At 44.6% G+C, this 144,179-nt stretch overlaps 1 protein-coding gene across 3 annotated transcripts; it reads left to right on the top strand.

Annotated features, from left to right (window-relative positions):
* Positions 1-50,971: 50,971 nt before the first annotated feature.
* On the top strand, positions 50,972-138,067 carry tfap2c (transcription factor AP-2 gamma (activating enhancer binding protein 2 gamma)). 3 transcript variants are annotated; one of them, XM_041205375.1, is made up of 7 exons: positions 50,972-51,132; positions 61,054-61,497; positions 63,224-63,275; positions 103,219-103,444; positions 116,870-116,988; positions 118,129-118,270; positions 134,557-138,067. In XM_041205375.1, exons 1-7 carry the CDS (start codon positions 51,049-51,051, stop codon positions 134,846-134,848), a joined length of 1,359 nt encoding a protein of 452 aa, XP_041061309.1. In that variant the 5' UTR covers positions 50,972-51,048; the 3' UTR covers positions 134,849-138,067. The 3 variants fall into 3 exon arrangements, with proteins under 3 accessions (XP_041061309.1, XP_041061311.1, XP_041061310.1); XM_041205377.1 differs by lacking the exon at positions 50,972-51,132 and adding an exon at positions 51,216-51,307; XM_041205376.1 differs by lacking the exon at positions 50,972-51,132 and adding an exon at positions 58,551-58,921 and having other exon boundaries at positions 134,557-138,066.
* The last annotated feature ends 6,112 nt before the right edge of the window (positions 138,068-144,179 follow it).

The following is a 144,179-nucleotide window of genomic DNA, read 5'->3' as shown; positions in this document are numbered from 1 at the left end:
CTATTCAAAAAAAGGGGGAGACAAAAGCAGGTAACTATAGGCCAGTTAGCTTAACATCTGTTATTGGGGAAATGTTAGAGTCTGTTATAGAGGATGTAATAGCTGAGCATTTAGAAATGCATAATATAATCAAGCAGAGTTAGCATGGCTTCATGAAGGGGAAATCATGCCTGACAAATTTATTAGAATTATTTGAGGAGCTAGGGCCTTAAACTAATTAGTGGGGGGTTCCTTATCAAAGGAAAGATATACTGGCATTGGAAGCAGTCCAGAGAAGGCTCACTAAATTGATCCCAGGTATGAAGGGATTTTCTTATGAGGAGAGGTTGAGTAGGTTGGGCCTGTACTCATTGGAGTTTAGAAGAATGAGAGGCGACCTTATTGAAACATATAAGATTCTTAGGGGACTTGACAGGGTAAATGCTGAGAGGTTGTTTCCCCTTGTGGGAGAGTCTAGGACCAGAGGGCATAATCTCAGAGTAAGGGGTCACCCATTTAAGACAGAGATGAGGAGGAATTTCTTTTCTCAGAGGGTAATGAATCTGTGGAATTCTTTACTGCAGCAGGCTGTAGAGGCTAGGATGTTAAGTATATTCAAGGCTGAGATAGACAGATTTTTAATCAGTAAAGGAATCAAGGGTTATAGGGAAAAGGCAGGAAAGTGAAACTGAGGATCATCAGATCAGCCAAGGTCTCAATGAATGGTGGAGCAGACTTGATGGGCCAAATGGCCTATTTCTGCTCCTACGTCTTATGGTCTTATGCTCCATAGAGGATCACACTGCTCAGGAGCTGGTATCTTCCCAGGGTAAAAGTCAATTGGCACCCATAATTCAGTTCCAGCTGAAAGTTTTCTTCCCTCCAGAGCTGGAGGTGAGCATAGAAGCTGCAGCACAATCTTTAGCCCTTCTGAAGCTGCAAAATCCTGGATAGCAATCTTATCCAAGTTTACTGTCTACAGGAAACTCATCTCATTACAGAAGATGGCGCTTTCTTGTCTCCATATCCTCAGCAATTCTTCCCATTGCCCAAAGTGGAGCAGCCTCACACAGAGAGAAGTGTGGATCTTTTGCCACTACCTACAGAAAGTAAACATTCCTCCCAAAATATCATTGCAGAATTATCTATTCTGACTGTCTCACAGGAATTTAGTCACTTTTTCCTTCTTCCTCTAAGCTCATTAAAATCTCGGTCTTCAATATCTTTTCAGTCTTCGATGCAGCAGTGGATGATACGGCGCTTACAGTCTTCCATGGAGTTGAGGATCATTCCTCTTCTGAAGCTCTTCCCCTATGTCCTTTAAGAGTGCAACAAGTTCTTTAGAATCTCCTGAGTTCTTCTCTTCGAATTCCAGAGGGTCCAAAGAACGGTGCTCTCCAGCCTTCTCTCCTTGATCGGTCTTTCGTTGAAAAGTCTCTGTTCTTTCAGTTTAGTCACCCTGAAACCTGCAACCTGCTCTCAACTTCCCAGCAAGACTTTCAGCAATGCTGCTAAAGTATTGTCCTATTCTGTAGATGATGATGCCCTGCCAGATGTGGAAGAAAGCCTCATGTCTCCAAAATAGCTGCCTTAAGGGCTGAGAATACAGTGAGAGATTGAATCCCCCAGGACTGTGACTTGCTAAGAGGGAGAGTAGAGTTGGAATTGGGTAGGATCTGCAGATGTAAAAAGGGAGTTACAGAAAAGCAATGTCAATAGTTAGAGACATAGAGTGGAATTTTCTGGTCACATTGGCGTCAGGAGGGGACAATATGGCGAGAAGGTCAAAAATCAGTTTTACGCCATCATGAAAGCAGTTTCCAATCGTCCAATCCACCCGTCAATGGCGGGCCCCATTTCCCATCACCTCACGTCGAGGACATCATTTTAATACATCTGCATGTCATTATAAGCCCTGCTTGCCGGGTTAATTTCCCCACGCTGGATCATATGGACCACCGACGTGTTTCGCAACTGTACATAAGTGACGTGCACCTGGCAGCCTGAACTTCAAGTGGAATTCTGAGGTGAGTCCACACAACCTTGCAAAGCGTTCATGAGCATTGCCTGTAGGACACCAACGAAAAGGCGCCATGCATTCACTGGGGGGGAACGCAGGCAAGTCGCTTGTTCCCTGCTGGCTCACAGTGCATTGCCGGGGCAAGGCCTCCAGTGTGGGTGAGGTCAGGGGTGAGGGGCATGGCAGCACGGACTGAAAGAAATACTCAACTATATGATGGGGCAGGGGTGGGAGGAGAGAGGGTGAGGGAAGTGGCTAAGCACTTGGAAAAGTTTGTCAAAAGTGAGCATTCTTCCACAGCTGAGACCATTCAGCAGCAGCTCCATTGACATGCTTGGAGTTGGGCCTCTGAAGCTTTCCTGCCCAGTCAAGCAATGCAAAAGTATGAAAGTGTCACCAAATGCTCCAGAACTTTTCACCCCTCGGAAGCAGACTGCAAATTAACGTGTGTTTCAGGGGGCAGCAGAACAATTGGCCGACTGGGCAAATTGTAGAATTCCCTTGTGAAAGTTGGTCATGGCACAGTCACTGGTGGAGGCGCTCACAGTCCCTTGCAATGTCTTTATTAAGGTTTGGACCAGTATCCATTATGGTTCAAGCTAACAGTGCAGCCTTGCAGTGCGGGTAAGGAGAATGCCTGCACCTGAGCTGACAGCACAGCATGCAGTCCAATGGGCGAAACTGCCGTCACTTGGGCAAGTGGATTGGGTCACAGGTGGGTGGGGTTTCAGATGGCCAATGAGTGCTCTATACATTGGCCATCCAAGTGGTGGCCAGCACTCTCTTGCATGCGTGAAGGGGCCTTCAGACTTAACCAAGAGAGGTCCTTAGGATACCTATGCAAACCCATGCACTTCTCTTTGTGACCCTGCAGGAGGAGAACATCAGGATCATGGAGCCTGGTGGTTTAGCAGAATGCCTCATCGCTAATAGGGAGTAGAGAAAAAGAGGAAGAGAGCAGCGGGGGCGCCTGGCTCGGCAAAAGGAGGAGCGCTTCCCTCAGGATGAATGTGAAGCAGGACCTGGTACACACACAGCTGAAGGTCCATGGAGAGCCAATGCTCTTAGATGCCTCACTAAACCCAGGGTCTATAGACAGTGCCTGTCATTCCTGCAGTGTCACCGGAGACTGTGCATGTCTAAGGTACTGGTCAGTCACCCTCCATCATGTCGTGTGGCATTACCACCATGCTAAATGGGATACATTTTAAACAGATCTAGCACCTCAAGGTTGGGCATCCATGAGGCACTGTGGGCCATCAGCAGCAGCAGAGCTGTACTCGAACACAATCTGTAACCTTGTGGCCCAGCATATCCCCCACTCTACCATTACCAACAAGCCAGGGGATCAACCCTGGTTCAATGAAGAGTGCAGGAGGGCATGCCAGGAGCAGCACCAGGCACACTTAAAAATGAGGTGTCAACCCTGGTGAAGCTACAACACAGGATTACTTGCATGCCAAACAGCATAAGCAGCAAGTGATTGACAGAGCCAAGTGATCCCACAACCAACGGATCAATCTAAGCTCTGCAGTCCTGCCACACCCAGTCATGAATGGTGATGGACAATTAAGCAACTCACTGGAGGAAGAGGCTCCACAAATATCCCCATCCTCAATGATGTGGGAGCCCAGCACATCAGTGCAAAAGATAAGTTTGAAGCATTTGCTACAAACTTCAGCCAGAGGTGCCGAGTGGATGACTCATCTCGGTCTCCTCTGGAGGTCCCCAGCATCACAGATGCCAGTCTTCAGCCAATTCAATTCACTCCACGTGATACCAAGAAATGGCTGAAGGCACTGGATACTGCAAAGGCTTTGGGCCCTGACAATATTCCAGCAATAGTACTGAAGACTTGTGCTCCAGAACTTGCCGTGCCCCTAGCCAAGCTGTTCTAGTACAGCTACAACACTGGTATCTACCCAGCAATGTGGAAAATTGGCCAGGTATGTCCTGTACAAAAAGCAGGACAAATCCAACCTGGCCAATTACTGCCCCATCGGTCTATTCTCTACCATCAGTAAAGTGATGGAAGGGGTCGTCAACAATGCTATCAAGCAGCACTTGCTTAGCAATAACCTGCTCACTGATGCCCAGTTTGGGTTCCATCAGGGCCACTCAGCCCATGACCTCATTATAGCCCTGGTTCAAACATGGGAAAAAGAGCTGAACTCCCAAGGCGAGATAAGAGTGACTGTCCTTGAAATCAAGGCTGCATTTGACCGAGTGTGGCATCAAGGAGTCCTTGCAAAACTGGAGTCAATGGGAATCAGAGGGAAAACTCTCCACTGGTTGGAGTCATACCTAGCATGAAGGAAGATGGTTAACACAACATCCTCCAATAAACACTATTGGAGGTCAGTCATCTCAGCTCCAGGACATCAATGCAGGAATTCTTCAGGGTAGTGTCCTCGGCCCAACCATCTTCAGCTGCTTCATCAATGACCTCCCTTCCATCATAAGATCAGAAGTGGGGATGTTCACTGATGATTGCACAATGTTCAGCATCATTCACGACCCCTCAGATACTGAAGCAGTCCATGTCCAAATGAAGCAAGACCTGGAAAATATCCAGGCTTGGGCTGACAAGTGGCAAGTAACATTCGCACCACACAAGTGCCAGGTAATGACCATGTCCAACAAGAGAGAATCCAACCATCACCCCTTGACATTCAATGGTATTACCATCACTGAATTCCCCACTATCAACATCTTGGGGGTTACCATTGACCAGAAACTAAACTGGACTAGCCATATAAACACTGTGTCTACAAGCGCAGGTCAAAGGCTGGGAATCCTATGACGAGTAACTCACCTCCTGACTCCTCAAAGCCTGCCCATCATCTACAAAACACAAATCAGGAGCCTGATGGAATACTTCCCACTTGTCTGCATATGTGCAGCTCCCGCAACACTCAAGAAGCTTGACACCATCCAGGACAAAGCAGCCTGCTTGATTGGCACCACATCCACAAACATTCACACCCTCCACCACCGATGCACAGTAGCAGCAGTGTGTACCATCTACAAGATGCACTGCAGGAATTCACCAAGTCTCCTTCGACAGCACCTTCCAAACCCACAACCACTACCATCTTGAAGGACAAGGGCAGCAGATGGATGGGAACACCACCACCTGAAAGTGCCCCTCCAAGTCACTCACCATCCTGACTTGGAAATATATTGCCATTCTTTCACTGTCACCGGGTCAAAATCCTGGAACTCCCTCCCTAACAGCACTATGGGTGCATCTACACCACATGGACTGCAGCAGTTCAAGAAGGCTGCTCATCACCACCTTCTCAAGGGCAATTAGGGAGGGGCAATATATGCTGTCCCAGCCAGTGACACCCACATCCCATAAATGAATAAAAAAAAAAACATATGCCACATGCTGCAGGATTTGGCGCCAAGGGGACATGGAGGGCATCCACTGCCAGTGGCTGTAAAAGTGACCGTGACTCAATTTTTTCCCCATTGGCTCCCTCCAGGGCTCCACAGGTGACCTGTGCAGGATCTCACAAGCCTCCATGCACAAGTGTATCCAGGAGGACATGGGCACCATCTTGGCGAAGGCACAGAACTTTGTGCGTTTCACCGGGGATCAGGAAAGCCATGAAGCAAGAGCACTGGGATTTGCGCAGATCTCGGGTTTCCCACAGCTGCAGAGAGCCATCAACTGTACTCAAGTGGCACTCAGATCTCCATGGCAACAAGTAGTCGACTACCTCAATCGCAAAGGCTTCCATTCGCTGAACATTCAGCTGGTCTGTGACCACCACAAATGTATCCTGCAGGTCTGTGCACAACTCCTACATCCTTAACAGGTCTCATCCCTGGCATCTTCTAGGGTCCACACAGGATGCAGGGCTGGTTCCTCAGAGGCAAGGGCTGCCCACCGAGGATGTGGCTGATGAAGCCCATGAGGCGGCCTCAGACTGCAGCAGAGCGAAAGTTTAATGAGGCTCATGCTGCAACCTGGACTTTGGTGGATCAAACCATAGGCATTTTGAAAATGAGGTTCTGGTGCCTTGACAGATCCAATGGAGAACTGTAATACAGTCCACTGAGGGTGGCACCCATCATTGTCGCTTGCTGTGCGCTCCTCAACCTGGCGTTGCAATGAGGGGGGAGGACCTAGTTGAGGAGGAGATAGAAGAGTTGCACATCTCCTCTAATGAGGAGGATATGGAAGTGGATGACAGTGATGAGGCCCTGGGAGACGAGGATGCCGGCGATGAGGCCATCGCACTGTCCAGATGAAGCAGGCACGCTCGGCAGGCCCTCATAGCCGCAAGATTCATGGAGGATGATGACGAGATGCAGTGAGGACAGTCCTGACATCCTTACCTTGCATCTGTGAATGTTTGACTCCCGTGTGGCTGATGGCAGTGCACATAGCCTCAGTGCTCAGGCTCATGTCATGGAAACACAGTGGAGCCCCTAATAGTCGCTTAATTCCAGGGGGATGATGACAACATTCAGTGAGGACACTCCATAGATCTTCACATTGACTCTGTGAATGCCAGACTCCTGTCTGGCTGAGGGCAGCTTGCTTGCACCATGTGATCAGGGTCATATCATGAAGACGCGATCGTGAAACTTTAAATGTACCTGATCCTTTGGGAGCACAGCATCACCAGTCACAGATGCTGAAGAGATAGGGGGCCAGCCCCAATTTAAAGGTGCTGAGAGCACACAGAGAGAATAATGAAACTCTGTGATATCTGCCCACAACATTCTGGCAGCAATGACCAGCACCATCGAGGTGCAGCTATCAGTAACGTGTCCAGAGAGTTTGAAGCTCGACCATAACTTTGGTCTGAAATTTGCACAAAGCACAGGGGCAAGGCCCTGGACTGAGACACATGCCTTAATGGGGAACAGGGAAAGGGCAAATAATTTAAACCAATATTTTGCATCAGTCTTCACAGTGGAGGACACCATAAATATCCCAAAGATATCAGATAAGCAAGGAACTAATGGGAGGAAAGATGTTGTAACAGTCTCTATCACAAGGGACAAAGTATTTGACAAAGGCAGACAAGGACCTGATGGCCTGCAGCCAAGGTTTTCAAATGAAGTTCCTGCAGAGATAGTGGAGGTATTGGTTGAAATATATTCCAGAATTCATTTGGTTCCAGGAGGGTCCCAGTAGATTGGAAAACTGCTAATGTGATGCCCCTGTTCAAGAAGGGAGGGAGATAAAATCAGAAAACTATAGGCCAGTCAGTCTTTCATCTGTTGTTGGGAAAATGCTAGAGTCCATTATTAAGGAAGAAATAGCAGGACATTCAGAAAAGCTTAACGCAACCAAACAGAGTCAACATGGTTTGTGAAAGGGAGATCATGTTTGAAAAATTTGCTGGAGCTCTTTGAGAATATAACAAGCAGAGCTGATAAAGTAGATGAAGTGTATTTGGATTTCCAGAAGGCATTCGCTAAAGTGCCACATAAAAGTTTATTGCACAAGTTTAATAATTAACCTTGAGATTAATCATGGTATTGGGGGTAATGTATTAGCATGGATTGAGGATTGGTTAACACATAGAAGTCAGAGAGTTGGGATTAATGGGCCTTTTTCGAGTTGGAAAGACGTAATCAGTGGAGTGCCACAAGGATCAGCCCTACGGCCTCAATTATTTACTATCCATATTAATGACTTGGAGGAGGGGGCAGAGTGTAATGTATCCAAATTTGCTGACAATACAAAAATAGGTAGAAGGGCATGGTTGTGATGAGGACATAAGGAATCTGCAAGGGGATATAGATAGGTTGAGTGAGTGGGCAAAAACTTGGCAGATGGAGTTTAATGTAGGAAAATGTATGGCCATGCACTTTGGTAGGAAGAATCAAAAGACAACCTATTATTTAAATGGAGAGAGACTCCAAAAAATGAGCAGCGCAGAGGGATCTGGGTGTTCTTGTGCATGAAACACAAAAAGTTAGCATGCAGGTACAGCAAGTAATTAAGAAGGCAAATGGAATTTTGGACTGTATTGCTAGTTTAAAAATAAGGAAGTCTTGTTACAACTGTATAGGGTGTTGGTGAGGCTGTACCTGGAGCACTGTGTACAGTTTTGGTCCCTGTATTTAAGAAAGGATATAGTAGCATTGGAGGCAGTTCAAAAAGGATTCACTAGGCTGATTCCTGGGATGAAAGGGTTGACTTATAAAGAACAGCTAAACAGGTTAGGCCTTTATTCTTTGGAGTTTAGAAGAATGAGGGGTGATCTTATTGAAATGTACAAGATTCTGATGGGGCTTGACAGGGTAGATGTTGAGAAGGTGTTTCCACTAATGAGGGAACCTGGAACTAGGGGACATAGTTACAGAATAAGGAGACACTTGTTTAAAATTGAGATGCAAAGGAATTTCTTCTCCCAGAGGGTAGTGAGTGTCTGGAATTCTCTACCCCAGAGAGTTGTGGAGGCTAGATCACTGAAAGTATTTAAAGAGGAGGGTAGATAGATTTTTGAAATATCGGGGCATTGAGGGCTATGAGGAGTTGGCGTGAAAGAGGAATTGAGGCCTGGGTCACATCAGCCATGATCTTATTGAATGGCAGGGCAGGCTTGAGGGGCTGAATGGCCTACTTCTGCTCCTATTTCTTCTGTTCTTATGTTCTTTATCTTGTGCAGAAACCAAGGTTTCACATATGAGTGACACAAACACTGCTCATCATATAAAGAATCCATAGGCAGGGAGGCATTCTTGGGTGTTTATTACCAAAGTGTACATTAAGTACAAGCGATTAATACCCATGCCCAGGCTGTGCAAAGCTTGGCCTAAATAGCCAAGTGGTTATGGTACTGGGTTTGTAACCCCAAGATCAAGAGTTCAAATCTCACAATGGCAAACTATGAAACAATCCCTGCCTCAGGCTGTATCAGAGAGGAATTGGGAGAGTCTGTGACTTTATCGTCTTGTTAGGTTCTGGTATGATAGCCAAGTGGTTATGGTACTGAAACAAAAACAGAATTACCTGGAAAAACTCAGCGGTCTGGCAGTATCAGCAGAGAAGAAAAGAGTTGACGTTTCAAGTCCTCATGACCCTTCGACAGAACTTGAGTTCGAGTCCAAGAAAGAGTTGAAATATAAGCTGGTTTAAGGTGTGTGGGGGGGGGGCGGAGAGAGAGAGAAAGAGAGAAGTGGGGGGGGGGAATGTGGTTGAAGGGACAAACAAGCAGTGATAGAAGCAGATCATCAAAAGATGTCAACAACAATAGAACAAAAGAACACATAGGTGTTAAAGTTGGTGATATTATCTAAACGAATGTGCTAATTAAGAATGGATGGTAGGGCACTCAAGGTATAGCTCTAGAGGGGGTGGGGAGAGCATAGAAGATTTTAAAATATTTAAAAATAATGGGAATAGGTGGGAAAAGAAAAATCTATATAATTTATTGGAAAAAAAAGGAAGGGGGAAACAGAAAGGGGGTGGGGATGGGGGAGGAAGCTCACGACCTAAAGTTGTTGAATTCAATATTCAGTCCAGAAGGCTGTAAAGTGCCTAGTCGGAAGATGAGGTGTTGTTCCTCCAGTTTGCGTTGGGCTTCACTGGAACAATGCAGCAAGCCAAGGACAGACATGTGGGCAAGAGAGCAGGGTGGAGTGTTAAAATGGCAAGCGACAGGGAGGTTTGGGTCATTCTTGCGGACAGACCACAGGTGTTCTGCAAAGCGGTCGCCCAGTTTACGTTTGGTCTCTCCAATGTAGAGGAGACCACATTGGGAGCAACGAATGCAGTAGACTAAGTTGGGGGAAATGCAAGTGAAATGCTGCTTCACTTGAAAGGAGTGTTTGGGCCCTTGGACGGTGAGGAGAGAGGAAGTGAAGGGGCAGGTGTTGCATCTTTTGCATGGGCATGGGGAGGTGCCATAGGAGGGGGTTGAGGAGTTGGGGGTGATGGAGGAGTGGACCAGGGTGTCCCGGAGGGATCGATCCCTATGGAATGCCGATAGGGGGGCTGAAGGGAAGATGTGCTTGGTGGTGGCATCATGCTGGAGTTGGCGGAAATGGCGGAGGCTGGTGGGGTGATAAGTGAGGACAAGGTGGACCCTATCATGTTTCTGGGAGGGAGGAGAAGGCGTGAGGGCGGATGCGCGGGAGATGGGCCAGACACGGTTGAGGGCCCTGTCAACGACCGTGGGTGGAAAACCTCGGTTAAGGAAGAAGGAGGACATGTCAGAGGAACTGTTTTTGAATGTAGCATCATCGGAACAGATGCGACGGAGGCGAAGGAACTGAGAGAATGGGATGGAGTCCTTACAGGAAGCGGGGTGTGAGGAGCTGTAGTCGAGATAGCTGTGGGAGTCGGTGGGTTTGTAATGGATATTGGTGGACAGTCTATCACCAGAGATTGAGACAGAGCGGTCAAGGAAGGGAAGGGAAGTGTCAGAGATGGACCACGTGAAAATGATGGAGTGAAACTGATTTTTGGCCCTCTTTCAATATTGTCTACCCCCCCACCCCATTCCAGCATGAAAGCAGAGCGATATCATCCAGTGTGGGAGGTCTCCATTGATGTCTGGCGACTGCCTCAGAACATCACAGTCTTGGCCATGGACAGCGACACATGATCGGCGAAGGAGAGAGAAACTTCCAGCTGTGAGTGGGAGAGGAAGGTCTAGGTATGACTGGGGGAGGGTGCACTGGGGCCTGGGGGGATGGGGTTGAGGATCAGGGAGGGGAAACAAATGTGTCGGGGAGGTGAGGCTGTGGGGATGGGGAATGTGTAAGGGGGGATAAGGTTGGGAGATGGGAGGAGGGAGTTTGGAGGGATGAAGGTATAAAGGAGGAGAATGTGGCAAGTGGGGAGGTAGATGCCCGGTGGGGGGGGAGGAAGGTGTCAGTGAAGGAGTATGGGGGGGGAGAGGGAAGGAGCTTGGAGGGTGGGAGGAGTTTGGAGTGAGGAAGGAGTTTGGAGTGGGGAGGGTGTTTGGAGTGGGGAGAGCGTTCAGAGGTGGGAAGGAGTCCAGGGGCAGAAAGGTGTCCAGGGGGCGGAGGAGGGAGCAAGTGTGGAGAAGGGAGTCAGGGTGGAGGAGAAAGTAAGGGGGGGGCATGGTGCAAGAGAAGGGCCTGTGGAGTCAACGACTGCCTCCTGGAGAGTGAAATGAGGGTAGGAGGGAATGGTGGGTATGAGAGAGGGCAGAGTGAGCCGATAGGATGGGAGGGTGAGGGTGCAATGGTAACAGTAGAAGGGACGGAGAGGGTGGTTGGTGGGGTTTCGATTGCAGACAAGGACCCTGGGGGTGGGAAGGAGAGGTTGGGGAGGTCATTGTGGATGGGGATGGGATTGTCAGGAAGGTATAGAATGTACACGTTCACCTGGACATCCTGGAAAGAAAAGGGTTCAGGACAGTGGGGAGGTGGTGCCGGGGATTCGACAGTGATGGGGGAAAAGACGTGGGGGAGGGGAAAGGATGGGGGAGCTGATCAGAAACTTAACGATTACCATGGCTTCAAATTCAAAAATGAGCGGAGCCTCGTGTTGGGTGGGAACAGGTTCTGCAGGGGAGTGAGATCACTGAGTGGGTGGAGATACAGGTCAGCTCAGATGGACAACTGAAAGAGAACCCCAGCAGGCAGCAGTGAAAATATTCAGGTCATTGAGATAAATGTGATGGATGAAGGCTCTGTGTGTGTGGGAGAGTGCTCACACCAGGCTCCAAAAGACCCTGCCACACACACACACACACACACACTTCTCTCTCCAGAATCACTCTTGGGCCAGAATGCAGCTGAACTGCTAGTGTGGGGGGGTTGCAGGGGGAGGACTCGCAAAGCCTGTCAATGAAGCTGAAAGACTCCATTGCACATTATTCATATTTTTCAGATTATAAAGTGACAAAATGTGTTCACTTGTGCAGCCACTTGTGATCAGAATTTTCTAGACCTACCACCTCTTTTAGGTGCTGCCCTGACATCCTCAGCAGGGGTGGAGACAGCCTGTGCAATGGTTGGCCCTGTTGCCTCTAATGGCTTCAGTATAGGTCCTCTGGATAGTCGAGGCCTTGGAGGCCCCAACTTGCTTTGGCTGTCCTCCTGTGGGCCAGCTGCTCTCGGTGACAAGGTTGAGAGTATCTCAGGCAAAGGGACTTGGAGGGACCAGACAGCACCTAAGATTCCTGAGTGGATGATCTAGGGGTGTCCATTTGGGTGCAGAAAGCCCTGTCCTGGCTCTTTGAGGGGAAGGAGCACCTGGAAGGACATTAACGTGCCCTGTTTCCCTCTCATGTTGCCACTGCAGGAACTCACCCATGGCTCCCATGATGGAATACAGGACTGCATGCATCTTCATGTTCTGCTGGACCAGGGTCTCTGTGGCATCCGCCATCCTCCCCATGGAGACGTCCATACGCACCGCTTCATCAGAGAACACATTCTTCCGACTCGCGTGCCACTCTGCTGAGGGTTTCCAACAGCTCTGCGTAATGTTCTCCACCTTCTGCTGACTCTCCAGGATGAGCTGGAAGGCCGAATCCAGAGGCTCGTCATCTGACTCGGCCCTCAAAGATGCCTCTTTCCCAGCCGTCCTCCGAGTGCTGGGGAGCTTGGCTGAACCTGCCTCCTCCTGCTGCGAATATGTGTCCGTGCGGTGTCCACGAGAGCCTGCTCTAGATCTAGATCCCACCAAGGGGTGTGCCTCTGCACTGGTGGAGGGTGTGGGTAAGTGCTGTGACGGTCTTCCAGGCTGCTTATTTCCAGCTCTTCAATGACGTGATATCCCCTTGTCTGGAGGTGAGGATGTGGATGGAGCTGAGGGCCTGGCTGGCTAAGGGTGTTGGTCCCTTGGCAGAGCTCCCTGTGAACCAAAGTAGAGATAATTAGTGCATGATAGCAGAGTGAAAAGCAGGAGACAGGGCACTCACAGTTGTACTGAGAGAGGGATGAGGTGGTGCAGGATCCTCATGTGGCTGTTCACCACCGAACTCACCCTCACCAGTCAGCACAATGGCACACTCCTCAAAGTGAATGAGGGGCCTAATGTGGGCCACTCCACCCTCAGTCTGGAACCCCTCCCTGCTGATGTGAGCCAGCTTCTCCTGTGCAAAAACAGGTGGAGAGAGTGTGAGCAGGACACGTGGCACTGCGTGAAATGTTTGTGTGATGAGCGGAGCCATGGACAGGATGAGGACGTGAGCTCCAGAGGGTATGAGCCTGGTGGAGATGTGAGGGTGTGAATGAGAGTTAATGGTGTTGTCCCTTAAAGTGTGAGATCCCTGTGGATGTGTGATGGGTTTGTGAGTGTGTGAGTTGAGAGTGATGAGGTGGTTGACTTACCCTGGTGGAATGAATGAGATCATTCACCCTCTTCCTGCACTGGTTGGCTGACCTCCTCTGTGCTCTGGTGGCGCTGACCACCACTGCCACAGCCTCCCAGGCCAGATTAGTGACTCTGGTGGACCTCCTGTGGCCAGAGCCGGAGTAGAGGACATCGCGGTGCTGCAGAGAGGCATCATTAAATTTGGGGGCTGCTGTCTTCTTTGCTTACCGAGCCATCTGTCGCCTGGAGCAGTCCTGATCGGTAGACATGAAGTAGGCATGCACCCGGAGCGAGGAAGCGCTGAGTTCATGATGTGATTGGCAAATCTAGGCCTGCCCACAGAGCGATCAGCCATGTTTCCCATGAATGCATTATTAATTAGGCGGGATGCGCTGGGAATGGGATGATATTGTGTGAAAACCCGCTAAATGCCCTTTTTCCTGCCCGCTCCGGCACTTTGTGCAAATCTGGGAAGATTCCTCCCATAGTTTTGTGGTGTTGTTAAAAAGTAGCTTAGTAAACTTGAAGGGAGGTGTAGTATAATGGGTTAACAGATTGGATATGCTAATGTATGACGTAGATGATGATGTCCCATTGACATCAGTCAGTCATGTGTTAGACCCTCAAGAGAAAGGTTGGTACCATGCCTAAGGGCAATGTATCTATTCTATATTCTGTCATGAGGAAGAGTCATATTAGTCTTGAAATGTTAACTTTGTTTCTCTCTCCAAAGGTGCTGCCAGATCTACTGAGTTTTTCTAGCACTTTCCGTTTTTATTTCAGATTTCCAGCATCTGCAGTGTTTTGCTTTCATTTTAGTGCCAACTCTGTAACCTGTTTAGATGTAGTACTAATAAACAAATATTAAGAAGATACCAGAGTATGTCTAGAGTCTGTCTAAGGACCAGGTCCAATACCTAGAGTCGAAGGTAGAATGACACACCTCAGAACACTGGCAGAGGATTATTGTCTTGGAATGGCTCTGAGGAAGGAGTGTCGATCTAAAACATTGATCCTAGCTTCCACTCTCCACAGGTGCTGCCAGACCTGCTGAGTGTTTCCAGCACTTCCTGTTTCATCACTTCTTTTTGAGACCATTTTGGCATGATCAATGACTTTCCTGGACATTGACACCCCTCTCCTCAAAAGTAATATTTCTTTCATGGGTGCAAATCTCAGCAAAAAAAGGGGGCCAGAAACTTGTAACTCTGGGCTTCCTCAAGCTTTTTGTTTCCCTGGTATTTCTGGGCTGCTCCTGAAGGGATGTCAGGCAGAGTCCAAAACGCCAACAGGCCGAGGCCCAGTGATGGGAGGCAGTGTTTCCAGTCACTCAATCCCAATTTTCTGAAGTTACATCCATGAGGGACACCAATGCAAACACATGTCAGGGAACTGGTGCTGGGGGAGGGGGGTATCAGAGAGACTAAGGGGCCAGGGAGCAAGACTTAAAGGAACTCCAAGATACCTTTCCTCAGATCTTTGGGTCTTAGGGACATCTGGTTGTCAAGGACCAGGCTTAACTGCTCTGGGCCTGATTCCACTTCCACCTCCTTTGTAAAGCTATCTCTGGGGACTGGCCTGTGTTGACCAGAATAATTACTTAGTGTGCCAAACGCATCTGAAGCCCAGCTTCCTGCGATGGGATTACTATTACTTGTTCATCCCTGGCCTTTGCACTTTGCAGGGGAGAGGGGATCAGGGCTGCCCAACTCATCTTGCCTGGCACAGCAGCCACCTTCACCTAAAGAAATGGCCAGCATTCTGCCAACTACCCCTGCTATTTTAAATCTACAACATTTTCCAGCGGATGTTATACTTCTGATAACAGATTAATCCACTGAGGGAGAACCAAGGAGGGGAGGGGAGGAGAAGCCTATGTTAGTTACTAGTGAATTCCTCATGAATTCACTCTATTTTATTAACAGGGAGGAAAATAAATATTGGGTTTCAAATGAACCTACATATGTTTTGCAATTTTCTCTCCCCCACTGGAGGTGCTAACTCATGCTGGGTGCAATTCCATGAGCACCTGTATTCCTCTGGCCATTCTTCACTTGTGAATGCATTACCTAGTTAGTCAACTGCCTGAGTCATTATAACCAACACTAGCTTTCCAGTGGGACTCGCTGGATAATGATCAGGAGCTTTGACTATATTCCAGCTTTACTGTAATTAATCTGCTACTTTGGCTGAGATAAGTTAACTCAAAAGCAGGTCGGTACTTCAATCTGAGAATTTCTGGTCAGTATGGCTCAGTTATATACTGCATGGTGCAGTTCACCTCTAAGCCATCAAGGGAGTTAATGTAAAAGCAAAAAACTGCAGATGCTGGAAATCCAAAACAAAAACAAAAATACCTGGAAAAACTCAGCAGGTCTGATAGCATCTGTGGAGAGGAACACAGTGAACTTTTCATTTAATTATATAAATTTATATTGATTTTTCTTTTCCCGCCTACTTCCATTATTTTTAAGTGTATTTCCATCCATTGTTTTATCTCTACTTTTTAGCCTATTTCGATCCCTTCCCCCCCACCCCACCCCCACTGTTGTCTGTGGTGCAACGTCCAGATGGTAAGTGCTGGCTGTTCTTTCACTTTGCATTGCTCTATTATGGATTAGCATGTCAACTACCCCTGTACCTTGCTTGTCCTGCTTTCTACCCTTAATTAGCACATTCCTTTAGATAATATCACCACCTTCAACACCTCTTTGTCCTTTTGTCTATGACATCTTTTGGTTATCTCCACCTATCACTGGCCTTCTATCCAGCTCTTCTTGTCCCACTGCACCCCCCCAACCCCGTTAAACCAATTTATATTTCACCCCTTTTCTATTTTTACTTAGTTCTGTTGAAACTTAACTGTGTTCCTCTCCACAGATGCTGCCAAACCTGCTGAGTTTTTCCAGGTATTTTTGTTTTTGTTTTGGATTTCCAGCATCTGCAGTTTTTTGCTTTTAACTTTTTGAGTCCGTATGACTCTTCAACAGAACTAAGGAATCATACGGACTCGAAACGTTAACTGTGTTCCTCTCTGCAGATGCTGTCAGACCTGTTGAGTTTTTCCAGGTATTTTTTGTTTTTGTAAGGAAGTTAATGTGCATGGTTTGTGTAGTAACCACAACATGACCTAGGCAGTGACAACTTAACAGGATCAACTATGGAGATTCATACCTGATTCCATCTGATACCTATTGTGTTAGGAACCTCCGTTACATGTATGTTTCTGTAACATTATCAGGTCTGTTTGAAAGACGCCAGATGGAATAACATTTGTAATTTCAAATCTGTTTCATTAATGGAGGTTGTCACTTACTCCATCTGGAAAGGAGCTGTTTAATACACACCACACTCCTGCACAATGAGCAGCTTCTCTCATTTCATCTGTCCATTGAGAGGTGAATGTTTTATAGTTTCCTGTGATTGCTGTAACAAGAGTGTCAAGCAGATTGGTTTTATCAATTTCACATCACCTCACACGGCTTGCTACCAGCAGGAGTCTGGGTATACTTAATAAATGTTTTCCTTCCTCTCATCAGTGTACATTCCACATTGTAGGTCAGAGCTATTACCTCACCTAAGTGACAGTTCTGTGCTCAGGGTGGTTTCATTTCATTTTAGCCAAGTTAGGAGCCAACAACTAACAGAGGAATATTCTGTTCTGGTTAATATCCTGCAATTTTTTTCCCAAAGTTATACATTATCCATAAAATTTGTAAAAGTATATTACGTAACAGTCCAAATTTGACCTTACTTAACGTTCAGTTTCTTTCAATATATTATGTAGCAACTGAGGCGTCTCGCTAAACTTATAATTACAGGTTACTTTTACAATTTACATTCCATGTTAGACACAGTTTTACACAATTTCCAGCCTTTCAGTGTACAATGACAGGAGGATCGTAGACAGTAGCCTTTCTGGGTTGATTGTTGCAGCTGCCCCAAGCTTTAGTGCATTCGTCAGTGTGTAACCCTGAACTGTGGAATGTGCCAGGCTGAAAGTCAAGGACAACTCTTTGCGCTGGAATCACATAATTGTTACAGCACAGATGGAAGCCATTCAGCCCATTGTGTCTCTCTGAATGACAACTCACCTAGTGCCATTCCCCTGCCTTCTCCCCATAACCCTGCACATTCTTTCATTTCAGATAAACCTAGTTCTCTTTTGAAGGACTCAGTTGAACCTGCCTCCTCCACACTCTCAGGCAGTGCATTCCTAACTCTAACCACTAACTATGTGAAAAAGGCTTATCCTTATATAACTTTTGCTTTGTTTGCCAATATCTTGAAACTGTACCCTCTCATTCTTGGTCCTTTCATGAGTGCAAACAGTTTCTCCCTATCTGCTCTATCCAGACCCCTCATGATTTTGAATACCCATATAAAATCTTCTCAACCTTCTCTTCTCCAAGGAAAACAGTCCCAACTTCTCCAATCCATCTTCATAATTGAAATTCCTCATCTCTGGGAGCATTCTCGTGAATGTTTTCTGCACTCTCTCTAATGTCTTCACATCCTTCCTAATGTGAGGCCCCCAGAACTGGACACAGTACTCCAGCTGAGGCTAAACTAGTGTCTTATACAAGTCCAACATAACCTCTTTGCTCTTGTACTCTATGCCCTTATTAATAAAACTCAGGATACTGTATGCTTTATTAACCACTCTCTCAACCTTTCATGCACATATTTGCTCAAGTACACCCAAGTCCCTCTGCTCCTGTACCCACTTTGGAATTGTACCCTTTATTTTATACTGTCTCTCCATGTTCTTCCAACCAATAAGGATCACTTCATATTTCTCCACATTAAACTTCACCTGGCACTTGTCTGTCTATTCCTCCAACTTCTCTATGCCCCTTTGAAGTTTTACATGGCCTTCCTCACACTTTACAATGCTTCCAAGTTTTGTATCATGCACAACTTTTGAAATTATGCCATGTACACCAATGCCTAGTCATTAACATATATCAGGAAAAGCAAGGATCCCAACACTGACCCCTGGGGAATCCAGTACAAACCTTCCTCCAGCTCAAAAAACGTCCATTAACCACTACTCTCTGTTTCCTGTCACTCAGCCAATTCAGTACCCACGTTGCTAGTGACCCTTTTATTCCATGAGCTATAGCTTTGTTCACAAGTCTGTTGTATGGCACTGTATCAAATGCCTTTTAGAAATCCAAGTACACCACATCAACAGCATTTCCCCCATCAACCCTCTCTGTTACCTTTTCAAAAAACTCAAACAAGTTAATTAAACATGATTTCCCCTTAATAAATCCATGCTCGCTTTGCTTTGTTAACTTGCATTTGTCCATGCGACTATTAATTTTGTACCAAAATATTGGTTATAGAAGTTTCCCTAACACTGAAGTTAAATGGACTGGCCTGTCATTGCTGGGCTTAACTTTACACCCTTTTTTGAATAATGGTGTAATATTTGCAATTCTCCAGTCTTCTAGCATAACATCTGAGTCTAAGGAAGATTGGAAAATTATGGCAGGTGCCTCCACAATTTCCACTTTCACTTCCCTCAGTATCCTTGGATGCATCTTATCCAGTCGTAGTGCCTTATCAACTTTAAGTGCAGACAACCTATCTAATACTTCGTTATAGTCACTTAGTAGTACAGAACTTGAGTATTGCTGATCAGAGTCAACTTGCCAACCAACAGGCCTTGCTACTGCTAATAAACCTCTACCAATACTAATAAACCTTACTAATACTGATAAACCCTGCTAGTGCTTAATACACTTTACTATTAGTTATAAACCTGGGCTTTAAAAAAAAAAAGACACACCAGTTTATTCCCTAGTTTAAGTAAGATAAATAGGAAACACTCACCAGCCAATCACTTACCTGCTTCCTTGTGATGTCATGCCTCCATTTTTCTTTCGAACTCTGGCCCTGGACCCACAGACTGGCTCCTCGTGGAATTGCTGTTTTATGTCCCACTGTGTTCTCCCTGCTCTCCGCCACTCTCGCAGTGAACTCGCACTTTCTCCTGCCTTACTTTATGCCCACTCCTGTCTCACTCCTTCCTGACATCCTCCCTTTCTGAAACTCCAGCAAGTGTCCGATATGCAGGTTGGAGTGTGATTAATACAGCATATAGCAAACTAGCCTTTATTCATAGGGGCATAGAATGCAAAAGCAAAGAGGCTATTTTAGATTTGAATAGAGCACTGGTTTCGCCTGAACTGGAGTATTGTGTCCAGTTCTGGATGCTTTAGGAAGGCTGTAATAGCATGAGAGAAGATGCAGAAAAGATTCATGAGAATGGTTCCAGGGACAACGAACTTCAGTTACATAGGAAGATTGGGGAAGTTAGGAGTGTTTTCCTTGGAGAGGAGAACACAAGAATGAAAGAATTAGGAGCAGGGGTAGGCCATTTGGCCCTTTGAGCCTGCTGCACCATTCAATAAGATCATGGCTGATCTGATTGTGGTCTCAGCTCCACTTTCCTATCTGCCCCTCATAACCCTTGATGCCCTTGTCAATCAAAAATCTGTCTAACTCAGCCTTGGACATATTCAACGTCCCAGCCTCCACCGCTCTCTGGAGAAGAGAATTCCACAGACTAACAACCCTCTGAGAGAAAAAAATTCTCCTCCTCTCAGTCTTAAATGGGTGGCCACTAATTTTTAAACTGTGTCACCTAGTTCTAGTCTCTCCCACAAAGGAAACAGCCTCTCAGCAACTACCTTATCAAGTCCCCTCAGTACCTTCATGTTTCTATAAAATCACTCTCAGCCTTTAAACTCCAATGAGTATAGGCCCAAACTGCCCAGCTTTTCCACATAAGATAACCCCTTCATCCTAGGAATCAGTCACGTGAACATTCTCTGAATTGTTTCTAAAGCAATTATGAGCTTTCTTAAGTAAGGAGACCAAAACTGTACTCAGTACTCCAGATGTGGTGAGAAGAGAAGGTTGAGAGGAGATTTGATAGCGGTTTTCAAATTCATGAGGGGTATGGACAGAGTAGATATGGAGAAACTGTTCCCCTTGGTGGAAGGATAAGAACCAGGGGACACTGATTTAAGGTAATTAGCAAAAGAAGCGATGGAGACATGAGGAAAAACTTTATCATGCAGCGAGTGGTTTAAGATCTGGAATGCACTGCCTGAAAGTGTGGTGGAGGCAGGTTCAATAGAGGCTTTCAAGAGGGAATCAAATTGTTATCTGAAAAAAAAGTGTGCAGTTACAGGGAGAAGGTGGAGGAGTGACACTAAGGTGAATTGCACCTTCAGAGAGCCAGGACAGACATAATGAGCTGAATGGCTTCTTTCTGCGCTGTAACTATTCTGAATAAGACCAAGGTGTGGTTTGGCGATAACAGTCACATCATCACTGCAAAACCCTGACTGAAGCAAATAATGGAAAATGTAGCCAGGTGGGAGGATTCATTTAGGGGGCGGGTGTCATCAACCCTCAGCCAGGTTTCCAATAAGGACACTGTGTTGATGTAATCATCCACAATAAGTTCATGCTTGGCAAAGGCCTTGTTCACAAGTATTTTCACATTCTGGAATGAGATGCGGAGTGGGTGGTGATAAGTAGATCACTGACAGAATCCACAGGGAGGAGATTGACAAGATAAGGTCCCAGCCACTGTGATGGTAGGAAGGTCACTGAGTAGTTTGGGGTACTTGTGGTTATTGCTCATAAGGGGGGATTGCAAGTGCCTTGATGGGTCCTACAGAGGATGCCAAGGGAGGCAAAGAAGGAACCTTTAGGCTTATTAAAGTGGGAGTCAAGCCGGGAGGGCATCAGGAGCGTAGGAAGGTAGAGGAGAACTGAAAGATTGAGCTAGGGATTTTGGAGGACAAAATCCCCAACAGGGGAGAAACAAAAAGAGGCAGAATGAGAGGAGAGAAGGATCTAGGAGGGGCAGAGAGAAAAGAAACAAAAAGAGAGAGGAAAATAATAAGGTGAGAAAATTGGAAACCACTTCTACACGTAGAGGATGGTGGAAGTTTAGAACTCTCTTCTGCAAACAGCAATTGATGCTAGGTCAATTATAATTTTTTAAACTGAGATTGAGAGGTATTTGTTATACAAGGATATGGGGGAAAGGTGGATATATGGAGTTAGGTCACAGCCATATTCTAATTGAAGGGTGGAACAGGCTAAAGGGGATAAATGACCTCCTCCAATATCTCTATGTTCCATTGTTCACCCTATGATCCTTGGGTTCAGCACAGGCCATGGGTTCCATACAGACCCTGGGTCCTTCCTTGTCTATTATTGGTTCAGTTCAATCAGGCAGTGCCTTCAGTACCTATACTACCAGCAATAAAACACATTATTTTTTGTTTATTCTTTCATGGGATGTGCATGTCACTGGCAAGGCCAGTATTTGTTGTCCATCCCTAGTTGTCCTTGGCTTAGTGGCTTGCTAGGCCATTTCAGAGGGCAGTTAAGAGTCAACCATATTGCTGTGGGTCTGGAGTCAAATGCAGGCCAGACCAGGCAAAGATGGTAGGTTTCTGTTAATTATTTAGAACACATTAAGGATGTCAGGACAGGTGATGTTTCAAGGCTGCAGCATGTGGGAGTTCCTGGATAACATTGTGATCCAGGGCAAACACGCATGCAGTAAGTGTTTGCGGCCCGAGGAACTCCGGCTCAAAGTCATTGAGTTGGAGGCTGAGCTGCAGACTCTGCAACACATCAGGGAGGGGGAATGTTACCCGGATGCTTTAAAGCAGGAGGCAGTCACACCACTTAGGATAGGGTCTTCTGATTTGGTCAGTGGCCAGGGACAGAAGAGTGTGACAGCAAATGAGGCAGGTAAGGATATCCAGAGGGCAGGATTGCAGGAGTGTGAGCCTCTGCAATTGTCCAATTGGTTTGAGGTTCTCTTAGCTTGTTTGGATGAGAGTGGGGGCTACAGGATGGTGACCATGGCACTGTGGTACACGAAGCCTTTCAAGTGGAGGGAGCAAAAAGGAAAGTAGTGGTAGTAGGGGACAGTATAATAAGGGGGATTGACATTTTCCTAAGCAGCAAAAAGCGAGAATCCAGAAGGCTGTGTTGCCTGCTCAGTGCTAAGGTTCAAGACGTCTGCTCAGGGCTGGAGAGGAACTTGCAGTAGGAGGGGGAGGATCCAGTCATTGTCTTCCATGTAGGTACCAAAGACATAGGCAGGACAAGGAAAGAGGTTCTGCATAGTCAGTATGAGTTGCTAGGCACTGAATTGAAAAGCAGAACCTCAAAGGTTATAATCTCTGGATTATTACCAGAGTTGCGTGCAAATTAACATAGAGTACATAAAATTACAGAGGTGAACACGTAGCTCAAAGACTGGTGTGGGAGAGGTGAGTTCCAATTCAGGGGCCACTGGCACCAGTACATGGGAAAGTCAGGGCTGTAACCTTGGGTCGGTCTGCACCTGAACCATGCTGGGTCTAGTGTTTTGCAAAACGCGTAACTAGGGAAGTAGAGAGGGTTTTAAACTAAATAGAGGCAGCAAGGATCAAATGTGGAAAGATGTGGTGTATCAAAGAGTAGAAGCAAGGTAAGAGAGGAAAATAGTACTATGGGAAATGATGGTTGGAGAATGGCAGGAAGGGACAGAGAGAAAACATTTAAGAATGCACAAAGGATCAAGACTAGATGTTTCAAAGAAAATTAAAAATCTAAAGGCTCTGTATCTGAATGTGCATAGCATTCATAACAAAGTAAATGAATTGATAGCACACGTTGAAGTACATAACTATGATCTGATAGCCATCATGGAAACCTGCTGCAGGATGACAAGGATTGGGTCCTTGGGGTATATGACCTCCAAGAAGAATAGGAAGCTAGGTAAAAGTGGAGGGGTAGCATTGTTAATCAAAGATGGCATTTGTGCAATAGTTAGAGATGATCTTGGTTTAGGAGATTGGGATGTAGAATCGGTTTGGGTGGGGATGAGGAAAAGTAGGGGCAAAAGGTCACTAGTGGGAGGGGTCCACAGGCCCTCTAACAGTAGCCACAACGTAGGATAACGTATACAAGAAGAAATATTGGGTGCTTGTGATAAAGGAACGGCAATAATAATGAATTACTTTAATCTAAATATAAATTGGAAAAATCAGATTGGCAGCAGTGGCCTGGATGAGGAGTTGATAGAATGCTTTCAAGATAGTTTCTTAGAGCAGCACATTCTAGAATCAACCACTGGGCGGTTCTATAAGGCTTGGTATTGTGTAATGTGACAGAATTAATTAATGACCTCAGAGTGAAGACATCCCTAGGGAGCAGCGACCACAATATGATTGAATTTTACAACCAGTATGAAAGTGAGAAGAGTGGGTCTAGACTAGTATTTTAAACTTAAATAAGGGCAATGATATGGGTATGAAAGCTGAGCTCGCTGAAGTTAATTGGGGTACTAGGCAAGGGGATAAATCAATAGAGAAGCAGTGGCAGACATTTAAGGGGATATTTCAGAATACTCAGAGTAAGTACATTCCCAATATAAAGGGAGGATCCACCATCCATGGTTAACTAAAGAAGTTAAGGAAAGCACCAAACTTAAGGAAAAAAACATATAACTGTGCAAAGATGAGTGGCAGGCCAGATGATTGGTCAGAATATAAAGAATGACAGAGAATGACTGAAAGGTTAATCAGGGGAAAGAAATTTGTATGTGAGAGAAAGTGAGCTGGAAATGTAAAAATGGATAGCAAGAGTTTCTACAAAGGAAAAGAGTAAGTAAAGTGAGTATTGGTTCTTCAGAGAGTGACAGTGGGGAGTTAATAATAGATAATAAGGAAATGGCGGATGAAATTAGCAAATATTTTATTTCTGTCTTCACAATAGAGGATACAAAAACATTCCAGTACTAGCTGCAAATCAGGAGGTGGTAGGGACAGGGAACTTGGTGAAATTACATCACTACAGAAGTGGTACTGAGCAAACTGATGGAGGCATAGGCTGACAAGTCTCCGGGTCCTGATGGACTACATCCTAGAGTCTAAAAAGAGGTGGCTAATGAGGTAGTAGCTGTGTTAATTTTCCAAAATTCCATAGATTCTGTGAAAGAAAGATTCAATCAGACTAGAATGTAGCAAATATTCAAGGAGGTGAGGGGGAGGCAGAAAACAGGAAACTATAAGCCAATTAGCTTAATGTCTGTTGTGGGGAATGTGTTAGAGTCGATCATTAATGGGGTTATAGCTGGGCACTTAGAAAAATCCAAGGTAATCAGGAAGAGTCAGCATGGTTTTGTGAAAGGGAAATCATGTTTAACCAATTTATTAGAGTTCTTTGAAAGATTAACGTGTGCTATGGATAAAAGGGAGCCTGTAGAGATTGCTTGGATTTCCAAAAAACATTTGATAAAGTGCCACAACAAAGGTTATTGTGGAAAATAAAAACTCATGGGGTAGGCCTGGTAGAAGATTGGCTGGCTGGCAAAAAACAGTCTGCATAAATGGACCTTTGCATGTTTGGCAGGATGTGACAAGTGGAGTCCCACAGGGGTCTGTGTTGGGCCCTCAAATTTTTGCAATTTACGTCAATGACTTAGATGAGGGGAGTGAAGGCATGGTAGTTAAATTTGCAGATGACACAAAGATAGGTAGGAAAGTATGTTGTGAAGAAGATATAGGGCAGAATTCTCCTCCCATTGGGAGGGAAGTTCAGGAGCAGGTGTGCATCCAATCAGTGCCCCTGATCGGGGGCATGCTGCCATTTTACGTGGGCAGGCCAATTAAGGTCTGCCCAGCGTGACGTCTGCAAAGGAGCGCTATGCGCTACCTGTGCGGGCTGGGGGGGATTCCCTGAGCCAAGAGTGTGCCCTTTCGTGCATGCACATGAGAGAGCGCACTCAGCTCCTTGAGGTTAAGTGCTGCCTCAGGGAGAACGGCTCCACAATAAAAAATCTTAAAAACAGAAAAAAAATTCCCTGACGTCCCCTCATGTGACACTGTCACATGAATTGGGACATGTCCATCACTTTTAAATACACTTTTGTTAAATGTTTTAGAAACCTACATGAAATCTCATCCCGCCCCTGGATGAGGTTCCATGCTTTTTCCTATGCCCACCAGGGCTCCCAGCCTGCCCACCAACCTTCAGGTTGAATGGGCAGGTCCACTAATTACTGTAATTACTTTGTCAATGGCCGGTGGGCACACAGCTGATTCGACTGAGCCCCCGCAGATCTGAAAATTGAAATGACGCGGGGTGATGCTCGCCAACCTGGAAATCCTGGCCATAAGGAATTTGCAGACAGATATAGATAGGTTGAATAAGTGAACAAAAATCTCATAGATGAAGTATAATGTGGGAAAAGGTGAAGTTGTTCACTTTGGAAGAAAGAATAAAAAAGCAGAGCATGACATAAACAGAAAACAACTGAAGAATTCCGAGGGGCAGAGGGATCGAGGTGAACTAATGCATGAGTCACAAAAAGTTAGGATGCAGGTACAGCATGTAATCAAGAATGTTAATGGAATGCTCTCCTTTATTATGAGAGGAATTGGATATAAAAGTAAGAATGTTTTGCTTCAGTTATACAGGGTATTGGTGAGACCACATTTCGAATACTATGTGTAGTTTTGGTCTTCTTATTTAAAGAGGGTGTAAATGTGTTGTAGATGGTTCAGAGGAGGTTTATTAGATTGATACGTGGAATGAATGGGTTGTCTTATGAGGAAAGGTTGGACAGGCTGGGCTTGTTTCCACTGGAGTTTAGAAGATTGAGGGGTAATTTGATTGAAGTGTATAAGATCCTGAACATCCTTTACAAGGTGGACATGGTAGAGGATGTTTCCTCTAGTGAGTCCAGAACTAGGGGGCACTGTTTTAAAATTAGGGGTCACTCTTTTAGGACAGAGATGAGGAGAATTTTTTCTCCCTGAGGATTGTGAAACTTTGGAACTCTCTGCCTCAGGAGGTGGTGGAAGCAGGGTCACTGAATATTTTTAAGGCAGAGATAGATAGATTCTTGTTAGTCAAGGGAATCAAATGTTATCGGGGTTAGATGGGAATATGGAACTCGAAACACAAACAGGTAGCCATGATCTTATTGAATGGTGAAGCAGGTTCGTGGGGCCAAATAGCCTACTTCTATCTTTATTTTATATATTCGTATGTGGCCAAAATCTGAAGCAAATTGTCAAATTCTGCTCCCCTCCCTTATGTGTTCGAGTGTCTCCAACTTGCATCCAGCCAATGATTTGGAGGCAAAGAGATTTAGGACAGAGACATCAACTGCAGCTCTGTTCGCTCAGGACAGTCTCGATATCTACAAACTCCCACATACTGCAGTCCTAATACTCAAACTGCTGCCATATCTTAGTCAAGGTTATTTATATTATTTATGTTTACTTTTTAGTTTTCTGCAAGCTTTTTTTCCTTGGTTTACATACTTGCACTAAGCACTGAAAGACAGAGCCAGCATTTAAATACTTACCACCTTCAGCTTGAACAAACTACCACAAATATTGAAGGCAACACCAACACCTCCTTGCCCCTCTATATTGTTCCCACTTGCACCAAATACCCAACCCAGTACTATACTGAATCCAGAGGGATATCTGACTGGCTGATTACATCTCAGTGGGCATGGAACCAATACCTCAAACAGCAGGTAAGCAGCTTCAGGGGATGGCTGGGGCTGGTGGAACGGGAGAACAAAATAATACATTTGGGGCAATTTTAATCTAACCTGCCTGTGGGGAACTCTTTGGATCAATTGAAATGTTAGCTGTTAACAGCTGCTTAATCTCACCTACCACTGAGTTCAGTGGAATGTAATACTGGGTGGGGTGTTCCACACAGTCGTTCTGATTTCCCATTTGATGAATTAGATTATAATCACCACTAACATTTGAGAATAAACAGGCATTGAAGTCAAGCCATGTACTGCTGTGTGTGCTGTGTCTGATTCTGAGTGTTAGCTGAGTGACCCCTCTTTATACTGGCAGTGCATCCTCCCTTTCCTTAGAATAGGGACTGACACCTGAGAACCTATCTCCTCCCAGCAGCAGCTCCTTGGATACCCCAGGGTAAAACAACGCAATTGAATTCTACCTCATACACCAAAAAGAGCAAGGGGGATTTATTTCAAGGCACAGCTTTATTTGTGGTCCGTTTGCCTGGCTTTTTGTCAAAACCCGAAACTCTGTATAATACCCTCTTCAAAATGTTTCCAGGCTCTGACAAAGTCTCTCTGAGGTGTTTGAAAGTGAAGCCTTTTGGTACAGGATGACATTTCTCATCACGCTGTCAGTCTGAGGGCTTTGCCTTCCAGGCATCGCAGCATCATATAGATCTAAAGGCAGGGCTATGTATATCCAAACAGCACCATGAAAAAGTGGCATTGACTTGCTGCTTTATCCCATTCTCACACACATCATGAGGCATTTTCCAAATTTTGAAGAGCAGTGATTGTCGTTATGCAGACAGAAATGACAGCTATTTTGTTAATCAAGGAAGGAATGTTGGCGAGGACACCAATACTTCAGTGTTACATCCATGTAGCCACTATCAGCTGATCTGGAGAGATGGCAATGAAAGGGTGAAGCCTCTCTGGGGGAGGGATAAATTGTAGGTTTCAGGCCAAAAGAATTCTGCACAAAGTGCCTGACTTTCTATTTCAGTTTTCTGGGTATTTTTGAAATAGGATATCTAAAGTGTGATGGATAAGATAGCTTTTGCACAAATAGTTAACAAAAACCCAGGCAGCAAATAAGGAGAATTTTTTTGTATAGAGTTATTATGATTTGAACATACTGCCTGTAGGGGTAGTGGAAGCAGGTTCAAAAGAGACTTTCAAAAGGGGACTGAATAAATACTTGAAAAAGACTATGGGGAAAGAGCAGGGCATTGGCACAAATTGCATAGCTTGGAGCCAGCACAATTATAATGGGCCAAATGTCCATCTTTTATATTGTATGATTTTATGAAAAATGTAGCTTGTCAAAAACAAAAGCACAAAAATGCAGTAGTCTGTGATTGAGGTAGGTAGCTGGAATCATCACTCCATTTTGCAAAGTCCAATCTTTGGGAGAATGTGACACTGCAGTTCCTTTTTTTGCTGCAAACAGACTGTTGAGGGTGATGGAAATGCAGCAAAACCCATGGCAACTATCAGCCAATTATATGATGGGAAAAGGTTTACGTCTCCCTGGCGGTGACAGATTACCATGGTGAAGTCTTAATTGCTATCGAACTGAAGAGTTCGTTCACATTTTTTGCTAAGCAAATTATTGGTATTTTACAAGTTTTTCACACGGCCCACATAAAGCCAAACCATATAGCTCAAAACACAATGGGCGGTGGTGACACTGCATCTGGCGAAGGCCTCAAACTTCCTTCTGTTTCACCATGACTCACTGCCTCCTATCCTCAATCACATCCTCCTTAACCTTTACCCTGATTCTTTGCTCCTAACCTTATGAAATAAAAGTTAGTGCTGATAACTATTTACAAGATATTCTGTTTTGTTTTTCTGGCAATAGGGCACTTAATAGTTGCTTCAGGCTGGGGCAGATTCTAGAATGTAATGAGTAGGAGAAAACTGAACATTTCTAGTCACATGAGCAATTATTTGAGTATTTCAATTATTGGTATCTCTGAACTTTGTGCATGAAAATGGTCTGTTTTGTTGGCCGCTTTCAGGATCATGTCTCAAATGAAGGGTTATTTTGGCTTTAATAAAATCTGTAGTTAAGTCAGATGAAGTACATAACAATTAACTTTAAATTTACCAAGTACAACAGCAGTAGCTTTCACTGCTAAAAAGTTTTACTTTCAACAGAAATATTGACACCATGAGAGGAACTCAGAGATGCTATTGATGCCTGTTGGTGAGTCTTGCCACTTCCAGTGAATGAATGCATATCAAAGTAAGAAACACCAGCACTGTACTAGATTTACTTTCCAATTTCCACCTCACCATCTGTGAGCCTATTTAATTGTGGGTCACCTGCATTATTTTACAATTCAGAAACCTAAGTGAAGGACCAAGATCCATGATGCACAACACCACCAAACCCGATGGCTCAAACACTGCCATGACCCTTGGTGCAATCATCAATACCATGGTGCAAGTGGATGGGTGGTGGTAATGTCACTGGACAAGTAACCCAGACGCCTGGACTAATGCTCTTGGGACACGAGTTAATATCCCAGCTGGTGGAATTTAAATTCAATGAATTAATAAATCTGGAATTAAAAGCTTGTCTCAGTAATGGTGACCATGAAACGACTGAATTGTAAGGAAAACCTCTCTGGTTCATTAATGCCCTTTACAGAAGCAAATCTGCCGTCCTTACCTGGCCTGATCTGCATGTGACTCCAGACCAATACAACATGTTATAACTGCCCTCTGATATGCCCTAGCAAGACACTCAGTGGTACCAAGCCATAACAGAAAAATCAATAAGGAATTAAACCAGACTGATCACCTGCCATTGACCTAGGCAATGGAAATGACAATGGCAAACTCAGCCCTGTCGACCCTGCAAAGTCCTCTTTACTAAACATCTGGGCACTTGTGCCAAAACTGGGAGAGCTGACTCACAGACTAGTCAAACAACAGCCTGACACAGTCATCCTCAAGGAATCATACCTTACATATAATGTCCCAGACACCATCGTCACCATCCCTCGGTATATCCTGTTCCACCTGCAGGACAGGCTCAGTAGAGGTGGCGACACAGTGGTATACAGTCAGGAGGGAGTGGCCCTGGGAATCCTCAACATCAACTCCAAACCCCTTGAAGTCTCATGGCATCAGGTCAAACATGGACAAGGAAACCTCCTATTGATTACCACGTACTGCCTTCCCTCAGCTGATGAATCAGTGCTCCTCCATGTTGAACACAAATTTGAAGAAGCACTAAGGATGGCAAGGGCACAAAATGTACTCTGGATGGGGAGCTTCAATGTCCATCACCAAGAGTGGTTCGGTAGCATCATTACTGACAGAGCTGACTGAGTCCTAAATGACATAGCTGCTAGACTGAGTTTGCGGCAAGTGATGAGGGAACCATCAAGAAGGAAAAATACCTATTTGACCTTGTCCTCACCAATCTTCCCGTCACAGGTGCAATTGTCCATGATAGTATCAGTAGGAGTGAACACCTCACAGTCCTCGTGAAAACTAAGTCACAACTTCACATTGGGGATACCCTCCATCATGCTGTGTGACACCACCACTGTGCTAAGTGGGATAGTGGCTCACTGGACAACCATGAGGCGCTGTGGGTCATCAGCAGCAGAATTGTATTCAAACAAAAATCTGTAATTTCATGGCCTGGCATTTCCTTCACCTCATCTTTACCACCAAGCCAGGGGGGTGAACCCTGGTTCAATGAAGATTGCAGGAGGGTATGCCAGGAGCAGCATCAGGCATACCTAAAAAAGAGGCGTCAACCTGGAGAAATTACAACACAGGACTATTTTTGTGTCAAATAGCATAAGTAGCAAGTGATAGACGGAGCTAAGCAACTCCACAACCAACAGATCAGATCTAAGCTCTGCAGCCCTGCCACATCCAGTCGTGAATGGTGGTGGACAATTAAACAAGTAACGGGAGGAGAAGGCTCCACAAATATCCCCATCCTCAATGATGGAAGAGCCCAGAACATCAATGCAAAAGCCAGGGCTGAAGCATTTGTAACAACCTTCAGCCAGATGTGCTAAGTAGATGATCTATCTTAGCCTCCTCAGGAGGTCCCCATTATCACAGATACCAGTCTCCAGCCAATTCAGTTCACAACTGCTGAAGGCACTGGATACAACAAAGGTTATGCATCACTAACAATATCCCAGCAGTTGTACTGAAGACTCGTCCTCTGGAACTTGCCACCCCTAGCCAAGCTGTTCCAGTACTGGCCTTTACCCACCAATGTGGAAAATTGCCCAGATATACCCTGTCAATAAAAAGCAGGACAAATCCAATCCAGCCAATTACTGCCCCATCAGTCTACTCTTGATCATCAGCAAAGTGATGGAAAGTGTCATCAGCAGTGCTATCAAGTAGCAATTACTCAGCAATAACCTGCTCACTGACACTCAGTTTGGGTTCTGCCAGGGCTACTCAGCTTCTGACCTCATTACAGTCCTGGTTTAAACATGGACAAAAGAACTGAACTCCCGAGGTGAGGTGAGAGTGACAGGCCTTGAAATCAAGACAGCATTTGACTGAGCGTGGCATCAAGGAACCCTAGCAAAACTGGAGTCCATGGGAATCAGGAGGAAAACTCTCTGCTGGTTGGAATCATACCTAGCACAAAGGAAGATGGTTGTGTTTGTTGGAAGCCACTTACCTCAACCCCAGGACATCAGTGCAGGACTTCCTCAGGGTAGTATCCTAGGCCCAACCATCTTCAGCTGCTTCATCAATGACCTTCCCTCTATTATAAAGTCAGAAGTTGGGGGGTTTGCTGATGATTGCACAATGTTCAGCACCATTCACGACTCCTCAGATACTGAAGCAGTCCATGTCCAAATACATCAAGACCTGGACAATACCCTGGCTTGGGCTGATAAGTGATAAGTAACATTTGCGCTATGCAAATGCCAGGCAATGACCATCTCCAACAGGAGAGAAGCTAGCCATCTCCCCTTGACATTCAATAGCATTACCTTCACTGAATCCCCCACTATCAACATCCTTGAGGGTAGCATTAACCAGAAAATTAACTGAACTAGCCATATGATAACTCTGGCTACAAGAGCAGGTCAGATGCTGGGAACTTTGCAGTGAGTAACTCACCTCTTCACTCCTCAAAGCTTGTCCACCATCTACAAGGACAAGGCAGGAGTTGATGGACTTGCCTATGAATGCACTCCAAAAACACTCCAAAAGCTTGACACCGTTCATGGCAAAACAGCCCATCCACTACCTTAAACATTCACTCTCTTCATCATTGAGGCACAGTGACAGCAGTGACATGTATTAGATGCACTGCAGCAACCCACCAATCCTCCTTTGACAGCTCCCATGGTGTACACACCAAACCGTGGTGCAAACACCATTAATTCAGATGGTGGCAGGCATCAGACACCAGACAGGATTGAAAGACAAGCTTGTTTTTGAAATGCCTGTACCTTGCTTGATGAAAAGCAGACTGATGGAGATAAGGAGTACCACCATTTTTGAGCTAGAAAACTGAGCAAGATTCAATTTGTGAAGGATACCGTGTGATAGAAAACTTAGATCCAGATTTTTTCCTCCTGAGTCAGGTAGGCAGAGATGGGAGAATTCCCAACTCTGTGAACCTGACTTTTAAAAATGGCAGCCCGCGGTTCCAATTTTCCTTCTGGAGGGGCGGGCTGGATTAGAAGTCACACCCACCACCCCTGGAAAGGGTGCAGAGGCTGCTATGTGTGGAAGCAGGCTGAGTGGAATGCCTGCCTCTGTGCTCCAGCACCTTGTTGAATTTAATAAAAAATGATTTAAACAAAAACAGCCCCCAGCCCTCGCTGATCGCCCCAACCCCATACTTTCCCCGTGATCCACCCATGCCAACCTATGCTAGCCAATGCCTTCCCCATACACCTCCATGGCCCCTCATACCCCCTATGCCAACCCAAGCCCCAACAACCACCCTTTGCCCTTTCACCCTCCATGCCAACATGCCTAGTCTCCAACATTGGCAAACCTCAGGATCCATGCTGACATGAAATAAACTTATGTGTCTATTGATGATGCCACTATTTTAAACAAAAAACACTCTCATTGATAAAAAAACATTCAATACATGGAAAGTTGTTGTCAATTAAACTGCTCACTTAACAGGCACCCCACTGTGATGATGTTAGCTTGTAACATCAGTCATTGCAGCACAAGTCCTATAATGATAACCCTCAGGCTTATGTCAATGGACAGAATGTAATATCAAACACTGATTTTTTTTGAGAACTGAAGACTTTTTTTTTCCATTTAAAGCTCAGCATAGTTAAATCCATTTATAGCTTTGACAGTTTCAATGAGTTTTGACAGTTCTTTGCCAGCTTTGACAGCTTGACAGTTCTTTGACAGCTTTGTCAGGGATTAAATTTAGATATACTCCCTATGCACATTCCCCACGGTCAGGTGATACTCTGGCAGCACTTGGCTAGAGTTACGGGGCAGCTCTTAAAGAAAGGCTGCTGTTAAAGTTTCCCATGCTCGTTCAAGCTGGTCATTAATGAACATTTCTAAAACTGATGAATGATCAAATAAAATTAATCATGACCATGAATTTCCACACATCCTCCCTATTACCTGTCATGACTTTGTCAGGAAGACATGAGAAATGTGCAAAGAACTGTCATAAAATATTTAAGCCATTCTACCAGGAGTTTTACCATTCACCTGCCAGAGAACATGCCTGGAGATTTCAGGTGCGTGTTCATTTGATTCAGATGTAAGGTTAATAGTGCAGGGCGATTGGTTGTTTTGCTTGGGGGTCATGTGTAGACTGTTACTGTTTACAGTTGTAACTGAGCATTGGCATCCGAGAAGCAACTTGTCCTGCCTGATGAAGGTTCTTCACCTCTTAAAGCCAGGTTAGTGAGAAGCAGCTGTATGAAGAGCTCTGACTCTTCCTGATTAAGTTTTTACACATAAAAGCAATAAAGCCTGTAATTTGAAACAGTCTCACTACTGGATGTTTTGCTGTCTTGTCATAATGTTCAACAATTCTCAGGAGATTGGGAAAATATATTTGCATGGATTGAGGATTGGTTAGAGGATTCAAAAAATAAAGTAGGGATAAATGGGTCATTTTTGAGACGGAAGATGTACCTAGTGGAGCACCACAAGGACCAATGCTTGGGCCTCAGTTATTTACAATCTATTTCAATAATTGAAATTGCCAGAGTGTAATATGCCCAATGCTGAAGCTGATGTAAAGCTAAGTAGAAAGCAAATTGTGAGGAGGACACAATGATTCTGCGAAAAGCTAGAGACTCGTTAAGTAATTGGCAAGAAAGTGGCAATTGGAGTGTAATCTGGCAAAATGTGAAATTATCCACTTTGGTAGGGAGAAAGGAAAAGTAGAATTTATTTTAAAGGGGAGGGACAACTAAATATTGATATTCAGGAGCATCTGGTTCTCCTCATACATGAATCATAAAAAGTTGTCATGCTAGTGGAGCAAACAATTAGGAAGGTAAATAGTATGTTGGTCTTTAGTGCATGGGTGTTTGAGTATAAGAGTAAGTAAGTGTTGCTGCAATTTTACAGGGCTTTGGTGCGATCGCACTTTGGATTATTGTGGACAATTTTGGGCTCTTTTCCTTAGGAAGGATATACGTGCCTTAGGGGGGATGCAATGCAGGTTCATTAGATAGGTGAGATGGCTGGCCAATGAGGAAAGAATGGGCCTATATTCTCTGGAGTTTAGAAGAATGCAAAGTGATCTCAGTGAAATACATAACATTCTTCGAGGGCTTAACAGGGTAGATGCTAACAGATTGTTTCCCCAGGGTGGTAATGGGATGAGGAGCAATGGCTTTGCCCAGAAATAAGGTAGCATTCCAGAAAAAAAACGACTAAAGAATGGGGCCAACTTTTACCACAAACTACAATAAACATGTTTCTAATGAACATGATCTATCATTAAGAGGCCTGCTTGCGCAGGCCCGGCACAAGGTCACTGATACATTCATCGAAAATAATCCAGCGGCAAGCCTGGGTGATCCCTCACCTGCACTCAGACTTATCAAGTAGGCTCCGCATTGAAACTTTAGATAATTTATGCTAATGTGCTTAACTTTTGCCTGCAATATTATAGTTAGGGGATTGGGCATGCCTCAAATCAGGCATGCATAATGAGGGGCCTAGGTCTGCCGACACCCACCCATTGCCTGTGAAGATCTGGAGTAGCTCTGTATAATGTGAACTTGTTTTCAGGGAGATGCATGTGACACTACAGCAGCAGAGTACAAAGGACATTTCCATTAGAATGGTGGAGAATGCTGACACAAAGATGTGATAGTACATGACAACAGGAAGTAAGATTTTATAAACAGGAATTCTACTCAGGCAAAAGTACTGGAGATGTTCTCAGGGCCTCTTCTTTTTTTTGCTGAAGTTGCTGAGCTACACCATCGCTGAGGCTATTCACAGCAAAACCAGATGCTGTACATTTATTTAGGTAAAAAAGGCATTAGTAAGCCAGTTTTAAAAGTGCTTGCATATTTAAAATATTTAATTTACTAAGAAATTGAATACTGTATCCCCAGTGAAACTAGAAAATGGTCCAATATAGTTTTTGAGTTCATTTTCAGTGGTTTTCTATCAGTTTGATCACAAATGGAGGACTAGATTCTTAATAAAAACATTTATTCCTTGTGATTTCAATTTTGTAGTTCACTGAATACAGTTATGATGTGCAGGAGCTAAGTATGTGAGACCATTAGGTAAATCCTCATCCACCTTGTATATAACGGTATGAAATTAATTCAAATATCTGCACACTGTCCTGGATAAATTCTGCATTTTCTTTTGTGTGATGTCCCTTTAAGAACAAAGTGGATTGGGGTGTATTTTGAAAGTGAGATAATCGGTTTCCTGATCATGAAACTGAATCTAAGAAATGCCTATGTGATCTGGATTTGCCATAGGGATGAACAGCTAAGAAGCAAAGGGTGGCTAGAAAGCTAAGTGCAGTGGGGTTGGGTTTCAGCCTGAGTTTTCTAGCTTGGCAGTTCAGGACAGGGAATCATCTAAAGAGAAAACAAGCAAGGCTTTCTCCAAATGGAACAGTTCTCTGTTTGGCAGTCTTCAAACAAATCCTGACATTGAAGCAGGGCTCTGAGAATAGAACAGAGTCTGTGACTGTGTGCATTGTATAGTTGGAAAGAACAGAATAATGAAGACAGAAAAAGCGAAGGATTGTGGATTGGACAATATCCATGTCTGCCATTGAAGTGGTACCAGAGCCCATTAGACCATTTAAAGAGGTGAGATAAAGGAGCCTCTGGGGGACTCTGTGCCATCAGGATTGTTGTGACCCAGGTGAGAGAGGGTTTGTAGATGTGCGTCTTGTCAGTGGTAACTGTATTGAGGGACTTTGGATGGAATATGGCTGCTGGTGAATGTGTCTCAAGGCCCAAAACAGTTGGATGGGAAGTGAGACATCCTACAAGATGAAGGCCAAGCTGGAAAGACTGTGATTACACATGGTTCCACATTTGTATGGAAAGTAATGCGAGTGCTTATAACTGCACAAAGCATATCTTTGTTATATGAACTACTTGAAATGAAATTAACCTTTTATTTGAAATATCATTCAGCCGATAATTATTGTTTGAACTATATTGATTTTAGTTGGTTCGTTACATTTACAGTACAAGTTTTATAAAGTGAAATCTTGCCCTTTGGTTTTCTTTTTGTTGACGTCTTGGGGACTTCTTTCTTTTTAAAAAGTTATCAGGTTCTATGGAGTTTGTAATAACAACAATACATAGGCCAGAAATTTCCCCCCGTTGGGGGGGGGTTGTGCCGGGGCGGGCGATGGCGGGCGCAAGCCTGATTGGCGCCACCGATTGGGGACGCATCACCACTTTATGTGGGCGGGCCAATTAAGGCTGGCTCAATGTGACGCATGCCCAGAAGCACGGAGCGCTCCCTGTGCTGGCAGGGGGGGATTTCCTTGAGAGATTCCCTGTGCTCTTGCACGCATGCGCGTGAAAGAGCACAGAGATCTCCCTGAGGCATCTCTGTGTCTCAGGGAGATTTGTTTCAGTGCTAAAGTTTTAAAGAAAGATTTTTAACCCTTTTAAAACATGTCCCCTCATGTGACATATCACATGAGCTGTGACACGTGAAAGAATAAAAGTATAAATTTTTATTAGATTTTAAAACACTTCATGAAACCTCATCCCGCCCATGGATGATGTTTCATGAAAAATGCAAAGGCCACCTGGGCTCTTCCCCTGCCCCCCGCCAACCTTAAGGTTGGATGGGCAGCTCATTGAATTGAATTAATTAGGTTTTAAATAGCCTTAATTGGCCTTTGATAGTTTGGCAGGCATGCAGCCAAGTTGGGTGCGCACATACCAAACTGAAACTCTAAATGACACGCGGTGACATCAGGGCGCCTGCCCGACATCACCGCGCGTCATTTTATGCATCGGCAAGTGTGCCCCACCTTCGCTCGCCGATGGGAAAATTCTTTCTATAAGATAGTAAGACGCAGGAGCAGAAGTAGGCCATTCGACCCATCGAGTCTGTTCCACCATTCAATTAGATCATGGCTGATCTGATAATCCTCAACACCACCTTCCTGACTTTTCCCTGTAAACTTTGATTCCCTTACTGATTAAAAATCTGTCTGTCTCAGCCTTGAATATATTTAAGAACCCAACTTCCACAACCATCTGTGGTAAAGAATTCCACAGATTCACTACACCTTGAGAGAAGAAATTCCTCCTCATCTCTGTCTTAAATGCCTTACTCCAAGATTATCTCTGGTCCTCTGGTCCTAGACTCTCCCACAAGGGAAAACAACCTCTCAGCATCTACCCTGTCAAGCCCCCCAAGGATCTTATATGTTTCAATAAGGTTGCCTCTCATTCTTCTAAACTCCAACGAGTATAGGCCCAACCTGCTCAACCTCTCCTCATAAGAAAATCCCTCCACACCCAGGGTCAACCTAGTGAACCTTCTCTGGACTGCCTCCAATGCCAGCACATCTTTCCTTAGATAAGGGGACCAAAGCTGTTCACAGTATTCTAAGTGTGGACTAACCAGTGCCTTATATAGTTTTAGCAAGACTTCCCTATTTTTATACTCTATTCCCTTTGAAATAAAGGCCAACATTCCATTTGCCTTCCCTATTATCTGTTGAACTTGTATGTTAGCTTTTGGAGATTCACACACAAGAACCCCCAAATCCCTCTGTGCTGCTGCTTTCTGCAGTCTTTCTCCATTTAAATAATATTCAGCTCCTCTATTCGTCCTGCCGAAGTGCATGACCTCACATTTTCCCACATTATATTCCATCTGCCAAGTTTTTGTCCACTCACTTAACCTTTGTATATCCCTGTGTAGATTCTTTGTCTCACCACTCACCTTCCCACCTATTTTGTGTCATCCGCAAACTTGGCAATAGTACATTCATTTTCCTCCTCAAAGTCATTAATATATATTGTAAATAATTGTGGCCCCAGCACTGATCCCTGTGGCACTCCACTAGTTACAGGTTGCCACCCTGAAAATGCTCCCATTATCCCAGTTGTCTGTCTTCTATTAGTTAGCCAATCCTCTATCCATACTAATATACTACCCCCAACACCATGGGCTCTCATCTTATTAAGTAGCCTGATGTGAGGTACCATTCCTGGAGCATCATCCCTGATGCTAGCCACTTTCAGTTATATTAAACTGCATCAGGTTACCGCTCTTAAATACATCAATTAATGTTTTTAATGCAAAGGATAAACAATAAATGATTACCTTCGATTGTGATGGTCGATTACACTGGTTTATGGAAGAGGTTACGTTTTTTGATAATGCAAATGAATTTATGGGAAAACTTGAACCATAACTTCACTTTGCAGTGCAATTTGCGTCCAGTTTCCTGTTTGCACCCAAAGCAGAGAGCCTCCTGTTTGAATTTTTCATGGTAACCTGTAAAACAGTCTCCTCCCCTTCCAGTGAAAATGTTCCATCCAACTTCCTTTCTCAATCTTCACTTCTTCATTTTTAACTTCTTCATCAGTATTTGAATGATCAACATCACAAACATTGTTTGGTTCAGTGTTGTCAGTTCTTTACATAAAATCTTGAAAACTACAATTAGATTATCTCAAAGCCTGCTCTATTCTAAAGGACACAAACCTAATTTCTGGAACACATCTTATAAAAAACATCACCTCCTCCTTTGACTCTTCTTGCAAGTGAGGAGACAATGGCCCTGTGCAATCAGCTTCTGTGCAGCTGTTGGCCAGGTGAACTCTTCCCTCTGGCCAATTGCACTCTCAACCTATTGACCTTGAGGAGCTGAGGAATTTGCTGTCTGAGCATCAGCCCATGCCCTGCACGACCTGACATTAGTAGCTCACTGGTGACAGCTATGATGTTCAGGGACTAAGTGCATAAGATGATTATGTAAATTTTCATGCACTGGTGGATATACCTGCAAGAGGTTATTTAACTATCTACACATTAATACAGTCCTGGGAATTCATCCCTGATGCTACCTTGCTGAATTCTATCTATTTAGCTCTGGCTTTTAAGTATCATTTACTTATATTCCAGAAGATATTTCATTTCTTCATGTATAGATTTTTATAACTCCAGCTTGAAATCATCTAACATTTACCCCCTGATATATGTATCTTTTATAGAAACAAGAGGAGGCCATTTGGTCCCATGATACTGTTCCCTCATTTCCTTATTCATAACAGCTGCTATTTGTTCTTCACAATTTGCTGCCTCTTTCTCTAAGGCCTGATACCATAATCAGGCACCTGGTGAAGTGGAGTGTGATGTGAACATGGAGCACTAGCTGCAATATCACAAACCCACATTTTGCAATTATTCATTTTAATGGATAGGAAGGGGACAGTCAACTTGAACACAGCAAGTTCCTGTTGAGCAGCAATGAGACAATGACCAATAAAACAGTTTTATTTTGTGATGATGGTTGAATGATAATTATTGACCGGGACAGCAGGTGAACTCCCTTTCTTCAGGTGCCTTGGTATCATTTACATCCAGCTAAGAGGACAGACTGAGCTTTGGTTTACTGCCTGATGGAAAGATCTCTGTCAGCACAGAGTTGCCTTGGGACTGCATTCAAGCGTCAGTCTAGTGTTGGAGTTCACAAAATCTGAAATGAGTCTTAATCCTTGACTTTCTGACTCGGGAAATGTTCCAAGTGTTGTCTTACTCCTTGATGATAGAACCTCGTAATTTGTTCACCACTGATATTAAATTTGATCTGTTTGTTCCTCTTTTTTGATAAGATGTAAAGCTTATTATCTTACACTCCTACATTATTTTCCCTGATTCTAATGAATTTTGGAAGATTATACTTGATTTCTCTTAATATACTAGGTTGGAAACATTTTCAGTCTTGCTGCTAGCATCCTGTACAACAGACCTTGGCTCATCAATACAAAACAAATTGGACTTTTAAACCAAAATTATACTTAGGGAATTTTTAAAAATTTCATATCTCTACAAATGGTGATCATGATTTAATTATATGGCTAGTGACAGGTTACATGCAAAGTAATTACTCAAACAGTCCAAGTATCTGTCTAATTATCAAGGGAGAGCCCCATTAGCTTGCATTTCATTTCATTGCTTTCTTACTTGCTATGCATTTGAAATTTTAAAAACATCTTCAGTGTATCGAACAGTGTATTCGGATTGAGTTCAGAAGTGATTAGATAAGTAAGATATGCTGACTGGAACAGAATTAAAAAACAATTCCAAAATATAGAAAAGGCAATTTGTACATTTCCTGCACTACCTGTCATTCAGTACAGTTAAAAGCACAGCTCCGTTAAACACTGTTTACCTTCCATTTCCCCAACTTTTCTGAAGGCACAAGCACTACAAGGTAAAGTTCCACAGGCCTTAAAGTACCTTACAAATAATCAATCCTCATGGCCCTAGTCACTGGATGGTGCGTCAGCTATTCAACTGCAGAGGGCATCATGGCCAAGCTAAATCCTATTCACATCATGTGCACACTGGATAGTGAAGCAACGTATGGATATGTGACTATGTTATAATAATAAACTAAAAATGCAGGTAACTTCCACATTCCATAACTGGCCAAATGTCCAGATGTCAGGTTTGTTTCTTCTAGCCTGCCCTGAATCAGCTGGATCAAGTCACTGTACTTGGTCTTTATACTCTTAGAGAAGAGAGTGGATTCCCACAGCTGATCCCTCGAGAGCGTTATAGAGCTCTGTGAATATTGATGAAGGAAGGGGCTGGACTGTGAAACCATCCACATTGAAATAGTTTGAGGGCAATCAACAAGGCTGAAACTTGACAAATGGATGCAGATGCCAGGTGGCTGATAGGGCCTGTGGTATCACAGCCCAGAGGATTGAACACCTACAGTAGAGGGAGTGAGGCCCGTGGAACTGTACCCCAGGAACCAGCACCTGCAGGAGAGGGAGTGGGGACTATGGAACTGTACCCCAGGAACCAGCACCTGCAGGAGAGGGAGTGGGGGCTATGGAACTGTACCCCAGGAACCAGCACCTACAGGAAAGGGAGTGGGGGCTGTGGAACTGTACCACAGGAACCAGCACCTATAGGAGAGAGAGTGGGGGCTATGGAACTGTACCCCAGGAACCAGCACCTATAGGAGAGGGAGTGGGAGCTATGGAACTGTAGCCCTGCAATCAGGAGATGATAAAACTGAAAGAAACTGAAAGTTCATATATGAACAAATGACCAGATGTAGTAATTAAAGAACAAACATAATGCAGACCTTCACTGAGAAAAAGGTTCATGGCTCAATTTAAATACTTGAATAAGGAATTCAGAAGGACAGTGAACAGCTTCTGCTTGGAATTCAGCACCCAGGTCGTGTAGGTCATTGCCTAAAGGTCCAGATATCACTTAATGCTCACATGTACTTTCTTGCTAAAGTTGATGTCACCAGGAAGTTAGGTTCTTGGAGTGGCCTAATCAATGCAAACATCAAATATCAGAGGGAGGGAGGAACTAGCAGCTGTTGGGCTGCACAGTGAGGGCATAGCCGCAGAGGCTATCCCAACCCTGAAAAAATACAACCAGTCGATAGGATAGTGAGTATTATACACATGCGGAACATGAAGGGCAGAGAAAATTTATCCTAGCAACTGCCGGCTGAAATAAACAGCAGCAGACAGCAAGATCCACATAGCTTTCCGAGGAATTTTCCTGGAGCATACACAACCGATCCCAATGAGAATCGCATCGCAACAACCTTCCTATGCTAGTGATGCTCTCTAATTTTTCAAGTATTGTACTGTGGGATCTGAACAGCACCTTACACTTTAGTGCACTGGGGCATGTGCGTCAGGAGAGGAATCTCCTGCCATCTCTCACCAGGGCAGCAGCAAACTATCCAATGTGAAGTTCTTACATTACAGCAGTGAATACACATCGAAAATATTTAATTAGCTATGAAGCACTTTGCAGTGTACTGAGGTTGTGAAAGGCACAATATGAATGCAGATCTTTCTTCACAGTTGCCAGCTCAATCCCAAGAGCCCATACTTTCTCTTGGGGGTCTGGTTTCATATTCATCAGCAAAACCCCAAGCAGGCATTATTCAAGTGTGAGCCCTGACTACAAATGACTAATCCTGTCTGTCATTGGATGCTGACCCACCCACACTTTGCACTGCAAATCATGGCTTTGAGTAGATGTTGGAAGTTGGAAAGCTTTCTGATCTATTGCTTTATGAATAAAAGATCCCTAATTGCACATCAGGAAAGCAGCTAACTCAGCACAGAGTGAAGATCAAGCCAAGGCCTTTTCTGGGCTACACAGCTTAGTTATTCACTGCATCAACCCACTGAGCCACCAGGACTATTTGATCGACAAAGACCAACAAGGAGGCTGAAAAAGTTGGCCTTTGCAAGTCATTTTCAGCCAATCAAAGGCATTGTTTTTTTTTCTACCTTGCCCCTCCCGTACCTCCTATTCTCAAATTATAGTTTTGCACTGAAGACAGATCAAGGAGAGAAGCATAAGAGAGAAGCAGGTTTTGGATTTCCTGATAAAAGCAAAATATTGCGGATGCTGGAAATCTGAAATAAAAACAGAAAATGCTCATAAAACTCAAATGTGATCACATTTCTACTCTTTGGTTCTGAAGAAGAGTCATACGGATTGGAAAAGTTAACTATGTTTCTCTCACCACAGATGCTGCCAGACCTGCTGAGTTTTTCCAGCATTTTCTGTTTTTATGTTGGATTTCCTGGCACTGGGGAGTGCAGAGTGAGCCAGTGCATTTCACTAAAAGAATAGTCAAAATATGACCAAAGGAATTTCAAGGTACGGAAAATGTAAACAATGATATTTGGGGAATAGCAGATTGGACACGGGTTGTCACAGGGTGCTGTGGTAGGCTATCTTTAAAGTGCTAAGGGGAAAGTACAATCAATGTTCTAAAATTAAAATCTATCACAGGGGTTACAACTGGATATGGATATAAATAGGGAGAATGGTAAGGATAGAGAAAATAGTGCAGATAGAGAGAATGGTATGGATAGAGCAAACAATATGGATAAGAGAGAATGGTACAGATAGAGGGAATGGTGCTGATAGAGAGAATAGTATGGATAGTGAGAATGGTATAGATAGAGAGAATGGTATAGATAGAGAGAATGGTATGATAGAGAGAATGGTATGCATAGTGAGAATGGTACAGATTGGAGGAGCGGTATATGCAGAGGGACCAATACAAATGGAGGGACTGGTATGAATAGAGGAAACAGTACAGATAGAGAGAATGACAATAATAGATGATCCAGTACAGACAGAGGGAGTGGTTTGGATTAATGCATAGATAGAGGGGATGGTATGGATAGAGGGGACAATATTGATTTAGGGGATGGTAAGGATAAAGGGGAAGATATGGATAGAGGAAACAGTATTGGTAAAGGGGATGGGTGTGGAAATAGGGTAAAGTATGGGTAAATGGGACATCATGGATGTAGGGGACAGAGGGAGTGAAATGGATAGAAGAGAAGGTATAGATGGGTGAGATGCTACAGATAGGGAAGATGGAATGGATATAGGGGATGGTATGGATTGAGGGGTTGGTATGGATTGTTAATGTTGTAAATTCTGTGACAACTGAGTACATGCTCTAGTTGTGATCAAGAGCAGTTGATACTAATTTGGGAAAGGCACTGATATAGACACAGTGAAGCCCAGCTTTTTCTCTGCTCTATTGATTTGTAAAGGTGCATAACATAACAGTTCAAATGTAACATTATACAAAGTATACAAAGTTTCTTTCAATATAGTATGTGGCTCTTTGAGGTTGTCTCACTCTACTTATAGTTAGAAGTTATACCTACAATACATTGTAACCCCTGATGCCAACTGGGAATAGTTGTATACATCAACTCAGCAACCACACTGTCCACTGCGGGTGCATGCAGGTTTCCCACCGCTGACATCATTATTGTGTGCTCTTTGTCCGCCTCCCACTTGCACCTTGCTCAGCGGCCCTCTCCTGAGCCATTGCCACCCTGCTCACTGCCCCACTCACCAACTATCTCCTGAGCTCTCACTGCCTCTTGCTCACTGCCCCGCTCGCTGCCCCTCTTCTGAGCCCTCACCACCCTCCTCACCCTCTCCCCCTGCTGGCAACTCCCCAAACCCTCACTTGCCATCTCCTCCCATGCCCTCGCTGCTCTGCTTGCCACGCTTCTCCCAAGATCTTGCCATCTCTCTTGAAATAGTTATCTCAGGAACTGTCTGACTCTCATGCAATAATTATCCAATTTACAATCTGCTTAAATATTACCACTTTTATTAAAAAATAGAGGTTTTTTTTGAGAAGAGGAAGAGCATTGTTTGTAGTTTCCAACTCAGTTCTTTTCAGACGGAGTCTGGCCTGTACCATCTCTGATATAGGCAGCTTCCTGAGGCCAGTGCTGTCAGTGATGTCACAGGCATGGCAATTACATGTGCAAGAAGTGCGCCCTTTGCAGTTGCAGTCAGCAGCTGCAGCCATTACAGTATTCAGTCCATGTCAAATATACAGTTGAGGTTTCAGATGGTTTCCAGCCTTTTGGTGGGACTATGGTGGGAAGGTCTTTGACGGTGGTCTGTCCCCATTGCATCTTTGCAGCAGCTGCTCCGAGCTTTATTGTGTCCCTCATCACATCGCCCTGGACCTTGGAATGTGCCAGTCTGCCAGATTTGGCCCTTGACAGCTTTTTCACTGGAAGAGCAGCAAGTTTTGGCCAGGCCAAAGAGCTTCTTTCACCGAGTTGATGATCCTCCAGCTGCAGTTAATGTTTGTCTCAGTGTGTGTACCTGGGAACAGCCAGTAGAGCACTGACTCCTGTGTCACAGCACTGCTCGGGATGAACTTTGACAAAAGCCACTGCAATTCTGTCCAGAACTGCTTTGCAAAGACACATTCCAGAAGGAGTTAGATGATGGTCTTTTACCCTTAGCAGACCCCTCAAGGAGAGTGTCAGAGTGGGTGAGACTCCAGGCATGTAGGAAGGATCTGACGGGGAGGGCCTTTCTCACCACCTACCAAGCTACATCTTGGTGCTTGTTTGAAAGTTCTGGCGATGAGGCATTCTGACAAATGACTATGACAGTCTGCTCAGGTTACCATCTGACAGGATCCACCATCTCCTTTTCCCTCACGTCCTCAAGGACTTTAAATGCAGATTGCTGCCTGATGGACCTGTGATCAAAGGTATCTTCTGCATAAACCTTTTCATGAGGGACAGGTAATATTGCACGGTCCAACTGAATGGAGTGTTCCATAGCAGCATGGTCATATCCATCCTTCACAACATTGGCAACAGATAGAACTCAGCAGGTAGTGACACTTGGTGTTTACGTATGGAGGGTCAATGCATAGCTTGATGCAGCCACACACAAAGGTGGCCATCAGGGGGAGGGTGATGTTTGGTAAGTTTTCTTTCCCTTTGTCTCGAGATTTTTACATCTTGTACATCATGTACCTGTGGACATGGTCCATTTTAGATCTCAAGATAAAGGGGGGGGGGGGTTGGTGGGGTGGTGTTAACTCAGGTGACCAGCATGGTGCAGGACTAGTGTGTGTGCCAGACTTGAGCCATGTAGAGCAGAACTGCCAGTGTCTCACAGCTGCGCTAAGAACATCTCCTTAGGGCTGGCGAGGAACTTGGAGTGGGAGGGAATGGATCGAGTTGCCATGTTCCATCTCCTGTGAAAACTCCTTAGTGGAAGACTATGGAGGGAAACCTTACCCAGTACCAAGAGCTAAATAAAAGCAAAATACTGCAAATGTGGGAAATCTATATAAAAAAAAACAGAAAATGCTGAAAAAACTCAGCAGGTCTGGCAGCATCTGTGGGGAGAGAGACAGAGTTAATGCTTCCAGTCCAATATGACTTCTTCGGAACTGATACCTAGAACTATTCTAAGCCATTCAGATGCACAGAGTCAATAGATTGGTGTTGAGGGTGATTCTGGTGTAACATGCAGAACATACATCCAAATATCCTCGATCTTTTAAACAAGGCAGTTGCTTTACACTCCGATGGCCCCTGTCTCTGGGTTTAAATACACAGGAGGGTCCACATCAACATCCTGTGATCTACTGGGAGCTGTCAGCAAGATCCTTTCCACCCCCAGAATCAACTGAATTCAGGCAAGGAACCCACTGAAAATGGATACTTCATTTTGTTAGCTGGCACATAAAGAAAAGACCACTTGGGCAAGGTGTGAGGTGTTGGAAGAAGGTATAGGAAGCATGGGGATTGGGCGGAATGATGCTGAAGCCTGTAGAGCCTCTTGGACTGAGTCAAGTTCTCTAACCAAACGTGGCCAAGCCTAAATGTGCAGACAGCATAAATCTTCAGAAGGAAGCCTGTGCAGTGCACCCTGCACTTCAAGCCGCCTCTGCAGCTAGTTCCTAACTCTCTGTTCGCAATGGAAAGTCAAGCTCTCCTGCCAGGCTGTGGGGGCAATTCCAGATTCAGAGCAGAAGGGGTATAAAGAAGAAGACCCACTTGGAAGCAATCACTAGACCCTCCTCACAGCAAACAGGAGAGATAGGGAAGTGGATCAGGTAACTTTACCTGGAATTTTAATCTAGTGAAAGAGCTGGGAACAAGTTTAATAAATAGCAATGCAGCTCTGAAATTAAATATGATTAAATCAATATCCAAATAGTGCACAAATGTGAAGATAGAAAGAATTAACTCATCATGTCAGAATAATGATCCAACAATATTATTTATCGTAAACAGCTTTATAATATATATATAAAGTTAATGAAAATATGCAAATTAGACATGCTATGCTCATACAGAATTTTATGTCAGGACACTAATGGATATATTCAGGATATATTCCCGTGGTCTCGCTGCGTGTTCAGGGTTACATAGAAATTAGGTTGAGATTTATAATAGCTATAATTAAATATCTTTATTTTATATATTTTAATATTCTAAGTACATTTCTGTTTGACATTGAACAAGCAGTAATTGCATGGGGATATCTCCCGAATATTTCTGTTGTTCTGTTCTGATGTACTGGGTGAGATATGACTGGAAGGTTAGATTTGTGGGTGAAGGAGAGTCCCTCCTGGAACCAACAGATTGTAATCTGCTGGGTCCAAACTCCCTCGGAGCTGAGGGCAGCCCAGGAGCCGGCTCACACTTTCTGAACGAAGGACAAGAACAGCACAGAATGAATTTACGCCAACGCATTTCACCATGAGAGCAGTTTCAGGCTTTATTTGTACATCTTATGAACAGGTAACAATTAACTATCCATTTTGTCACTCTTTAAGTCGGTCACAAATCAATCAGAGTTGTGGAATCCAAAATAAAACCACCAAGAAGTATAAAAGTAGCAATACTTAATATTTATATTAATATAGTTTTACATTAATTATTACAAATGTAGCATTACAATATGGAATTGCCTTAATTAATGCAAATATCTAGAACACAATATTGGTGTAACGATTGCAAGCATTATATATATTTTAAATTCAATTATATGTTATATATCTATATAGGCTGTCAAAAGTTAGGGCCATTCAAACATATATTTGAATATAATATACTGTATTCATTTAATTATTATCATTAATACTATCATTATTTTTCATTTTATCAATAAAAATGTAATACATTATATAACACTACTACGTTATACAGAATGTGTTTATTATTACATAAATAAAATAATTGAAATATATTAAATCTGATTGAGAATACAGTATTAATTTCATAACAAGTATGATATGGCACAATGCCAACATACAATGTAAACATATAGTATAAACTATTAATTATATAGAATGAAAGAATTGCATTTATTTAGAGCCTTTCACAACAGTAGGAGGTCCCAAACCGCTTCAAAGTCAAGTACTTTGTAGTTGCTGTTGCAATTTAGGAATGAGACAGCAAGCTCCCACAAAAGCAATGTGTAAATTACCAGGTAACGTCTGGCAGTGATTGCAAGATAAATTTTGGCCATGCCATCAGGGAGAATTCCACTGTTTTTCATCGAAATATTTTACATTCACCTGAGAGGGCAGAACAGGTCTCAATTTAATGTCTCACCCGAAAGATAGCAGCTCCCACTGTGCAGCACTCCTTGGAGTGTCACCTTGGGTGTTGTGCTCAAGTGGCTGGAACGGGGCTTGAACCCATATCCTTCTGATTCATATGTGAGACTGACCTCAACTGAACCTGACTGGCGCGGTTACTAAGGATTGAAATATCATTTATTCTACTGTATTAGGATAATTCATGGGAGTAGAATATGTTATATCACGCCAGTATGACTATTAAATATCATGTATTTTAAAGTGTTCACATAATTCCAGTATTGCTTTAGTTCAGATTCTGTGTCTGCCCCAAATTGGACCACTGCCCATTCCCAGCGTGTATTCACCTGTAGCCCCTCTCCCACTGAAAGGGTTCTATTTGCTGGCCCTGCAGCCTGACAAGCAGATCACAACCGTAGTCTCGAACAAACGCAACTAGCAGCGCCTGGCCTGAAGAGCCACTTCTACACTATCCACCTGCTCCCTGATATCTGTGACGAACGGAAAACCCCAACCGACTGCTCTGGGTCTGTACCGGACTACCCGTCTATTTTCCCTATTCAAAGTTTGGTTCCAGATATCTCCTCATAATTACCCCATCCAGTGAACTTATTAAATATCACCCAATCGTATTTATTCATTAACACCCATCCATCATATTTATTAGTTTATTATTTGTCTATCTATCTATTATGTTTGTTCATTTACACCCTATCTCTATATTAATTATAACCCTGGTTTATTCTACAGATTTCGCGGTGATCAAAATGGGATTCATTTAATTTAAAAGATCGACTCATTTCAGTAGCAAATAATTCGATAAACCACGTTGAAATTTGCCTTTCACCAAATATTTTTACTTTTAAAAAATGTGTAAAAAATTGATCCACAAAACATACTTTAAAACTCGTTAATGTTGTGTGCCTGAGCCCGTGCGCTTCAGAACACGACTCTCAGTCCCCGAACTGTTATAACAGTTTAAACTGCAGTCCAAATCTCTCGCCCTTTCTTTCATTGAGTCCCATGTTAGTTACAATAATCCCTTCATTAAATTTAAGGCTCACTCTCTCAGAAGTCTCACACAAACCAACCACCAGCTGAGATTCTAAATTAAAATACACTGGCTGTATAATTTACCTATTTGAGTTTACACACACATTGACATGTGAATATGTGTGTAAATTAATATATGCGTGTAGTAAAAACAGAAAACGCTGGAAAAGCTCAGCAGGTCTGGCAGCCTCTGTGAAGAGATGACCTGCTGAGCTTTTTCCAGCATTTTCTGTTTTTATTTCGGATTTCCATCGCCCGCAGTATTTTGCTTTTATAACATGTGCGTGTTTGTAAGAGTAATTCTCTATGCAGTTTACTAAAATAAGTTGCAATATTTTCTGTTTGTACAAAATAAGAGCTCTGATGTCAGTAAAATTTCCAACTGCTCGGGACAGAGGGTCAAGCCAGCAAGGAGAACTCTGTAAACATCACCGCCTTCCTCTTTACTCTGGGAGGTGAGGAAAAATCACTCCCAGTACTTCAATCTCCGGCCTATCAAACCACCGCGCCGAGATCTCCAGATGTGGGATCAGCAAAGTCCAGGAGCCAAACACACGGACCCAGGTCTGCTGGACAGTACACCGCGGTTCCACCCGTATCTGTGGAGAGACTGGGGCACATTCTCTGAGCATTGACCCCCGGAGTGGGGGGACATTCTCCGGGCAAAGATACTCTTTTAAAGGACCCAGGCAACGACTGGGGTGGCGGGGGGCGGGGGTGTGCTGAGTACCTTCCTCAGAAGCTGCACATTGCACGCGGGACTGGAGGTATATATGTGTATATGCGACGCCCCGGGGGGAGTCCCGCTCACCACCCCCAACCCCGGGTGGGAAACAGCTTTATAAGCTGGTCCGGCTCTACCCTCTGCTTCCTTCCTGAGATTCACCAGCACAAGTCACGGGCCTAGAGTTTAGGTAGCACACGGCGTGGCCGTTTCCCAACTGCTTAGCTGGGGTAGGGAGAAATTCTTGAATCGCTTCTCAGAGCAGGGGCTCTGCCGAGAGAGAGAAAGCCGTCAGCGGCCTGCAGAATGACTGCAAATAGTAAGAGTGAGACAGGGAGGAAGTAATTGATGAAGAGAAACAGAAAATAGTGAGAACAAGATAGACTCAGAGAGAAATGGAGATAATGAGACAAAGATGGGGGGGGGTGGGGGGTGGAATGAGCGGCTAGAGATTGATAACTTCTAACACAAACTGTGTTAAAAAAATAGAAACAGAAAATGCCGGAAATACTCTGTAGGTTTGGCAGCATCTGTGGAGAGCGAGACAGAGTTAACGTTTCGAGCCCAATAAGTGTTAAGAATCAATTCTCACTCAGAAATATTTGCTTTAATTATTTTGGTATTTTTCCCTTTTCTCTCTAGTGTTCGAAGTTCAGGTTGATTTGGTCTGGTAAAGGAATTGAACTTTGTTGTTTACACTCAGTTCTCATTGAACAGACTGAGTGTGAATTTCTGGAAGGTATGTGTGCAGCCTCCGACTGACAAAGGGAGACCACCGTCTCTTTAACAGAACTGAATGGCAAGGGATAGAAACATAAGGACGAGCAGCAGGGGAGAGGAGCCGTCTGTGTGCTATTGGAGGCTGTCGATTCTTTCTCAGGTAAATGATTGCGAGGTGGGTTTGCCTGAGATGCGCAGGCGCATGTCTCGCCCAGGTACAGTTACTGCAGGTTGAGAGCCGAGTAAAATCTCTGTCGCATTCACTGGCCCCTCCACGTTGCAGCATCGGGCGAGGACCGAGCATGTCGTTACTGGGGAAAATAGGCGACTGGCAGGTGAGTGGAGTCCAGGCCCACAGTGATCTACTGTCATCAGGGAGTTGACTCTCAGCTCTGGGGGTGGGATTGTACAGAGTGGAGGGAGGGAACCATTTAAACTTTTAATTCACTTGCTGTCCTATTTTATATTCACAGGGAGGGTCTAACTTTCGAAGGGAGCTTCCTATGCCCGCATCTCGCATGTGCTGGCATACAGAGTTGGCAATGACCCTGAATGTGACTCGGGAAGGGTTACATGTGTCGAATGAGCGGTTAATGCGGCTCGGATCGCTGCCACGAGCCAGTCCCTCCGGGAAGGGGCCTCGGATCCGAGGACATGTCCCAGTTCCCTGAGCGAGCTGTGTGCACTGTGCGGTTCGGCCTGATCTGCACCGAACCTCTGTTTACCGGTGCTGGGGGTTGGGGCCGAACACCGAATCTTCCCAGCGGACAGTGCTCCCTGTGCGCTGAGGGAATTGTTAGTAAAAGAAAGACTTGCATTTATCTAGCGCCTTTCACTACCAGAGGCTATCTTAAAGCCCTTTACAGCTAATGAAGTACTTTTGAAGTGTAGTCACTGCTGTAATTGCCAATTCCCCGGGCCCTTTCTCACCACAAGCAAGTTGCAACTTAAAATAAAGTTGGCCGCTCGCTGGGAACTGGGAGGATAATGTCTCTCCTCCAACCGGAGCCTGGTTACAGGAAGGGCCCAGCCAACACGCTTTCTAAAGTTGAAAACAGCAAAATGTTGAAAGAGACAGAAGGAGGGAGGGGGAGGGGGAAGTTGGTGTGCACCCTTCATATTTACAGCAATCCTCTTCTTATGTAGCAGTTTTCTAATTATTATTAGCAGGATAACTCGGGGACAAGGTGGGACGACGGAGACTGCTGTACTTTAAACTGCAGATTTCAGACAAAACGCCTTGCAAATAATATCACTTTCAGTGCGAGTAACTAAGTGTTTGTGTTGTGTAAACGAATTAACTGTAAATAAAACAATAATGTATAACGTTGCATAGTCGGTTAGAGTGTTGTAAATTAGTTAGAAAGTGGACCGGGCTTCACTGTATTCAGCTGGTACAGCCATGTACAGTTACTGATCATTGGGGTGTGATTGAAGGTGAGGGATAATCAGCGTTCAATTAGTAGATTTAGGAATCGTTTCATGCAAAGCCGGAGTATTCGTTTAACAGGAGTGACCAATTGGTAGAAAGCGGGCTATTGAATTTTTCATATACTTGCCGTGTTTAACAGAAGCTCAGTGACATCGGGTCAGTGAATGTGAAATCTTCAGTTCTAAGTGTTCTTCAGTTTGTGAGAGCGGCTCTGAGCTTCACTAATTAGCATCTCACTGTTCCATTTCAAAGCTAGCGAGCCGTTGTGAAATTAATCTTATATCCAGACTTGGGGACAAATGAAAAAGAACAGTTTAGATCCGGCGCGTTATAACCTTCTGTATACACCGTCTGCCGCTCGCCCACAGCCACACAGTATCTGGGCGCGGGAGAAACAGAGGGAACAGTACAATTTAGGACAGTAAAAATCCCAAAGCGATCAGACACCACTTTGATAGAAATAAAAACAGAAAATAATGGGAAAACTCAGCAGGTCTGGCAGCATCTGTGGAGAGAGAAGCAGAGTTAATGTTTCAAGCCCAAAATGACTCTTCAGAGCTGATAGGGCAATTTGATAAGAGTCATGTGGAAATAGGGAAACTTTTGACGGCTGAGAGCATTTGTAATGCCCGTTGCCATTCGACTTAAAGCGGGGGTGGCTGCTGGGGTATTTAAAAAATTCCTCTGGTGCAATGTTTTATTAAAGAGGTAAATTCTGCCCCTTTAGTGTAACACGCCGGGCATTGTCGGAGGTGGCGGTGTGACGGCGGAGGATTCATTCGTTAAAAAGGCCAGTTCGGGCTGTATCGTAATTTAACAAACATCAAATGCCAGGGTTTACTACACCTGAACCGTCTCAACTGGCCTCCAGTTCCATGCGAGATTTTAACTCTGAGACTTGTTTCGTTCCAAAGTAACGAGGAGGAATTCAACTGAGGTTTTCTTTTTGGGTGGGAGGAGAGCTATGATATCGCCAGTGTGTCGAAGGGGACGTGTTTAAAAAAGGAGGTGGGGGTTTAAGGGCACTTATCTCGAGTAAGGCTTTATTATTATCGCTGGCTAGAAGTGGCACCGGATTGGCTGCTGCTGAATAGTTCTTTAAACGTGGTTCCAAATAGAATAAGTCGATAAAATGAGCCCTTCTCCCTGTCTCCGGTCCTTTTCTGCAGGTACTGACCCTGTGACAAGAGTATTCCCATTCACAAACCTTTGATTTCAGTTAAGCGCATCTAACTCCTTGGGGGAATACAATCATCCCGCAAAAAATGCAATAATTCCATAGAGAGAATGTCAGCATAACGGTCATTAAAAAAAAGGAAGATTAGGAAAACGTTTTCCCCACGCATGCTGACAGGTAAACCCTTGCAGAGAACAGTATGGGCATCAATACATTTCGTATAAAATTAGATTTCGTATTGCTCTGTGCTACACACGATAGACTTTTGGCAAATGTACAAGATGTTTGTTAAGGGAATCCGCTGTGAATCCTTATATTCGTTTTTATTATGACCCAGAATTCATTCTTTGAACAAGTGGAAAGAGGTTTAATAGGAACTCCCGGAGGAAATTTGATATATAGCAGAGAAATGTTCAAAAAATGGCAAGGTTAGAGGGAAAGAGCGGGAAAGTGGAACGAATTGAATAGCTTTTTTCCAAAGAGCCGACACAGGCACGATGGACCGAATGGCCTCCTTTGGTGCTTGATGATGTTATGAAATGGATAGATATACTGACACATAAGAATATCGAAAACAGTAGTAAATCTGATCTGTATTATATTTCTCCACCCGCCTTAGTACTGTAACCCTCAATATACTAAATGTTAGTTTTCAAATGTTTCACTAAACCCGAGCAGAACCTTTCAGCTTTCTTCCTGACTTCACCCCGGAATTATCTAGCTCTAATTTTAACATCATGCTCTCTTGCTCTGGACTCACCCACCAGAGGAAATAGGTTCTCTCTCTATCAACACCTTTCATCATTTTAAACACCTCAGCTAATTTCCCACACACAAACCTGGTCTGTGCAACCTGTCCTTACAATTTAACCCTTTTCGCCCTCATCCCGTCTGAGACGGATATCTCCTCCCCGAGGCGCAGTCCCCAGATGAGCTCCTTCTGTGTTCCAATCTTTTGGAGAGAGATCCCATTAGCCCTTTTACTGGCAGCTGTACCTGTCCCACTACTTCTGAGTGATTGCAACTGTATGGAGGTGAACACACATACGCATACAGGCAGGTCAGGACAAGTGCAGTGACAAGCTATTGTAACAAAAACAAGTCCATAGGGCAGGCCACCAGCACAGATGAAACCTGCAGACCTGTAATGAGTAAGTGACCCCCCCCCATCCGCAGCTTTCGTTTAAAGGATGGCCAGCAGTTCGCATTCATATTGAACGAAATCCTGCCAGCACCAGTGAATACCCCGGTCACAATGCTCACTGTTGTTCAAAGTATTTTTTTTAAGCGATTGAGCTGTGTTATGTTTGTTAAAGACAAACGCCGTTTGAAATATTTTCTTTACTTGGACAAGAAAGGCGGGGGCGGAGGAACTGCCCAGGAATTGCAACTAATGTTCAGATCTAGGAATTCGGACACGGATATTCCTTAATATATTGGACTATTTTGATTGATACTTTTGGGAAGCCGTGTGCCAGTGACTGCATTTAACTGGACACTTGTTTTGTTTCCCAACGAATCAATGCAAACAGGGGCCTGTGAGTTCCTCTGCTTTGGCCTGCTGACATCCACCGTTCGGGGTTTCAAGAGAATCCCTGAACGCCTCTCCCCAGCCCCCATCCCCTTTCATAGCGAGGCTGGAGTTCATGGTGGGATAGGAATTTTATACATTGTAATTACACAGTTTCCAAATTTTAAGTTGCGCGGAGGATTCGAGTCTTCTCAAAAGTGTGGATGGGTTAATTGATCCCAATCTCTGAATAACCCTCTAAGTCTCTGAAACTGTTCTACATTTCAAATGGGATTCCCCAGCAGGGACAATGCCGCTAATTAACACCTCACTTTATGGTGGACCCCACCAAAAATGGTAATGCAGACTATTGTCGAGGGAGGTGTGTCGCCGGTCATTAGCAAGTACGGGGAGCTGAGTTTTCACCTTGAAAGACACAGCGCCAGCAGTCCAGAGAACATTTTATCGGCCGCTTGGCTGCTCTTTAAATATTGAGTTGCAGTAATGATGTTTCACCGAGTTCCTGAACACACTTGCAGCTAATAGCGACGATGTGTTTTATCTAGATACAATAGCCATGTTACAAAAGCACGGCTGTTATTTTGTTTTCCCAATTACCTTTTTAATACGCAGAAGAGAATAATACAAGAGTCAGTAAACTGCAGAGGGAAGTCTGGTGTATCATGGCATGGATCTTTGTAACACCGCTCGTGTACAATATAGAATAATAACCATGATGCGATATAAATATATCATGCAGCAAAGTGCCATTTAACACAGTATGAAGTCTTAGCATCTACAGTGTTATTAAATAAAACACTATATCATAACACCGTATGATATAATGCATTATAACATTGAATACAGTGCAGTAAAACCATTTCAATGCTATAATTCAATGCAGTACTATAGACATCTACAATACAAAATTACAAAATATAATTCGCAATTCACAATTGGTTATATAGTAAAATATAGCACAATGTACAGTCATGTCTTACTAATAAAGTAAAAGCGAATGCTGGAGATCTGACAGAAAATTAAAGCGCTGGAGAAACACAGCACGTCTGGCAAGCTCCGTGGAGACAGAAACAAAGTTAACCCCGCGAGTCCAATGTGACTTCTTCAGAACTCTTGTTTCTCTCTCCATAGAGGCTGCGACAGACAGGCTCAGCTTTTCCAGCTGAGATTTCCCAGCACTCTCGGTTTTATTGGTCATAGCAATACTACATATATGTGTGTGGGTGTATATATAATACCATTTAGTATTTGAAGTTTTACAATGCACCACATTACCAGCAGATAACTGAACTGTAAAAAGAAGGATGCAAAGAGGCATTGTACCAGGTTGTATAGTCATTCGGGTTCAATTGTCCCAATGAAGCGAAGGGTTTAAAGCACTGGGTGTTTCTCACTAGAACAGAGGAGCTTAAGGAGGGATACAATCGAGTCTTTAAAAATTGACAAAGGACATAACCAAAAGCTGTTTGGGCTGGTTGATGAATCAGCATCAAGGTGCACAAGCCGAGGGTTGTGACTGAAGAAAGGAAGGGTGAGTGTAGAAGATGAAGTTGCATGCAGAGGGCTGCTTATACATGCGATTCTTTCCAGGCAAGCATTTAGAATTTAATTTAAAAATGCTTAAAAGACTATTATGAAATAAAAAGGCGGGAAACAGGATGAGATATTCCCAGCTGGAGAGCTAACACCGACCGAGTGTTAGTCGATCGAGGGGCCGAGTGTCCCCTGCCAGTCACCGCTATTTATCGATGGGAATGTGTAGGATGAGAGAGCTGTGTAAATCATCAAAACCAAATCACTACCGATCCGAGGGCATTAACGCATGTCAGAGAAAGCAAGCGACAGGCTGTTTACTGAGAATTTTTTAACAATAATGAAAGCAAACTGTAATTCTATCATTAAAAATAAGTGCAGTGAATTCAAAGGAGAGAGTAACAGGACGAATTCTTACGGACAGACACTGCATCACTGAGCGAGGAAACCCCGTTTCCTTTCAGCGTCTTGCCGGCGGCGCACTCGGCAAATAACTGAGATATTTTAATCAGTGCGAAGAGTCTCTAGTTAGCGCAGGGTTCAGGCGAACATTTGACCGCAGTTCAGGCTTCGAGCTGACCCTGTTGCCTGTCAGTGTGTGTTGCAGGAGAAGTGGAATGTAGGGGGAACCCAGCGAGAGAGGGTGGGAAATTCCCGCCCGAGAGCGGCGGAATCCTGAGGAAGACACATGTCATATCAGCCCCCGCCCCCAATGATCCTCCTGTATCCCGGAGGAGACTGGGAACGGGCAAGCTGTGCCTATCTCAAATCGCTTGTATCCCCCTTTAAACGGGTGAAGCGAACAGCAGACGGGCGGTATCAATGGAGAGAGGGGCATTTGTTCGATTGAAGTCTCTGGTTTGTTGTGGTCAGTTCTTTTGCCGAAGGAGTGTAATCTGATTCTTAGCTGGGGCCCATCCAAATATTCCAATTCCTTCCCGCAGTTGCCAGGTGAGCCTCCCTCCTCCTGTCCCCTCCCCTTTTAAGAAAACCCTGAAGAAATATTAAAAAGACACTCAAACTCCTGCAGTGTGGTGTTGACCCTTCGGGTGAAGAGTGAGAGTGGGGGAACTCTGATATGTCACCGCCTCTCCTGGTGTTCTCAGGGCGAGTGTAAATGAAGGGATGCTGCAGCTTTTTATTCATTTTCTGCTTACTGCATTTTGAACTGATTCTCTCAGTTTATCCACTCGCAGAAGTGAAGGAGGGGCTTTGAACGTAAATTTCACCAAATCCAACTGATCGCACAGCAACTGCTGGGAGGTGAGAATCGCCGTTAGCCGAGATTTCCGGAGTAACCGTTTCGAGTTTTTTTTTAAAGCGTGAAACAAGACAAGAAGAACCAATGAAAAAATCAAAACTTTTCACGAAGGAGCAGCAGAGAGTTCCACAGAGGGATTGTGCATGGGTTACTAGTGGAGGTGTGTGACCGCCAGGATTAGCAGGGAGCTGGGCTCCCTCCCTTCTCCACCGAGCCTGGAACAATGATCGATTAAAGCCACCCAGGGACACCGTCAACACAACTACATTTCAATAGTGTCATGGATTGGATCTGATGGCTTTTCGTGAATCGCCAGGGTTCTGTTAAAGGGCTCCTGTTGTGGCTCTGAAGAAGTCATACGGACTGGAAACATTAACTCCGTTTCTCTCTCCACAGATGCTGCCAGACCTGCTGAGTATTTGCAGCATTTTCTGACTTTATTTCAGATTTCCAGCATCGGCAGTATTTTGCTTTGCTGTTGCTGTGTAATTAGGGAGTGACTGGTTTTGAATGATGTTTGAGGCGTGGAGTGGGACTGGACTGGGAATTGAGTTCAGGAGGGGCCCGCTATTGAAGGGAGCCTGGGCGCTGGAACACAGCAGCATCTGCTCTCTGAGCAGGATGTCTGGATCCTCCACACTGAGCCACCGGGCGGAATGAGACACAGCAGTAAGCCGCTCCTCAAACCTCATAGGCTCGCCCATCACCGGGAGGCTTCTGATTTGCCGGCGGTGCAATTGCGTCGCGTTGCGTGTACATGACATCATGCGTCTAAGCCCCGCCTCTTAGGCGGGGTTTCTGATCGGTTTCCGCCTGTGGAACTAGATCCTCATTGGCAGGAGAGGCACAGAGCACTGGCCCATTCGAGGGAGATCAGACAGGAGGAGCTTTCCGATCACAACACTTTCGCTTCCTTGGATTGTGAAGCTTGGGCTGCTCTCGGGTTGGTTTCAGCGCGGGACCGAACATGTTGTGGAAATTAGCTGACAATGTCAAATATGAAGAAGACTGCGAGGTGAGAATGTGCTCTAAACGGGGGTTTGAGCCGGGGCGGGGGTGGCGGTGGTCAATCCAGTTCACTTGGACATATTTCCCTTTTCTCAGTGAACAATGTTCGAAATGAGTCCGAGAAGTTGTGTCTGATTAAACCCCAGTGCCACAGTCGGCAATTTAATAACTTACAATCACACTCCCTGTCTCACTAATGTCCGTGAACTTAACCTTAGAGGGAAATCCCTTCTTAATGTCACATCCAGGGCACAATATTCTTCAGCCAGAACTTTTCTACCAACAGATTGCGCGGTTTCAACTAAACACTTGACGATTATTTTGATTGAAGGAGATAATTTTCCTTTTTGTGAATGAAGTTTCAGACATGGTGCCCGCTTTCGTGGCCGCTTGGTAACTCTTGGCCAGCAGATTGGAGGAGAAAGCTGCTTAGGAACTGGCGGGGGCCCGGACCTGAGCATCCAGTTTGACTGGTCTCTCAATCAGGAAATTTCACATCAAGTGAGAGCTCGAGTGACTCCGGGAAAGCCGAGCAGGAAGGGGAGGTGTCCAGCGACCGCGAACTCCCTCCTTTCAGCGAATGACACCTCATACTCGGACTCAGGGGCTCCACAGTATTGACCCCCCCCCCCCACCAACCAACACCCCACACCCACCCCCTTCCCCCTCCTTCCCCCTCACCTCATTCTTCCGTGTAGCCTTGAGCTGTTAGTTTTGAAAGAGGACCCGGAGGTGCTTCCTTCCCGAATTCTCCCACTGGAGACAAGCGACCCTACACTGGTGCCCACAGTCGCGGAACCCAGCGCCGCCTTATCTCCCCCGCCGAAAACGATTATCGAGGACAGAGAGCAGATAGTAACCGACTTCACACTTGATTGTCAGCCTAAATCCCCCTTCAATTATCAGTGTAACGTGAATGAAAATGAATTTATAAATCCCGGCGTGTTCCATTCTGTCCGGCCCCTTCCCCAAGCAATCTGAACCATTGACTCTCATCTTTGCAACGCTGTATTTTGAGGAGCAATCACCCGCTGTCTTGCTACCTCTCCCTGCCCCTCGAATCACATCAGTTTCGGCTTTGCGGGGAGAAGAATCGGTTGCCCTAGTTTGAGTCAGCCCCTGTTTTCGCTCAATTGTGTGTGTGCTGTCACGCTGAGTGGTCTCTGGGTGGGGCAATCGGATCGACACGAGATTAAGAACGCGGAAAAATCAGCTATCGCCATTCGGTATTCAAACGATAGAGAAAATTATAACTTTAATTTTTCACAAACCTTTTGGATTTAGTATTTGGGTTGTAGGTTGCACTTTTGGCAATGTTACTTTGGTCTAAGCTGAGTAAAAACATGTACATTCAATAAATAATTCTCACTCAGGAGCCAGACAGTGACTCTGGTTTATGAATACCAGATTGCGCTTGTGAGAGCGGACAATGAGAAACAGGATTGATTCGAAATAATTTTAGATCAACACATTGTCCACACTTGAATTTCTTACAGAAAGCACAGGCGATTTAGTGTGAAATACAGACAGAAAATGCTGGAAAAACTCAGCAGGTCTGGCAGCATCCGTTGGGAGAGAAACAGAGTTAACGTTTTGAGCCTGCGTGGCTATCCTTCAGGCGGTTTAGTGGTCTGGTGGGCTGCAAGACATGGATTACTATTAAAAAGCATTAGTGACCTGTCGGGAGATTTGTTCAAATCTGAAATTTTCTGACCGGATTGCGACTTGGAAGTGATTTTTTTGACTGGGGATTGACTGGAGTTTTGGAGAGTAGAGGTTGGGCTGTTGATTTGTTCAGTGTTACGAAATAAAAATTAACGATTGGGATGGGTCTTAATCTCCCCCATCTTCTGGCGTTCAGACACCAATTCCCTTTCCCCGAGCCTCCAATGTTACATATCGTCGACATCAGGCTGGTTAGGGGCCACGAGGAATTAAAGTTAGAATATTAACTTTTGAAGATATACATTTCAAGAGAAAAGCCGTAAATAAAATAGTGCACGCTGAGCTGAGGGTAGTTTTTCCAAGGGTAAAGAATCATGTGTTTTATTTAGGAGTCTGAATATCTGATGAATGGGGTAGTTACGATTTTTACATCTTCACAATAACCTGAATGGAAACATTTCCGTATCTCCTCAGGACCGACACGATGGCACCAGCAACGGAACTCCGAGATTGCCCCAACTCGGGGCAGTTACCCAGCACTTGTATTCCGCGGCTCCTCCTCTCTCTCATACCCCGAGCTCCGAGTTCCAACCGCCCTACTTTCCCCCTCCGTATCAGCCCTTAGCCTACAGCCAGCCCTCGGACCATTACCTGGGCGACCCTTACTCTATCAACGTCTTGCACCACCACCACCACCAGCAGCAACAGCAGCAGCACTCGGGCTGGCAGGCTCGCCAGAACCCGGAGGTTCTGTCTCAGCAGCAGCGAGGCGGGCTGGCGGCTCAGCTCTCAGCCCTGGAGCCCAGGAGGGAGATCCGGCGCCCAGACATCCTCATCCCCGGGGCTCAGCATATGGACACGGCCTTGGCAGGAAACCTCAACATGCACGATGTGGTGCATACAATGGAGGAGGTGCAGGTACAGCTAGACCTCTTCATCCTCTGTTCAATGTCTTACTAATGTTTTTTTAACTATCAGGAAAGAGCAACTAAATAATGGATTTCTAATTAGTCCCAGCATAAATCACTGCACATTAACTTTTAATTGTTGAATTCGGCACTGCCGGAATGAATATAAGGTGTCCGCTGAGGTGACTCAGTAGCACTGCGTTACTGAGAAGGCCCAGAGATCTTGGGCTGCAGATATACTGTCCATTAAACCGACAGGAACAGAGAGAAAAGCTGTACAAAAAGGGGCCGAACGGCTCTCCTCAGCCCCTACCCCAAAAAACCCCAACCGGAGCAGAAATAAGCGGGATCCTGTTTTAAGTTTTGGATGCAAAAAAAGTGTATCTATATAAAAGCTGGGATGGAGTATTACCATTGGAGGTAAGTGTGTGTCAGGAGGCTCAGATGTCACTGGGCTAGATTTAATAGTGCCAAATAACTCATTAATACAAGCTGCTCGTCCCCGCCTTACGGGATCTGGTGTTCCCATGTCCCTGCACTGATGAAAGTCCTAATTGTCTTCAGATAATAGGCACTTCAAGAGAGACCCTCACAGAGAGTATTTCAATGGACCCCGTGGACAAGTAGATAACAAGTGGTGCTTGAAAGACTCTTCCTTTTAAACTAGACAATTTCTGCAAATTAAATGTCAGAAAGGTATTTAGATGTTAATGTTTATTAATCAATTGGAGAGAACGAGTATTGGGCTCTTATCTTCCAGCGCTCTGTATCACTTTACATGCCTGCAAGAGTGGCTTCAAATACTTCACCATTAAACAGATATATAATCATCTGTCTCAGTGTTTAAACCAATGCGGATCTCCCCCAATAATTAATGTTTTCGTTTTTAAAACCCTATCTCTCAGAATGAAGAGGTTTTTTTGGCGGGTGTAAGCTGCTGGGTAATTCTAGACGGGATGTATCAGAGGAAACAGCAAAAGGCGAGCCAGCGGCGACCGCTCGATGTCATTAAAAGAGACGAGCTCTGAACAAAGAGCCTGTATTAATGAGCAGGGCGGTGGGAGACAGATCCCCATCACATTCTCTGAAACATCCAGAACACAACACACGTGCCGGGGCTTGTTAGAAATTGGGAACTTTGGGAAGACACCGGGAAGCGAATCCCGTTCACTGAGAGGGAAAACCGGAAAGTAGCAATATGAGCCATGGGGGGACTCGGCGACAGAATCAATCATTACTGTTTAAAATATATATTAATGCAAATCCTTTACTTTAAACTGCCTGTTTCATTCCTGCCTCTTATATGTAAAAAAATGAAAATCTGACAAGCATTCCACCGATACACTCATTTTCATAAAGTATGTCATTGAAATATTAATCTGAATATATTTACCACGTTGTGTTAATTGTTTCATTTTAATGTGTTACAAATAATCTTTCGCAGCTTCATTCTGATAGTTTTGAAGGGTTTTTTTTTCCGGAGTGTTTTCAATTGGTTTGTGTTCAAAGAGCCAGCAGGGTCACTAGATGCCGAATGGCCTGTGTGCACCTATGTCACCTTCCCAATGAGCCCCCCCACCCCCTTGTAATAGCCGGAGCCCACGGTTATCCGCAGGAAAGGATAGCTCTGTAGTGGCAGCCGGTCTGAAATCAGCCACATGTAGAACAATGACAGCCACAAGGGGTTTAACAGCGCGGAGCCGGCCCTTAACACCGCATTTATCTTTGCTTTGCAGCACACGGAAGAGCCGAGCCTGCTGGTCCAGGATCACGGAGTTATAAAGAAAGGTAAGCACAGTCTTTCCGCCCCAACTCATTGCAAACACTGCCCTCATCCAGGGACCCTGGCTGCACTGATCGCCTTTGGGAAACGCCACGTTTTGATCAATCATTTCTTGAAGGTTTAAATAACTAGCGGAGTTAATGAGAATCTCCCGTGGTGGGTCACGGTTGTGTTTGGGTCTCACCCCCGCAGCCTTTTACACGAAGTTGTGTCCCCACGGGGGTCGGGGTGGGTGCCGGAGCTGTTTGTTTCTGAGCGGAGGCAAACCTCATATTTAATTTACAATCTTCTCTCTCTGCCCATCAAACTGACGATGAATAAATGAGGAAGCATCATCCCCCAAACCCAGAGTCCAACAGCCCATTGAAAAGTTTCTGACTCCTATACAGTCTGTTCGGGAAATCCTGTTCCTTTTACCAAACCACCCAATAGTTTATCCTGTCCTAACTGGCCAGAGTTTAACTCTGAGCAACTGCTAATCCAACAGAGATTCCCCCATCCCCAACACTGAAAGGCCAGACTGTGAAGGAAGGGGAGATAGTGAAAGGCAGAGGGACAGGAATCGATGAACAAATCAACTACCAACGCCACTGACCCCATCCTATTCTTCATTATTATTGGTGTAAAGGATTGTTATTGACAGGATGCTGCTGGTTTTAACAATGGTTTGCAGAGATGTCAGGGTTCAGGTGCTTCCGGAGGGATGATAGAGGATGGGTTGAAAGGCCATATTGCTCTAAACACTCGGCTTTGAGGTGGTTCTGACGGACTCCGGGCTCGGGGAGGTGGTTCTGACGGACTCCGGGTTCGGGGAGGTGGTTCTGACAGACTCCGGGCTCGGGGAGATGGGGGTCAGTCAGTTATTTGAATGCAAAGTGGAGCTTTTGTTTGGTGAAATGTACTTCGCATCTGTAACTGTTTGCGGAAGGGTAACTAACTTTTTGGTATCCATTTCACGACTTTCTTCTCCACCCTCACAAGGGCGAAACCAACACTTACACTTGGTTGCCAATCCTGCAGGATTGCCCTGGAACCCAGGAGTCCGGGAGATTGCAGCAAGTGAACCTGAGTGGAAAATGAGAGGAACATTAAAAACCGTTTTTTAAACAAGTTTTATGAATATCAAAAGATTATTCACTGTCACTCAAGTCAATTCACTTTCCAATTGATTGTCCATCTAGAGGAGGGGCGTGTGCGGTGACTAATGGCGGGGAGAGTGGGGCGGGTGGGTGACTGTGATGAAGCTTCCAGGAATAGCTGAATTTGTCCTTTGCCAGTGACTTACCAACACTGAAGGATAGGAATCAGGCTTGTTTGTGAGATTCTGGCTTTGTTTGATTGGCGCTGCCTCTTACTCCTCTTTAAAGCCTGTGGGTTGAATGAATTATTCCCTGTGCCTTTACAGTACTGTCACTCTCTGACCTTTCAGCTCCGCTCAAAAAATCCTTGGTAAGTAGGATCGGAAATGTGCTAACTCTGCCTCTAACCAAGTTGTAAAACCAGATTCATTGATATTTAATGTTGGTGCAAAGAGATGGGAACAAGATCCCTTAACGGAAACATAAATTCCAGCTACACTAGGGACGCTAACCCCGGCTCTAGTGAGGGTCCCCCCTCCTAGAGGGGGCTTGACGCGCTGCTGCCCATAGGGTTGCAGCTCTGCTTGACACTGCCCTGGTCTGACTCAGCCCCGACTGTGTACCTTCATGCTGTGACATTAACATCTGCCTGTGGTAAGAAAGAAGAATCGCTCAGTGTTTATTCACGCTGTGGTCAAGGGTCTGAACGAGCGATCGAGTGTTCGCGTCTTTCCAGTCGCTCCTTAGCAGAATCCGCTTCCACGCCCATTTCTCCCGATCTACGGTCAGACACCAGCTCTGCTGTGCTCCAGTTTAGCCAGAACCCATGTACATTCGGCATTGCAGCATCTAAGAGAGAGGATAGGTCTTGCCTCGGATGACTCCTCTGCGCCTTTGCTGATAGATGCACTCTGCTTCCTGATAGGGCCCCCCTGTCAGTTGCCATTCAGCGACTCCCATGTGATTGGGTGTGATGCCTTATCCAGTCGAGCAGCCCGCCCACGCACATGAATGGTTTAACAACTTGTGAGAAAACTAACAGCCGGCTTTGGGCTGTCGGAGTAGGGGTCTTTCGGCATCTGGGCTGGATGGGTTGGGGGAATGAATGAAGGAAATTGGATGTGTGGAGAGTACGAGTGAGCTGTGTGAGTTATTTATTCATTCCCCCCCCCCCCCCCCCCCCCCACCACCTCTATGTAATCAGATTGGTCACAACAGAAAGCTGTTAGCTAAATAAGGTGTCCAAAAATGGAAAACTATACTAGTCTCACTGAATTTTAGTCCGTTTTAAGCTGTTGCGTGGAATGTAATTATCTACTTTTCAAAAAAACTTCTGTAATGCCCGCACAGTACTTTTCTAAATGCATGGTTTTGATGTGGGTGACACTAGCAAGGCTGGTATTTATTGGTAAACTCGAGTTGCCCTTGGGAAGGTGATGGTCAGGTGCCTTCTTGAACCAATATAATCCCTGCAGTCGCTCATCTCAATGATGCCAATCTGTCTTTAGCCCCTTGCAAGCATCTGGATGTGGATACCTGGTGCACAGTAATGCTAGCAGCAACACCATGCTGCCAAGTGTGGGGATTACGCGGGGACCTTAAACTAATGTCTCTTTAACTGGGGCCACCACTAGGTGAGCTGAAATGATTTGTATTATGTTTCTGGTTGTACACTCCCTGTCCTGGTGAATTCTCGTTATGTTTACTGTGGGTTTAGGCTTGATGACACCGAACACTGCAATCTGAGACTTCAAGCTGTAATTTGGGTTTCACTCAGATGTCCCTTTGCATACACTGCCCTTCAGTTGAATTCAGCCAATGTAAACAGCAATCAATGGCCAACACTGTCTAAACTTTTCACCTAACTGCAGGCAATGGAAGCTCTGAGCAGATTTTATACCTGGTTGGAGATTGCATTACATCCTCCAGGTCATCACTCTGATCTCCAGATTAACATCACAAAGCTAGTGTTGGAGTGTGGAGTGCTTTACAGGTTAACACGCCCAAGAGCAGGGCTATATCAACCCTTTGTCTCCCTGGGTCATATAGGTGTGAACCAAGGAGCCCTTTGCACTCCTAATAATGCATCAATCTCTGCTCCAATTAGATTGTACATATCTCAAGTCCCATTGAGGATTTATCCAGAATTAAAAATCACCCTTTTTTAAATCTGTTGACTCACGAATTTTGCAACAAGGCAAGCCAGTGAATAAGAAATCCATGCATAAAAATGTCAACCTTTAAGGGAATGCCCAGCTTTATCAGGAATCAGGGCAGTAGGTTTGTTTGTGTGCATGAAAGTATGTGTGAGAGTGTGCATGTGAGAGTGTAAGCGCACATGAGACCGTGAGCATGTGTGTCCTGCTATTGGGGAAATTCTCAAGGCCAGCAGAGTGTAAATTGACATTTAAAATTGACACCAACATTTAGACCACAATTTTAATGTTGGAAATATCCCAAGGACTTTACAGGGAGGAAAGCAAAAAAGACACCGATAAACCAGGGCATGGTGGCATAGTTAGGAGTCGAGCAAAAGCAATTGAATTTTTCAGGCTGATATTGGTAGATTTTTGTTCATTAAAAGTAGCAAGGGATAGAGATCAATGGTGTGTTTATGGAGTTAATATTTGGATCAACTATTATCTAATTGACTGGAGGAACAGGATCGAGAGGCTGAATGTTTCTAAATCTAAGTCCTTGCTAATGTTCGTGAGTGGAGTTGATCCCATGGGTGACTCCCAGCAGAACTCTACTGGGCTGACGGGCTTTGTGACTAGCTCCACAGTTCCATAGGTGATGGATTCCTAATGCCAAAGGCAACACTTGTGACTCCTCTCCTCCCCCCCCCCCTTCATTTGATGCCAAGATGCTGGAAATGACCCATCTCCTTCTCAAGAGACTTGAGCACATAATCCGGACTGACACTCCAGTACAATACTGAGAGAGTGCTGCCTTGTCCAAGATACTGCCTTTCAGTTGAGATATTCAGTTTTCCTCATCAGTTTAATATCATGAATGTTAAAAAATGTAAAAGATCCTGTGGAACTGTTTGCAGAAGAGTAGGGGAGTTCTACCAGTGATAATAAAAACAGAAAATGCTGGAAATAGTCAGCAGGTCAGGCAATATCCATGGAGAGAGAGAAACAAGAGTTAACATTTCAGGCCAATGACCTTTCATCAGTACTGTTCTCCTGGTGTGCTCTTCAATGCTTATCCCTTAACTAGCACTAAAAACCATCTGACAATTTATCTCATTGTTGTTTCTGGCACCTTGCTGTGCACAAATTGCCCATTGTATTTCCTACATTACAAGCAATACTACATTTCAGTACTTTTGGGACATCCTGAGGTCATGAAAGACACTAGAGAAATACAATATTTTTGTTGCTTTCAATCTTACTTTACTTTTGCTCTTTGTTTTCCATGATTTTTTTTGTAGAGTTGTGTGTTTTGCCAGCTGATTAAAGCTGTAAAGCTTCACTCCCTCAGCAGAGGATTTGGCGTTATACTTTTCATCCTTTGGTGCCTGTGATAACTTGAGTCCAGTCAATGACTCCATTAAAAGAATGTCACACAACTCATTTCCTCCTCCTTCATGTCACCACTTGGGTCAAATGCTTTTAGTTAATCTGGCAAATCAGCCAGAGTTTATATCCCTGATCACAACCTGGTGACTTCTGCTGGGAAGTGTAGCATGTTTGGCCACCTCAGGGTTATATGGCAGGGAATGCTCTTTGATGCCCACTGCAATAGAATAGTCCATTGTCTAATAATCAGTGTTTAAACATCAGCATGAAGAATGACTACTTGAGCAAAACACCGTGCCACATTTACAGGGGTCTACATTTTCAAGAGATGGAAACTCAGGCAGAGTAGGAGGAAGTGACTCCTTTGACAAGGGACAGAAGTGTGCGCGTGTGTGTGTCTGTTTGCAGCTGTGAGCTTTTTGATATATTTGGCTGATTAAAAACAGTACTAGCAAAATCCAGTAAAAGGACAGAAAGCCTTGCAATCATACAGCACCTTTCAGGAACATCCAAAAACAATTCACATCCAGTGAATAATATTTTGAGTACAGGCTTGCTCCAGGTGATCGTGTTTTGCATCCAACAATGAAATGTTTTTGGTGGTGTTGATTACAAGAGGAATGTTGGACTGGGACACTGGGAGAAATCCTTGCCTAGGATAATTAACATCAATTTACCAAAGCTTGGCATTTATCAGGTAGATTTAATGGTATGAATTTTAGGGGCTGGCTCAGGAATGACAATCTTTTTTAAAAATTCATTTCTGGGATGTGGGCTTCGCTGGCTGGGCCAGCATTTATTGCCCACTCCTAGTTGACCTTGAGAAGTTGTTGAGCTGCCGCCTTAAACTGCTGTAGTGCCTGTGGTGTAGGTATACCCACAGTGCTGTTCTGAAGGGAGTGCCAGGATTTTGACCCAGCAGCAGTGAAGGAATGGCGATATGTTTCCAAGTCAGGATGGTCAGTGGCTTGGAGAGGAACTTCCAGGTGGTGTTGTTCCCATGTGTCTGCTACCCTTGTCCTTCTAAATGGTATAGGCTGTGGGTTTGCAAGGTGCAGTCTAAGGAGACTTGGTGAATTCCTGCAGTGCATCTTGTAGATGGGACACACTGCTGCTACTGTGCGTCTGTGGTGAAGGGAGTGAATGTTTGTGGAAGAGTTGCCAATTAAGTGGGCTGCTTTGCCCTGGATGGTGTCGAGTGAGTGGAGAGTATTCCATCACACTCCTGACATGTGCCTTGTAGGTGGTGGACAGGCTTTGGGGAGTCAGGAGGTGAGTTACTCATTGCAGGATTATCAGCCTCTGACCTGCTCTTGTAGCCACAGTATTTATATGGCTAGCCCAGTTCAGTTTCTGGTCAATGGTAACCCCCAGGATGTTGATAGCAGGGTATTCAGTGATGGTAATGTCATTGAACATCAAGGGGCCATGATTAGATTCCCTCCTCTTGGGGATGGTAATTGCCTCACACTTGTATGGCATGAATTTTACTTGCCACTTGACAGCCCAAGCCTGGATATTGACCAGGTTTTGCTGCACTTGGACATGACACCTCATGGATGCCAATCCTGAGTTGCTAGATCTGTTCGAAATCTAGCCCATTTAGCACGGTGGTAGTGCCACACAACACGATGGCGGGTATCCTCAATGTGAAGGTGGGACTATGTTTCCACAAGGTCTGTGCAGTGGTCACTCCTAACGATACTGTCGTGGACAGATGCATCTGAGGCAGGCAGGTTGGTGAGGATGAGGTCAAGTATGTTTTTCCCTCTTGTTAGTTCCCTCACCACCAGCTGCAGATGTAGCCTAGTGGCTGTGTCCTTTAGGACTTGGCCAGCTTGGTCAGTGGTGGTGCTACCAAGCCACTTCTGTTAGTGGACAATGAAGTCCCCTGCCCAGAGTACATTCTGCGCGCTTGCCACCCTCAGTGCTTCCAAGTGGTATGCTGATTCATCAGCTGAGGGACAGCGGTATGTGGTAATCAGCAAGAGGTTTCCTTGCCCATATTTGACCTGATGCCATGAGACTTCACAGCGTCTGAAGTCAATGTTGAGGACTCTCAGGCCAACTCCCTCCCACTGTGCCACCACCTCTGCTGGGTCGGTCCTGCCAGTGGGAAAGGACATACACGGGCCTGGTGTTGGTGGCGTTTGAGACATTATCTGTGAGGTATAATTCCGTGAGGATGACTATGTCAGGCTCATGCTTGACTAACCTAGTCTGTGAGACAACTCTCCCAATTTTGGCGCGGATGTTAGTAAAGAATACTTTGCAGGGTCGACAGGGGCTGAGTTTGCTGTTGTCATTTCCGGTGCCTAGGTCAATGCCAGGTGGTAGTGGCTTGTTACAAATGAATGGCTTGCTCGGCCATTTAAGAGTTAACCTCATCACTGAGAGTCTGGAGTCATATGTAGGCCAGACCAGACGAGATGAGGGTAACAGATTTCCTTCCCTTAGTGAGCCAGAATGGTTTTTCCAACAATCGACATGGTTATCATTAGACTTTTAATTCCAGACTTTCACTGAATTCAAATTCCACCATCTGCCATGGTGGGATTCGAACCCGGAGCATTACCCTGGGTCTCTGGATTATTAGTCTAGTGACAATACCACGACACCTCCCCTGAGTTTAGGATGGAACCATCAGTAATATATTAGTTCATCAGTTCCCCACAACCAGCAGTGAACTCACTGTTTACCTGCCAGGGTTTGGGTACAGTAGTATAATGCAAATTTTTTTTATTCGTTTGTGGGATGTGGGCATCACTGGCCAGGCCAGCATTTATTGCCCTTCTCTAATTGCCCTAGAGAAGGTGGTGGTGAGTTGCCTTCTTGAACTACTGCAGTCCCTGTGGTGTAGGTACACCTACAATGCTGTTAAGGAGTTCCAGGATTTTAACCCAGTGACAATGAAGGAATGGCGATACATTTCCAAGTCAAGATGGTATGTGGTTTGGTGGGAACTTATGGGTGGTGGTGTTCCCATGCATCTTCTGCACTTGTCCATCCAGGTGATTGTGGTTGTGGGTTTGGAAGGTGCTGTTTAAGGAGCCTTGGTGAGTTGACTCAGTGCATCTTGTAGATGGGGCACACTGCTGCTTCTGTGTGTCAGTGGTGGTGGGAGTGAATGTTTAAGGTGGTGGTTTGGGTTCCCAATCAAAACGAGGGTTGGTGCCTCAGTCTTGGATGATTGAGAGGCAAGTGGAAGAGGCTAGGTCAATTGAAACAGATCAACCATGATTGAACTAAATGGCAGACAGACGCACAGGGTGAAATGGCCTACTCTTATTCCAATGTACCTAAAATATTTTGCTGATGGAACTGACTGGGTGACATATTAGCAGATTAAAAAATTAAGACAAAAAGCTCTTAGTCAATGTGATTTGTTTGATTTGCTCCTGTGAAGTGCCTTTGTATGTTTTAAAAAGTGCAAGTTGTTGTAGTTTAGCTAATGCAGCTATTTGAGTTACACTCAGGTTTCATTTTTTGTGAAGCTGATTAAATTCCAGTAAGATATTTGGTAATAGTTATTTTTTTGGAAACCACTTAAGTAAAGCAAACACCCAAATTATGAGCGAATAAATGTTCACTGAGGAAACCTGTCTATGGGAGAAATCCTTATCTGATAGAATTCAACCGCTCTACTGTGTTTGCACAATAGGTATGATCTGCCCTAATCTCTGTCCATTGTCATGTAATGTTTAACTTTCAAGGCATTTAGTGGGTGAGCTTCACACCCTCTTGTCGCCAAATATAAAGTCCACTCTTAGAAATGGAAGAGTGATTAGAGTTGTCACTTACAAGGGTATTCTTCTCCAACATACTCCAGTGTCTATGTCCTAACCTCATTTCAGATTATGTGTCTACTGTTTTAACTCTGATATATTGTTCCATCTCAGTCTTTCCACAGCTGTCACACCACCACTCCCTTGCTCACTGGAATTCTTAGCCTGAACTTTATCACCGTGCTACATTCATGTCATCTTTCAATGTCTAAACCTACCTCTTTGGCCATGCTTTCGGTTGAAGCCCGTTACCTTCCCTTCTCCCCAGATGAAAAGTTCTGGGTCCATATGACTCTTCTTCGGAGCTAAAGAGAAGTAAAAATGTGGTGAAATTTATACTGTTTAAGGGTCCGGGGGGGTGGGGGGGTTGGGTGGGTGGGGGGTGGGGTGGTGGTGGGGGGTGGGGGTGGGTGGGGGGAGTTGGGTGGGGGGGTGGGGTGGGGGCGTGTGGAGCAGATGAAGCTGGATAGAAGGCCAATAATAGATGGAGGCAATGGAGAGATTGCCAAAGATGCCATGAACAAAAGAGCAAAGGGGTGTTAATGGCAGTGGTAAGGGCTAAAGGAGGTGCTGATGGTGGCTTTAAGGTAAGAAAGCAGAATGAGATAATAGAAAGACCAGGGTAAGTGCTCTGGAAAGAACAACATGAACAAGTGACAGGTGGCCCTAGTGGGGATGGGTTGGGGGTGGCGGGGTGGTGGGGGGGGGCGGGGTGGTGGTGGAGAAAAAAGATGGGAAAAGGTGGGGAAAAAACAATTAATAAATGAAAATAAATGAAAATTATTTTAGGTCCAATCCTGACCTCTACCTCACAGGGGCTGAGCGCCAACACTTAGATGCTTCCTCCTACCTCTGCCTGGGCCATGACCCCACCATCAAACATCAAGCCATTGTTTCCAGGACTGTCATTGACCTCATCCCCTGGAGAGCTTCAAGCTTCCAACCTCAGTCTCCCAAACCCAGACAGCCCGCTTCTACCTCCTCCCCAAAATCCACAAACAGGACTGTCCCGGCAGACCGATCGTGGTAGCCTGTCCCTGCCCATGGAGCTAATTTCTTCCTATCTTGACTCCGTTCTCTCTCCCCTTGTCCAGTCTCTTCCCACCTACACCTGCGATTCCTCTGATGCCCTCCATCATATCAACAATTTCAAGTTCCCTGGCCCTAACCACCTCCTCTTCACCATGGACATCCAATCCCTGTACACTTTCATCCCCCACCAGGATGGTTTGAGGACTCTCTGCTTCTCCCTTGAACAGAGGCCCAAACAATCCCCATCCACCACCACTCTCCTCCGTCTGGCTGATCTTGTTCTCTCACTGAACAGTTTCTCCTTAAACTCATCTCGCTTCCTCCAAATAAAAGGTGTGGCTATGGGTACCTGCCTGGGCGTCAGTTATGCCTGTCTCTTTATGGGGTATGTGGAACATTCCTTGTTCCAGTCCTACTCAGGCCTCCTCCCACAACTCTTTCTCCGGTACATCGAAGACTGTTTCGGTGTCGCTTCATGCTCTTGTCTGGACCTGGAAAAATTTATCAATTTTGCTTCCAATTTCCACCTCTCTATCACGTTCACATGGCCCATCTCTGAAACTTCCCTTCCCTGACCTGTCTCAATTTCTAGTGATAGACAGTCCACCAATATTCATTACAAGCCTACCGACTCCCACAGCTACCTCATCTACAGCTCCTCACACTTCGCTTTCTGTAAGGACTCCATCCCATTCTCTCAGTTCCTTTGCCTCTGTCGCATCTGTTCCGATGATGCCACTTTCCAAAACCGTGCTTCTGACATGGTCTTCCTTCTTCCTTAACCGAGGTTTTCCACCCACTGAGGTTGACAGGGCCCTCAACCATGTCCAACCCATCTCACATGCCTCTACACTCACACCTTCCTCTCCCTCCTAAGATAGGGTTCCCCTTGTCCTCACTTTTCACCCCACCAGCCTCCGCATTCAAAGGATCATCCGCCGCCATTTCCACCAACTCCAGCATGATGCCACCACTAAAAACCTTCCCCTCACCAACCCCTGTTGGCATTCCCTCCAGGACACTCAGGTTCACTCCTCCATCACCCCCAACACCTCATCCCCTTCCCACGGCACCTTCCCATGCAATAACAGAAGGTGCAACATCTGCCCCTTTACGTCCTCCCTCTTCACCATCCAAGGGACCAAACACTTCTTTCAGATGAAGCAGCACTTCATTTACACCTTCAATTTGGTCTACTGCATTCGCTGCTCCCAATGCGGTCTCCCCTATATTGGAGAGACCAAGCGCAGACTTGGTGACCGCATTGCGGAACACCTTCGGTCTGTCTGCAAGCATGACCCAGACCTCCTTGTCGCTTGCCATTTCCATACACCACCCTGCTCTTATGTCCGTCCTAGGCCTGCTACATTGTTCCAGTGAAGCTCAACGCAAACTGGAGGAACAGCACCTCATCTTCCGACTAGGCACTTTGCAGCCTTCCAGACTTAACATTGAGTTCAACAACTTCAGACCATGAACTCTCTCCTCCATCCTTTTTAACCCCCTTTTTTCAATATTTATTTTTTATCCACTTTATTTTTTTCATTTTTATTAATTCATGGTAGTATCCTCACCTCTTATCCTATTTTCTATCCTTTTTCCCTGCCACCATCCCCTCCCCCCACCCCACCCCTACTAGGGCCATCTGTCACTTGTTCATGTTGTTCTTTCCAGAGTGCTTACCCTTGTCCTGCTATCATCACATTCTGCTTTCTATCCTTAATGCCACTATCAGCACCTCCTTTAGCCCTTACCACTACCATTATCAATCACCCGCTTTGTCCTTTTGTTCATGTCATCTTTGTCAATCTTTCCTTTGCCTCCACCTATTGCTGGCCTTCTTTCCAGCTTCACCTGCTCCGACCCCCTTAAACAGTAAAAATTTCATCATATTTTTACTTCTCTTTAGCTCTGAAGAAGAGTCATACGGACTTGAAATATTAACTCTGTTTTCTCTCTCCACAGATGCTGTTAGACCTGCTGAGTTTTTCTAGCATTTTCTGTTTTTGTTTCAGATTTTCAGCATCCAAAGTATTTTGCTTTTATCTTATGAGAGGTTCTGGGGTTGTGATGTAAAATGGAAGTCTGTGGAGTGGTATATTCTGGGACTGCACTATTCACTGACCTACTGAGAGAAGTGCTGTGCTGTGACTTTCACATGAAATATTAAAACCAAGGTTCAAGGTGCCATCACTGAAATAGGTGATTATTCTTTTCATTAATGGTTGTGGGATCTTGCTAAATGCAAATTGGCTGCTGCATTTTCCACCATTCAAATAATGATTACACTTAGGAAATACTTCATTGGCTGCAATGCGGTTTGGGATTTCATGAGGTCATGGTAGGTGCTATATCAATGCACACCTTTTGCTCTTGTTCATTCACTCCTTTGGTAGCTTGTTCTTACTTTCATTCTTTGTCCAACAGAAACTGGTTTGGCTGAGTGCCCTGTTGCACTTTTGTAACTTGTATGTATCTACGTGTAGCCATTTTGAACAGCAACTTTGTAAGAAATGATAAAAGGCTGTTAAACTGTTGAAAGTATTGTACTACTTATGTTATACAGACTGCTGATTGATGGGTTTGGGTGAAGTCCAATCCCACTAGAATATCTAGGAGAGGTTGTCGTTATATATTGCGTTATCATGTCCCCTGGGTGCCCTAGAGCACTTTGCAGCCAAAGAGTTACTTTTGAAGGGCAGTGTATGATGTTTTCTGTAGACAAATGTCGTAACCAATTTTTGCATAACAAGTTCCCCAAAACAGAGGTAAATGACTAGATAATGTTTTTTTTTTGATGGTGTTGATTGCAAACAAATTGTTGGCCAGGACAAGCAAAAACGTTTTTGTGTGAGGCACTAACAGTAGAATGGTGGTAGGAACCCAATTAAGATTTCTTACAAAAAATGTCCTTGGTACAATGAGTGAAGTTAAATGTTTTCATTGCTGGTCACTGATACCCTGTTTATAATATAATGTTCTGTTAATACATAGTTGTTCAGTTCTCTGTACCTATGAGTAACTTCTCAATCTGCTCATTCTTTGGAGTTTCCCTGTTTCACATTTGAGCATAGAGACAGAGTGGGTACCAATATGAGTTCAGTGCTGGTGTGCCCCACTGAAAGCCTTGTCTGTGTACATTTGGGGCACCTCCATTCAGCTTCCTTCACTGATCTCGTATCATAGCTCCAATGACCTAGAGATCTTTACTGATTCCAGATCAGCTTGCTTCACTGGCTGTAGATCACAGCCCTGGATAATCGAGACATCTTCACTCAGTCCCTCTGCTGACCCTGTTAATCATTTATATTAATCCCATGCCTTGATCCTAGGTTACAACACCAGGTCTTGCTAGTGTGATCAGATCAAAATCTAGTATTAAGATTGTATGACAATGACATCAAACACCATGGGAACTGATGTAAAGGGATGACTTGTGGATGTGACCTGTAGCTCCCCTCTCCCCTTCATCTGGAGCTAGCTGTGCCAATTTACAATCCCTTGAGTCGGTGCATCTCATTCTTAAACAATAAGTCCAACTCTCTGTGACCTATCTCATTCTTATTATTTGTAAGTGTCTCAACATTTTCCTTCAGACCTCTCCAGAGACCTTGTACAAATGACCTTTATTTGTATGTGCCTCAGCCAGTTGTTCAAACATGGTGGGCACTCTATGATATCCAGACGATGATGAGTGCAGGGATACTCGCTGATTTCCTCTTAAACTTTGGTGCTGTGTCCAATTGTACCAGCCATTGGTGCTGACTGGCTTAGAGAGTAGTTAATCTTGTACAAACAGTGATTTAAGCTGCTATCTTAAAGAAGCACACAGATGAGTAACATTATGCTCAAGTTATCAAACCAACATCACTGGGTGCACAATTTAGTTTTAAATTACATCTTTTTAAAATCAAATTTTATTTGAGGAGGATTGGAGGCCATTAGTTGGCAAAATTAGAAACCAGCAGTTTGTGCTTGGGGAAAACAGCTCATGGTTTCCTCCCAACCTAAATATGCTTACTCCCTACAGTACTGGTTGTTCTTCAAGTATTTACCCAGTTTCCTTTTGAAAGTTACTATTGAATTTGCTTTCACCATGCTTTCAGGCTGTGCACTCCAGATCATAACAATTTGCTGAATGAAAACAATCCTCATCTCACATTTGGTTCTATTGCCAATTATCTTAAACCTGTGTTATGTTTGGATTTGCTCCATCTGACTGCAAAGTACAGGGCCCTGTGTATGAATATATGTAGCTTCTAGCATGCGTAAGTGAGCCATACTGTGAGCCCGACTGATAATCTTAACTTGGTTGTCAGTGCAATCCTTAGCACAATCAGGATTCTTTAGTAGGTGTTGTCCAATTGTGAAATTTACTTTTGTACTCTATGCCTCTATATACACAGCTCAGGATCCGTTGTGCTGCTTTCTTTTAACAGCCCCTTCAATTTACCCTGTCATCTTTAAAGATTTTGCATATGTGAATGCCGAGGTCTCTGTTTGTTCACCCTCTTTAAAAATGAACCATTTTAGTTTATATTGCCTGTTCTTGTCCTTCCTTCCGAAGTGCAGCACTTCACACATCTCTGCATTAAATTTTATCTGCCATGTGTCTGCCTATTTCACCAATCTGCCTTTGTCCTCCTTAAGATTGCTACTATCCTCCTTGCTGCTTACTATATTTCCAAGCTTGTGTCATTCACAAACTTTGAAATTATGTCTTTATATCCAGGTTCACATCATTAGTCTGTATCAAAAAGAGCAGTTATCCTGGTGAACACCATTGTGTACTTCCCTCTGGTCTAAAAAACAGGACTTTGCTATTACTCTCAGCTTTTTGTCCCTTAGCTCATTTTTATAGGTGGCCAGATCTGTCCTTTGTCTGGATGGATGGCCGTGTCCATAGTTGCCTCGTGTAATGTAACACATTTGCATACAGTAGCATCTGAAGATCATGCCAATCTTGGCATCAAATACAAACCATTCTTGAGACCATAGACCCCACTTAGTGCTGTCAGCTTCCTGTTTCTACTATATACCCTCAGTCAGGCCCTCTTCTCTATTTAATGCGTTCACTGATACAATTGTGCCACCTCATTCATAAGCCCTGGAAGAAATTTACCATTCAATGCAACCCTTATCTTTATTTTACTGAAACTCTTTAGATGTTCATTTCTTTAATGATCTCACTGAATTATGCCTGAATTCCCGCTGGAGACCAAGATTAAGTTCAAAGTGGGCTGACAGGACTTGTTGTTTAATAATCTGACTCTCTTTGGATTCCTGAGTACCGGTCCCTGGTTCCTGACACCTGAATAGTTTGAGGGCTCAGGATTTTTCGCCAAGAATCTCTCTCCTATCACACTTTTATTACCAAAATTTTCCTTATTGATTTTGATTACTGACCTAGAAACATAAAACTTGCTTCCTCTCTTGAAATCATACTTTGCACAGCATTGTACATGAACCAACTATATAAAACAAAATGTTGTTGATCCCATGTTCCTAAATGGAAACCACTATCCTTCGTGAGCGATTGAACAGCACCCCATGCAAAATATTCTGTTTTTTTAAGCAAATGATGGTTTTACAACAGAGATGGGAGTGTTTGCAACTACCTTTGGTATAAGTCCCATATTTCTCTACACCCCACCCTCCCACCCTGATCACTGTCTCAGTCGCTGAGATAAGATCCTGAATTAGTTAAAAGCAAGCCTCTGAGAGGCAAAATCTTGTCTTGCATGTCATCATGCTGTGACATTTTCTAATATTCTTCTGATGTCTGCGGAGCTGATTTTAAATTCTCAACATTACTGAATGATCTCCTTGCACCAATAACTTTTGCAGCATTCCCTGTTTTTATCTGATTTCCAGCGTCCACAATATTTTGCCTTTTTAGCAAAGACTGCTCCATAACTTTGCAGCTGCTTTTGTGTGAAAGAAATGCCTCCAGTAATTTCTTTAAATTATTTTTTTCATGGGATGTGGATGTCGCTGGCTAGGCCAACCTTTATTGCACATCCCTAAAAGCCCTTGAGAAGGTGGCGATGATTCTATGCCACTAACACTGACATAGCCCTGAAAATCATCATCACCTGTAACAAGGAATAGGAAGTCCATTGTGGCTCTTCTCTGGATAAGCTTGAATTGGATTAAGCGGCATAGCGTGCACCTGTACTAAATTAAACCACACTGTTTGTGAAAGGAAAGAACAGAACTAGCTTCAGCCCTGAGCGTAGTAGAATAACAGACAGATTTCAAGTAAATGCAAAGAAAATTGAAAATGAAATAGTTAATTTAGTTCTCAAATCCCAGAAATAAAACAGGGCATAGTCCTGTGATTGAAGTTCTCCCAACTTCCATAACAAATCTATGCTGGTTTTCACTGATTGGCTGAAAATTTTCAAGGTGTTCAGTTATTCTATCCTTAATTATAGACCTTAGTAATTTCTGACAAGAGGTTAGGCTAACTGGTCTTTAATTCTTTGGTTTCCCTCCCACTTTTCTTAAATAACACAGCAGAATGTGTTGATTTCCAATGCAAAGGAATAGTTTCCAAAACCAGAGAACTTTTGAAGATTATAGTTCCAGCACTTGCAATGTTCTTTCATACTTTCTTAAAAATCCTGGGATGGAAACCATTTGATGTGGAGTTTTATCACTCTTGGTTGTCATTATTTTCTTCACTGCTGTTCTTTTACTTACATTAATTTTGATGAGTCCCCGTCCCTGATTCAATATTGCTTCCCCTAAGATGTATAGCGTGCCTACCTCTTTCTCCACTATAAATACTGATGCAGAGTAATTATTCAAAATGTTCACTATTTTCTTAACTTATAATGGTGATATTCAAAGATTTTAAGGGGCCCTTGTTACTGCTGACAATACTTGGTTCCCTGGTGGAATTGTAAAAATGCTTGCGTTGATTTTGGTACTCCTTGGCAAATTTCTTTTCACACTTCCTCTTTGTGCCTCTTACTATGGGTTTGTCACATTTTGTTGTTATAAGAACATAAGAAATCAGAACAGGAGTAGACCATTTGGCCATTTGAGCCTACGGATCATGGCTTCAATTCCACTTCCCTGCCTGCTTCCTATATCCCTTGATTTCCTGAGAGACCAAAAATCTCTCTATCCCAGCCTTAGGTATATTCAATGACAACACATCTACAACCCTCTGAGGTGGAGATTTCCAAGATTCACAACCCATTGGATGAAGTAATTGCTCCTCACCTTAATCCTAAATGATCGGCCCCTTATCCTGAGATTGTGCCCCCGTGTTCTAAATTCTCCAGCCAGCAGAAACAAACTCTGTGTCCAACCTGTCAAACCCCTTCATAATTTTGACTGTTTCAATGAGATCACCTCTAATTCTTCCAAGCTCCGGAGAATTTAGGCCAAATTTACTCAGCCTCTCATCATAGGACAACCCCTCATTCTAGGGGTCAATCTAGTGAACCTTCAGTGTACCGCATCCAATGCAAGTATACCCTTTCTTAAGTATGGAGACAAAAATTGTGCATAATACACCAGGTATGGTCTCACCAAACCCCTGTACAATTCCAACAAAACTCCTTTACTCTTGTACCCCAATCCCTTGCAATAAAGACCAACATGTCATTTACCTTCCTAATTGCTTGCCGTCATTTGATTCTTTCCTATTTGCCAGGATTTGTGTTAATTTTTGCATTCTGTATGCCTTTACTTGTTTTATGCTGCCTTTTACCTCTTTAGTGGTTTATGGTTTATTTTTGTCAAGTAGAATTCTTGTCTCTTAGAGGTATAAACTGACATGTATCATATGAAATTCTTACTGGATACCATCAACAGGTAGTTAACTAAATCTGGCTCATTCCACATTATTAAATCTAATATGGGCTGCTTCCTATTGGTTCTGGGACATATTGTAGCAAAAATTATCCTGAACACACTACAGAAATTGTGGTAATCTGATGTGTAATACCTTTAAGAAGAATGTTATAATAGAAGATCACATGATCTTATTACCCAATAGCAGAGTAGCGTGGACTACTTTAGTACTCTGTAGTGAGTAGTCTACCGTAAGAGTCTGTATTGTAGAGACAGGATTTCAGTTGTAAGTACACAAGCATAGCTGCTGAGTTCTATTGTAAATAAATAGAATGTGTTATACATAAGAACTGTCTACTGAACTGCTATGTCTATGGTACCAACTCGGTCATCTTGAAACCAGCATGCAACCCGGATCCATTAGTTAAACTAAACTAGTGACCAGGATCCAACAGAAGTTCACTGCCTTTCTGATGTTGAAGTTTCCTTAGATATCAAGTGTATTCTCATTCTCCAAGGCATAACCTAACAACTGCAGTTATCTTCACTACATTCAACATTAACTCATCATCACCTTGAATCCCTGTTGTTGATGATGAACTCAGTCACTACCTAACAATATCACAAACTAGAGAAGTACACATAATTTATAATAACCAATCTTTTAAAGTGGCTGCAATAACAGACTAGATTTCAGAATTTAATAGTTTGATCAGGTGCCTGTTCTGTAACCTCCAGTTAGTCTCAGTTATTCAATTCAGTTTGGATCCAAAACAGATGAGCTCACTGGGTGGAATCTTCTTCACTTTAAAATTTTTCAGGCAGCGGGATCATTTGTAAGTCCTGATCGTGCTTGTGCTGGTGGTGTGCCCTCTGGCACGATCTTAAAGGAGGTAGCCACTTAACAGGCCTCCTCTGTGTCCACTGTCTAATTAAGCATGGTGGGCAACAGATGGTTGTGGAAGATCCAGTGGAAGGGCCTGGAGTACTGGCCAGCTGGTAGTCCCACTGGGAGAGGTGAGCATTGCTGAGGCAGGTGGACAATGTGAGGGAACCTCACAATGGAGGTGCTGTCAAAAGGCTTCAGAGTAAGTAAGAAAAATGAAGGCTCAGGGTTGCTGGGGGCATCAGTGTGGAGAGGAAACCCCTCCAGCAGAATAATTTTGGCCGTGGCTGTGCCACTTGCAGTCTTGCAGCTCTGTGACAGCGGCATGGACAGCAGTGCCCCATCCCCCCAACCCCCATGCACCCACCCCACCCACCCGCTCCCATAATGGTACTTCTCATCTTCCACCTGGAGGCCACCCGGGGGGTTTCATAAGCACCCAGTGCCTGATTGAGGAACCCAGCATCCAGAACAGGGCATGCTGGGAACCACCCCCTTTGCTGCCCACCCCCCTTCCCTGAGACCCTCAGTCTGTTACTCCTCCTGCCATCACTCACCTCTGGCCTGGCTCCACTAGGCCTTGAGTAGATGTCATACCAGCAGCAGCTATAGCCTCCCCAGTGGTGCTGTCGTTCAATAGAGCTGTCAGCCTTTTATTTGCTGGCAGCTCCTGGCAAATGGGACATCTGCCCCTAGAGTCCTTGAGCCCAGGGAAGGCCTGCCTCTACCTGTTCAGTGGCTGATTGGCACTTGATGCAGCCCGCCTTCCTGGAAAGAAGTGATGCAGTCCCATGCTATTTCTGTGTAGGTGGATGGGCCCATGTTGTGCTCTCTTGATGGGCTGATCCATTCTGTGTATGTGTAGATGGGCAGGTAAATGTTGCCTGTCTATATGGCCAGGCCCATTCTGTGTGCATGTGAATGGCTGGACCCATGCTGTGCGTGCATAGGTGGCTGGGCCCATGCTGTGCAGGAATTAATGTCCACTTATGTGTCTGCTCCCAGACTCTTGCATCCGGAGGGTGATTTAGCTTTCAGGTAATGATGAAGGTGGTGGCCAGCTCTATCTTGTTAAATTCTGGATGTGTGGTCACCCTTGGTGAACTGAGGTCAGGTATACAAATCTAAAGCCCCCATTCTGGACGTGTACCATGAATGGGTTCACGTTCCCTATGAATCCTAACATAGGAGCAGCACCTCTCACCATCGATTGCTCTTTATGTTGCCAGTTTTCTTGTTCTCTCTTGAAGGCCCTGACTCCTAGTTGAAGTCACCATGCTGTGGGGGCTGAGAATACCTTGATACATGACCAAACTCATCATGATCCTAATCAGATAAGTTTCAATGGGATATTTGACTGCATTGCAGCCAACCTTAATCCCACCCTCGCTCCAGCACTTTCCAGCAGTGGATTATTTGGTGTGGGATTGCTGGTTCTTATCCAGCAGAGTTGTGGTCAGTTGAAGCAGTCCTGCCATTCTCCCAGGTGGCACTAGCTAACTAACCACAAACAGGAGCTTGGAGCTGGGACCTTACTAATCTCCCAAGGGTTCAGCTCTTCACTGGATGTACTCTTTCTGATCCAGTCCTGAGATGGTATTGGCTTAGCTTTGTGGTGCCATCTGAACAGAACTCAAAACAAGAGTGACCTTTTTTTCTCTGTCTGCCTCCGGTTAAACCAGGGACAAGCCTGAATTCTTTGATAGGAAAGAGAAAAGCAGAAGAGGTTTTAAATGGTGGGAGACTGGGACATGTTGGTTTTCAGAGGTACTTAGATGACCTTGTACATGACTCAAGAAATGCACATGAAGAATTGGGAAAGCAAATGGTATCTTATCCTTCATTACTTAAAAATTGGCGTATAGGAGTATAGGAGTCCTATCATAATTATATAGGGTCTCCTTACCTAAGGAAGGATATACTTTCCTTGGAGGCAGTGCAAGGGAGGTTCACTAGACTAATTCTTGAAATGAGAGGATTGTCCTTTGAGGAGAGGTGGAATAGACAAGGTTTATATTCTCTAGGATTGAGGAGAATGAGAGGTGGTATAAGATTGGTAAGCAGTTTCACAAAGTAGATGCTGGCAGGACGATTCCTTTGACAAATGTGAGTCAATTACAGGTGGAGACAGGAGAATTTACAATGCGGAATAAGGAAATGGCAGAGAAACTAAACAAATACTTTGTGTCTGTGTTCATGGAGGAAGATATAAAAAAACTCCCAGAAATAGTAGAGAACCAAGGGATTAGCGGGAATGAGGAACTGAAAGAAATTAGTATTAGTAAAAAAGTAGTACTGGAGAAATTAATGGGATTGAAAGTTGACAAATCTCCTGGAGCTGATGATCTATATCCCAGAGTACTGAAAGAGGTGGCTGCAGAGATAGTGGATGCATTGATGGCCATCTTCCAAAAATCTATAGATTCTGGAACGTTTCCTGCAGATTTGAAGATAGCAAATGTAACCCCACTATTTGAGAAAGGGGGGAGGGAGAAAACGGGGAATACAGATCTGTTAGCCTGGTATTAGTAGTGGGGAAAAGGCTAGAATCTGTTATAAAGGTTATGATCATTGGACACTTACAAAAATGATAGGATTGGGCAGAGTAACCATGGACTTCCGAACGGGAAATCTTGTTTGACAAACTTAAAAGAGTTTTTTTGAGGATGTAACCATAAGACCATAAGACATAGGAGCAGAAATTTGGCCATTCGGCCCATCGAGTCTGCTCCGCCATTCAATATTGGCTGATAAGTTTCTCAACCCCATTCTCCCACCTTCTCCCTGTAACCTTTGATCCCCTTACCAATCAAGAACCTATCTATCTCGGTCTTAAATATACTCAATGACCTGGCCTCCACAGCCTTCTGTGGCAATGAATTCCATCGATCCACCATTCTCTGGATAAAGAAGTTTCTCCTCATCTCTGTTCTAAAAGGTCTTCCCTTTACTCTGAGGCTGTGCCCTCGGGTCCTAGTCTCTCCTACAAATGGAAACATCTTCCCCACGTCCACTCTATCCAGGTCTTTAAGTATTCTGTAAGTTTCAACCAGATCCCCCCTCATCCTTCTAAACTCCCATTGAGTATAGACCCAAAGTCCTCAAATGTTCCTCATATATTAAGCCTTTCATTCCTGGGATCATTCTCATGAACCTCCTCTGGACCCTCTCCAGGGCCAGTACATCCTTCCTGAGATACGGGGCCCAAAATTGCTCACAATATTCTAAATGTGGTCTGACCAGAGCCTTATAAAGCCTTGGCAGTACATCCCTGCTTTTATATTCTAGTCCTCTCAAAATAAATGCCAACATTGCATTTGCCTTCCTAACTACCGACTCAACCTGCAAGTTAACCTTTAGGGAATCCTGGACTAGGACTCCCAAGTCCTTTTGCACTCCAGACTTCTGAATTCTCTCTGCCACTTCTTTGCCCATTCTCCTAACTTGTCCAAATCTTTCTGCAGCCTCCCCGCCTCCTCAATACCTGACCCTCCACCTATCTTTGTATCATCTGCAAACTTAGCCAGGATGCCCTCAGTTCCTTCATCTAGATCATTAATGTATAAAGTGAAAAGTTGTGGTCCCAACACTAACCCCTGCGGAACTCCATTAGTCACCGGCCATCATCCTGAGAAGGACCCCCTTATCCTCACTCTCTGCCTCCTGCCAGACAGCCAATCTTCTATCCATGCTAGTACCTTGCCTCTAACACCATGGGCTCTTATCTTACTGAGCAGCCTCCTGTGCGGCACCTTGTCAAAGGCCTTCTGGAAGTCCAAGTAGATAACATCCATTGGCTCTCCTTTGTCTAACCTACGCATTACCTCCTCAAAGAATTCTAACAGATTTGTTAGGCATGACCTCTCCTTGATGATACCATGCTGACTTTGCTCAATTTTACCATGCACTTCCAAGTATTCTGAAATCTCATCCTTAATAATGGACTCTAAAATCTTACCAATGACCGAGGTCAGGCTAATCGGCCTGTAATTTCCCGTCTTTTGCCTCACTCCCTTCTTAAACAGGGGGGTTACATTCGCAATTTTCCAGTCCTCTGGGACCCTCCCTGACTCCAGTGATTCCTGAAAGATCACCACTAACGCCTCCACTATCTCTTCAGCTATCTCCTTCAGAACACTGGGGTGTAATCCATCTGGTCCAGGTGATTTATCCACCTTCAGGCCTTTCAGTTTTCCTAGCACCTTCTCCTTGGTAATGGCCACCATACTCACCTCTGCCCCCCTGACTCTCTTGAACTTTGGGGATGTCACTCTTGTCTTCCACTGTGAAGTCTGACGCAAAGTATCCTCTGCCATTTCTTTGTTCCCCACTGCTACTTCTCCAGCGTCATTTTCCAGCGGCCCAATGTCCACTTTTGCCTCTCTTTTACTCTTTATATATCTAAAAGAACTCTTACAATCTTCTTTTATAATACTGGCTAGTTTACCCTCATAATTAATCTTCTCCCTTCTTATTTCTTTTTTAGTTGTCCTCTGTTGGTCTTTGTAGGCTTCCCAATCCCCTGGTTCCCCACTGCTCTTCACCACATTGTATGCTTTCTCTTTAGCTTTTATGCTGTCTTTGATTTCCCTTGTCAGCCATGGTTGCCTAATCCTCCCTTTAGTATGCTTCTTCTTCTTAAGGATGAATTTTTGCTGTGTCTCCCAAATTACTCTCAGAAACTCCTGCCATTGCTGTTCCACTGTCTTTCCTGCTAGGCTCATCTCCCAGTCAATTCTGGCCAGCTCGTCCCTCATGCCTCTGTAGTTGCCTTTATTCAACTGTAATACCGTTACATTTGGTTCCAGCTTTTTCCTCTCAAATTGCAGGGTAAATTATATGATATTATGGTCACTTCCTCCTAAGGGTTCCTTCACCTTAAGCTCCCTTATCAAATCTGCCTTATTACACATCACTAAATCTAGAATTGCCTGTTCCCTAGTGGGCTCCACCATAAACTGCTCCAAAAAGCCATCTTGTAGACATTCCACAAATTCCTTTTCTTGGGATCCACTACCAACCTGATTTTCCCAGTCTACCTGCATATTGAAATCCCCCATGATCACTGTAACCTTGCCTTTTTTATATGCCTTTTCTATCTCCTGGTGTATCTTGTGTCCCACATCCTAACTACTGTTCGGAGGCCTGTACATAACTCCCATTATGTTTTTTTTTACCTTTGCGGTTCCTCAACTCTACCCACACAGATTCTCCAACATCTGACCTTACATCATTTCTTGCTATCAAGTTAATTTCATTTCTTACTAACAAAGCAACCCCACCACCTCTGCCAACCTGCCTATCTTTTCGATAGGATGTATATCCTTGGATATTTAGCTCCCAGTCCTGATCCCCTTGCAGCCATGTCTCTGTGATGCCCACCACATCATACCTGCCAATTTCAATCTGCACCACAAGTTCATTTACCTTATTTCGTATACTGCATGCATTCAGATACAACACCTTCAATCCTGTATTTCCATCCCCTTTCTCATTGTCGTCCCTTTATCTGATGTGCTTGAAGTTAGATTCCTAGCCCTTTCCAAACACTCTGTCCTATTTTGTGTTCTGGGAACTTTAATAGCCTCTTGTGGGCTCTCCTTTCTTTTCAGTTTTTTCATAATTTTGCATAAAATTAAATCCACCCCCCCCCCCCCACCAACACGCTAACCTGCTGCTTTGGTTCCCATTAGTCATATTTCTTGGAGTTTTACCCTTCCCTTCCCCCCCACTTTCTAGTTTAAAGTCCTGTTGACCACCTTATTTACCCTTTTTGCTAGAACATTGGTCCCAGATCGGTTCAGGTGGAGATCGTCCCAACAGTACAGATCCCTCCTGTTCCAATACTGATGCCAGTGCCCCATGAAATGGAACCCCTCTTTCCTGCACCACTCCTTTAGCAGAATTGATAATGTGAAACCTGTGGATGAGGTGTATTTGGATTTTGAGAAAGCTTTCGCTTAGGTCCCACGGAAGGTTTGATAGTTAAGGGAATCGATAGGCATTTTTCTGGCCACAGACAGGAATCCGGGATTCCCGTTGCCTCCCTGGTGCCAGGGCCAAGGGTGTCACTGAGCAGCCGCAGAGCCTGAAGGGGAGACTCAAGCCATCAAGCGGCACTTGCTCAGCAATAACTTGCTCACTGATGCTCAGTTTGGGTTCTGCCAGAGTCACTCAGCTCCTGACCTCATTACAGCCTTGGTTCAAACACAGACAAAAGAGCTGAACTCCAGAAGTGAGGTGAGAGTGACTGTCCTTGACATCGAGGCAGCTTTTGACTGAGTGTGGCATCAAGGAGCCCTAGCAAAACTGGAGTCAATGGGAATCAGGGGAAAACTCTCCACTGGTTGGAATCATTCCTAGCACAAAGAAAGATGGTAGTGGTAGTTGGAGGTCAATCATCTCGGTTCTAGGACAACAATGCAGGAGTTCCTCATGTAGTGTCTTAGGCCTAACCATCTTCAATTGCTTCATCAATGACCTCCCTTCCATCATAAGGTCAGAAGTGGGGATGTTCGCTGATGGTTGCATAATGTTCAACACCATTCATGACTCCTCAGATACTGAAGCAGCCCATGTCCCAATGCAGCAAGACCTGGACGATATCCAGACTTGGGCTGACAAGTGGCAAGTAACATTCGTGCCACTCAGGTGCCAGGCAATGACCATCTCTAACAAGAGAGAATCTAACCATCACTCCTTGACATTGAATGGTATTATCATCACTGAATACCTCACTATCAACATCCTGGGGGTTACCATTGACCAGAAACTGAACTGGACCAGCCATATAAATACTGTGGCTACAAGAGCAGGTCAGAGGCTAGGAATCCTGCGACAAGTAACTCACCTCCTGATTCCCCACAGCCTGTCCACCATCTACAAGGCACAAGTCAGGAGGAGTGTGATGGAATACTCCCCACTTGCCTGGATGAGTGCAGCTCCCACAACACTCAAGAAGCCTGACACCATCCAGGACAAAGCAGCTGCCTGATTTGCACCACATCCACAAACATTCACACCCTCCACCACCAACACACAGAAGCAGCAGTATGTACCAAACATATGACTACTATCCTCTGGAAGGACAAGGGAAGCAGTTTTATGGGAATATTACCACCTGCAAGTTCTCCTCCAAGCCACTCATCATCCTAACTTGAAAATATATCGCCGTTTCTTCACTGTCGCTGGGTCAAAATCCTGGAACTCCCTCCCTAACGGCACTGTGGGTGTAGCTACACCACATGGACTGCAGCGGTTCAAGAAGGCAGCTCATCACCACCACCTCAGGGGCGATGAGGGATGGGCAATAAATGCTGATCTAGTCAGCAATGCCCACATCCCATGAATAAATTAAAAAAAAACAGCCAACAGTCATGGTCTACATCGGTTACAATGACATAGGTGGAAAGAGGGATGTTTTGCTGCAGTCAGAATTTAGGGAGCCAGGTAGAAAATCAGCAAGCAGGATCTCAAAAGTAGTAATCTAAAGATTACGGCCAGTGCCGCATGAAAGTGAATATAGGAAAAAGAGGATAAGATAGATGAATGCGTACCTGGAAAGATAATGTAGGAGGGAGGGCTTTAGATTCTTGGGATATTGGGACAAACACTGGGGGAATGGGACCTGTACAGGATGGACAGGTTGCAACTGAACAGAACCGGACAGAGTTTCTTGCAGGGCAATTTCCTGGTGCTATTGTGCACATTTAAACCAGGCTTGTCCAACCGGTGGCCCATGAGCTGGATTGTGACCCTAGGAGCCACTGTTCAAAATGCCAGTGTGACGTGTAAGGGAAGTTGAAGGTTCTGCAAGAGGCTGCTCCTCCAACCACAGGCCATTCCTCTCCCATGTTTGCTGCTGATAGGTTCACTAGAGATTGGAGGAACAGCGAACACTAGCGGCAGTGTGTTCTGGGGATAAACAGGTTTTCGGTGGTGGTGGAGGGGGGGGTGCGAATATGGGAAGGTGAGAGAGAGAGAGTCCGCCCGGGCCACAGGGGGTGGGGGGAAGAGAGTCCGCCCGGGCCACAGGGGGTGGGGGGGAAGAGAGTCCGCCCGGGCCACAGGGGGTGGGGGGAAGAGAGTCCGCCCGGGCCACAGGGGGTGGGGGGAAGAGAGTCCGCCCGGGCCACAGGGGGTGGGGGGAAGAGAGTCCGCCCGGGCCACAGGGGGTGGGGGGAAGAGAGTCCGCCCGGGCCACAGGGGGTGGGGGGAAGAGAGTCCGCCCGGGCCACAGGGGGTGGGGGGAAGAGAGTCCGCCCGGGCCACAGGGGGTGGGGGGGAAGAGAGTCCGCCCGGGCCACAGGGGGTGGGGGGAAGAGAGTCCGCCCGGGCCACAGGGGGTGGGGGGAAGAGAGTCCGCCCGGGCCACAGGGGGTGGGGGGAAAGAGAGTCCGCCCGGGCCACAGGGGGAAGTGGGAGAGTCCGCCCGGGCCACAGGGGGAAGTGGGAGAGTCCGCCCGGGCCACAGGGGGTGGGGGGAGAGAGTCCGCCCGGGCCACAGGGGGTGGGGGGAAGAGAGTCCGCCCGGGCCACAGGGGGTGGGGGGAGAGAGTCCGCCCGGGCCACAGGGGGAAGTGGGAGAGTCCGCCCGGGCCACAGGGGGAAGTGGGAGAGTCCGCCCGGGCCACAGGGGGTGGGGGGAGAGAGTCCGCCCGGGCCACAGGGGGTGGGGGGAAGAGAGTCCGCCCGGGCCACAGGGGGAAGTGGGAGAGTCCGCCCGGGCCACAGGGGGAAGTGGGAGAGTCCGCCCGGGCCACAGGGGGAGGTGAGAGAGACTGATGGGGCCCAGTGGTGAGATGCGATGGAGCTCAGCATGTAGGGGTGGGGGAAGAGGCTAACTGGTGAGAGAGAGTGAGTGTGAGAGAGTGGGCTGAATAATATGGTTGTATGCCGACGGTGGGTTCCGCACCTGGTCGGTGGCATTTCGACTTCCAGGACCACCATCAGTGCCTGATAATAGACTAATTGCCGTGAATTAGCAGCAAGGGCGGGTTACAGACTGTCATCCCTAATGCGTGCTGGAGGGCAGGATGTCGGGTCCCTGAGGCTGCAGCTTGTGACCGAGAACATGGTAACGGCTGGCACGGTAAAGGACCCCTGGCACCGCAATGTCAGATGATCCATCAGATGATTAATCGAGTGCATCTACTTTACATCGAAAAGATTTGTATATTTTCCAGTCTGGCCAAGTAAGTCAATTTAATTCTTAGCTAATCTCTGCCAACCATGTCAATCTTCATAGGTGGCAGAACTTTTAGAACTCAACAAGTGTCCTACCTTTTGGCACTGAGCAGTTGTACATTTATTACAGATTTCCATGCATAGATATCTGTGCCATCAGAGTGAGGGGAGAGGCAGTCTGGTAGGGGAAAAACTGCCCCCTGATTCAGTGAGGCTGCCCTTGGTGTCCTCCTGTGTGCAGTATATGATCAACATGACCAGCTCATGTTGAGCGTTGGGAAAAGAAGGACCAAGGATTCACCAAACCCCTTCTGTAGCAGTGGCAAGGTGTACTGTAGAAACCCATGCCGTATTAAAGTTTCCCTGATGTCATGGCCATCCACTTGATCACAGCCAGGTCCACCAGCAGGAGCACCATGTGGTTCCTCAACTCATCATTGCCGTCATCCTCAAGAAGATTGGCTGCCACCTAGCATGTCATCATCCTCAGGGCATCCTCACTTTGGACAGTGATGTTTTGGAGTGCATAGCAAACCATCAGGGACACGCACATCCAGATCTGTTCAGGCATAGAAATCACACCTTTAGAAGACCAATGGTCTGCTCCACTATGGCCCTGGTGCTGGCGTGGCTCTCATGGTGCCTCCTCTCTGATCTGGGCACCCTCACAGGTGTCATTAGCCATCTTTTCAGTGAATAGCCCTTATCTCCTAGTAGCCACCACTCCAAGGAATCTGGGCCAGTGGAAAGGTCTGGAATCTAAGAGTTCCTAAGTATGTGAGTCATGGCGTTGCTGCCTGGGTACCTGGCACATACCTGCATGACCCCCAGATTATGGTCGCACACCAGCTGCGCATTGATCGAGAGGAAGACCTTTCATTTTATGAAGCTGCATGTCTGTCCAACAGGAGTCTTAATGGCTACATGCGTGCAGTCAATGGCTCCCTGCAACCTGGGGATACCTGCAATTGCTGTAAATCCTCAGGCTCTATGTATTTGACTTTGGACATCCTGCATGAATGAGATGTAATTTCCAGGCCTTGGGAACATTGCATTTGTGAACACCTTGATATAATGGTGTGCAGCAGGCTGTGTTATCCCACTGAGGTCTCCACAGGCTGCCTGGTATGAGCCTGTTGTGAAGAAGTAAAGCACCATTGTCACCTTCAATGTGACCAGCATCGGGTGGCTCCCAAGACAGCTGGATGAGATCTTCCCTGTGAGCCTCTCACACAGTGATGTCACCATGGCCCTTGAAAGCCTGAGTCATCTTCTGTACTGAGTCTCACTCCGTGGCAGGTGGCTGAATTGCTGGCTGAATACCATTGGGGTGGCATAAGCTCATTTGCACCTCCGATATGGGTTTCTAGGCTCCTCCAAACCATTGGGGTCTGGCGCAGCTCTGTCCCCTACCTGAGGAACCACAGCATCCTGAGCCTCCCTGTGTTCCCTTTTTCTCACCCTCCTCCTCCTCCTAATCCTTCTCTCCTCCTCACTGGAGGTTGTGTCTCCAACTGAGACCCCAATCCCCATCTGTCTCCAAGAGTTTTCACCCTCGCTCCTGGGTTATGGACAGAATATTCAGTGAACCATCAAAGACCCCTCTGGATGACAGGAGATTCCTCTTCATGAAAAAGTATCCAAAAAGTCACTCTGCACACTCAAATGAGCAGTCCCTGTGGTCAATGGAGTTTGAACTCTAAAGCTGACACTCTGCTCTCAGCTGCAGGTCTAAAACCATTCCAAACAAGCTTGCCCTTAAAAAAATGCATTCCCCACCTGTTGTAACTCTGACCCTGAAGGTGTATTATTACCTTCTGACCATATTATTGCAGTGAGATGGAAACTAATTAGCTCGATTGACTTTTAAATATATCCTTAATTAACGCAGGCAGGTTTCTGACTTTTTGACCCGATTCTGTACTGTATTATTGCAAACCGGCAAGATGATTTCATAACTGACATCATCATGCCCCAAAATATGCTTCATGAAGTGGAAAACATTCCCAATCGCAGAGCTTATTATTCAGCCCAGTGAGTGAGTGTGTTGGGGCGGGGGGGTTGTGGGGGAGAATGTTGATGGGGAGGAAGTGTAAAGTGGGGGAGTAGAGTGGTGGGGGGGAGAATGTTGGGGGAGAGAGTGTGGGTGTGTATCCGGCTCACTCCCAATCTCACAATTCTCATGCCCCCACACCAACATTTACTCGCGCTCACTCACACAGTGGGTGAGTAAAAGTGAGAGAGCACCCTGAGGCTGGGATTGAGCGAGACACACACGCTGACCCTCTCACACTTGGATTAGGAGTCGCCAATCGGCAGGAAAAATGGTTTGCTGAACAATGGACTACCTTAAAAAATGGATGATGCGGGGACAGTTGAGGTATATTCCCTTGACAGCGAAAGGAAGTAAATCCAGAGTTCCCTGGATGACAATGGTGATAGAAATTGAGATAAGAAGAAAAAATGTGCTTGTGACAGGCATCAGGTAGAAAATACAATTGAAAACCAAGCTGAATATAGAAGTTTCAGAGTGAAAAAGCAAATAAGAGAAGCAAAAAGTGAGTATGTAAAAAGACTGGCAGATAACATAAAAGGGAATCCCAAAGCCTTCTACAGGAACGTAAATAGTAAAAGGAGGAGTAGGGCCAATTTTTTTTGTATTCATTCACGAGATATGGGCTTCAATGGCTGGGACAGCATTTATTGACCATCCCTAGCTGCTCTTGAGAAGGTGGTGGTGAGCTGCCTTCTTGAACTGCTGTAGTCCATGTGGTGTAGATACACCCACAGTGTTGTTAGGAAAGGAGGTCCAGGATTTTGACCCAGGATCAAAAAGGAGATTTAGACATGGAGGCAGAGGCCATAGCTGAGGTGCTAAATAAATACTCTGCATCTGTCTCTACCAAGAAGATGAAACCCAGGTCATGATAAAAGAGGAGGTTATTCAGGCACTAGATGGGTTTAATGTTGATAAGTATTGGATAAGTTATCTGAACTTAAAGTTGATAAGGCACCAGGACTGGATGAGAGTAGTGAGAATGAAAATTGCAGTGGCACTGGCTATGATTTTTCAGTCCTCCTTAGACTCAGGGGTGGTGCCAGAGGACTGGAGAATTGATGTCGATGATCATCATGGTCTCATTGAAAGATTGAGCAAGCTCGAAGGGCCGAACGGCCTACTCTTTGTCCTTTTTCTTCTGTTTGTATGTTCACTCTGGTTAAAGCAGGGTTAATTTGCAAAAGACCTATTTGTCAAATTAAAAATAACCAACATATGGAAACATTGCTCTGCTGGTCTTCTGATCTAAATTCAATCAAACTGATGTTACAGTAACACTTCTGATTCTAATTCCTCTACACTCCATATTAGACTCTTATTAAAACTCAGAACATGTGGCATCCTTTCAGTGACTTTCCTGTTAAGATTATATGTGTCTGGTGGTGGTGGCATTGGGGGAGAGAGGGGAGGAGGGCTGAGCTGATTTTTGAAGGGTTGACCAATTGTGGCATTTTGCCTTTGTCTCACTTCCTCTACATGGCTTAGTACTTTGATCATGAACACCCAGGATGAGTAAAACATTTTTCTCTAATTACTGAGCATGGTACAGTACTGGTTTATCCCAATGCAGTTATAGTTTATACTGGGGCATTATTGCTTCAACCTGCTAGAGTGCATAAACACTATATTGCTTGATGAAGTACTGAGGATTACAGAACTGGAAGGGCGGTGTCAGTTCAGACCCTAGCGACCACAAAGCCACAATACAAATCCTTCCCTAATTCAGCATTAGTTGGATTGAACTCAGTTGCACTTCAACATGCAGTAGGATCGCCTGGTGTGGGAAATGGTGGAGTATCACACAGGTGTAGGTTGAGCTGCTCTTCTGAGCTTGAGGCTGAATTAGTGTTTCTCCAAACATATGAACATACACAAATGTATGAATTAGGAGCAGGAGTAGGCCATTCGGCCACTCACGCCTGCTTTGCCATTTGATAAGGTCATGGCTGGTCTGACTGTGGCCTCAGCTCCACATTCTGCCGACCACTTTTGACTCCCTTGTTAGTCAAGAAGCTCTTTACCACTGCCTTAAAAATATCCAGTGACCCTGCCTCCATCACTCTCTGGGGAAGAGTTCAAAGATTCACGACTGTCTCACATCTTAAACGGGAGACTCCTTATTTTTAAAATGTGTCCCCTAGTTCTAGTCTCTCCCACAAGGGGAAACACCCTTTCAGCTTCCACCCTGTCAAGTTCCCTCAGAATCTTATTTGTTTCAATAAGATCACCTCTCATTCTTTGAAACCCCAATAGGTACAGGCCCAGCCTGTCCAACCTTTCCACATAAGATAAGCCCTCCCATCCCAGGAATCAGTTGAGTGAACCTTCTTACATATAAAACTGCATTGGGTGGGGAGCTATCAGATAGTGAGCCATAAACCCACTAACAGGATAAAAGCAAAAAACTGCAGATGCTGGAAATCCGAAACAAAAATAAAAATACCTGGAAAAACTCAGCAGGTCTGACAGCATCTACGGAGAGGAACACAGTTAACGTTTTGAGTCCGTATGACTCTTCACCAGAACTAAGGAAAAATAGACTATTTAACAGGAAATGGACTATTAATCAGCGAGAGAAATGCCCACTTACAGGAGGTGGCTCTTTTGCTTCTGAGTCCTCACTCCTGAGTTATAAAAATATCACAGCCCCTCTGTTCTCAGTGCTCTTCTCACCCACCATCTTATTGCTGCTGCTAATTCACCACTGCAGAAAATCCTGGTCTTTATGCCAATCTCATTGCCTCTTTCCCTCCATATGAGCCCCAATGACCTGATCCTCAGTCGCCCTTTCTCTCCTCACCTCCAATTACCTGACTGCTGTTCCTGACTTATTAGCTGGTCCTCATTCTTTGCTAGTCAAAACTGCCTTTTTTTTTCCAGATCTCCAATAGTTTTAGAAATAAAAATGAGTGTACAATGAAAGTGAAAAAAACATAATTTTTTTTAAGGTCTGCATGCTTTCTTACCTAAGTTTCTCACAGTGATGCTGAGATTACTGTTTTATTCCTGGCAAATCTAGGACAATCCTGGAACTTTGAAATGACAACTGGAGGCTGAATGGTCAGGTCTGCCTGTGATAGCCCTACCCAAGCCACCCCACCCCTTGTTAAAGCAAGACCACTACCACAGGTGAAGAATGAGTGGGCTTAGATTGACACTAAGGCACCTTGTAACTACACTACAGTGTGACTCAATACTTTGAAGAGAAGAGGAGACAAAATTAAGAGAAATGTGACAGTGCAGAGTATTTAAATGAGATTGAGAGCTTTTTTAGTTTTGCTGTTGGGAAATATCATTCCTAAGAGTTTCCTAATGTTGACATATTCCAATCTTCCTCCATGAAGACAGTAACTCACTGTTTGATCCAAGCAGTCCCTTTCTTCCCTGCAGTTTCTGCCAATTTCCTTTATTGACAATTGTGACCATACAACAATAGGACAAAAGATTCAAATCTGGCTGTGGAACTGATGTGCGCTTGCACATAGAACAGCCGTTGGCTGATTTCATTAACCACCGGACACCTGAATTGAATGAGTTATAGATGCCAGACATGGCATGGGGCAGGGAGAGGATTCAGAGAGCAAAGGAGGTAAGCAAAAGAGTCAGTTCCCCCAATCGGCCTGGAGGACGAATGTCAGGAAAGCAGAAATCCATTGCAGCATGGCCCTGGGACAAATATTGGAGGGATGAAATATACAGTGGGACCTGTGAGAGGAACCTTGAGTCAGAGGAACTGTACTGAGTAACTGGTGACCACCATCTCTCTCCCTTCTTAGCAAATGGGGGCCTCTGCTCAGCAGCAGCTGCCCCTATCATTACACAGGCCTCTGGGTGAGGAATTAAACAGAAGTTCGAGTTGAGGCCAGGTCCACCAGTTTGCTTAGCTGAATCCCACCTTTACATGCAGGAAAGTGGGATTAGAAAGGACACCTGGGTGTCCTTGGGTTGGCATGAACAAGAGGGCTGAATGACCTCCTTCTCTGCTGTAACTTTTCTATAGTTCTATGGTACATTTTTCTTCTTTAAGTCAGGCTTTTCCTTCAACCCTGTTGGTAAATTATGGTGAACCTTGACCTCTGGTTGAGAACCCCTGACCTATTGGATAACCAGGTACCTAAAAGGCAGGCTATTGGTCAATCCAAATACTTTAAGCAGACACAAGTCGTAATCAGGTCAGATACTTTGATATAACAGATAATGTTCGAGCATGACAAGCGGTTTCACCTTGACAAACATGAGGACACTGCTCTTGAAGGGGGCTAAATTACAAACTCATCTGTGGAAGCACTGTTTCAGTGAGAGAATGATCTGAACCTACAGAACTGAACTCCCCAGGGAGATGGTGGAAGCAGATAATATTGATTCGTTCAAATTCAAATGAGATGGATTTTTTCTGAAAATAACATTTTGGTAGGCACAGTGCCTGATTGAGATGAGCTGAGGATTAACCAGCCAGTTAATGAAGGCCATTTTCCATCACCATAAGAATCAATTACAAAGGTGCTGCTTACAATGTGTTCAGGGTGCCAGCTATCTCAGGTAGTCTGAGCTGTTCAAGCAGTTTTTGACACCTCATTAAAGTGCAATTATCTTAATCCTCTGCGTTTAACAAAGCTGAGCTTTGCCAGCTTCTCATTAACTGGTTCTGAGTGCACATATATGTTTTATACCTGTGTTTAGCTATGGGCTTTCATAGTCCTTTGAAGAGCTTTTGCAGACCAAAAAATAAGTCTTTAACAGCTTGAACTCAAAGCTCCTATAATACAATTACAATGCCATTTCTTTTAAAATAACTTGATATATGCTTTTCATTTAATTTTAGAAATACCAGTTATATTGCCCACTTTTTATAGCAGTAAAATAGAATCAATAACAGCACATTCACTATAAGTGGGATAAAATATACGAGCAATTTGAGACATGACATGTGGTAAGTGCAGCATATTTAAGAGTGGTTTGGTTAGTATGGTTCCTGAAGCTTTCAACCTCTGGAGCTTTCCTCACCTCATGTCTGTATTTGATCTAGACTGATTGATAGAGATTGATTGCAACAATTAGTCAGCAACTTCACTATCATTACATCATGCGACTATCAAATTGTTAAAAGGTGAACAAGGCAGACATAGTCTTTCGCTTATCCACCAATAAAAGGCCAGTTATGGTGAGCTCCAGTAAAATGCTTTTCCTGGATTCAGGAAAACATTCACCTTTGGTATTAACCAATTGAACTCTCTGGGGGATGTATTTCTCTGGTTAAAATAAAGAGGTTGCATGTTGAAAACTACCTTTCTGAATAGTTCCTGTTTTCCCCCCCTCCCCCCATCCCGCTCCCCCCCACCCCGCTCCCATTGTTCTGACTGAAGCTGGGCTCAGTTCCATGGTGTTCGTCCTTGCCCACTGTGTAAATCAGTGCCTTGAGGCCAGTTGGCAATTCAGCTGTTCACAGCCAAGCTTGGTTCAATCCTCATTGACCCTCCGTACACCCTCACCAGGCAGCAGAGGGTTGCTGAATGGTGATCAGGGCTGGGAGCCCTGGATGAATTCCTTTCTCCCTCCTGTGGCCCAGAAGAACACTGAGATCAATCATAGCACCACAGCTGCTGCCTTGGCTGAGATCAGATCACACGGCTAGGAGACAAGTCCAGGACTTTCCCAATCTATAGGGCTCAGGGCTTCACTCAGTGCTCATGCACATGGCGATTTTCAATTGAGAACTCTTGGTTTTGAGAGTTATTGAAGTTATTTAAAGTATGCAGCCTGTGTATAATTTCAGCCACCTTAGGCAACATTACTGTTACAGAGTTATACATTGATGTTACACAGCGTCTAGACCACCTAGACTAGTTTAGTGGTTTTTCCACCTGTCCATTACAGTTTTACTTGATCATTAGTCTGGTTCTGGTGGTCAAATTGGCCAGGCCAGAAGCCTCATCCTCAATGTGTTCAAATATCATTCACAGACTTCTGCTGCTCAGCCATTGTCAACATCATTTTCAGGACGGGGTAAAGGAGAAAAGCAAAATACTGCAGATGCTGGAAATCTGAACTAAAAAACAGAAAATGCTAGAAAACCTGAGCAGGTCCAGCAGCATCTGTGGAGAGAGGAACGGTTAACATGTGGGGAGAATTTTACGTGGATGGGCCAATTAAGGCCCGCCCTGTGTGACACATGCCTCGTAGCGCTCAGCGCTACCTGTGTGGGCTGGGGGAGGAGGGAGAGTTGGGGCCTGTGCTCTTTTGCGCATGTGCGCAACAGAGTGTAGAAACCTCCCTGAGGCACAGAGCTGGGACATGCTTATCAAATGTTTAAAAAATATTTATTAATTTAATAAACCGTTCATGAAATCTCATCCCGCCCGTGGATGAAGTTTCATGAAAACTGTGAAGGCCGCCTGCGCTCTTCACCTGCTCCCTGCCAACCTTAAGGTTGGACAGGCAGCCCTGTCAAATCACTTAATTAGTTTATTAATGGCCTTTGACAGTTCGGTTGCATGCCCGCTTAATGAAAGATGGGAATGACGCGCGGTGACGCTGGGATGCATGCCCGATGTCACTGCGTGTCATTTTATGTGTTGGCGTGCGGGGGCGAACAGAAAATCCTGGTTCATATCTCTTATTGGGTTATTGGGCACCAGTCAATGATATGGAACATGGGTTTTATTTATCCACAAGGATATTTGTGTCATCATGAAGTCTTCATGTTTAGCTGTGGCTCATGGATACCTCTCTCACTTCTGAGTCAGAGGTTCAAATCTTACTGCAGAGATCTGAACTCATAAACTAGATTGACGCTCTGCAATATTGAGAGAGAGCTAGACAGTTAATGGTGCCAAGTTTTGTTAAGGTGTTAAACTGAGACCCAGCTTACTTGAGTGGATATAAAATATCCGGTAGCACTTTAAAGGAAGAGTAGGGGAGTTCTCCCCGGCATTGGGGCTGATGCCTATCTTGTCTATCTATCTAATTTGCTATCTATCTTACTGTTTGTGAGACCGTGCTGTGCATACAGTGGCTGCTGCATTACAACAGAAACAGCACTTCAGAAGAAATTCTTTGATAATGAAATGTTTTGGGGCCTCCTGAGGTTGTGAAATGTGTTATATAAATGTAAATATTTCCTGGTTTGCCATTTTTAATGGTACCAGATTGGTTCCTTGTAACACAATTTGCAGAGTATAAAATGATTACAGACTAGTCTTCATGTTTAGCTGTGGCTCATGGATACCTCTCTTACCTCTGAGTCAGAGGTTCAAATCTGAGGTTCAAGTCAGAGCTAAGCTGTGAGTAGAATGATAAAGGAACTATTTTAGATAACTGCCTGAGATTAATATTGATGTGCATAAGTATGTATAGATGGTCGACATCTATTACCTTTGTTTTTAAATCTCCTTATTGTTAATATTTGATTTCCTTGTGTCCCACACCATTGGCAAATGTATAGTAAAGCTCTAGTGATATAAGACCATTTGGTGCCTATTGAGCAAGGTATACAAGCTGGCAGTGAGGGACAAAATTAAAATAATTTAGAATATTCGCTATGAAACCACCAGTAAATCACAGGAAATTGTGTCAGCTGCATCAGCTCCTCCCTAGAAGTTTTGAAGGCACTGGTAGGTTGATGTGCAGAGCTCCACGGAGTCAAGACTGAGCCACAGAGTACTCGGTCCTGACTGGGGAGTTGAATCTGGGACCTTCGGAGTTTTTCCATGTGTGGCTCAACTAAATAAAAAATAACCCAGTTGTCAACTTACATAAATTACCCAACAACAAGGGGCAAGTTCAACTGGTGGCCAAGCTGGGATTCAATCATTGCCCTTCTGATTGGAAGTCCAGTATCTGTCATGCTGGGGACAAATAGGATTTGAAAGGCCTCTTACAAGACATGAAAGCCTTGTATCTAACAAACCCTTGGATATATGGTTTACTGTGTGCACCTGTATGTTAAACTATGTAGCATTGCAAAGGAGGCCATTTGGTCCAGTTGGTGTTTAGATTTTACACAAGCCCACTCCTACTCTTCCTCTGTCCCTACTCCCGTCCTCTTTATGTATACTGTACATCCCCTTAAACTCATCAGTACTCTGCTTCAGCCACTCCATGTGGCAGCGAGTTCCACATTCTCACCATTGTCAGTGTAAAGATCCTAAATCCTATATTTGATCTGTAAGTGCCTATTGTATAGTCATGTTCACCTGTTCTGGACTCTCGTGCTGTGTGTTTTTATAATGATATAAAAAGCAACAATTGCTCATAAGGGATTGGCTAAACACATTGTGGGTTCACCTATTAATTCTAGGCACATGTGAACAGGTATACATGGATAGAAAGCTTGAAGGATATCAGAGCTGCTCATAAGTTGGGAACAATTTCTCCACATTCCTCCCTACTGAACTCCTTTATAAGGTTAAATACTGATCAAGTTTCCTTCTTTGTCTCTTTTCCTGAGAAAAGAGAGTCAACCTGCTCAGCCTTTCCTGATTGTGACATCCTCTCATTTTACTTACATCTTTGTAAATCCCTCCTGCACTTTCTCCACTTCTTCAATACCCTTTTCATAGTATCAAGACCAGAAATGAAAAGAATACTTCAGGTCAAGGTCAAAGGAACAGCTTCATGCCCCTTTTTAGTGGATATCATGATATTGTCTTTAATTGACCACAGAATACTGCTGGGACTTTGAAAGGGGCACAATTTTTATTAAACGCAACTGGACAAGTATCTCCCATTCATGTCTAAGAACTGTTATAGCACGAATCACACTGAGACACACAGCTATTTCACGTTTGTTAGTGTGAATAGTACACCTTTCTGACCTGTCTTGTGTGGTTGGTAGCCCATCCCTCTCTCAGCTGGAAATTTGCGTAAACTTGTATAATTGGGAAGGTGTGTAATGGAGAAAGTGCGCTCACAATGCATTTGTTGTCGACAAGGCATTATATTTGATATATCAGTTCTATTCTCCAGAGTGGCACTCCAGTGCAGTACTGAAGGAGTGCTGCATTTCCAGAGGTGGCTTCCTCCATGTATAATGTTAGGCCATGTTTGCCTGGTTAGGTGGATGTTAAAGATTTAGAATGATTTGAAGAAGAACAGGGAGCTCTCCTGTATTCTTGGTGAACATTCCTCCTTCTGCCAAGACAGTCTGTGAGGAATGGTGGATACTCTTCAGTTGTGGGGGGTATTAAAATGTCTGCTTTAACCATACATACTCGATTCAGTTCCTCTGTGCCAGGGTAGTAAAAGACTACAAAAATTCTCAAGAACAGAAAATATCCGTTAGACCTGAGGTATCTATAATTTCACCTTTGTGACTCACTTCATAGCATCCAGAAATGTTTTCTCTCTCCTGCCAGATAGGAACACACTGATTTTTATCAATGTGGGTTGGCTTAAGGTTAACATTTGGACATCTGTGATTGCTGAAACCCTCAGTCATGTCTTTGTAACATCAAGGCTGGACTATCTAGCACCTCCAGCCAGCCTCCTATCTCCCACCCTTCATAAACTTAAGCAGATTAAAAACTCTGCTACCCATACCCTAACTCGCACTTAGTCCTGTTCATCTATCATCTCTGTGCTCACTGACTTACTTTGGCCCTGGTCAAGCAATGTTTCAATTTTAGAATTCTCATCTTTGTTTTCAAACCCCAGTGGCTTCGTCCTTCTCTATCTTTGTGACCTCCTCCAGCCCCACCACCCTCTCAAATCCTTCAAGTCTGGCCTTTTGCACATTGCCAGGTTTAATCGCTCCACCATTGAAGGGAATGCTATTAGCTATCAAAGCTCTGGAATTCCTTCTCTAAGTCTCTCCATATTTTCATTCTTCATCGCTGCTCTAAATCTCTGGCCAAGTGTGATCATCTACCTGTAATGTTTCCTTATGTGGCTCAGTCTCAAATTTCCTTCGATAATGCTCCTGTGACATGCCTTGAGACATTCTACCACGTTAAAGATCCTTTATAAATAGAGGCTGTTGTTGTTCATGCAATTTTTCACATTTAATTGTGAATGGAGAAATTGCAAAGATTGACAGTGTCCTTGTAGTGAGTTGGTGGCAGATGCTGACTTGTCCCTTAATGGATTTGGCTCTGCTTGTTTGGGTGCTGCTGTTGGGTTCCAGCTTTAGAGAGGCTTAGAAGTCTGGGCATTCAGTTTTATAATAAGAACCATAATTCCTGAGCTTTAGTTTCTGACTTAGAACTTTTGCATCAGCCAGCCTGCCTAAAGCTGGAGTCTTTCTGTAGTTGAACTTGCACTGGTATAATTCCATATTTTCAACTCAATTGAATTCCATGATACCTGTAACACAGCATAGTGGATGTGCTTTTGAATTGGTATGCCTTGCATACTTAATTCAAACTCCTTCCCTATCTTCCCTTAACGAATGCACACTCTCAGTTTCCTGTAAGCAAACATATTTGGCAAACATGCTGAAAATGCTTAGCTCCCATCTGTTTACAATATGGGGCTCAAGGACATAAAGCTGCCCACTCTCTGGCTGTCACAGACCTAAGTGCAGCCAGAGTTATCATCTGTGCCTTTTCGTTAATCTACCAACTAACCTACATTGTTTTTCCTTTCCAAGGGCCAATATCAATGTCCAAAAGTACAGCATTGTCTGCACTGTCCTACCAGAAGGACAATTTGACCGGGGGAGTTACCAATCCCAGTGAAGTCTTTTGTTCAGTTCCTGGTCGGCTCTCGCTCCTGAGTTCCACATCCAAGTACAAGGTGACGGTGGCAGAAGTCCAGAGGCGCTTGTCTCCACCTGAGTGTCTGAATGCATCCCTTCTTGGGGGAGTTCTACGGAGGTGAGTGAAGAAACTTCAGAAAGAAGTTGGCTGTTAATTATTTTTCGGGAACAAGGGAGAAGGATGCTTTATAATCATGTGCTTTAAGATTGAGAGCTGCAATAATAGAACTGAGTAAATATGTAAATATCGATAGTGCTCCAATATCTCTTAAGTAAATTACTTTTGGAATGCATTCAAAGAGCTGCTTTGGCTGGTGTTTAATAGCTGTTTTATAAAGAGGAAAGCAAGACCTTGCATTTATAAAACACCTTTTATGACCTTAGGAAGTCCCAAACCACTTTACAGCCAATTAAGTATTTTTAAAGTGTAGTCACTGTTGTAATGTCGGAAACATGGCAGACAACTAGGCCACAGCAAACTCCCACAAACAGCAGTGTAATAAATGACTAGATAACTAGTTTTACTATATAAAAACAAAAAATGCTGGAAATACTCTGCAGACCAGGCAATGTTAAAGGAAGGAGAAACAGAGTTAAAGGGTGGGATCTTATTGAGGCATTAGCAGTCTCACCTGCTGCCTGGAGAGCCAGTGAGAGACCTGCACTGCCTCTTTTCGGGAAGGCCTGCTGAACCACATACCAATCAGGCAGTGGTGAGGTCAGCGAAGGACCTTCCCCTGGAATCAAGACCCTAGGGGCAGAAGCCTTGCCTACTGAGAGCTGCTGGCCAGTCAGAGGCTGGCAGCTCTTGTGCTCAGCAGTGTCACAGGGGAGGTCATGGTTGCTGCTGGAAAACACCTACTGGAGTCCCAGGATCGTGCAGCGACTCAAGCCACAGGGAAGTAATGTGGGGTGGGAAGAGGGGTTTCGCAGGTTAAGAAGGAAGCAAGGGTGTTAGCAGCAGGGGGTGGGTCCCAACGCCCCCCCACCCACCCTTCCCAATGTTGAGTCAATCAGGCACTTTGATTGAGGAAGCCCCCTCGGAGGTGACATGGTTTTAGTGCCGTGCATTTCGCATGGTGACGGACACCCCCCCACCGCCACTGGGAGGCTGCAGGATGAGGCCCTTATTAATGGTCATTAATTGGCCACTTAAGAGCCTCAATTGGTGGCAGGAGGAAAGATTGACCATGGACCTTCCCACCCAGAACTTAATTCTGGCAGACGGAGGAAGGGGGTGGGGTTCCGGTATACCACCATCCCACCTAATGACATGCCCTTCCCATCTCCAAACTTGCACCCAGTGAGATTCCACCCATTCAGGTTGATGATCTTTTGTCAGAACTCGAAGAAGTTAGAGATGTAACAGATTTTAAACAAGTGCAGAGGGTGGGGGTTGCGGTGGTGGGGTGCGGTGGAACGAGCAGAATGGTCTGGAGTGATTAAATGGCAGAAGGGATGATGGTGCAAAGCAAAAGAAGATGGAAATGCGACAAGGAAAGAATGTGTCGAGAGGAGGTGTAAATGGGAAAAACAGAATCATTTTCATGTCTGGAATATGCGGCCAGAAATTATGATCTGAATTCAATGCTGAGTCCAGAAGGCTGTAAAATGGCTGGTGCTGCTCCACAAGCTTACATTTCATTCAGACAGTGTAGGAGGCTGAGAACAGGGACGTCAAAGTGGGAGTGTATGGAGAATAAAAATGACACGTAACCAGAAGATCAGGGTCATGTTTATTGTATCACACAGACTGAATGGATGTCTTCCACAAAACTGTCAGCCAATCTGTGTTTGGGCTTCCCAATGTGGAGAGCACATTGTGAACAGAGAATAAAGCATACTAAATTGAAAAAAGCAGTAGTAAATCACTGCTTCAGAAGGAGTGTTTGGAGTGGAAAGGACAAAAGTAATAGACCAGATGATGCATTTCTTGGACTTCGCCAGGATGTTGACTGGGTACGGGAGTGAGTGTTGGGGATATTGAGGAGTGGACCAGGGTGTCATGGAAGGAATGGTCCATTTGGAATGATGAAAGGGGAGGGAATGGGGAAAATATCTTTGTGACGGCATCATGTTGAAGATGGTGGAAATGGTGGTGGATGATCTGCTGAATGAGGAGGATGGTGGGGTGGAAAGTGAGGACAAGGGGAACTCTATTGTGCTCTGGCAAGGCGGGAGGGGGAAGGAAGGCATGAAAGCAGGAGTGCAAGCATTGGAACAGATGTGGTTGAGGACCCTGTCAACCACAATGAAGGGGAATCTTCAGATAAGGAAGCTGTGATATGGAAATTGGCATTGTCAGAACATATGTGATGGAGAAACTGGAAAGCTTTTGCAATCTGTTTCAGTGATTTTTGGTTGAGGGATAAATATTGGTTAGAACTCCCATGCTCCCCTTTGAATAGTGCATGGGGTAGTTTGCATCCATCTGAAAGAAAGCACCTTTGGCAGCGCAGCATTCTGTTAGTCTTGTACTGATGTGAGAGGCTGGATCATAGGCTGAACTCTCTGACATGATGCTTGAACAAAGAATCTTTGACAATGCAAACCACTGGGCCATGCCTGACGCCTCAATATAATTAAATACTGTAGCCAAACAGCATCAGCAATATCATCAAGGAAAGCTTAGTTTTGGTGATGCTTGTTAAGGGAAAGATATTGACCAGGAGACCTTTCTGCTCTTCTTTCAATTTAATACCTTGTCCAATCTTTAGTATTGCAGCACTCCCTTAGTATCGTCAACCAATGGTTGGCACTGACCCATGGTTGCTTTCAACTGAGCCAAGATAATGCAGTTAAAAACAAGCCACACATTGCCAGTTCTGGTGCAGGGTTACCTGTTTTAAATGTGGGTTGGGAAGGTGTGCAGCAAATGATGACACCTGAGGATTTGGGAACAGCCCAGTGTGTAGCTATGGTGCGGCTGAGAACTTCACACATCGAATTTCCTGTTACTTTACCAGGAACATCTTCCAGATCCCACAATGCTAATCTAAGATAACTAAGGGCCTAAAGCTTGTATGATGTCTACCAATGTTCCTTGGCATCTTGAACATTTTAGACCATCTTCCTTCTGGCAAGTTGTTATGGAACCTTGGTTAGACCACATTTAAAGTACTCTGCACAGTTCTGGTCTCTAAAATATGAGAAGCATGTAGAGGCACTAGAGAAAATGAAGAAAAAAAGATTTGCAAGGATGATTCCAAAACTGAGAAGTTAAAACTGTCAGGAAAGACTGAAAGGCTGGGACACTTTTCTCTAAGAAAGGGAAGACTGTGGGTGGCCTATTAAAGATCTTTAAAATTATTAAGGGTTCAAGTCTGAGTTTTGTGGCAATATTTAAGTTTACATACATGTTGGAGTCTGGAACTATGAATAGTGATGGTAGAGGCTCCAATTTTCACATGGCCAACTAGGAATCTCTCCCCACCTGTCATTGGCATGTGTTGGAGGGATTTGCAGTTTGATACCTGTTTGACTGTGTTATGAATGTACCTTTCTTGGCTGTCAAGTCCTGAGGTGGGAATCAAATTCAGAGCTTTTAGTCTAGAAGCAGGAACATTACCCAGTGCATGACAAGACCTCCACAATTTTCATTGTAGTGAAGTGTAAATCTTAAAATTTTCACAATAACACACAAAGTCATATTGGATATTTTGGTGGTGAAATTGAACTGTACTAATTGAATCAGCAGTTTGTTTTACACTCTGCCCAATTCCTCTCTTCTTTCTGTTACGGAAGAGAAGAGAAGGCTCAGTGTAAATTTGCTCTGGGGCTGGCAAGACACAATGAGCCTGTTTCATGTTACTGCTACAACTCAATTTCACTCCCCGTGTTTGTAACTGCACAGCTCCAAATAAACCCTTATATAGACTCTCATTTAAGGCTGAGGGCTCAGATGTCGTCCTCCTTAGGCAAGGATTTTTAGGATGGTGACGTTTCCCTTCCTGTCATGCAAAGAGTGGCAGAGAACACATCCCCACCATTACTGCCTGCCCCGCAGCCATTTAACACTCCAACAAGTGTTAATTGGCTGGAGACGGGACTTTCGACCCAAGTCAGGTGGAAGTCCCATGTCAGAGACCTGCTGGACAATCTGATTGGCTAACTGTCTAGTCCCTGCAGCGGACAGGAATGGAACTGCTTGTAGTCCCTGGAGTCTAAATGCTGGGAGTCCAGGACAAGGAGGTGTGGGGGTCTCCGGATGGGGAGCGGAGGTGAGGCCCAGAGGGTTGGGCAGAGGGAGAGGTGGTGCTGTTGGTTGAGAGACTGGGAGAGGGAGGTAGGAACTGCGGGGGCTGGACCTTCTGGGTAGGGGGAGTGCCCAATGTTAAAGGGAAATTGTTGATGGCATTGCCCTCTTCCCACCCAAGGCCTGAACACGGTTCATTTTTGGGCTCCCCCCCACCCTGAACTCCTCCCGCCAGCCTGAAAATTGAGATTGGGTGGGAAATGGCCCTTAAGTGGTCAATAATTGGCCATTTAAAGGCTTCAAATGAGGCAAAGGTGGTATAGGCCTCATCTGTCCAAGCGTAAAATTGCAGAGCGGTCGGGATGGGTGGGAGCTGGTGGGAAGGCTGTCCGAGAAATTTTAAGGTCCCCCACTGCCCACAGACCCACCTGCGGGAGAATGTAACATTTTACCCTTAGAAACAGTTTTAAAAAGAACTAGATATGTAGACATTGGCTTTGGTATTCCCAAAGAATAGAAAATTTCTGCTCATCCAGTATTGGGTGTTAGACAAGTTAGTGTATTAGTGTAACAAATTACAGATGGTGGAGAGGTCAATTATGGATGCATTGGCTGGACTTCAAGGGGTAAATGATCTGACCTTAGGTCCACACTGCAGCTGTCCCTCAGCTTCATGTCTTCTGTAGGAGCCAAACATGGTCTGCCTCACCCTATTTATGCTGCTAACTCTTAACATGATCTGTCGAGCTTTTTAAATAGATTGATTTTGACAAAAGCTTAAAATTTTCCAGCCACTGATTGTGCCGGGTCATTCACTACAAACTGTTCAGCATCGATAGGGAAAATTTCCTTGGGTAACCAACGGTCACTAATCCATTGTCCAAACTGTGAAAGAGACGCTTAAATATGGAAGGTGCTGTATAAATGCTGAAATAGCATTGTGCTCAATCAAAATAAAGCAGATCAGGACAAATCATTCATTGTAGTCACAGGTTCAAATCCCAGAGAGACACAAGATGGAAATGTCAGAAGAGAGAATTATTTTCAGAATTGTGAAATGAGTTACCAGGAAAGATTGGTAAACCACACTGGATAAGTGCTTTTGAATAGCAATTAAATGCTGGCAGGTAAGGCTGAAGTATATGAAAAGGCGAATGGGTGGGGTTGATTAATTTAAAGGACGAGCCTTGTCCTGCTGTTGGAATTCCTGTGTTCTTATTCATTACCGGTGGGGGACTTCTGTTTAAAGGGAGCATTATGCTCATGAAGCTTGTGTGGTATTTACAAAATTGATAGAGCAAGCAGAAAATATAAATTTAATTACTGTTTAATCTCTTGACATTTTGGGGAATTTACTGTTTGAAGTTCCATGAATTCTGAGCCAGAAAAAGTTCTTGGCTGATTGAGAAAGTCGCGAGGAAGAATCTGAGATAACAGGACAGGTAAGACGACACTGTGGAGAAATTGGATACAAGACAGAAGTAGGTTAGACCCTGGCTGGTGTCTGGTATTGTGTTGGGTTTCTTCTCACCTGCTTTGCAAGTAAATTTTAGAAAATGGATATTTGTTGGTGAAGGCAGAAGGTACAGCATGAGTACTTTGCGTCAGTGTTTTCCAAAGAAGAGAACTTTGCCAAAACCACAGTGAATAAGGAGGTTATCAGGATTTTGGATGAAATAAAATAGATAAAGAGCGGGCACTGGAAAGGTAGCAGTGGCAGTACTTAAACTGTATAAGTCACCTGGCCCAGATGGAATGCACCTTTGGTTGCTGAGAGAATGGTAGAAATTGTGGAGATGCTGTCCACAATTTTCCAATCCTCCTTAGATATGGCGGGAGGCCACATGGTGCCAGAGGACTGGAAGATTGCAAATATTACACCCTTGTTAAAAAAAGTGGAGAAGGATAAAGCTGACAATTAGAGGCCAGTAAGTTTAATGGCAGTGGTGAGGAAGCTATTAGATACAGTAATCTAACAGAAAATTAAAGCAATTGGACAAACACAGACTAATAAAGGAGCGTTAGCACAGATTTGTAATGGAGAAATCATGTTTGACTTTTGCTGAGGTAACAGAGGGAGGATGAGGGCAGTGTGGCTTATATTGTGCTTCGACTTTTGAAAAAGCATTTGATAAAGTTTCATATTTGGTTTGTTAGCAGAATTAAAGCCTAAGGGATAAAAGGGACAGTAGCAGCATGGATACAAAATTGGTGAGGGGGTGGAAAGCAGAGAGTTCTAGTGAATGGCTGAATATAGAGGATTTCGCTAAGGTTTGGTGTTGGGAGCACTGCTGTTTTGGATATACGTTAATAGCTTGGACTTGGGGGTACAGGACACAATTTTCAAGTTTGCCAGTGACTCAAAACTGAGAAATGTAGTAAACAGTGATGAAGATAGTGACTTCAGGAGAACAAAGGCAGGCTGGAATGGGCAGACACTTGGCAGGTGGAACTCGACACAGAAGAGTGTGAGGTGATACATTTTGAGCATATGCTGTATATTACAATTATAAAGAAGAGATACAAGAAGAAGGAGACCTGGGTTGTGGGGCGGAGGTGGGGGGGGGGTGCGGTTTGCGGTGGTGGTATATGTACATATATCTGAAGGTAGCATAACAGCTTAATAAAGCAGTGAATTAAGTATGTGAGATACTGGGCTTTAAAAATAGAGGTATATAGTACAAAATAGAGGTATATGTAGAGATATCTGGAGGTATATAATACAAAAACTAGAAAGCTATGCTAAAACACTTGTTTGGCCCCAGCTGCAGCATAGACCCTAGTTCGGGGCACACACTTTAAAGAAGGATGTGGAGGCTTTAGAGTGTGTATAGAAGGGATTTATTAGGATGGCTTCAGGGATGAAGGATTACAGTTACATGAATAGACTGGTTATTATTCTTGGAGCAGAGAAAGTTGTGAAGATTTGATAGAGGTGTTTAAAATCATGAGTCTTTTCGATAAGAGAAAATAAAGAGAAACTGTTTCCAGTGGCTGAAGGGTTGATAATAAGATGACAGATTTGAGTTGATTAACAAAAGAACCAGAGGCGACATGAGGAAACATTTTGTTATGGAACGAGTTGTTAAGATTTGCAGTACAGTGCTTGACTGGGTGCTGAATACAGATTCAGTCATAACCTTCAACAAGGAATTGGATATATACTGGAAGGAGAAAATTTTGGGGGGAATATGGGGAAAGAGCAAGGAGTGGGACTAACTTGAGTTGTTTTTGAAAGAGCCAACATGGATTCAATGGGCTCCATGTGCTCCTTCCGTGCTTCACAATTCTATGGTTCTATGGAAATGGGATCTCTGTCCAAAACTTACTCCCCTTATTAATATTTTGAGTCATAATGACTGGAACTTTTGCACTAAAATAGTTAATAGTATTTGACAGAATGAATAATATCAGGAGCCATCACTCTGAAAGATTGGACCGGTGAATGGGATACAGCTTTTCATGTACTTTGAGCATAAAGAAAATCCTCAAAATCCTTTCAAATTGCTTCACACATTGGACCAGAACTTCCGATGCCAGCAGTGGCGAATGCTGAGGTGTCTGCCACTGTTATGCTTTAAGGTCCATCAGAGGCCCTGGTGCGCACACATGCACTGTAATTGCCTTGGAAGTTTAAACTTCCAATGGGCTGATTTGTGCTGCTTGGGAACCTCAGGGAATGGCTCTAACATCAATATCAATGTCAGAGACTTGGGCTAGATATGCACTGAATACCCAAACGTTCACCTGAGAATTTTGCACTGTTTCATCTCTGGTGTAACTTGGTGATTAACAGCATGACTCAACTCACCATCTCCCACACATAAGCCCCATACTCCTGACACCCTCAGAACCCCAACCCAAGCAACCCCACCAACCCCAACCTGACTGTCCACTGATCACCTGACTACATACCTCACTCACTGAGTGAGGAGGTGGTGTAGTGGTATTGTCACTGGGCTAGTAAATCAGAGACCCAATGAAATGCTCTGGATACCCAGGTTTGACTCCCACCACGACAGATGGTGGAATTTGTATTCAGTTAAAATCTGGAATTAAAATTCTAATGACCATGAAACCATTGCTGGTTGTTGTAAAAACCCATTTGGCTCACTAATGTCCTTTAGGGAAGGAAATCTGCTGGCCTTACCTGGTCTGGCCTACATGTGACTCCAGACCCATTGCAATGTAATTGACTCTTAAATGCCCTCTGAAATAGCCTAGCAAGCCACTGAGCTCAAGGCCACTCAATTAAGGATGGCAATAAATGCTGGCCTAGCTGGCGAAGCCCCTGTCCCATGAACGAATTTAAAAAAAGCTCTCACCCCCTGGAAACCTTTGAGATCTTTAAACGCTTGCTGAATACAGGAGCTTATGTAAAAAGGGATGTATTATTTGTGCTGCCCGTCTTTGCTATTCCTCCCTGGGGATGGCTGCGCTGAAGCATCACTGCTGCATCCAGGATCGGAAGTCCTGGCTGGAAAGGCACAGAAGGGTAAGGGTGCAGCAATCTTCGACAGTCAGCAGTGATGCTGGGGCAATGGCTGCAAAAGGGAAGATCTAGGTCATTGAATTAGAATGGTGAGAATGTGGAACTTATTACCAAATGGAGTGGTTAAGATGATTAGTTTAGAACATCTAAGGAGAAGCTAGATAAGTACATAAGAGCAAGTAAACTAGGTTATGGTGATCGGGTTCAATGAATTAGGTGGGAAGAGCCACATACAGTGCATTGACCAATTAGGCTAAATGGGCCTGTTTCTGTGCTGTAGAGTTGTATGAATAGGAACCCAGGCTGAATTTCCTATCTGTAGAAACAAGACCCTCATATTCATTTTCACAATCAAAGACACAAAGGATCTCCCTACGCCTGTGTACTAAAACACTGCACAATGTGCCACCTTTTCTATTGAGCCACTGGAAACATGGGAATAGGAACAGGAGTAGGTCATCTGGCCCCTCGAGCCTGTCTGCCATTCAGTTAGATCATGGTTGATCTTCTACCTCAATGCCATTTTCCCATGCTATCCCCATATCCCTTGATGTCTTTAATATCACAATCTATCAATTCTGTCTTGAATATACTCAATGCCTGAGCCTTCACAGCTGGCTGGGATAGAAATTTTCAAAGATTCACCTTCATATTCTGAGACTATGTCCCCTGGCTCTAGACTCTCCATCCAGAGCAAACATCCTCCCTCCACCTACCCTGTAGAGTCCTGTAAGAATTTTGTATGTTTCAATGAAATCACCCCTCATTCTTCTAAAATCTAGAGAATACAGCCCCAGTCCCCTCAATCTCTCCTCATAGGACAGTTCTCCCATCCCAGGAATCAGTCTAGTGAACATTTGTTGCACTCCCTCTATGACAAGTATATTCTTCCTTAGATAAGGGAACCAAAACTGTACACAATACTCTAGGTGTGGTCTCACCAAGGCTCTATACAATTAATTGCAGCAAGATTTCTTTAACCCTGTACTCAAATCCCCTTGCAATAAAGGCCAACATACCATTTTCCTGCCTAATTTCTTGATGCACCTTCATGTCAGCTTTCAGTGACTTATGAACAAGGACACCCATGTCCTTTTGGACATAAACACTTCCCAATCTCTCTCCTTTAAAGAAATACTCTGCATTTCTGTTTTTCCTACTGCATTTTTCCACTCACCTACCCTGTCTAAATCCTATTGAAACTTCTTTGCATCCTCCTTTCAACTCACATTCCCATCTAGTTTGGTGTCATCAGCAAACTTGGCAATATTACAATTGGCCTCCACACCCAAATCATAGATATAGATTGTGAACAGCTGTGGCCCCAGCACTGATTCTAATGGTACCCCACAAGTCACAACCTGCTATCCTGAGAATGACTTGTTTATTCCTACTCTGTTTTCGGTCTTGTTAACCAATTCTCAATCCATGCAAGCATATTACTCCCTATCCCATATGCCCTCATTTTGCTTACTAACCTCATGTGGGACTTTATCAAAAGCCTTTGAAAATTGAAATATGCCATATCCACTTGTTCTCCCTTATTTATTCTGCTAGTTACAACCTCAAAAAAAACAACAAACAGGTTTGTCAAACATGATTTTCCTTTCACAAATCCTTGCTGGCTTTGCCCAATCCTACCTTTATTTTCTAAGTGTCCAGTTATCACTTCCTTTATAATAGACCCTAGTATTTCCCTGACTACTGACATCAAACTAGCAGATCTGTAGTTCCCCATCTTCTCTATCCCTCCTTCCTTAAACAGTGGGGTTACACTTGCTACCTACCAATTTGGCGGTACCATTCCAGAATCTATAGAATTTTGGAAGATTTTCTTTCTTTATCAGTTTTTTGGCCCTCCTTTGCTGAATTCTAAAATAATCCCAATCCTCAGGCTTACTACTATTCTTGGCGACTTTATAAGCCTCTTCACTTGATCTAATACAATATTTAACTTTTCTTGTTAGCCACAGTTGGATCACTTTTCCTGTTGGGTTTTTGTGCCTCAAATGTATGTATATTTGTTGTAAACCATGTATTAATTCTTTAAATGCTTGCCATTGCCAGTTTATTGTCATACCTTTTAATGAAGTTTACCAATCTACCACAGTCAATTTGCCCCTTACATCTTTATAGTTTCCTTTGTTTAGATTTAAGACCCTAGTTTTGCATTGAACTACATTACTTCCAAACTTATTGTAAAGTTCCATCATATTATGGTCACTCTTCTCTGAAGGCTCCTTTACATTGAGATTATTAATTAGCCCTTTCTCATTGCACAATACTAGATCAAAAATAGCTCATTGTCCTGCTGTTTGCTCAACATACTGTTCTAGAAAACCATCTCATACACATCCCAGGAATTTGTCCTCCACAGCATTAGTGCTAATTAGGCTTAGCCTGTCTAAATGTAGATTGAAGTCCCCATGATGACTGTATTACTCTTGTTACATACACCTCTAATTTCCTGATTCATACCATGCCCTCCATTACCACTACAGTTTGGTGGTCTAGGAACAACTCCTACCAATGTTTGTTGTTCCTTGGGGAAGAATTTTTCCTCCGTTGGGGGGGAAGTGCAGGAATAGGTGTGGGCAGGCATGCCTCCAATCGGGGGCGCACTGCCATTTTACAAATTGGCCCACCAGGAAGCACTATGCACTTTCTGTGCAGACGGTGAGGGGTGGGGGGGGGGGGGGGGGGGGGGGGGGGGGGGGGGGGGGGGGGGGGGGGAGTGGAAATTCCTTAGCTGAGAGTGTGGTTTTTCATGCATGCGTGCAAGAGCGCACTCACCTCCCTGAGGCTAAGTGTTGCCTCAAGGAGATTAGCTCCAAATGTCAAAGTGGTAAAGGTACAAAGACAAAATTTCCCTGACATGTCCTCTCATGTGACACTGTCACATGTGTTGGGACATGTCCATCACTTTAAATCAAACATTTATTACATTTTTAAAAACCCTCATGAAACCTCATCCCGCCCGTGGATGAGGTTTTATGCTTTTTCTGAAGTCCGCCAGGGCTCGTGGCCTGCCCGCCAACCCTAAGGTTGAATGGGCAGGTCTGTTAATGAGGCTAATGACTTTTTGTCAATGGCCTCAATAGGCCATTGACAGGTCGGCGGGCCTACAGCTGATTCGGCTGCGCCCCCACCTACATGAAAACTGAAATGATGCGGGGTGATGTTGGGAGTTCCGTCGGCGAGTGCCCGCCCCACCCCCCCAACGCTTGCCGACCTAAAGATCCTGACCTTGCTGTTTCTTAGCTCCACCCAAATTAATTCTACATCTTGATCTTTGGATATAAGGCCCACTTTCACTAATGTACTGATCTCATCCTTTATTAACAGCGCTACCCACCTCTTTTTGTTTTCGCCAATCCTTCCTAAATGTCAAATACCCTTGAACGTTCAGTTTCCAGCTTTGGTCACTCTGCTGCCTTGGTCATGGATCAATCTCGCTCAATCTAGTTGATATGACTAAACTTACGCTATGTGAATTTTCAGTCAAAGTAATTGAAATGTTGAACGTTTTGCTGAATAATTATATTGCTCTGCCTTGTACTGACCGCTGTGACCCTGAATTCTAGATGATAAGTTGGAAGCTCATCTGGTTGGTGTGAAGAATGCCCTCTTTGAAAGGGTTGTGGGAGCCCATGAATACGTCCCACTTCAGCCCATCGGCTGGTTTGAAAATGGTGTTGGCCATGGAAGGAGCTTCCACACTGTGGACTATTAGGCAGCTTGCAAATCCTTCCACTACCTCTCACAATTCTCCAAAGGGAGAATAAAAAGGTATTTTTAAAAAATCAAGCAAATGAGAGCCAATAGATTGGCTGGATTATATTAGTAGAATTTGCCTCTTTATCTGAGGTAAACCAGGCTTCCACTTAAACTGCTACAAAAGTTTGGCTAATGTTTCTGTGAAAGCCCAGAGGTCAGTGTTGGGACCCTTGCTCTTCCTGATATATATTAAAGACCTAGACTGTGGTTTGTAGGGCATAATTTCAAAATTTGCGGATGATACGAAGGTTGGAAGCACTGTCAACTGTGATGAGGATAGTCTTGAACTTCAAAAGGAATAGACATATTGGTGGATTGTTAAACTTGTGTAAGACACTAGTTAGGCCTCACCTGGAGTACCGCATCTAGTTCTGGGCACAATACATGAGGAAGGATGTGAAGGCACTGGACAGAGTACAGAGAAGATTCACAAGCATGATTCCAGGGATAAACAACTGTAGCTATGAGGATAAATTGGAGAGGTTGGGTCTATTTTCCTTGGAGAAAAGAAGGTTGAGAGGAGACTTGATAGATGTATTCAAGATCCTGAGGGGTATGGACAGGGGTAAATAATGAGAAACTTTTCCCATTCAAGAGAACATCAAGAACTAGAGAGCACAGATTCAAAATAATTAACAAGAAAAGTAAATGTGATGTGAGGAAATGTTTTTCTTCTAAAGGGTGGTCGGAGTCTGGAACAAACTTCCTGAAAGAGTCGTGGAGACAGGTTCGATTGAGGTATTCAAAAAGGAATTGGATTGCTACCTGAAAAGAGAGAGTGTGCAAGGTTACAGGCATAAGACAGGGGAGTGGGACTAGGTAGAACACTCTTTCAGAAAGCCAGTGCAGACTCGATGGGCTGAATGGCTTCCTTCTGCACCGTAAAGATTCTGTGAAGTGAGCATGACCTGGGTTGGTGGTGGCGAAGTCAGGCAGGTGAAAGCCCCACCCTGCTGCACATGTATTGGAATACTGCTGAGATAGAGGAATCTAAGCTTGTCTCTTAATTGCCTTTGTCTTGTGTTGCACCACACAGTTTTGTACTTTAAAAGTAAACTTTCCAATTGTTTTACCTCCAGGGCAAAGTCAAAAAATGGAGGAAGGTCGTTACGTGAGAGGCTCGACAAAATAGGGTTAAACCTTCCTGCCGGGAGACGGAAAGCTGCCAACGTGACCCTGCTGACCTCTCTAGTTGAAGGTACATCCATTTTCCATTTTACCCGAATTGGACTGAAAAGTCCAGGATAATCTGTTGAGGCGTGCAGTGAACACATTTACTGGGCATTCCTCGGGCTTGTTCCATATTAGACATCATCTTATTGATGGAAATCATGTTTACTCAGTTTAGCTAGGATTTGCATTGAAGTTCCAGTGACTGTGTGGCAGACCGAGGACAATCCCAGGAATTTGTTATAAAGGGGTTTATGATGGTGTTACACAGAGTGTGTTGAGGAAAATGCCCTCCCCACCTCAAACCCAAATTGCTTAAAATACCTGAAACCGATACTGCCAAAGATTCACCAGTCAGACAGGGACATTAAATAATTAAAATTTACCTGCTCTTCCCTCCTCTAGTTCAGAATAAACATGGGATGTTAAAACTAATGCATATTGCCCCTAGATATTCCCCATCCAAGAAACCCCCATTGTAGATCCAAGCAGGCTTAGAAACAATTGGGATATTATAACCAATACTACATGGGTTATGACACCAAAAATAAACAATTATGTACTCATCCATCTGAATATGACATGATCATAATTTTAAGAAAATATAACATGAAAAACTCATGAAACCTGCTCCTTGTATATATATATATATATATATATATATATCCCTTACCATGGACTCTACCCCACCCATTTATAATCTCCTCCCATACATGTCCTGTATATATGTTCACACTCTTCCCTTGGAGAATACTATGCAAATGAAGATTTCACAGGCTGACAGGCCATAATGTGAACCCTTGCCATGGCTGTAACTATCTTTATGCCAATCAGCTGGATATTGAGTTTTGTATAGGAGGGCTTTCTGAGCTCACACATGCCCAAAGCCTCCAGACACAAGTATCCTGCTGGATATCAACCCAGAGTCCTGAGTGAGAATTGCTGTCTCCAGTTGTTGGACTGTCTGTAGTAAGGGTTGACTCTGAAGGGGAAATATTACCAAGTCAAAAGCCCTCTTCAGCCCCAGAATGGAATGTGAGTCATATTTAATAGGTATGCAGAAGCTCCCCTGTGTTTGTCATTCCGCTACTATCCATTAAGCTCCGTCGGGTGGGTGCATATGCTGCCAGTTTTGAGTTACTAAATCAGTACCATACCTTACCTTTAGGTGAAGCTGTGCATCTAGCCCGTGATTTTGGTTATGTGTGCGAGACGGAATTCCCTGCAAAAGCAGCAGCAGAGTACCTGACTCGACAGCATATAGACCGCAGTGAGATCAGCAGCCGAAAGAACATGTTGCTTGCAGCAAAGTAAGTTACACCTCCTGTTAGGATTGCTATTGAGGTGGCCTGGGGGTCTTGTCAAGCAGAAGGTGAGAAAAGTGGGCTGTAGAGGAGGAGAGAGAAAAATGAAGGAACAGAGATAGTGTATTGCTGAAAAAAGGGACAAGCTATCAAAGCCTTTCACCTACACTCATCAGGGTGGCTGAAGAAATTACCAACAGTAATAGGAACATCAAATTATACTGCATTCCCCATGGCAACACTTCTACCAATCAGAGTCCACTTGCCAACCAGTCAGCACTCTCTTATGCAGTATAAATTGTTGTTCCCTTTATTGTTGTTATTTTCTTGTGAACTGTCCTGATAAGTGCAAGGCAAAAAGCTTCGAAAGCATATCTCTTTTGTTGATTAAAAAATGACCAAACAACTAACAGAGATTGTCATCATCAACAATTTGAACACTCCTTGACTACTTTGAAGGCGTAGGATTTATAAACGGGCATGGAGTACAAAAGCAAGGATGTTATGCTAAATCTTTATAAACACTGGTTATAAATGATTTTGATGGAGCACTGGCTGGGGAGTTGGCCTGTTAGCACTGGCAGGGGAGTTGGCAAAGGAAGGAGACAGTTATAGGATAGTTATCTAAACAAATCAGAGGAAAGATGAAGTTAATTTGTTTTTACACAGCGAGTTGTTGTGATCTGCAATACAATGCCTGAAAATTAAGCTATTAAGTGTGGAATAGATTTACACCTATAATGAAAAAAATTGCAGAAACATGTGGTAAAAGCAAGGGAATGGGGATTATTAGAAAGCTCTTTCAAAGCACTGACATGGTAGGCTGTGTGGCCTCCTGTGATGTATGATTCTATGTTTATGCAGCTGAAAACTAATACCATACCTGTGATGGACATCAAGTGAAGAACATAGGAATTGTTAGATAAAGTTTGAGGTTCATCTAGTTTTTCGACCATTCTGATAGTCGCATGATAAATTGATAACGGCGTTGTTGACTAATTTTTTTTAAAATTCACTCATGGGATGTGGCCCATCCCTAATTACCCTTGAGAAAGTGGTGGTGAGCTGCCTTCTTGAACCACTGCAGTCTATGTGACGTAGGTACACCCATGGTGCTGTTAGGGAGTGAGTTCCAGGATTTTGACCCAGCGACAGTGAAGGAGCGGCGATATATTTCCAAGTCAGGATGGTGTGTAATTATAGCAATAATCTCCCTCAGTTTGTCTACAACAGGCCCAGGGATGAGGGGAGGAAACTTTGGGAACCACATGTCATGACCAAATTACTCATGTGTTGTATCCCAAAATGTTATTTTCTGAAACAACTTTCTTTCTGGCATTGCTCACGAACAGTGGTCACAATGGACTTTTAGGGGAATATCTGTATATCTCAGTGTCATGCCCAGTGATACACATCTTCATCTATTGAGCAGTGAGCTCCCTGAATTCAAATTGGTAGAAAGAGGCACAAATACAATGTAATCTATCCCTTCATTCAGTTCCCTCGCACTCTCAGCCTGACGAGATTCGATACATGTCTTTTGCATGGACATTCAGCTTTTTCAGCTCCTCTTCAGGCAGTCAGTGCTGGTAACTGATCTGGGACTCTGAAGGCACAACATGAAAGGTAGGTGCGCCATGGTGGATGGTGGGGTATCTTCAGGGAGCCTAAAATCAGCAAAACTGGCGCCAGTAACAGGAACGGAGTTAAACGTGGTGGACATGCGCCTGCATTCCTACAATCAGTAGTACAGTTCATAGCACTTGCATTAACATCTTTCTCAACCTCACCACAGGTATGAACATGTTTCTGCCCTCGTCTAGCATCCACTTCCCAGCAGTGCTTTTCAGTTTTTTCTACCAAGGTGAATAACTTCATACTTATGCACGTTATATTCCACATTCTATATAAATGATTTGGATGTGGGAACCAATTGTAATATTTCTAAATTGGCTAATGACACCAAACTGGGTGAGATTGTAGGTTGTGAGGAGAATGCAAGGAGGCTTCAAGGGGACTTGGACAGGCTAAGTGAATGGCAAGAATATGGCAGATGGAATATAATGTGAATAAATGTGAAGTTATTCACTTTGGTAGAAAAAACAGAAAGGCAGAATATTTCTTAAACGGTGAGAGGTTGGGAAGTGTTGATGACCAAAAGGAGCTGGGTGTCCTTGTTCATAAGTCACCAGAAGCTAGCATGCAGGTGCAGCAAGCAATTAGGAAAGCAAATGGTATGTTGGCCTTCATCACGAGGAGATTTGAATACAGGAGTAAAGATGTCTTGCTGCAGGTATACAGAGCCTTGGTGAGACTGCACATGGAGTATTGCGTACAGTTTTGGTCCCCTTATGTAAAGAAGGATATACTTGCCATAAAGGGAGTGCAGCGGAGGTCTGGACTAATCCCTGGGATGGAGGGATTGTCATTTAAGGAAAGATTGAGGAGACTGGATCTGTATTCCCGAGAGTTTTGAAGAATGAGGGCTGACCTCAGTGAAACTTACAAAATTCCTACAGGGTGTGATAGGGTGGATGTAGATCAAATGTTTTCCCTGGCTGGTGAGTCTAAAACCAGGGGCCATAATCTGAGGATAAGGGGTAGGCAATTTAAGACTGAGATGAGGAGGAATTTCTTCACTCATAGGGTGGTGAATCTTTAGACTTCTGTACCCCATAGGGCTGTGGAAGCTCAATCACTGAGCATGTTCAAAATAGAAAATCAATAGATTTCTGGAGAGTAATGATATCAAAGAATATGGAGATAGAGTGGAAAAGTGGTTTGGAGGCAGATGATCAGCCAAGATCTAATTGAATGGTGGAGCAGGCTCAATGGGTCAAATGACCTACTCCCATTCCTATGTACCTATGTTCCAAAAACTAGATTAGGGATTGAACCTGGGTGGAGGGGTGGTGGTTGTAGTTGGTGGGGTGTCCTTGTATATTCAGTTTGATAGTTCACCATTGAGCCAGTGGAAAGCCTCGCATTTATTGTTTAAGGTTTTGGGGAGAGGAGCCATTACTTAAAAAAAGAAAATCCAGTTTTGAGATGCAGGGGAAGGAAAGGGATTCTGTGTCTGTAGTGAAACCCGGATGACCGTTTCTCTCAAATGATAAAATGTAAAAAGCATCATTTTCACAAGGCTTGGTGTTGGTGGTGGAATCGGAATCATAACCCGTCATGTTAGAATCTTTACATCTGATGAGATGGCAGTTGGCGCTGAAATGTTAAATACTGGTTTTCAGCCTGGGCTTAGTCAGGAGATCTTGGGTCAAACCCCATTTCAGACACTTGAACACATATGGCTGGATTTAACACATTATCAGATCCCCCAAACCACCCCTCGCCCTGCTGCCTGCCAGACAAAAATGTCAGGGGTGAGCCTGCCCCTACTTCTGTGGGTTGCCTCCAAAGGGATTCAATGCTCAGAGGAGTGTTAATTGGTTTAAGGCAGGACTTCAGCCCTCACCTGGACAGGACGTCTCAGCAGTGCCACTCAGGAGCGGTAGCCACTGCTGGAACTACAACAGCCCCCTATGGGGAGATGGTGGCGTAGTGGTAATGTCGCTGGATTAGTAATTCAGAGGTGTAGGTGAATGCTCTGGGGACATGGGTTCAAATCCCATCATTTGAATTCAATTAATAAATCTGGAAGATAAAGCTAGAACAACTATCATCGATTGTTGTAAAAATTCATCTGGTACACTAATCTCCATTAGCTAGCCGCCTTACCCGCTCTGGCCTACATGTGATTCCAGATCCACAGCAATGTGGTTGACTCCTAACTGCCCTCTTCAATGGCTTAGCAATCCATTGGGAACGGGTAATAAATGCAGGCCTTGCAGTTACGCCGAAGAATAAAGAAAAACAAATGCCAAGGAGCTGGAACCACAGTGAAAGGTATGTTGGCAGGGGTGCTATTGCCAGGGCTAGCCTAGAAGTTCCTGGTGAGGAGGTTTGGGTTTGGATGGGGGTGCCATTAGTTGGCTGCTTAAGGGGCTCAATTGGCTCATTGATAGACAGGGTGCCCAATGCCTCTCCTGCCACAGGTAAAATTGTTACAGGATAGGTGGCAGCACCAGCTAACACTCCCACTGAACTATTGAGGGAGAGCTGTACCACCAGAGGTGTTGTCTTTCAGATGAAATGTTAAACCGTCTTAATTGGATATAAAAAATTCCATAGCTGGGGCTTTCTCACCATGTCCTGCCGATATCCCTCAATAACCACCTAAATCTTCTGGTCAGTGCCCATTGCTGCCCGCAAAGGTTTTCCTGACCAGACATTGCTACCCATTTCTTCTGGGATCTTCTGATCCCAGCTGCAGCAGAAATGGGCAGTGCAGCTTCTCCAGGGGACATCATTGGATCCCAGTAGAGTCAGAGGAAGACAGACACGACCCTTTTTATGGCACCAGCTGCTGTATTCAGTTAAGTCTAAATGTCCTGTCTTTGAGTGCGAGTTAGTGAATGGATGAGTGGTTGGGTGAATGGGTAAATGGATAGGTGGGTGAGTGGATAGCAGGTCAATGGGTGGGTAGTTGGGTGGTCGCAGGGTGGTCAGGTTGGATGGGGTGGCTGGGGTGGCAGTTGGGTGTTTGGGTGTGGTAGTCCAGTCTTCAGGGAGTAATCGGGTGGTTAGCTGGATCAAGTGGGAGCAGTCAGATCAGGTGGGGAGTGGTCAGCGGGGTGGTCAGTTGGTGGAATCACCCAGGTTTTAAACTGTCCATCATTTCTGGTGTAGCTATTCATGTAAGTACCGTGGAACTGTCTGAAGTCTCTGGCTCTAAGTCAGAGTTGGAGACATTCATGCAGGGTTCCGGGGAGCAGGGAACCAGCCCATTGGAAGTTTAAACCTCCTGGGCAATTCCCACATGGGTCCACCTGTCAGAACTTCCTCAGGACCCTGATGTGCATCTTCCATCAGACGTCCAGTTGCCAACAATCCAGAGAACTGAAGATTTGGGTCAATATCTGGTCATTTATCTTGTTGCTGTTTGGGAGAGCTACTTGCTAAATTGGCTGCTGAGTCCCCTACATCACAACAGTGTCTTTACTTCAAAAACACTTCATTGGCTGCAAAGTGTTTTGGAACATCCTCAGGTTGTGAATGCAAATTCTTTATTTGACTGCAGTTAGGGCTGGGTTAGGTAGCTTATCTCCAACAGCCTAATTCTTTTTATATCCTCTGTCTGAAATCTCTCCTGTGGCCTGAGCCTGCTCTCTGCAGTTGGACCAGGATGAATGTTAGAGAATCAGTCAATGTGCAGACAAGAGATTTAAAGCTGGCTGTTGGGCGGCAGCCACTTCCACTGATGTGTGAAGTACATTCCAAACTGTATGGGTAAATAGTGGAAGGTCAGCTCTATAAAGTGGGCATAGATTTCATCCTAATGGGCATCTTTGACTTGGTTTTAAGCCAAGAGGGCTGAAATCTATGTCTTCCTTTGCTCCGGCTGCCTGTGCAGTTTTGCCGTTTGATCTTGTGCGTGCACAGGCCTGATTACAGCAGCACTACTGGCAACATCTTTTACAAATTAAAATTATTCCTGGCTCCTAAATTGGTTTTGTAATCCAATTGTATAAAGTCATCTTCTTGCAGTTGTGACCTTTTGTATTGTTTGGAATCTGTGCTGCCAGTGGCTGCGTGTACTCGCCTGTGCACATGTACATGTATTCATGTATTCATTTGTGTCTGTGTATACATGTGTGCTGGCTCCTGTGAACGTACATGCTCGTGTGTGTGCTGCTTGCAGTTGTACTTACTCATGTGTGCATGCCCGTGACTGTACGTGTTTGAAATGCAGAGCACAGGAACTAATCTAGTAGCAATTCTATCAAAGACTCTCTACACTTGGACTATATGGATTGGTCTAAGTGGGGGTAATCATGACTTTGTGTAGTTGTGTGAAACAGTGACAGTAAATGGTAGACTGTTTTACATTTTCCCTTATTTTTGTTACTATTGATTTCAGTGGAAAATGCGGAGAGATGAGTGCTGATTGCCCCCATTCCACAGTGATGGCACAAAATCAAACTGATCTATCAAACAGTAAATGATAAGGTGCGGTGAGATTTTGCAATGGGGCAGAGTTGTCGGCTAGTTTCTGACAGATGGCTCCAAAACTCGGCAGAGATGCTGTCCTTTTAGTGAAATGTGTCTGCAGCTGGGGATGTTCCCACAGAAACAGACGGTGATGGAGTGTTTATTAAGGAGAGCACTGACCTGATTCAGCAAGCAGGAAAGAAAGCCCAGTGAGAGTGTGCCTGAGGGTGTCAGAATCCCAGCAATAGGAAAGGACAGCATTAAAATGAGACAGATTCACCAAATTTTCCCTGCTGTACAGTCCTGGCTCTGCCACTCTTCCAAAAAGAACTTGTTGAGCCTGTTGTTCTGTGTCTGTGCCAATCCCCTTAGCAAAGCCTTGTTTGTCAATTCGATGTTCTCATCAAACCTGCTTTCACTGGCTTTGGCTGGATGGTTTAATTCCTGCACACTGTGCCCACCAACTAGCCAGTGATATCACCAAACAGAATTTCCCCCATTCTCTGACTGCTTTTGAAGAACATTCTTTTGATCAAAGAGAACATACATTCCTTCAAACCATGTGGGGCGTAGCTAGTGCAAATGGGCAGAGACAAATCAGTCTGGACAAGTTCTTTTCTTCAGTTGATATTTCATTAATCTTATTTTGAGCAGTTCCAGAGAGGTGGACAGTGTCCACTGGCAACTTTCCAGGCTTGACATTCTGATCGATGCTGTTCTCCTGTCCTGTGTACTTGCTGCTTCTCTGTGCTCTCTTAACAGTGGAATTCGACAGGGAATACTGAGAGGGATGTGTTAACCATGAGTGCGAGAACAGCAACAGTGAACCTCATACCCTTGTATGCAAATGTTAATGGAGGTTAAGGCCTGGAGCTGTGCCTTTATTGATATCAATTTATAATGTCATCTATGGTAGCATTGTGGTTATTGTTACTGAAGTAGTGTTCAAATCCCACCATGGCAGCTGGGAAAATTAAATTCAGTTAATTAAGTAATTCTGGAATAAAAAGCTAGGCTCAACAGTAGTGATTGTGAAACTAGTGGATTGTCATAAAAACCTATGGAAAGGAAATCTGCTGTCCTTACCCATGAGCTGTGACCCATTCTGCTTCCTGGAATGGTCTAGCAAGACACACAATTGTAGCATTAGGGTGTTTAGGGATGGGTAATAAATGCTGACCTTGCCAGCAATGCCCAGATCCCATAAATGAATACAAGGAAACACACTAATCTGTTCATTTCAGTTGTCTTGGCTGCTAATTTAACATTTAACAATGCTCCAAGGCATTTAGAATGAGCATATTGCCATCCTTGTTAAAATCGTGGGCCAAGGAATTGCATCCAAACATGCTATTAGGGAGAGAGTTCCAGGATTTGTCCCAGTGACAATGAGGGATGGCGATATATTTCCAAGTCAGGATGGCAAGTAGCTTGGAGGGAAACTTCCACGTGGTGGTGTTCCCATACACTTGCTCCCCTTGTCCTTTTAGGTGGTAGTGGGCTTGCAAGGTGCTGTCTTAAGGAGTCTTGGTGAATTCCTGCAGTGCATCTTGTAGATGGTAAACACTGCTGCTACTGGGCTGCTTTGTCCTGGATGGTGTTGAGCTTCTTGAACATTGTTGGAGCTGAACACATCCAGACAAGTGGGGAATATTCCATCACACTCTTGACTTGTGCCTTGTAGGTGGCGGACAGGCTTTGGGGAGTCAGGAGTTGAGTTATTCGCTGCAGGATACCCAGCCTTTGACCTGTTCTTGTAACCACAGTATTTATATGGTAACCCCAGGATGTTGATGGAGCTCCAGGTTTAATGTCTCCTAATGCGTTTTTCTTTGGCTCGGTCTCTGTTCCTTTCCTTGTAATTCTGAAGAACTTTGGGCTGTTTTCCAGCATTAAAGACATTATAATATTATCGTGGGGGGTCCCTGCTTTGTTTATCTGGGGCTTTGGTTTGATAAACAAAAAGAAAGACTTGCATTTCTGTTATGCCTTTGCAACTGTAGGAAACCCCAAAGCACTTAAAAGCCAATGAAATGCTTTTGAATTGTAGTCACTGGTGCAATATCAGGAATTGCAGTAGTCAATTTGTGCACAGCAAGCTCCCACAGACAATAATAAGAGAAATAACAAAGTAGTATGTTCTTGGTGGGGCGCCATAGAGGGGGAACTTTATCTAGTACACCAGGGAGAACTCCTGGCTGTTTTTCCAAATAGCACAGTGGAATCATTAACCTTCATCAGTTCAGAGAGATAGAACCCTTCATTTAACATATCATATGAAAGACAGCACTTCTGAGAGCACAGCATACCCTCAGTGCTGTGAATATGAGCTCTGGTGCCCAAGAATTGGAGTGGGTTTTGAAATCGGGGTCTCTGGTAATGCTACCAACTGAGCCAAGCTGGCACTCAAAGCACTGTGGGCTAGTTTGTAATCTTTGCCAACTGGTCAGTAATCTGCTGGGAAGCATCATTCACCCTTTATTGAAATGAATGGACCAGAAATCGGATGGGTTCTATAGAGGGAGACGATGGGCTCCACCAGGTTTTCACCTAGTCTGTGAAGGTGGAAATACATGGCTGTGTTAGTGTTTAGGTTTATCCTTGTGAAGCTGGCTGGTGAGACAATTATTAAGATATGTTTAAGACTGTTGGGATATTGTAGTTGACTACACCAGCTGGATGGTGTGGGCCTGGGAGCAGGTCTCCTTACCTAAGAAAGAATATACTTGCCATAGAGGGAGTGCAGTGAAGGCTCACCAGGCTGATTCCTGGGATGGCAGGTTTGTCCCATGTGGAGAGGCTGTGGAGAGTGGACTTCTCCAGAGTTTAGAAGAATGAGAGGTGACCTCATTAAGACATACAATATTCTTACAGGGCTCAACAGGGTAGATGTAGGAAGGATTTTTCCCCTAGCTGGGGGGTGTCTAGAACCAGGAGACACAGTCTCAGAATTAGGGGGAGGCCATTTAGGACTGAGATGAGGAGGAATTTCTTCACTCTTGAGGCTGGTGAATATCTGGAATTCTCGGCCCCAGAGGGCTCTGGAGGCTCAGTCATTGAATATGTTCAAGGCAGAGAGTGATAGATTCCTAATTATTAAAGGCATCAAGAAATATGGGGATAGTGTGGGAAAATGGCAGTGAGGTAGATCAGCCATGATCTAGTTGAATGGCGGAGCAGGCTCGAGAGGGCGAATAGCCTACTTCTGCTCATATTTCCTATGTTCCTGTGATTGGCCCCTGGAGTTTAGTGCTGTGGGTTTCATTGCTTAAACCAGGATATCCTACGGAATGCACAAGACTTCTAACCTTGGCTGACATCAGTGTAGTTTGGGAATTATAGGCTGTGTAATGACTTGTATATAATTTTCTGGACCTTCCACCCCTAATCAGTGCTCTGTTCATTATTTCAAATGCCTGTTCAAAAAAAAAGCTGAGACTTTCAATGGTTCTTTATGTGCTTGAGTTATTCTTCAGGCACTGCATCACAGACTGGCACCTATGAGACTGGGCTGGAAGTTATATTGCTGGCTGTGTGTTTTTCATCTCTGTCTCTGCTGAAATCCATGAGCTGAGCCTAGCACACTATCTAAACAAGGGATCTTCCTGGTAGCAAACCTGATTGTCATATCTCCTCAGACATCCAGAGGAGGAGTGGAGAAGAATGGGAGGATGGGTTACTTCCTCACTGAAGTACCTGGCTGTGATTGTATTTTCACAGTTATGAGTATTAGAAGGGGTCTGTGCTGAGTTAGCCATTGCACTCAACTTTGAATGGCTTAACACTTCAAACCACCAGTGTGAAGAGCTTAGTACCAGGCCGTTTATTGTTGCAATTCTTTGAGAAGGTGGTTGAAATGGTGGGTGTGGTTTACATGGACTTTCAGAAATTGACAAGATATCACACAGGAATCTATTGGTGAAAATGAAGGGGTAAGGAAATCAGGCTTTGTAGGATAGGGCTGACAACTGGTTAGAAGGGAAAAAACAGCGTAAGAGTTGAGGGCAGTTTTTCAGAGTGGTTGGAAGCAGACAATGGTGTTTGACAGGGGTCTGCTGTGGGATTTCTACTCACTCACGGATCAATGGTTTCAACAGAGACCCAGAGAGGTTTGCTGACCATACTAAGACGCTGAATTTCACATTCACTACCTGGGTTCTGACAGGACTGATCCTCCACCTGGAGGGATTAAAACTGGGTGTGTCTTCAACGGGCTAGTGATCAACCCTGCCAGATCATCACCCAGGTAATGAAGGTACAAAACCTATCCCCTGAAACGGTAGGCAGAGCAAATTCCGAAAGAGAAAAGCCAGCCAGGGTTTCTGCTCCTGTTCACTGTTCAGTACATTGATCTTGGGTGGAGACAGATTTTATACTTGGTTATGAAGCCTTTTGTGGTGGAACAACCCACTGACTTTCACTGTCATAAGTTCTTGGCTACTTGGGTGAGGCAGTGGAGGCTGCTGGTAGCCATGGAGAGAACCCAAGGGTGAGTCGTGCTCTTTGGGAAGGGAGTGGGAATGAATAGGAGAAATCAAGTTCACAATTAAACAGCGACGTCATGTGCGTTTTGTTTTTTGATTATGTGCTCCATCTCCTAAAGGTACAATGCTTTATAAGCGTTGAGTTGTATGTTGGAGTTGTTTGAGTGTTGGCTGTCTTTCACATAAGTGGAAAGCCCTGTTCTAGTTTGTGGGGCACCGAACACATTTCAGTCTCGAATCTGGCTATTAGAGGAATTAGCTGCAAAATTTGACTCCATAGTGCCCATAGTTTTGGTAATAAAAACAAAAAACTGCAGATGCTGGAAATCCAAAACAAAAACACAATTACCTGGAAAAACTCAGCAGGTCTGGCAGCATCCGTGGAGAAGAAAAAGGTTGACGTTTCAAGTCCTCATGACCCTTCAACAGAATTGAGTGAATCTAAGGAGAGGGGTGAAATATAAGCTGGTTTAAGGTGGGGGGTTGGGGGTGTTGGGTGGGGGGAGAGAAGTGGGGGGTGGGGTGGTGTGGTTGTAGGGACAAGCAAGCAGTGATAGGAGCAGATAATCAAAAGATGTCACAGACAAAAGAACAAAAGAACACAGGCGTTGAAGGTGGTGATATTATCTAAATGAATGTGCTAATTAAGAATGGATGGTAGGGCACTCAAGGTACAGCTCTAGTGGGGGTGGGGTGGAAAGGCTAGCAGGGCATAAAAGATTTAAAAATAATGGAAATAGGTGGGAAAAGAAAAATCTATATAAATTATTGGAAAAAAACAAAAGGAAGGGGGAAGAAACAGAAAGGGGGTGGGGATGGAGGAGGGAGTTCAAGATCTAAAGTTGTTGAATTCAATATTCAGTCCGGAAGGCTGTAAAGTGCCTAGTCGGAAGATGAGGTGCTGTTCCTCCAGTTTGCGTTGGGCTTCACTGGAACAATGCAGCAAGCCAAGGACAGATATGTGGGCAAGAAAGCAGGGTGGAATGTTAAAATGGCAAGCGACAGGGAGGTTTGGGTCATTTTTGCTGACAGACCGCAGGTGTTTTACAAAGCGGTTGCCCAGTTTACGTTTGGTCTCTCCAATGTAGAGGAGACCGCATTGGGAGCAACGAATGCAGTAGACTAAGTTGGGGGAAATGCATGTGAAATGCTGCTTCACTTGAAAGGTGTGTTTAGGCCTTTGGACGGTGAGGAGAGAGGAAGTGAAGGGGCAGGTGTTGCACATTTTGCGTGGGCATGGGGAGGTGCCATAGGTAGGGGTTGAGGAGTAGGGGGTGATGGAGGAGTGGACCAGGGTGTCCCAGAGGGAACGATCCCTACGGAATGCCACGGGGGGGTGAAGGGAAGATGTGTTTGGTGGTGGCATCATGCTGGAGTTGGCGGAAATGGTGGAGGATGATCCTTTGAATGCGGAGGCTGGTGGGGTGATAAGTGAGGACAAGGGGTACCCTATCATGTTTCTGGGAGGGAGGAGAAGGCGTGAGGGTGGATGCACGGGAGATGGGCTGGATACGGTTGAGGGCGTGGGTGGAAAACCTCGGTTAAGGAAGAAGGAGGACATGTCAGAGGAACTGTTTTTGAAGATAGCATCATCAGAACAGATGCGCCGGAGGCAAAGGAACTGAGAGAATGGGATGGAGTCCTTACAGGAAGCAGGGTGTGAGGATCTGTAGTCGAGGTAATAGTTTTGGTGCTGTTCTGTGTCTAAAATTGGAGTGTATGTGCCATGCGGACTGTGCCAACTATTGCGTGAGAAGCTTGTGGAGGAAGTACTCAGAGTAGGTAGATTGATATTGTGTGTGCAAGTACAGCAAGTAATTAGGAAACCTAATAGAATGTTATCATCTATTGCAAAAGTAGGGAGGTTATCCTTCAGTTATACTGAGCACATTTGGAGTACTGTGTACAGTATTTGATCACCTTATTTAAGGAAGGATGTAAATGTGTTGGAAGCAGTTCAGAGAAGTTTACCAGACTAATAACTGGAATGGGTGGGTTGTCTTATGAGGAAAGGCTGGACAGTCTAGGGTTGTACCCGCTGGAGTTTAGAAGAGTAGGAGGCGACTTGATTGAAACATATAAGAGCTTGAGGGACCTTGACAGGGTGGATGTGGAAAGAATGTAGAAAAATCTAGAACTCGGGGGTCACTTTATTAAAAAAAAGGGGTCACCATTTAAAACAGAGATGAGGTGAAATTTTTTCACTCAGAGGGTTGTGAGTCTTTGGAACTCTCTTCCTGAAAAGGCAGTGGTGGATAGATTCTTGGTAAGCAAGGGGGTGATAGGTTATCAGGGGTAGGCAAGATGCAGATTTCAGTTTACTATCAGGTCAGCCATGATCTTATTAAATGGTGGAGCAGGCTTGAGGGCTGAATGACCTACTCCTGCTCCTTGTTCATATGTTCGTAAGCCATCACGAAGTCCATCTATTTCCACCTCTGTAACATCTCTCGACCTCACTCCATCTCTCAATACCTGCTGAAACTCTCATTTGTGCCACCTTTATCTCTGGATTTGACTATTTCAGCACACTACTGGCTGGTCTCCTACAATGTACCCTCTGTAAACTTGAGGTCATCCAAATCCTGTGTCCTAACCTGCAGCAATCCCATTCCCTTATCGCCCCAGTGCTCGCTGACATACACTGGCTCTTGGTAAAGCAATGCCTTGATTTTAAAACTCTCATCCTTGTTTTCTTACCCCTCCCCATCTCTGTAATCTCCTTCAGTCTCACAACCCTCCAAGATATCTGTACTCCTCTAATCCTGGTTTCTTGTGTACCCCCAATTATATTTGCTCTGCCATCGGTCCAACTGCCTGGGCTCCAAGCTCTGGAATTTCCTCCCCATACCTCACTTTCATCCTTTAAGACACTCCTTAGAACCTACCTCTTTGACCAAGCATTTGGCTATCTGACCTAATATCTCCTTATGTGCCCTGGTGTCATATTTTGTTTTATAATGGTCCTGTGAAGCACCTTGGGATGTTTTATGTTAAAGGTGCTACATAAATATAAATTGTTGTTTTGGTTGCGTAATACGTAGTTAACTGCAGTGGTGTCATTTTTGACATCAATGCTCTAGCTGATGCTGCCTCTTAACCTCGCACAGCTTAACATGAGTTCAGCAGCAGGAGGACACTCCGATAATGTTATTTAAAGTGATTATCAACTACTTTCAGGTTAGGTGCCTATGATTGCTTCTGGTTGTTTCTGAGTTGGCAGAACTGTTTGGGGGGTTTGTATTCTAATTAAAGTTGGTGAAGTCTACAAGGAGTGGTCAGGCAGGCAGTGAAGACCTTGGTTCTCACTTCAAGGGTCCAGCTCACACCACTTGCCTCTTAGTTCTGGGTGCTGTAGTTGCCACACCCCCATAAAAGATGGATGGTAAGGTGTGGGATTGATGTTGAATTTTGAATTGGGGTTGTATTTACTGGCACCACAGTCACGTTAGCCGATCGTGGACAACCTGGCCAGAATGGGTATGTGATTCTTCCTTTCCTCCTCACCAGCTACTTGCTATATACCTGGTGGCAAAGGCTGTGTCCTCATGAAGGTGAAATATGCCAGACACAGAAGACCATGACAAATTGCGACACATGCTTTGGATAGCACTGCAGGGCTCCCTCAGTACAGTCTAGGCAGTGGATGTGTTGCTTCAACACCCCAATGGTTTTCTCATTCATATTCTGTGTTGCACTATGCCTCTTATTAGATGCATGGTTTCCACGTGTGCTTGAGTTATGAGTCAGATAGTTGGCAGGTACCTATGCCTGGCATCCAACCATTAGCTGATGCAACCTTTGGTTGTGTGCCACCTTGCCCTACAAGGAAAACAGAGTGTGCCATTGAATCTGCTACCTATACTTTGTTTAGCTGATGCTGTGATTGAATAGCTGGCAGTGTGTGCAAGCTGTGAGGTGTGAGTGTGAGGCTTGCAGCAATGCTAAGTGTGTGAGGGTGCGGTGAACTGTGATTGATGGAGATTGTTGGTGGGTGAAAGGTGGGATTGTGGTGCATTGAGCAGTGAATGAGGCTCATGGTGCAGTTGGTAGGTTATAGAATTTGGAGATATTTCACTGACTTTGACTAGTCATGTGAGGTTATTGAACTTCTTCCAACACCTGGGGCTAGACTGCTAGCATTGACTTGCACAGCTACCTGCTCCCATTACCTTCTCGAATTTATCTTGAGGGTAGTCTGGCCCCCATTGCTCACTACTGTCCATTACTGCATCATAACCTCCAGTGCTATGTCAGAGAACCTTGGAGCTCACTTCCATCCCTCGCCCTTTTCCAGCTCAGTCACTTGTGCATTGAATTTGAGCACCTGCTCCAGCTAGAATGCAACTCCCCTTTAAGAGGTGTAGGCTGGCATAAATAGTACAGGCTTGAATTTGTGTTAATCTCTCATGATTTTGCATCCCCTACTCATGCGCATAGCTGTTCAACTGCTCACTGCAATCATTTAAATGAGCAGATGGCACAAAGCTTGTGTGCAGCCTGCATTGGAATCAATGGGCACAGGTTAATACATCTTTCCCCCATAATCTTTTGGAGTAATTAAGATGATAAAAAGTTAAGCTTGAATATTTAAAGTGTCAGACTTAGGCAGGGAGAGTGATTTAACAGTAAATTTAGGATTGACATTTGAATATTCTTCACACATTGAGATCAACTCATGGAATGGACTCCTAGACAGAGCAGAGAAGGTGAAAACCATGGAATCATTGAAGAAACAAGTGGCTGGGTGGGGGCGGGGTACTTTATACTGTCTCTGAATGACTTAAGCAAGATGGGCAATATGGTCTCCAACATCTGTAACTACCACAAGGAATAGTTGAGGTAAATAACTATTTACAATGGGGATGGGTAAACGCACAAGGGGGAAAGGACATGTTGATAAGGTGGGAAGAGCTTCATGTGGAGCTTAAACACTGGTAATGACTGTTACTATGCAGTATATTCCAGAACTTCTGTCGAGTGACGATCACCATTGGATTGCCACTCTGCTCCTTTTTACTTACCCTGGTCGGGAGCTGCACGTTTCTCAGGGATAGTCGGGGTTGGGGGGGCGGGGTGGTGAGGGGATAGTTGGGGAGTCAAGGGCTGTCAGTACCATAATTATGTAGGAGTTAGAAGTGGTTTCAATCCTTCTAACCTTTCCTGGGTAACTATTCTGCTAGGAGAGGCAGAACCAGCTGAAGTCTCCGATTTAAATCGGAGAATCGGGTGGTTCCTGGTGCATGGTAATTGTTCATCAGAAGTTTAAAATTCCCAGGCAATTTCTGTGCAGTCCTTCTGGGGGATACCCCAGCACATCATGTGGGGTACCACCACTCTCCCCCCACCCCCCAATCAGAGGCCCTGGGCCTACATAATTGCAATTATCATAGGAAACCTGTTTTTTTATTTCTTCTTTCACAGGATGTGGGTGTCGCTGCCCATCCCTAATTGCCCTTGCTAGGCCATTTCAGAGTACAGTACCATATGTAGGCTTGGTAAGGATGGCTGATTAGTGAACCTGATGGGTTTTTACAACAATCAATGGTAGTTTCACAGTCTAAGACCAGCTTTCAATTCCAGATTTTATTAATTGCATTTAAACTCCACCAGCTGCCGTGGTGGGATTTGAACCCATGTCCTCAGAGCATTAGTCCAGGCCTCTGGATTACTAGCCCAGTGACATTACCACTGCACCACCATCCTCCCATATTCTGCCCAGCCTTGTAAGAGTGAATATCTTTTTTTCTGTTCCCTTTCCAGGCAAATCTTCAAGGAGTTCACTGACATGCTGACCCAGGACCGGTCTCCCTTGGGGAACACCCGCCCTGGCCCAATCCTGGAACCTGGCATCCAGGGCTGCCTCACCCACTTCAGCCTCATCACGCATGGCTTTGGAAGCCCGGCCATCTGTGCTGCCATGACCTCACTGCAGAACTACCTGAATGAAGCGGTGAAAGCCCTGGACAAAATGTACATGACCACCGGCAGTGGCCACAGCCCACAGGATAACCCCAACAAAACAGCAGACAAAGATGAGAAACACAGGAAATGAACTTTCGGTCACCAGCTGGCGGACTTTACCCCCTCCCCCACTTTGCATCTGGGGCAACCTGAACATGGTCAACACCCAACAACAACAGAGAAACAAAATGGCACCTGACAGTAAGGTGCTGTCTCGTACCTCCTGTGCATCATCAAATGCAAGACTGCAAACCTGCACTATTCCATGACCAACTGTTTCATTCATATACCAAATATCAAACACAAGCAGCTCCTTCAAAGTTTAAATGTTTTATCTTTGGGTTTCCAATGAGATCCTGGACTTATATTTGCCAGTGTGAGAGTTGATGAAACAACCTGGCCTCCTTTGCAGTGTTGATGGTATCTAGAGTATCACTTTCACCAGCTCCTCAAAGGCCACAAACCCACTCTCCAACCCAAGAAAGGCTCCAACACACTGAACAAGCACAAAGTATTGGCACCAGGGTCTGTGCCAACAGTTGGTGAGCTCTTGGTTTCAAAATTGCCATCCTGAGTTGGTGAGAGGGGCCTGGGCACTTCTTCAAAGAAAGAGAAGAAATAAAACCCAGGCTTTGTGAAACTTCAGGCCCTTTGATATTAGTAGAGCCCTTTCAGTTGACTGTGCATGCTGGAATAGCTGATTTGCAATAGCAAACCTTTGCTGTCTCTCACTAGATAACAAGAGTAGCAGAGGGATTCTCAATTCTCCAAATATCCCACAGCTGACCAACATGACTGAGACCTCAAGGAAGATGGAAATGCTAGTCTGCCAAGGGGCCACAGGCTGAAAGACTTCAAGTGATTCCTAGGCTTTGCAGTGCATACCATTGATCAGTCACTCCCCTGTTCTTGCCCTGGGTGAGCTCGGGAACCAGTGCACCGACATTTACACTTTGTCGTATGGTCACCATCTCAGGCTGGATCAGGGTTTTAGATGCCAATGCACTATAGATGTTACCTAGAATACTTTAGTTAGGCTGAAGCTTGGATGTAAAAACACGCTGGAAAGGAGGCAATATGTTTCATGCTCTTGATTACCTTCATTAACCTCGAATGACCTAGCGATCATCTGTGGACTCTGAAGTAGATGATGCAGACTGAGCAGGTCAGACTTATATATTTGACAGGACCCAGGACCAGACTGGTGAAAGTGTCAATTGAATTTCCGACCCATGCAGGTACAAATGGAGGGTTTTAATCTTCAATGCTTTCTTACGTCTTCTGCTCACTACATAATGCAAAGGCCACTGAACTTGAACAAACCCTGTGGAGAATTTACTGCTGTGCTTTATTCAGGGACTCAAAACATGTTCTTTTTTCACAACTTAACAGCACGTACAGCCCATCACGGGGAGTTGGAGAGTGGGACCTGATGAGGTTCTGTCAACTCTTGACTACATTCCAGACTTGCGTTATAAACAAACTGGGTTTCCAACTGAGTGTTGATACAAACAAGCGTTTATTCTTGTCAGTTCCATCCCAACTTAAAGACACTTTTGGCTAGCTAAGGAGAAGGCTCCATTTGAAACAAATTCAATTGAATATGTTTTTTAAAGTTAAATGAAGCTATGTTTGATTTGAAAGCTCTGCCTGGGCTAGCTGTACGAAAAGTCTGTGGACAGGATTGGGTGTTGAGTATTGGAATGATGACCCCATGTTACTGACCTCTGCTGCTTTGAGCATGAAGCGGGTTTGGTCTTTCTAATTTACACTTACTCCACAAGTGATAGCAGGCTAGGAAATTAGAGAAAAAAAATTAAGATATTTGAGCCTAGAAATTACTGATGAAAATAGTGGTAGACAAGCCCTGTGTTTGACAGGTTCATACTAGGCATTAATCTGTTAAAACAAACTGCCAATGCTGGTTAAAATAGTCAATTGAGGGATGTTATACAAACATATTTATTAAATGTATATCTGTCCATTAATGACAACAGGGATTTCTGGGCTTCTCGCCATTTTATGGTGTTTTTTATGATTTTTCATTGCATGCCCTCTATTTAATATGCTGCTTAAATTTTAAAATTAAACTATTAACCCCATCTAAAGAATTAAGAGCACAGAGACAAATGAGGTGCTGTGACTCAGTGATGCCCCTTGTACACAGCCCAGGGGAGGTGGACATAAGTCTGTTATCCATTGTCCTCTGGCCTATTCCCCTCTGCTCCTTGTGTCTGTGGACAGAGATCCACAGAGGGTGCGATCAGAAAGAAGCCTTGAAATGGAGCTGGCACTGGATTAATGCTCAACAGGTTTGTCTTAAATTCCTCTCAGTTATTGCAGCGGAGATGATGACAGCTTATTTTAAAAAGATTAACACCTCCGGGTGAGAACAGCAAACAAAGGAGAAGCATCTTAACCATTTGCATTGAGAGTTTTCTTTGACCCAATTTCAGGGACAAGGTGATAATCACTTTTTTTTTAAAGATTGGCTGATCAGTTTAACTCTATAGGGCAAGGGAGCTCCCACGATCATGACATGGGGTCACAGGTCAGCTGTTGTCGAACCAGCATTGAACATGACAGCGACGGACCTGCAACATTTACACTGAAAGGCCACACGTACCAACTCCACCTTTCCCCTCTGACCTTGACCCCGCCAATTGGCCTGTTGAGGTCCAGAGACTGGTATTTGGTCAGTTACAAATCTACTTGAAAAGCTGGGTGTGTATGGTTGCCAGGCAGCCAGCAACTAGCTTGTTCTTCTCCAAACAGCGGGAGAGTTTCCTCTACAGGGTAAATAGGGTAATAAGGGAACCAGTGTTCTGAATGTACATATTTATTTATGTGTAATTTAATGGGTAATGTAAATACGGTCCAACCTAAAATCCTTTTAAAAAATGTGTTTACTTCTTGTAAATAGGGGTTAGTCTTCCCGTTTTCTTATTTTTTTGGAGAAGTATTTTCCTGTTAATGGGTAAACTAGGATATAATTCCTTATTCATTCCTGCACAGTTATAATGATGAGAAACATAAAACAGGGTATTTAAATGTGTTGGAGGTGCAGAGTGCCTGGCAGTGAGTTGAAAGCTGTGTTCTTCCTCAACACTCACCCAACTCTCTGGAAAAAGCAATAATTATTCTTTGTGCGAGTTATATGGTACTTTGTGTAAATGAAGTGAGAGAATTTTTTAAAAATCTCTTCTGTCTGTGAATTTTAAGCAAATGGATGTTTAAGTACAGCTCCTGAAAAGATGTGGATTCAGTGTCTTTCTGTCCTGTAATACAACATCAATTGAGAAAAAATAAAAAAAGCTATTCTGAATTTAATGCACCATTTGTTCATGCTGCCTGGCTTGTCCTTTAGCAATAAAGTGAAGGTGGGAATTAGTTTGATTTTAATGATTGGGTAGCTCAGCTATACAGGCCTTGGGGGCCCAGGTTGGATCACTGGGCCTGTGTTGAATTAGCTGTTCAGTGTTTAGATGGGTAGTGAGGTGAGATGGAAACTCAGCTGCTGATCCAGAATTGAATCACATGCTCTTTTAACTCCTGGGCTTCCTGCCCAGAAAATTGTCTGGCCTAGAGGCCTCCGGCTGACATTAGGTCTCATGGAGCCTTGCCTTTGGGAAAGGGGAGTGTCTGCAGCAACAATGGCCTAAGCTTTAAAGTGCTCCATAAGAAAAGTCAGCAAATTTATCCGTTTGAGCCTCTTTGGTCCCAGGTCCCCTTGCCTTCTGCTCAGTAGAGCAGGTTAAAGTTTGGAGTGGTAAGCCCCTGATGGACAAGTATTTGCCCACCCCTCCACTTTCCATTGGGCATTGGGGGCTGTGTGTGGGTTAAAATGGCACACCCTCCACACTTGCCCTGCTGAGAACACAAATGGCTTTGTCTGCGTGTGAGGAGCCTGCTGACACTAACTCACTGGCCTCACATTAGAGCTGGCGATGAGGGATGCTGTAGAGCTCAACTTGATCCATTCAACAAGACAATACAGTGGACCCATTGCAATAGTCAATTGCTTCTTAAATGCTTCCAGGGAATGTTCCTCCAATTCTCTATCTGCACGTCCAGTCCAAGTGTTTTTGTGACAGTCTTTTTGTGAAGAATTTCTTGATACAACCCCTAATTTACCTTTATTAGTTTAAACCTTTTTTTAAATTCATTCACAGGTGTTGCTGGCTAGGCCAGCATTTACTGCCCATCTCTAATTGCCCTTGAGAAGGTGGTGGTGAGCTGCCTTCTTGCGCCGCTGCAGTCCATGTGGTGTAGCTACATCCACAGTGCTGTTAGGGAGGGATTTCCAGGATTTTGACCCAATGACAGTGAAGGAATGGTGATATATTTCCAAGTCCTGATGGTGAATGGCTTGGACGGGAATTTGAAGGTGGTGATGTTCCCATGTGTCTGCTGCACTTGCCCTTCTAGATGGTAGTGGTCATGGGTTTGGAAGGTGCTGTCAAAGAAGCTTTTATGAGTTCCTGCAGAGCATCTTGTAAATGGTACACACTGCTGCCACTCTGTGTCTGTGGCGGAAGGCATATCAATCAGGGCTGCTTTGCCCTGGATGGTATTGAGCTTCTTGAGTGTTGTGGGTGCTGCACTCATTTAGGCAAGTGGGGAGTATCCCATCACACTCCTCACTTGTGCCTTGTAGATGGTGGACAGGCTTTGGGGAGTCAGGAGGTGAGTTACTAGCCGCAGGATTCCCAGCTTCTGATCGACTCTTGTAGCCACAGTATTTATATGACTGTCCAGTTCAGCTTCTCGTCAATGGTAACCTCCAGAATGTTGATAGTGGGGTATTCAATGATGGTAATGCCATTGAATGTCAAGGGATGATGGTCAGATCCCCTCTTGTTGCAGATGGTCAATGCCTGGCACTTGTGTGGCGCGAATGTTACTTGCCACTTTTCAGCCTAAGCCTGGACATTGTCTAGGCCTTGCTGCATTTGAACATTGATCACTTCAGTGTCTGAACCCCTACTATTCTCTACTCTGAAGTGAGGATTTTAAAGTTAAATTGTGAAGACAGGTTGCAAAAAACTTGGCTTGTGTTTCCTTGTGTATCGGAGATTGAGGGAGGATCTAATCAGAGTCCTTCAAAAGCTAAACAGATTTGATAGTTTAGACAGAGAGAAATGGAACTCTTTCCAAAATGTCTGTGGAGATTGGGGTTTTCAAGACTGAGAAAGAGGTAAAGGTATCAAGGAATATGGAGCAGTGGTGGATGAATGGAGTTGAGGAACATGTCAGATGTTATTTAGTACAATGTCTCCAGGGCTGACTGGCCTTTTCCTGTTCCTATCAGATTTTATAGTTTTATTTAAACTGAATAACCCCTTTCCATTCCCATAACCACTTCTGACACCTCCATAAGGTGTTTCTACAACTCTCAGATGTTTCCTTTTATAGCTCAAAAGCCCACATCTCTCCTGTCTGCCATCATAGCAGCCTCAGGGCTCCTCTACCTCCAACACTTGAATATCACTCTTATGTCTTAGTGATTAAACTGGACCCAATACTTGAGGTACAGTTTCAACTGAGCTTGATATGATTGGATTTCCATATTAATAATAGCCAGTTGGATAAAGTGGAGCTTAAACCAGCCAGGAGATGAGCTTTAGGATGGAAGCATAAAAATCTAATCTGGGAAAGGATTAAAACAATGCTTCAGTATCTGAAATAGCTGAACCTGTTAGGGTTGATATTCATTAACTATCTTTAATAAATATATCTCGATCACATTATAGAGGTCAGTCTATTTGATTCTTGGGGCTTTGAAATGATCTTCCCAGCTCCTCCACTCCTGGGACTGCTAGAGTTTCTATTCCATGAATCCCAATTGCCCTGTCTCATAAAGGATTAGAAGTATTCATTGCTACCCTAATGTCAAGAAGCTGGAAGACCACCACCCACATACTTCCTTCACCAGTTGTAGCTGTGTCTCTATTACTCCAGCTGGTCAAGTGTTGCCCTAAGGGAGCAAAATTGGATAGTGCCTGAAATTGAATGCTGGAATCTCAATGTGGTATTAACCCAGGCCTGTTTCTTCCAAACTTCATGCTTCCTGTTCGTTTAAATGACTGTGAGATGCAGTGTACTGCTAAAGACATTGCTGAGTGGGCTACACACCACAAAGGGCCCACATTCATACTTGGAAAGGAAAGATGTATTCCAGCTGGAAGAAGTCCAACAGGGGAGAGAGAGCATGTTTGAAGATTCCCTGATGCTGAAGGCCTTGGTGGAGTCAGTGGATAGGAGGAGAGAGATCCTTTATTCACATGGGGTCAGTAAGATTGACAGAGAGTGCAAAGACAGTGGGGTCAGATATCTGTGGCAGTCAATAGCAGTTGTATAGCCCTGAGGATTTGGATGTAATGCTGTAAGAAGTCCAATGACATTCCAATGAGTGTTCAAAATGGGTGAATGCATCTTCAAATGTCATATTCCACCTCCTGCAGCACTATCCTCAGCCACTGCTCAATGTTCCACAGCCCCATTACTCACCTACTGACAATCTCTACCCATCAGGATTCATACTTCACATTCATTGCTTCACCTTACCCTCACATACTTAGCTGCAAGCTTCACACCCACACATTACACACTGCCGGCTAGTCAATCATGACACCAAACACACTGCACCAAGCTCACTGACATACTTCTCTCTCTCTCTGTGTCTTGCAGGGGAAAGTGGCGCACAATCGCAGGTTGCAGCACCTCACTGACAGTGGACAGGTATGGCTGCATGTTCTGACCCTGATAGTGGAGATGATGTGTGCCATCTTTGCAGCAGCCTTTTCTCATGCTGTGGCCAGTAGCAAGGCTGAAACCATGGAAGATGACAGTATTCTCAAATGTTATCCTCCTCCTCATATCCCACTTCCTGCTCATCCTACACTCTGGTCTGATTAAGTTCATATGGTTTAAAGATGTACCTCTTCTCTCTCTGCCTCCAATGCACCACAGCCCTACTCATGTGTCTTTCTCCTCTCACACTGAGACCTAGCCAGGCAGTGGTGAAAGAGGAAACAAAAACAGGAAATGCTGGAAAAACTCAGCAGGTCTGACAGCATCTGTGGAGAGAAAAACAATTAACGCTTCGAGTCCATATGACCCTTCTTCAGAGCTGCAGAGAAGTAGAAATGTGATGAAATTTATACTATTTAAGGGGGGGGTTGGAGCAGGTGAAGCTGGATAGAAGGCCAGCGATAGGTGGAGGCAAAGGAGAGATTGACAAAGATGACATGAACAAAAGGACAAAGGGGGTGTTAATGGTAGTGGTAAGGGCTAAAAGAGTTGCTGAAAGTGGTATTAAGGATAGAAAGCAGAATGTGATAATAGCAGGACAAGGGTAAGCACTCTGGAAAGAACAACATGAACAAGTTTCAGATGGCCCTAGTGGGGGTGGGGTGGGGGAGGGGACAGTGGTGATGAAAAACGTATTGAAAATGGGATAACATGGGGATAAAAAACAATGAATAAATGGATAAAAATAAAAATAAGTGGATAAAAAATGAATTTTGAAAAAGGATAAAGGTGTGAAGATGGAGGAAAGATTTCATGATCTGAAGTTGTTGAACTCAGTGTTAAATCCAGAAGGCTGTAAAGTGCCTAGTCGGAAGATGAGGTGCTGTTCCTCCAGTTTGCGTTGGGCTTCACTGGAACACTGCAGCAAGCCAAGGACGGACACCCAACTACCCACCTTATCCACCTACACACCTACCCATTCACTCACTCATCTCTTTACTAATTCATCCACTCACCCATTCACTTTTCCAGTCACTAGCATTCAAAGACTGGGCATTTAAACTTACCATATGGCAGCTGGGTGCCATAAAAAGGAGTCGTATCCTGTCTTACCCCAACTCTACTCTGCTCTAGTGGAGTTCCCTGAGGAGCGCTCCAATGCACATTTCTGTGGAGCCGGAATCAAAAGACCCCAGAAGTAATGAGCAGCAGTGTCAAGTCAGGTGAATTTCCCGGCGCAGTGACAATCCACTCATCATTGCTGCTGTTCAGAAGATCTGGGCCATTAATATAGGTTGTAAATAGCTGAGGACCCCGCATTGAAGCTTGTGACACTATCAATTACAACCTGCCAACTTGAAAATGCCCCATTCATCCCTGCTCTGCTTCCTGTCTGTTAGTTAATCCTCTATCCATGTTAAAACGTCATCCCCATGGGCCCTTGTCTTGTGTAATAACATTCTGTGTGGCACCTTATCAAATGCCTTTTGGAAATCCAGCTATACTCCATCCACTGGTTCCCTTTTATCTACCCTACAAGTTACATCCGCATTAAATTTGTCAAACAGGGTTTCTCTTTCATAAAACTACATTGACTTGTTCTAATCATACTATGGCCAGAATTTTACAGAGTTTTAGCAGGTGTGCACCTGACCCAAACTCACGTGAAATCATGTGAGAAGACGTCGGGCACGCATCCCAACGTCATGGCACCCTTTCACGGTATTACTATTGGTGGGCGCACACCTGCGTCGGAAGCATACCCACTGACAATTAGAAGGGGATTTAAGCCCATTAAACATGCAATTGTCCTAAATTTTATGTGGCCTGTGCATTTTTATTGGCCATGCAGCGTTCGCATATTCTCATCATTCTCGATCCAGGGCGGGATAAAAGGCCCGAATATGTTTGAGGTTTGATGATTCATGAGTATTGCTGTCAGTTGTTCATTGTGTCATTATGGATAGTTTGGGGCATTTTTTGTATGCTTCTATCCCTCCAGCAATTCTGCATCTCCCTGAGGTACCTTCACAGCAGTCATCAGCCTACAGGGAGCTCGTGTGATATGGCCTGCCGGCGCTCTCACTTGTCTCGGCACCCACCCTGCCCCCCAGCTCCCGGCTGACCGCGTTTCACACTGGCCGGCAGTTAATTGGCCAGCCAGCATGAAATCGCTGTCAGGAGCCAACAGAGGGCAGGAGCAGACTTCACATCTGCCACCGGTCCTGCCGATCATGCTCCCGGGCCAAGTGTAAAATCCAGGCCTGTGCTTTCTAAGTGCATTGGTCAGACTCCCTTAATAATTGAGCTCCAAAATGGCAATGCTGGCATCAAATGAGCGTTAGTTACTGATGATGTCATTATCTGCTTGCTCAACATGCTTCTAATGCATGATCCCTCCGTCTGCATTAACATTTACCCCAAGATGGTGTTCAGCATGGCTCGTGCCAGAACTGTATATGCTCACCATGGAGCCCATTTTGAAATGAAAACTATACCTATTTCATCTAAAATATGGGTATCGTGCAACCAAATTTTGCAACTTGACTGTCAATCGGCTATTTGACTGTGGAAAGTCAATCTGATCCTAACTGGACATTCGCATGTGTTTTCCAGCAGGATTCACTGGATAGAGATCAGGAGTGGGACTGTTGTCCAACTTCTCTCTC

Source organism: Carcharodon carcharias, chromosome 14 (assembly GCF_017639515.1).
Source record: "Carcharodon carcharias isolate sCarCar2 chromosome 14, sCarCar2.pri, whole genome shotgun sequence".
Lineage (NCBI taxonomy): Eukaryota > Metazoa > Chordata > Chondrichthyes > Lamniformes > Lamnidae > Carcharodon > Carcharodon carcharias.
The sequence above is the reverse complement of the archived record's forward strand: the minus strand, read 5'-3'. Positions and strand labels throughout refer to the sequence as shown.

Bases quoted from the DNA above. Each gene is read 5' to 3' on its own strand.
- tfap2c (XM_041205375.1), top strand. From the start codon at position 51,049: ATGGCAAGGGATAGAAACATAAGGACGAGCAGCAGGGGAGAGGAGCCG. The intron at 51,133-61,053 runs GTAAATGATTGC...GTATCTCCTCAG, and splicing joins GGCTGTCGATTCTTTCTCAG to GACCGACACGATGGCACCAG. The intron at 61,498-63,223 runs GTACAGCTAGAC...TTTGCTTTGCAG, and splicing joins ATACAATGGAGGAGGTGCAG to CACACGGAAGAGCCGAGCCT.